This window comes from Schistocerca cancellata, chromosome 1 (assembly GCF_023864275.1).
Source record: "Schistocerca cancellata isolate TAMUIC-IGC-003103 chromosome 1, iqSchCanc2.1, whole genome shotgun sequence".
Classification (NCBI taxonomy): Eukaryota; Metazoa; Arthropoda; class Insecta; order Orthoptera; family Acrididae; genus Schistocerca; species Schistocerca cancellata.
In genome coordinates this window covers 601,713,264-601,857,442 of record NC_064626.1, presented here as the reverse complement: position 1 = coordinate 601,857,442, position 144,179 = coordinate 601,713,264, and the positions used below count along the sequence as shown (strand labels likewise).

At 40.8% G+C, this 144,179-nt stretch overlaps 1 protein-coding gene across 1 annotated transcript; it reads right to left on the bottom strand.

Annotated features, from left to right (window-relative positions):
• Positions 1–61,138: 61,138 nt before the first annotated feature.
• LOC126182412 (uncharacterized) lies at positions 61,139–136,266 on the bottom strand. Its single transcript, XM_049924848.1, has 9 exons — positions 135,867–136,266; positions 135,533–135,767; positions 121,950–122,180; positions 91,268–91,362; positions 91,115–91,184; positions 90,808–90,969; positions 85,126–86,466; positions 64,522–64,748; positions 61,139–62,516 (listed from the first exon to the last, which is right to left on the bottom strand). The coding sequence occupies exons 1-9, from the start codon at positions 135,872–135,874 to the stop codon at positions 62,348–62,350; spliced, it is 2,538 nt and encodes an 845-aa protein (XP_049780805.1). The 5' UTR covers positions 135,875–136,266; the 3' UTR covers positions 61,139–62,347.
• Between the last annotated feature and the right edge of the window lie 7,913 nt (positions 136,267–144,179).

Below are 144,179 nucleotides of genomic sequence, written 5' to 3'. Positions count from 1 at the left end.
AATTGTAAACATTGTGTCATCAAGGCTATTCTGCTGTGGAGCATCGCTATCATTTGCCACACCTGTGACACTTATCTCTGACCTACTTACACTTTCTGCAGTAGGCATGCATGGCTCCTGGACTTCAATTGTTCGATCTCGCAGTTCTATGCTATCTTGGCTGATTGCGTTTTCGCTGTTGTTATTAACAATGAACATGTAATTTTCTGCCATGCAGTATGAACACAAAAAAATATAAAAAATCCACAAAAAATGTTAAAATTTCATTTGCTAATTATTACACTTGATAATTGTAATTTACGCAATGTCAAAACCTGTTTTATGTCTATTATGGTGAGCAAACTATTGGTCGCAATTCTTTATGTTTAACTGATCATGTGTATCACACTACAAAATTCCTATAAATTTTCCACCATAAAATTCAAGAAAGGGAATAATGAGGAAAAGATTTCTATCTACAGCAAAAGAGGTGCTACCAAGCGTAACCATGCAAGCAACTTGCACAGCCATTCTAGCTTTCTGCACCAAACAAAACAGCGTACCATGAAAAATTTTACGTAACCTGTATCCAATTCTTATTCCTTTCCAAAATTTTCTCCTCATTTTTTGCCTTTTTACTTCCCTTGCTACTCATGGTGATACATGTAACCAGAAAATAAGATTTTATGATTCAAAAAATGTCATAGAAATTTCTCACTATAACAATAGTTAACAAACCCTTCTCACAATCGGTGTTCTGAAGTCCTGCCATTCATGTCGCCAGTTGTGTTACAGTAATAAAAAATAACAAATATACATGTGAATGGAAAGAAAAAATTTAAAGTATATTACAATTGTGTTATTAGAAATGTGCTTGTACTATTTTTGGCTAATCGGACTTCCTCTCTTACATTTCAATTGTAGAAATTGTAGATGCAGGCACCATACTTCAAGGACACCAGCACCTGTCAAAAATAAGAAAATCTTCTTTACTTGGTTCTTCCTCACTTCAATAAAAAAATACCTAATACTGATATCAAATCTTCTCTTATTTCACAACATGTATGATACTAAACACTCGTGGCCCGTCATACTCCGAACTGCACATCTTAACAGAAACTTCTACATAACAGAGAGTGAGAAACAAAACATGTATAAATAAAAATGATTTTTTTCCCTCCCTGCACTTTACGTGCATTCATAATTAACATCTTTGCCAACACTTTCGGTCGATCTGTGTTTCATTTTTTGTTTTTAATAAATTTTAACTGTACCATATCCAGGGGGGGGGGGGGGGGGAGTGTATCCACCATGTACCTACACAGAGGGAAAGGATAGTAGTGTACAGGTGGGGAGAAAGGTTGTTGCTATGCATCATCAGGAGATTGTTGGGCAAGGAGGTGGGGAAAAAAGGAGAGGAGCAGGGAAAGATGGGTGGATGCATCGTTAGAGGTCTGCAAATAAACAGAGTGGGAGACAAGTATGGGGAGGAGAAGACAGAACAGAAGGGGTGGAAACTGATGGGTGGAGTGTGCGGGGACAGTACGTTACCGTAGATTGAGAGCAGGATAATTACAAGAGTACAGAATGTATTGTAAGGATAAATCCCATCTGCGCAGTTCACAAAAGCTGGTGGTAGAGGGAAGGCTCCAGATGACTCAGGTAGTGAAGCAGCCATTGAAATCAAGTGTGTTTTATTTAGCTGCGTATTGTGTCACAGGATGGTCTACTTAGCTCGTGGTCACAGTTTTCTGGTGGCCGTTCATCCTGGTGGAAAGCTCTTTGGTAGTCATACGAACATAAAAAGCTGTGCAGTGATTGCAGCAGAGCTGGTAGATGACATGGCTGCTTTCACAAGTGGCTTGGCCTCTGATGAGGTAGGATAAACCTGTGACAGGACTGGAATAGGAAGTTCTGGGTGGATGGATTGGGCAGGTTTTGCACCTAGGTCTTCCACAGGGATACGATCTATGTGGGGAGAGGTTGTAATTGGGAGTGACATAGTGGTGGACTAGAATATTGTGAAGATTGGGTGGGCGACAGAATACCACTTTAGGATAGATGGGAAATATCTTGGGTAGATGTCCCTCATTGCAGGGCACAATGCTAGGTAATCAAAGCCCTGGCGAAAGATGTGATTCAGTTGTTGCAGTCTGGGTGATGAAGGGGAAACTCCTTTGTGACTACCGAGCGAGGTGGCGCAGTGGTTAGACATTGGACTCGCATTCGGGAGGACGACGGTTCAATCCCGCGTCCGGCCATCCTTATTTAGGTTTTCTGTGATTTCCCTAAATCACTCCAGGTAAATTCCAGGATGGTTCCTTTGAAAGGGCACAGCTGACTTCCTTCTCCATCCTTCCCTAATCCGATGAGACTGATGACCTCACTGCCTGGTCTCCTTCCCCACACAATCCAACCCAACCCTTTGTGACTGATTTTTGGGGGGTGGTTGGCAGATTGGGGTTTTGAAGGGAAATGACATGGGAGATCTGTTTGCAGACTAGGTCTGATGGATAGTACCTGTCTGTGAAGGCCGTGGTGAGACCCTCAGCATACTGAGCAATGGAGTGTTTGTCACTGGAGTTACACCGTCCTCAGGTAGCCAGGCTATATGGGAGGGATTTTTTGTCGCAAAAGGGATGACGGCTGTCAAAATGCAGGAACTGTTGGTGGTTGGTGGGTTTAATGTGGACAGGGGTGCAGATGGAGCCATCAGAGAGGAGGAGGTCAACATCTAGGAAGGTGGCACACTGGGTTGAGGAGGACCACGTAAAGCGGATGGAAGAAAAGGTGTTCAGGTTGTGAAGGAACAAATTTAAGGTGTCTTGGCACTGGGTCAAGATCATGAAGATATCATCAATGAATCTGAACCAGTCTAGGGTTTTGGTAGGCTAGAGAGGTCTCCTCTAGATGGCCCACAAAAAAGATTGGCTTCCGAGGGTCCTATGCGAGTGCCCATAGCTGTGCCGCAGATTTATTTCTATATCTTCCCTTCAAATGAGAAGTATTTGTGTATTAGGATAAAGTTAGTGAGGTGTATGATGAAAGAGGTAGTGGGTTTGGTGTCTGAAGGACATTGGGAAAGGTAGTGTGTGCAGGGTGTCATAGGGATGAAGAGGGAAATGGATTTAGGGGAGATGTTCTGGCAAGAGTCTAAGGCTTTAAGCAGATACTATAGTTCTTGTTGCACTTGTGGGATGGGATCACTCTGGCAAAATTTATAGGTGCGGGAGTCAATTTTGGCGGAGGTCTTTTGCCAGATAGCCAGGTGACGTGGCGGGAGGGGGGGGGGGGGGGGGGGGGGGGAGGTTGAGGTGGTATGAAGTGGAAGAGGCAACATTCAATTTTGAAATTAGGATGGTTTTGGCTGGAGGGACTAGTGGTAAAGACATGCTTCCATTTCATAGATCAGGAGGAGGAGTGCAGGTATTTGGTAGGTCCAGCAGCATAGACCTGGCAAAGACCTACTCTCCTCCTCCCACCGATCTCTGCAATGGAAGCATGTCTTTGCCACTAGTCCCTCCAACCGAAACCACCCTAAATTCAACCCTGAATCCTGCCTCTTCCAGTTCGTACCACCATCCAGCCGTGATCCCCCTGCCCCCTCACATCTAACTACCCACTGGTCACCTTCCAGGAATTCCTTACCTCCAACTTAGCCTCACCATCCTTCCCGAGGTCCCTTCTTCAGAACACCAACCTTTTAGTAGAAGAAAGACCACACACACAGAACCTCAAAACAAGTCCTGACCTAATCTTAGTACCTGCAGACAAAGGTTCCACCACTGTTGTTATGAATTTCAGTGACTACCTGGCAGTAGTTCTCCACCAATTGTCTGACTCCTCCAATTATAAACTTTGCCAGTATGATCCCATACCAAAAGTCCAACACAAACTCCAATCCCTGCTTAAAGCCTTAGGCCCTCCCAGAACATCTTCCCCTGAATCCATTTCCCTCCTCACTCCTCTTAGGCACTCATTGACCAAAACCTTCAACCAGTTGCCTGTAATCTAGATTCCCACATTAAAGACACAAACCACTTCCATCACCATCCCTTTACCTCCTGGATCTGTACTCACTGCTGTTGACGCCACCTCCCTATACATTAACATTCTTCACGCCTATGGTCTTACCGCTATTGAACGCTACATTTCCCAACATCCTTCAGATTCCAAACCCACTGCCTCATTCCTCATACACCTTACTAACTTCATACTAACCCACAAGTACTTCTCATTTGAAGTGAAGATATATAAACAAATCTGTGGCACAGCTGTGAACACTCACATGGCATCCTCTGAAGCCAACCTTTTTATGGGACATCCAGAAGAGACCTGCTTGGCCTCCCAAAACACCAACCTCTGATCTAGTTCAGGTTCATTGATGATATCTTCATGATTTGGTCTCATGAACAAAACATCCTATCTTCATTCCTTCACAACCTCAACACCTTCTCTCCCGTCCACTTGACATGGTCCTCCTCTACCAAGTCTGCCACCTTCCTAGATGTTGACCTCCTCCTCTCTGATGGCTTCATGCACACCTCTGTCCACATTCAACCCATGAAACACCAACAGTACCTGCATTTTGACAGTTGTCAACTCTTTCACAACAAAAAATCCCTCCCATGTAGCCTGCCTACCCCAGGGACAGCGTGTCTGCAGTGACAAAAACTCCCATGCTCCGTCTGCTGCGGTTCTCACCAAGACCTTTACAGAGTGGCACTATCCACCAGTCCTCATCCACAAACATATCCCCATGCCATTTCCCCTCACAACCCCAATCCTCTCACCACCCCCCAAAAACCAACCACAAAGGAGTGTCCCCGTTGTCACCCAGAACCACCCCGGACTGGAACAACTGAATCGCATCCTTCGCCAGGAGTTTAATTACCTATCATGGGGGCCTGAAATGGACATCCTACCTGAGATACTTACCACCCCTCCTAAAGTGGTGTTCCCTCATCCACCCAACCTCCACAACATCCAAGTCCATCTCTATGCCACTCCCAATCCCAACCACTTGCCACAAGGATCACATCCCTGTGGAAGACCCAGGTGCAAAACCTGCCCAACCCATCCACACAGAACTTCCTATTCCAGTCCTGTCACAGGTTTATCCTACCTCATCAGAGGCCAGGCCACCTGTGAAAGCAGCCATGTCATTTACCAGCTCTGCAGCAATCACTGCAAAGCTTTTTATATTCGTATGACTACCAACTAGCTTTCCACCAGGACGAACGGCCACCAGAAAACTGTGACCAAGAGCAAAGTAGATCACCCTGTGGCACAATACACAGCTGAACAAAACACACTTGATTTCAATGGCTGTTTCACTACGGAAGTCATCTGGAGCTTTCCCTCCACCACCAGCTTTTGTTAACTGTGCAGACGGGAATTTTTCTATAACACATTCTCCGCTCCCATAATTATCCCAGCCTCAACCTACGGTAACATACTGTCTCCACACCGTTCACCAAAAAGTTTCCACCCCCTCTGTCCTGTCATCTCCTCCCCATTCTTGTCTCCCACCCTGTTGATTTGCAGCCCTCTGCCACTGCATCTGCTCACCTTTCCCCACTCCTCTCCTTTTTTATTCTTTTTTCCCCCACACATCCCTGCCCCACAATCTCCTGATGTTTCACCTGTTGGCAGACTGGTCCCTGCACACTCCACCAGACAGCATTCATTTTTCTCTCCACCTGTACACTACTATGCTTTATGTGAGTGTCTGCAACTTCACATGTCTTCTTTACAGTAAGTAGCACTCTCTCTTTTCTTGCATTATTCATATTCCTACATGGATTTCCCATTGTTTGATTTGAACTTTAAATTAAGTTATACAGTGCACAAACAGTTTGGATCCATCTTCTGGTCCTTTGGCTCCTACATTTTGTACATTGTTTTTCTGTAAATTCTTGCATCTGGTGGTAAAAATAAGTTAATGTTATTGATCGAGGCATTTCTTACCAGTGTGACAATGTAAGATTGCTATTTTATGGGGCAACACTAGTTAAGCAACCAGAGTATTTGGTGGAAGCTGATGGCCTGCAATGAAACAAGCAGTCTCTTCTCGTCCACTGGAAAGATTGTGTACCGAGTTTTCTGGGATGCAAGAGGAATTCTTGCTATTAATTACCTTTCAAATAGTGAAATAATTACTGGCAAATAGTATGCAAGTCTTTTATAACAAGCAAGCAGAAGGAGAAGGGGGAAAAAATAATTTCTCAATGTCAGTGCGCTGCCACTGACTTTTGAATGGGCTTAGGAAAACAGAAGACTTCAAAGTAGTTATTGGATCATCTCTATTCACCATCTTTGGCACCCACCTGCTGTTATGGTTGGAAATCATTATGAGTCAAGAGTTAATGGTAGCTGCTTCCGTGATATTTTTGATAAAATCCACACATGCTCCCTGGGTCATACTAAACAGTGAGCAACTCTGGGAGCTCAGCCATCATGGGCTGGTATGGGTTTGGTGTGCCTAGCATTTCTGAGTTGGGGAGTGGTGAGTGCCACCTGTCCTCTGTTTGTTGGGTGTTTCTGCAGACACTAGCAGCTCAGCTGTAACAGTTGAAGGAATCAAATCAGCTTGTGGGCACTAAGGTATCTTTATGCTACTTGTAACAACCGGGCTGTTTATGCATTACAAAGTGACACAGATTAGGCACCCCAATCCTGCCAATGCAGCGTTAATATGGGGCTCTTGCAGGACATTCCAAGCAATTTCTGCATTGCTTGGCCACAGACTTATTGCTCCAAACATGGGTGGATCTAGTGCATCAGCACATTACATGAGTTCCTAATACACATAGATAATGGTCAATTTTAGCAGTGGTATCAGCTGTCCAGCAGCTGTCCAGTGAGAATGTCACCACGATATTGGGCCTCCACCTCCCCACTATCTTCTAGCACCAAGTCCTCCTTCATGGACTTTGTCTATTTCTGTTGGTGAGCCACCTGCAGGCTCAGCCTAGCAGCAGCCAGACTCCTGTCCTCTAGGGCATCAGATTGAGATAGGGGCAATACAGCAGCTCACCCTTTTGCACTGATGTGAGTGACCTCTCACCGTGCACCCCATCACTCAAAGGAGCGAGATCCAACATTGGAGGTTCTCATCCCCTGAAAGTTTACCAGCAGCCATACCATGCCTAGCTGGAGTGCACGCCACTGAGCAAGCTTCTGATCCCATTCCTGGGCACACATGCCATGGCCTCTTGGCTGATAGTGGGCCATGCACCGTGAACCATCCTAACCATGTGCTGAGGGGGCATGGCCACCACATCAAGACACTACAAATGTATCTGCATGAGTTTTATTAAAATATTTGATTTTTAATGTTTGCTATCTGAGCTGCCACCGGCCTCCATCCTTGCTGTGACACACCACCCGAACTTGACTGTGCACATAAGTGGCCCTTCACCCCAGTTCCACTTCACCTCTCTAAAATGTAAGTTCTAGGCATCCTTCAGCAGCCTCGATGCAGTGCGGCAGTGGAATGTTGTGTGTCACAGGGAGTGAGGATCTTGGGTTAACTGTTCAGATTATGAGGGGTGGTATAAACTTGTACAAAAATCCTCAGTCTCAAGGTATGCTGTGCACCAATGAGGCATGTGGCTGTTGAAGTGAACAGTCATTAGGGTCACCTCTGTGGAACCTATCACACCTCAGTTGTACATAGATTACACTGGCAAGCATGGTTCTGTCTGAATGGACCCTTATTTTCTTGCTGCTCCTGGAACCATCAAACTTTATCCAGTCAACTTATAGTAGCATTGGAGTACCACTAGTGGGTTTCAATTCCCAGTCCATGTAGCCCAACTTATGTAGCCAGTCCTCCTGTAACGGGCGTCATTCCAATTACTTCAGTTTATAGTAACAGAACACATTAGATCACATACTACTAGACAGAATGTGTTTTTAACAGTTAGCAGAAAATGGGGCAACTTTGAGAAAGATTGACATTTCTACAGCAAAAGGTTTCAGAGTGATTTGCTGGCAACTTAAAATGTATAGAGTAATTGATAAATGGGACACTATTGGTGAGGCATTTAGTTCCCAACAACCAACAAACCTCCAGGCAGATAAATGCCTTGGAAAATCAGCCATTGAACACAGCTACACAATATCTTGTACTATAGGAAAGTTGTTGTGTCATGAAACGATATTAAAGATATTCTCAAAGAAATGAAAGATGAGTGGACTCAAGAAAGTGTGATCAATGTGCAAAATATGATTAAAAAGGACAGATGGCAAACTGGTAAAATCAGATGCCATTATTCTTAAGTTCAGTAGCACAATTCTGCCTAAACTTGAGGCCCTACATACCCAACACAATTTCCTTTTTTAAATGTCCTTCCAGGCATACCACATTAGCTTTGATGGAGAGAACATTTGCAACGGTAAGGCTGCTCACGTTCATCTCCTCCAAACTGTCAGGGAGTATATAAATACTGCAGTGTATACTTTGAAGAAACATAGATACAAGACCTTTAAGCTACATTGCATGTCTCATATGATGATGCAAAAAAAAGATATGCAGCCTTCCACTTTCACTACTTCATTTGTCTCAGCTGTCAAGGAGGATATTCAGAAATCTGATGCCTCCGTGGAAATAGAGGTTAATAGTGTTAGAACTAATATGCATATTTGTAAGTGCAGCTGCCACAGTGGTGTTGTTACGAAGCCTATATCTTCCCCCAGAACTTCAGAAAAGCTTGGTTGTAGATCTCCAATACTTCACTAGGCAGACTCCGGCAACAGGCCAGGGCTGTCACAGTCACAAACATTTCTCCGAATTCTCCTCTGACAAACAAACCAAAGGAGAAGCATCAACCACAGAGTAGGACAGGCTGTAAACTGTCAGACTTTGCAGATCTCATTCTATCTGATGGTTGTAATGATTACACATTGAAGACAATAAAATATGAAATTTGCCTGAGACAACCATTTAGCCCCTGAAAAGTACCCCCACTTGTACTGAACCTCCAGAAATGTCTCAGTTTAGCCAGTGAGTCAGCAGAGCATGGTATAAGAGGTGTACAGTACGACTGGCCATGCTTTTCCACCCAAATGTTGTGGAGACTAAGACAGCCCATCCTTGGACTATCTTAGTGAATTGTCTTGTAAGAATCTTTCTATCTTTTTTGCCAAGAAGCTCTCGAAGTAAATGCCCCTCGCAGAAGCAGTATCAGCGCTGTTGGATTTTCTGTAAATTGTAATTCCACTTCCTGTGATCCTAGGTGATGAATTGGGAAGCTGTATTAATTGAAATAACATCTAAAAGGTATGCTACTATGATGTATTTATTTCCTAAACACCATTTATTTATTAATTTGATTGATTTCTGGTGTTGTAATATAGTTGTGAGAAAGTGCTTATGACCTGTAGTCTTCTCCTAATATCAGTACTGGAATAAGTGACTTTTATTAGCAAATATTTATTATACAAGATTACTTGCTTCATACCAGAATAGCGGTGCTTTCCCTACATACCTCACTGCTGATGTAACAGGCGTTCTCACATCTAGCTGCAGTGCCTCACACTATCATCCACTGGCAGGACTATATGGTCCACCAGCTCCTTCAACCAGCATGGGGACTGAAATCTTACTCCCAACTGTGTGTGTTCTGCAGTACTGCTTACTCACTGAATGCTCTGTGATATCCGCAGACATGATACAAAATTGTAAAACTGAGAAATCTGGAAATAAAATGTGGCTTGAACAGGAGGTGTACCTTCCATCCTCAATTAAGCCACCAATAGTCACAATCAAGATAAACTTCATCAATAAAATGGCTCCCATACTTCAGTCAAACATCAGTGGGTTCAGGGCACATGAGGAACTGAAACTCCTTATGCAAGAACATCCCATGTGCTTGTGTTACAGGAAACACATTTTAAATTTACTTAGGCCCCTGTGCTAAAATATTATGTCCTTCACTGACGGCCTGACGAGGAAGAGTAAAGGGAATGGTAGTTGTGTTTGTCAACAATACTCACCATTCCTCTGCTCTGGCCTTGATTACTGACCTGCAACCAGCTGTAGTTGAAATTCATGTAGGTCAGAGGATTGCTATCTTCTTATGTAGAGCAAACAAACATTGAAAAAATTGAAGTGTGGTTTTCTCAGCATGATTAATAGTGGTGTGCTTCTGAGTGGTCTGCTGAATCATTGTTTTCATTTATATGCAGTATTTTGATCACTAAAGCAGTGGTCTTGTTCAGGTTCTGCAAGTTTTGCTCTTATATGTACTTGCTGCCTTATCTCCAACCAGACTGTGAATTTTTTTGGTCTCTTCCTGTTATTAATGTTGAGTTCCATTCCTGGCACCTACTACACCCTTTGATACTCTTTTGTTTCTCAGAGCCCACACTGATATTCTGTGAACCGCACATTCTCTCAACATTTTTTGGCTATAATGGAGTGACAGCCGGCATGATCTTAATAAACTGAGTGTCAGACCCAAAGCCTAGTTCAATTGAAGCCTCTGTCCCTGTTTACTAGGTTTTCTGAAATCTTTATGTAGCAGTGTGAGACCAACAATAGTTCACAGTCTGTTTGGAGTCCAGGCAGCGAGTACACATATCAGCAAAACTCACAGCACCTGAAGATGATGTCTGGATCAGCCACTGAAATATTCTGCACAAAATGGAAGCAACAACTTAGCAGAACACCTGGAAGGACATAATTATGAACTGAAAAATTAATGAATATTTTAACTAAAAAACTGTAGTCTTTCACTGCTGGGCCAAGAAGTTTTCACCTTCTGCTATACATTTTGAACACCACAGCATGTATTTGTTTTTGTGCTGTTAATTGCACAAGCTTATTATAATTATAATGTACAAAAGTGGTTGTTGTTGTTGTGGTCTTCAGTCCTGAGACTGGTTTGATGCAGCTCTCCATGCTACTGTATCCTGTGCAAGCTTCATCATCTCCCAGTACCTACTGCAGCCTACATCCTTCTGAATCTGCTTAGTGTATTCATCTCTTGGTCTCCCTCTACAATTTTTACCCTCCAAACTGCCCTCCAATACTAAATTGGTGATCCCTTGATGCCTCAGAACATGTCCTACCAACCGATCCCTTCTTCTGGTCAAGTTGTGCCACAAACTTCTTTACTCCTCAGTCCTATTCAATACTTCCTCATTAGTTATGTGATCTACCCATCTAATCTTCAGCATTCTTCTGTAGCACCACATTTCGAAAGCTTCTATTCTCTTCTTCTCCAAACTATTTATCGTCCATGTTTCACTTCCATACATGGCTACACTCCATACAAATACTTTCAGAAATGAATTCCTGACACTTAAATCTATACTCGATGTTAACAAATTTCTCTTCTTCAGAAACGCTTTCCTTGCCATTGCCAGTCTACATTTTATATCCTCTCTACTTCGACCATCATCAGTTATTTTGCTCCCCAAATAGCAAAACTCCTTTACTACTTTAAGTGTGTCATTTCCTAATCTAATTCCCTCAGCATCACCCAACTTAATTTGACTACATTCCATTATCCTCGTTTTGCTTTTGTTGATGTTCATCTTATATCCTCCTTTCAAGACGCTATCCATTCCATTCAACTGCTCTTCCAAGTCCTTTGCTGTCTCTGATAGAATTACAATGTCATCGGTGAACCTCAAAGTTTTTATTTCTTCTCCATGGATTTTAATACCTACTCCAAATTTTTCTTTTGTTTCCTTTACTGCTTGCTCAATATACAGATTTAATAACATCGGGGAGAGGCTACAACCCTGTCTTACTCCTTTCCCAACAACTGCTTCCCTTTCATCTCCCTTGATTCTTATAACTGCCATCTGGTTTCTGTACAAATTGTAAATAGCCTTTTGTTCCCGGTATTTTACCCCTGCCACCTTCAGAATTTGAAAGAGAGTATTCCAGTCAACATTGTCAAAAGCTTTCTCTGAGTCTACAAATGCTAGAAACGTAGGTTTGCCTTTCCTTAATCTTTCTTCTAAGATAAGTTGTAAGGTCAGTATTGCCTCACGTGTTCCAGTATTTCTATGGAATCCAAACTGATCTTCCCCGAGGTCAGCTTCTACTAGTTTTTCCATCCGTCTGTAAAGAATTCGTGTTAGTATTTTGCAGCTGTGGCTTATTAAACCGATTGGTCGGTAATTTTCACATCTGTCAACACCTGCTTTCTTTGGGATTGGAATTATTATATTCTTCTTGAAGTCTGAGGGTATTTCGCCTGTCTCATACATCTTGCTCACCAGATGGTAGAGTTTTGTCAGGATTGGCTCTCCCAAGGCCGTCAGTAGTTCCAATGGAATGTTGTCTACTCCGGGGGCCTTGTTTCGACTCAGGTCTTTCAGTGCTCTGTCAAACTCTTCACGCAGTATCGTATCTCCCATTTCATCTTCATCTACATCCTCTTCCATTTCCATAATATTGTCCTCAAGTACGTCGCCCTTGTATAGACCCTCTATATACTCCTGCCACCTTTCTGCTTTCCCTTCTTTGCTTAGAACTGGGTTACCATCTGAGCTCTTGATGTTCATGCAAGTCACTCTCTTATCTCCTAAGGTCTCTTTAATTTTCCTGTAGGCAGTATCTATCTTACCCCTAGTGAGAAAAGCCTCTACATCCTTACATTTGTCCTCTAGCCATCCCTGCTTAGCCATTTTTCACTTCCTGTCCATCTCATTTTTGAGACGTTTGTATTCCTTTTTGCCTGCTTCATTTACTGCATTTTTGTATTTTCTCCTTTCATCAATTAAATTCAATATTTCTTCTGTTACCCAAGGATTTCTACTAGCCCTCGTCTTTTTACCTACTTGATCCTCTGCTGCCTTCACTACTTCATCCCTCAAAGCTACCCATTCTTCTTCTACTGTATTTCTTTCCCCCATTCCTGTCAATTGTTCCATTATGCTCTCCCTGAAACTCTGTACAACCTCTGGTTCTTTCAGTTTATCCAGGTCCCATCTCCTTAAGTTCCCACCTTTTTGCAGTTTCTTCAGTTTTAATCTACAGGTCATAACCAATAGATTGTGGTCAGAGTCCACATCTGCCCCTGGAAATGTCTTAAAATTTAAAACTTGGTTCCTAAATCTCTGTCTTACCATTATATAATCTATCTGATACCTTCTAGTATCTCCAGGGTTCTTCCACGTATACAACCTTCTTTCATGATTCTTGAACCAAGTGTTAGCTATGATTAATTTGTGCTCTGTGCAAAATTCTACCAGGCGGCTTCCTCTTTCATTTCTTAGCCCCAATCCATATTCACCTACTACGTTTCCTTCTCTCCCTTTTCCTACTACCGAATTCCAGTCACCCATGACTATTAAATTTTTATCACCCTTCACTATCTGAATAATTTCTTTTATTTGATCATACATTTCTTCAATTTCTTCGTCATCTGCAGAGCTAGTTGGCATATAAACTTGTACTACTGTAGTAGGTGTGAGCTTCGTATCTATCTTGGCCACAATAATGCGTTCACTATGCTGTTTGTAGTAGCTTACCCGCATTCCTATTCATTATTAAACTTACTCCTGCTTTACCCCTATATGATTTTGTGTTTATAACCCTGTAGTCACCTGACCAGAAGTCTTGTTCCTCCTGCCACCGAACTTCACTAATTCCCACTATATGTAACTTTAATCTATCCATTTCCCTTTTTAAATTTTCTAACCTAACTGCCCGATTAAGTGATCTGACATTCCACGCTCCCATCTGTAGAACGCTAGTTTTCTTTCTCCTGATAACGACATCCTCTTGAGTAGTCCCCGCCCGGAGATCCGAATGGGGGACTATTTTACCTCCGGAATATTTTACCCAAGAGGACGCCATCATGATTTAATCATACAGTAAAGCTGCATTCGCTCGGGAAAAATTACGGCTGTAGTTTCCCCTTGCTTTCAGCCGTTCGCAGTACCAGCACAGCAAGGCCGTTTTAATTATTGTTACAAGGCCAGATCAGTCAATTATCCAGACTGTTGCCCTTGCAACTACTGAAAAGGCTGCTGCCCCTCTTCAGGAACCACACGTTCGTCTGGCCTCTCAACAGATACCCCTCTGTTGTGGTTGCACCTACGGTACAGCTATCTGTATCACTGAGGCACGCATGCCTCCCCACCAACGGCAAGGTCCATGGTTCATGGGGGTAAGTGGTGTCCGATGAAAATCTGCTGGTTCTGAAATCTACTCAGCAACTATAGATACAACATATATTTTCATTTAATACACACAGACACATCATACCACACATTATTTTGTCTTGTATGCTTCAACATTATCATGTGGAGCCATGCAATAAACTTCAGAAACATGGATAGTATTGGCCCAACAGCTGTGTTATGTACATGTCAGTAAACTTTCTGGTAGTCTGTTTCTAGATTAGTATCTATTTTTGCTTTGCACCTTACAGATCTATGATCAGTTGAAAAATCAAAGTGACTTGGGACTCTCACATCCTATACAGTTGCTTTATGATTTGATGGCACTTGTAATTCCATTTGGTTGTGGAATATTGTTTTAAGCACAAAAATGCAAATAATTTATCCTACTAATGTATGATATCCACCATTTCTACTATTCTTCAGTTTCAACATTTCATTGACAGGGAACAGCAACTTTATTTAACCCTTCAGTGGGTGTGCCTGCGGCAGATAGCCACAAGATTTTACTTTCTGTTAGTATCACAGATATCGTTACAGTTGCGTCCATGTCCAGATAGGTATTTGTTGTTCTCAACGGATGTCACCACTTACGACATTTGCACTATTCATGCTTTCAGCAGTTTGGGTGCTATTGATGTTTGAAATGTGGGTGTTGCATTTGCAGTGTGTTTGCTGCTACACGCCTTGTTATGTAAGTATTTTCTATACTTGTGTTTTTCTTTTGCCTCAAGGCAATCTTTCTTTTATATTAGTATATAATGAATATTGAAATTGAATCAAAGTTCCCATATGCAATTTCCATTACTTTTTACAGTCTTGGATATTGATTTGCTACAATATATTACTTTTACAAAAACATGTTTCATTAGGTCTCATAAAAGTGTGGAAATGGAGAAAAAGAAGGCATTTGACAGGCACCGTCTAATTGTGCATCTTGAAGACTACGAGGAAGTACTGCAAGAATTGTCAGAAGAAGAATTACAAGAATTGTTAGATTCATGTGAATCTGAGTTGGAAGAGGTAGTTATTGAAGAAGAAAACCACAGCAGTGACTCTGAACAATCAACAGAGGAAACAGATGACCACCTGGTTGAAGAGGGAGACAACAAACAGAGGATTACTGATTTTACGTAGGAAAAGATAAAGAAACTATTTGGATAAGTAAACTGCTTACTTCTTCTCCTAAAACTAAGGCCAAGAACATCCTAAAAATTTTGCCAGGTCCAAAAGCAAGTGCTGAAATTACGGAAAAAGAAATTGATACATTTTACATATTTATTACTGATGGGATGATTATTTTTCCTTAGGTTAAAAATGTAAAACTAATTGTGGTACAAAAGCCGCAACGCACCCACTCATGGAAGTATGAAAGCCACACCCACCGAAGGGTTAAATTCCTTAAAGCATTTATTTATGGTCCTATCAACAGTTGCACTAATTTATGAGATGACCATTTTCGAACCCTTACATGTTCATTATCAAGCCTGGTCCACTGAGGCTGCACTGACAGTGCTTGATGTTAATAATAAAGTGAAATGACAACACATACTCTATAAATGTCAGCAGGATGAATGTCACAATCCACACGTGCCTGTTACCAACTACAACTGTTGACAGAACCGTTAATAAACACTTTAAATGATTTCTACTATACTATGACCAACATATATGTTGGGAGAGAATTCAGCCAACTGTGTTGAAACTTAAATTTTAAAAAATAATTTATTTTTCCATCTTAGTTGCATATTTTATTTAATAGCATGATTAATTTTAGTCAACACTGATCATCTTCAGATTATGCACGTGTGTAAACAACCCATTATGTCTCTACAGTAACTCACTATGAGACTACTGTAAAGTATTCTGTTGAGTTCCTGAATTGACAAGACAGGTTTCTCACACATCAAAATAGATCAGAAGATGATCATCTTTGTTTGAAACTAGTCATACTGTAAAAAATGTGTGATTGAGATGAGAAAATAATTAGTTACTAACTTTCCAATGCTTGTCTTTGGCCCAGCTGTCTCATCCACAAATGAAACAGGGCATTTTTGTGTAGCCGGATTATTGACCACTTAATATGCCAGTTACTTTTAAATTCTTGCATATTGTTCAAGAATGTTTCTCATGGTTTACATATTTCAATACAGATTCGAGGTTTTCAGGATCTTCTCGTGGTGTACTGAATGTATGAGTACCATGTGTTGTATGTGGCTTTTGTAATGATCACCAAGCTTTGTACTAAAGTATGCATAGCAGACATTTTTCATGAAACTGTTAATGTCCTGTCTTTGCTTAGTAATTATCACAAATATAACAGCATCTGTTTCACTTATTTAAACACTTGCAGGAACTCATTCCTAAGAAACTGAAAAATTATAACCTAATGACACTTCACGATGTCAACAATCAACTAAAGTTTCCTACCTAACAGAGAGATGGATGTGATTAGAGTAGATTAGATTAGATTAATACTTGTTCCATAGATCATAAATATGACACTTCATAATGATGTGGACCGTGTCAGGTTAATAAAAGATGTCTGTACAAGATATTACATTACACAAAATGTTGCATGACACTAATGTTTAAGTTGTTTTTTTTTTCCCTTAATTTATATCTAAAAATTCAGCCAATGAGTAGAAGGAGTTGTCATCTAGAAATTCTTTTAATTTATTTTTAAATGTTAGTTGGCTATCTGTCAGGCTTTTGATGCTGATTGATAGGTGACCAAAGACTTTTGTGGCAGCATAATTTACCCCTTTCTGTGCCAAGTCAGATTTAACCCTGCATAGTGAAGATCATCCTTTCTCCTGGTGTTATAGCTATGCACACTGCTATTACTTTTGAACTGGGTTGGATTATTAACAACAAATTTCATAAGTGAATATATATACTGTGAGGATCCCTAGATCCTTAAATAGATGTCTGCAGGATGACTGTGGGGGGGCTCCAGCAATTATTCTGATTACACGTTTTTGAGCAATGAATACTTTTCTGCTTAACAATGAATTACCCTAGAATATGATGCCATACGAAAGCAGTGAATGAAAGTACGCATAGTAAGGTAATTTACTGAGATTCTTATCACCAAAATTTGCAATAACCCTAATAGCATATGTAGCTGAACTCGGACATTTCAGCAGACCATCAATGTGTTGCTTCCAGTTTAGCCTCTCATCAATGGACACACCTAAAAATTTTGAAAATTCTACCTTATCTACAGACTTCTGTTCAAAGTCTATATTTATTACTGGAGTTGTGCCATTTTTAGTGTACGGAACTGTATATACTGTGTTTTATCAAAATTTAAAGAGAGTCCATTTGCTGAGAACCACTTAATAATTTTGTGAAAAATATCATTTACAATCACATCACTTAGTTCTTGGTTTTTGGATGTTATTACTATAATTGTATCATCAGCAAAAAGAACTAACTTTGCATCTTCATCAATATGGAATGGTAAGTCATTAATGTATATCAAGAACAGTAAAGGACCTAAGACCGAACCCTGTGGGACCCCGTACTTGATAGCCCCCCAGTTTGAGGAATCAGCTGTTGTTTTAACATTACATGAACCACTTATTTCAACTTTCTAACAAGTGTGGCCAACTAATCCATCTTACTACAGTAAAATTTCCCTTACTTGCAACAAAATTCCTCTTGTTGACCTTCAGTTTAAATGAAAAATGTGTTTACTTCATTTGTGAAAATAAAAAACGCAGTAGAAGAAAAACCTAAAACAGATCTGAAATTAGCACAAAAGTACTTCAGAAACAATCAAAATTATGCAGACATCGAAAATTACATTGCATGGTGTTGTTTATTAGTTTTAGGCCTTTTTTTCCTTAATATACCCATTACCATCTTGTATTCTTTGAAGAGACCTGCCTCATCATAAGAATGTGAGCACTTTTGTGGATAACTGTAGATGATTTCCATGTAACATGTTTTGTTTATTTTCTAAATAACTCTCGACTTTATCTAAGATTCCTTCGATGCCTGTAATATTACTTCTAATGTTATTTTTTACAATAAAGTCTACATTTAATTTCCATCTCAGTCCATTACTGTGTAATAAACTATGCATGTTTTTGCCATACTTTTGATACCCCCCTATTCCATTTCATCTTATTTAACTCCTCTTCTAACTTCACTATCCTGTTTTCAGGTCTTGAAGTTCTTCAATTATCAAGTGGTAGAAGCAGTTGGTCTACATTGTTATTTATTTTGCCAAACTCCTTGTAACAAGGTGTGGATGCAGAAATAGTTGGTCAAGCCTCTGGCCTAAAGCCATTGACTGAGTTCCCTCTGTACACAACTTTGCACACCAGTCAGAATACTGACATCACTACCTGACATATAGCAGTTGGGCATGTGGCTACTACTGCCAGAGGAAATCCAGCTAAAAATAGTGGCCCCCATTACATTATGATATAGAGCCTTAACATGTTAGTATTATTGCTGGATTCAAAGTTCTCAATAATATCATTGCCATGCCCTCATAAATTCTACGGTGTAATGTACCACATTATACTTCTCACCATGCCTGGGCTGTACACTGATATTGCTGCATGGTTATATTTTGGGGGTAACCACTCACTATATAGTTGAGCAGTCTATAAGCACACAAACAAGACTAAAAACATTGATGAGCATTCATACAGTGCTGTGCGTGTGCACATGCATGATCACATTGCCCCAGTGCTGCAGTTCAACTGGTCTGAGTAAATATGTTGAATGGAATGGGTTAGAGGAGTAAGGTAGTAGGGAAGGGAGACAGACTGCTGATAGGAGAGGCAGGAATGAAATGTGATATAAATGTGGCACTGGTGTGCCTGCTCTTCGGCAGGCATAGAAGGTTCCATATTCTAGCTAAATATATATATTTTTTAATTTTACTACTCATACTTAAATATTGTACATGGTGAGAGAGTATGTTTACTTTTATTTATCTATAACAATCAAATTTTACACAATGCTGGAATGCAATCATACTATATGTTTGGGTCATAAATTGTTGTTGAGAAAATTTTCTTTTGTATGAAATGCTAGTAACATAAAACATTGTAATATTTCATAATTTATGTTAACAAACATCTTTAATAAAACAGGTCCACTCCAAGCCAAAGTTCCCTGTGATTTTAGCTTGTGGGATTTGAATAAGATCACTGAAAATGTTTCACCGTGTCGCCTTCTTTAATGTAATGTCAAAAACTGCAGACTGCTTTTTCAGATGTACAGAATGGTTAAATGTAGGTGAAGCTGACTCTAAACTCTCCCACAAAAACCATGTCTTTAACATATGGCACTTATCTCACAATATTTTTGAGTTAAGTTGTGATTGCGATTGCTTAAATAATACACACAATTTTGAATAACTCTTTGCTTTAAAATTATGTTTTCAACACTCATTCACATTAACAGCAATCAGAATCAAATCAGCAAAGGAATGTGATGTGAATGAGAATACAAATGCTAATGAAAGAGTCTACATTGTTTCGTCACTTATAGATAAATTGTGAAAAAACATTCTCATCATGTACTTACATGATGTAGTTTGTATTGGGTCTCTATGATTTAGTTTCCTTGCCCTTACATAATCTTAGCCACTGTGCTTGAACATTACTATTATTACTTACACATAACTAAAAAACCATAAGCATTACGTAAAAGCTCTGAAACTTGAGAGAAGAGATTCCACAATACAAATCGCAATGATTTAAAGGAGTGGAGTGGGATTTTTTTTCCTTTTTCCCAGGGGCTAGTGGAAGTTGAGGTTAATAGGATTCTGGGATTGAATAGTGTGTTGCAAGGGGAATGCCAATCTTCATACTACAGTTTCTAGGCCTATGGATTTTGTAACTATATAGTCTTGAGTTAACTATGTTGAAGGTGGATAGGTAGAGGGTAGTTGAGGTGAGGAGGAAATAGTCTGGGGTGGGTCAGGAATTTAAGTAGGGTTTGGATGATATGCTGGATTTCTAGGAAGGGATCACTACAGCAGGACTTGAAGGTGGAGGACGAGATATTTGGTGGATACCACCATGTTGGGGGTTGCTGTGGTTCATGGCCAATAGTCTTAACAATGAAATCAATATCATTACAAAAATTCAATATTCAGAACAAAACAGCAGTGTGGTTATGACAAACACTCACTTTCATTTAGCAAAGAACAAGAGTCCATTCTATTAACTGCCTAGCTAAAATTTCTGCTTGTTGCTTCAACAAATTTAAATCACAAATCAGATCATTAAGATTCCTTTGATAAAAAAGTGTGCCTCATTTGATTCACAGTGGCTTTGAAATTTTGGGTTGGCACGCATATCTCCTTCTCTGTCTCCTGTTAATTTGCACTATATTTGCCTTCACTCACTTCACATTCTCACAAGGCCCTAGTATCGGCAAGTCTTCACTGTGACATACAGGCATTGTAACAGACAGTAATTTAGGAAACTGAACAATTTTCCTTGTTTGCAAGCTATTTCCTCATACACTGCCTAAAAAAGGTGAAGCCCCTGGCAGATATTGTCGGATGCACATATACATCATTGGAGGGTCAGAAAACTATAAAAGTTGCAATTCTCTGTGACAGTTAGTACAGTCACCAGGGTGCACCAGTGTTGTTCATGTTTAGTGGTGTTACCAGGCCTGATAGAGTAAGTAAGGAGTGTGAGCAGTGTCAGATGTTGAGTTATCACTATGACGTATGCAGACAAACCACATACTTGTTAGAGATCAGAAATGGAGTGAGTCTGGCTCTAATGTAGCAGGTTGCGTACTTTACAGGTCAAGGCACCACAGTTATATCAGTGCTATACCACCTTCCTTCTTTCCTTCCTTCCTAGCTTCCTTCCTTCCAGCTGTAGTTCCACAATCATGACAAATCTGAGAACAGTGGTGCTGTAGTACAACTCGTTGACTCATTCTCTCTTACTAAAGTGTGCAGGAGTGAAGGGATATTCGTGACTTAGTACAGTAGTTGAGGAATGATCTTACTGTAATACAGTAGCACTGAAAATGTAAAATTACTGAATGTCAGGATCAGTTGGCTTTTAATAAAGCTGTGTTTTTGAGACTGTGGAGGGTGTACGATGAAAATTAAGTGATGCAGTATATGGAATTGCAAATGTGTTCCATTAAACAAAAGGTGATATATGGAATAAGTTCCAAGCTAAACTGCTGGAATTGCTGTTCTGCTCTATGCTGCATAACCATTGTTGGTGAGTATGGTGGTGACGTGGGAAGAGATTCCTTTCTTCTAACATTTTGCAGACACACAGTGGTACTACTCCTAGCATTATGGTATGGGAGCCATCAGGTATGAGTCCAGATCAGGCTGGCATGATTGAGAGAATTATGAGAGCACAACGTTACATAATGGGCATAATATGTCCTTATGTGTTACCTCTCATGTCACAAAACCTTAGTGCCATTTTTCAATAGGACAATACTTGTCCACAAGTGGCATGCATGTCTGTGAGATGATGAGGTACTCCTGTGACCAACAAAAACCCCAGATCTGTTTCCAAAAGAAGATATGGGGAACAAGCTCGGATGACAAATCCATCTCAGTGACAGTATCCAGGATATCAAGGGCCAGTTAACCCTTTCACGGGTGCATTTTTTGTAGCATCTTAGTGGAGGAAATTTTATTGCTGTCCTATTTTTGAACAACAGTATTGATCCCACAAAAAACAGAAACTGATTGTTGTAACAGTTTTCATACACTTGGTGCAGTGTACTACCACAAGATGTCAGGTGCAGACAGCGGTAGTAAGACATCTTCCCAAAATCTTTGGGATACACCTAGGTTGATGGTAAGTATGCTTCCCAAGGACCTCAAATGACAGATTGATTTTGTGGTAAGAATACTTCGCAAGCCCCTTCCAGAAACTGCTTTGGTGGTAACTATTCTTCCTAATAAGCTTTAAAACACCATTGTTTGTTGGGAATATATTTTCCACAGTCCTGAAGGCTATATTACACAATTATGAAAGTTATATTACACAGAAACTATAGCTGGTGCAACAGACTGCCACTACATGCCAGAGTGTACAGAAGTGGTAACACATATTCCCTTAAAAACTGTACAGAAATACTTTTAGTGGGAAATATATCCCCCATGGCCCACGAAAGGATGAAAATAGTAATTGTGGAACAACTTGACTCAGTGGAGGGTACAATGGCTTTGTGACATCTTTCCCAACCACATCAGTGATTGCATCAAGGTCAGATGGGGTACGACATTTGCTCTGATAAGTGGTCTCATACTGACAAGCCCCTCATACATTTGACTCAATTTTTTAATCACTGAAATAACATCATGTACCCTCTCAACCATGATGTCTCATTTAATTTCCTCCTCCCCATTTAGGTGCTTCACTTTTTTTTGTCATGCAGTGTATTTTTTGTCAGACAAAAATCGTCTGTTACATGGTCTGTCGGTTTGGCAATCACAACAATTCATATCCTATAAGATACACTCCTGGAAATGGAAAAAAGAACACATTGACACCGGTGTGTCAGACCCACCTTACTTGCTCCGGACACTGCGAGAGGGCTGTACAAGCAATGATCACACGCACGGCACAGCGGACACATCAGGAACCGCGGTGTTGGCCGTCGAATGGCGCTAGCTGCGCAGCATTTGTGCACCGCCGCTGTCAGTGTCAGCCAGTTTGCCGTGGCATACGGAGCTCCATCGCAGTCTTTAACACTGGTAGCATGCCGCGACAGCGTGGACGTGAACCGTATGTGCAGTTGACGGACTTTGAGTGAGGGCGTATAGTGGGCATGCGGGGGGCCGGGTGGACGTACCGCCGAATTGCTCAATGCGTGGGGCGTGAGGTCTCCACAGTACATCGATGTTGTCGCCAGTGGTCGGCGGAAGGTGCACGTGCCCGTCGACCTGGGACCGGACCGCAGCGACGCACGGATGCATGCCAAGACCGTAGGATCCTACGCAGTGCCGTAGGGGACTGCACCGCCACTTCCCAGCAAATTAGGGACACTGTTGCTCCTGGGGTATCGGCGAGGACCATTCGCAACCGTCTCCATGAAGCTGGGCTACGGTCCCGCACACCGTTAGGCCGTCTTGCGCTCACGCCCCAACATCGTGCAGCCCGCCTCCAGTGGTGTCGCGACAGGCGTGAATGGAGGGACGAATGGAGACGTGTCGTCTTCAGCGATGAGAGTCGCTTCTGCCTTGGTGCCAATGATGGTCGTATGCGTGTTTGGCGCCGTGCAGGTGAGCGCCACAATCAGGACTGCATACGACCGAGGCACACAGGGCCAACACCCGGCATCATGGTGTGGGGAGCGATCTCCTACACTGGCCGTACACCACTGGTGATCGTCGAGGGGACACTGAATAGTGCACGGTACATCCAAACCGTCATCGAACCCATCGTTCTACCATTCCTAGACCGGCAAGGGAACTTGCTGTTCCAACAGGACAATGCACGTCCGCATGTATCCCGTGCCACCCAACGTGCTCTAGAAGGTGTAAGTCAACTACCCTGGCCAGCAAGATCTCCGGATCTGTCCCCCATTGAGCATGTTTGGGACTGGATGAAGCGTCGTCTCACGCGGTCTGCACGTCCAGCATGAACGCTGGTCCAACTGAGGCGCCAGGTGGAAATGGCATGGCAAGCCATTCCACAGGACTACATCCAGCATCTCTACGATCGTCTCCATGGGAGAATAGCAGCCTGCATTGCTGCGAAAGGTGGATATACACTGTACTAGTGCCGACATTGTGCATGCTCTGTTGCCTGTGTCTATGTGCCTGTGGTTCTGTCAGTGTGATCATGTGATGTATCTGACCCCAGGAATGTGTCAATAAAGTTTCCCCTTCCTGGGACAATGAATTCACGGTGTTCTTATTTCAATTTCCAGGAGTGTAGCTTTAAAACTGGGCATTCTGAGCTGATGGAGTTGGTAGTCATGCATGTGTGAGGCATACTTGCTTGTGTGAATGTATAGTGTGTGTTTCTCTTTTTCCAATGAAGGCTGTGGCCAAAAGCTTATGTGTAAGTGTCTTTTATTAATTGTGCCTGTCTCTAGCTTAGCATGTCATCTTCACAGTAAGTAGAAGTACAGTCTACTAAAGGGGAATGATGACCTCAGACGTTAAGTCCCATAGTGCTTAGAGCCATTTGAACCATCTACTAAAATGTGGTACACTGTGGTCTGTGCCACAAGCATCACACATTGGAGGTTCCTCTCACTGGACCAGGAAGCCATGCATCATAGTGCTGTGTTCTACGCAAAGATGACTAAGAAGTACTTCATCCTGCCTGCATGGCTTAAAGGAGGTACATCATGGTCAAGTTGTTGATTTTACCAGACGTAGCTTATTGTCTATCAGTTCCAGCCACTCCTGTTTTCACCGACACATGACACTGTACCTCAACAGCAAAGTGATAGTAGGTAGGGGGATGGCACACCAAATAACCAGAGTATTGTAACAGTCTACCTTGGCTGCTGCATCCGTCATTTTGTTTCCCTCAGCACTCCTGCACCCTGGCACTAAGCAGAAAGAGACCTCCCTCTCCAGCCTTTGTAGGTGAAGAAATGCACCCTGGATTATTTTACCCATTAGGTACAAGTGTTGTAGCAAGTGAAGGGCACTCAGGGATTCTGAGCAGATGAGGAATTTGGCAGCTGGAACATATCTCATCTGCTCCACTGTCCTCAGGATCATGTATAATTCTGCAACAAACACAGTAAACTGTGGAGGCAATCAGATCTTGAGGATTCCATCATGGAAAACAACAGAGCAACCAATGGAGTGCCCCTCTTTGTACCTCTGTATAGCTGGCATAAAATGTGGTATTAAAAACAGATATAGGAATGCAGCCTCTCCTTTCCCACACTATATCTAAAATTTTTCTGGGCCTCTGCAGTAACTAGGGTGGCAACCAGTTCCAGCTTTGGATTTGGGTTTGAACTTTCCCCATACCAAGTGACTCCAGCAGATGCTTCACATGGATCCCAAATGGACTTGTTGCTTATGGATGATTTGAGAAAAGGTATTGCATAGCTGGACAAGCAACACATGGAATAGAGGTCTGCATCTGGCCTTTATGCTTGCTTTAATTGCCGAGTTCATGAAGTTATGTGAAAGTCCTGCAGACTTCAGTGTAGTCACTTTGCATGCTATGCATTCAACTTCACTCATGCTCAATGCTTGAATCGCCCGACTGTCCTCTCTAGGAAAGGGGGATCGCGACTCGATGAAGTCTGCACACTTTTAGCATACTGGTAGTGTCAAATACTTCTGGGGAGTGTAATGGTCGCCTGGTCGTAGATATTGCTGATTGCTATAATCACACTATTTCACTCCCATTTACGGAGCTTGTTAGCACTTGATGTTAGGTTGGCGCCATTAAAATGCATTGTGTTGTGGTAATCGCTGCTACTTGCTGGATCGCTGCCGTGTCTTGATGCTGATGCTGGCTCTAAATCTGGTTGTCTACGGTTAAAAACATGAGGTCTTGTGTTTTTTATATGCTTTTGATGATAAAGAACGAGCGAAACCAACCAATATGTAAACTTCAAATATTTATTACTCTGGTGGCCATCTTAATTCCACTGTCCACCAAAGACCATGACACAACACAAAGTAGTACTTCCTTTACATGTTCTTTGCATTGTTTATCCACCTCAAACAATAACACACAAACACACTTTACCAAAGTGACATTCCGACTGCTTTTCGAGCCTTCTTGCTGCTTGTATTTATAACATTGTCAAAGAACTACTAAAAAGAGATATAGTTTATAAGTCACATGTACATCTGTTATCATAATTTGTGCAGAAAAGTTATTAATTTGCATCGAGTGACATAATTTAACATGTTATTAAAATGACAGACAGATTTGTTGACTTGACAGAATAATTCTTTGTTACAAAAAGGCCGTTTTTTAGAAGTTTGTCAATTGACTTCTCTAATTTGCATAAATAAGTAAATAACATGAATTATTAAGAATTACATTGGTTTTCGTCTAAAATAGGATTGATTTCGTGAATACTGAATGAAACCACTCCTAGTGAACAAATAGGTTTCACTGGGTGATTTTTATTTAAGGAGATCCAAAATACCAAAGTTGGCCACTATTTTTCGTACTTCATATCAATTATTTAAGATGAACTTAGTGTTTTTACATGATGACATTTGCTGTATCAGTGATCAAGTGATATAATTTAATGGGTTGACTGTTTATGGAGACATGTTATGCAATCATTGTTAACATACACAATAACTTTTCTATAATCATAAATACTCGTTAAACTGGTTGAATTTGGAGGGTATCGCATACTTCGGTAAAGTAAAGCCTTTAATATGTTCCGTTACAGGAGACAAGCAAATTACTATCAAACAATGCAGGCCTAGTATCTTGTGATTTTAATCATTCATTTTCAGGTAACTCCAAACTTATACAAATTTTTCCCTCAGTGATGACGCTAAAATACTTGGAGGTATATAAAATTTTGGTGACATGGTGATTATATGTTACCTCTGATAAACAAAACAAACATCACTGTCCTGTGTAATAGAGTGAATAATAATATCTGTGATGGTTTAGTATGCGTCAAGCCTCTGACCAGTCTGAGACACTGAAGTAATTCTCTCCAGCAAATGAAGTAAGGATCTGTCTACCACACTACGTGTACCATTTATTATGTATGCATTCCCACTGGTACTGCACATCTTTCATTGGTGACCCCATCTAACTTGCCACATCATGGTGTCGCGCAAATCTACCATACCGGTTGGACACTCAACAATGCTGTCATTGTTCGCCACATCCCTTCACGAAATCAACGAAGTCACTGAGGATATTTCATGAACAGTGCCATGTTGTGATATAAAGATTCTGTGTGATGATTTACAGTTAACACTTGACATGGACTAGAGGAACTTCAGAGTGAGATTTAGACAGAAACAATGCTGAGTGGAGTAATGAACAATGGTGCCCTGTTTATCCTGCAACTATTACCTCATGTGCTCCTGGTTTTTCCTTTGTTCCTGCTCCTTTCCAGTGACTTTTCAAATGGTATTCTCCAACCATAATGCTATACAGACACTCCTAACGGCACCTTTCCAATGCATCAGCAATGGACTCTGTCAAATAATCATGCCGTTATCTCACCTATCGCTTTGATGTGCGGACAGCAAATTATGATGGCCAATCCCACCACATTGTCTGAGTCTCATGTTGCAACTATTTCTGCACCATTCCTTCTGCTCAAAAGTGATCCCCATGCATTCAACAGTGATGTCACAATTGTTGCAGTCGCTCCTCCCGTGCCATTTACTGTGTTTAAGCTAACCACCACCACACACCAGAGGTCTCACGCCTCTCAGATGCATTCTTTGTACAGTGCTAACATGCCTCGCAGGCCTGAACTTTTGCAGCATTCACCACTTCAGGCTCCATCTACAATGCGCCAACCCCTGCCTGATGTCATATCTGCAACAGTTGCGCCACACACTTTTGACCTCTTGTACACACTAATGGAGACAGGTCATAACCATTCAATTAACTGAGCATTATACATCCTGTACCTGCCATGTCAGTTTTTGAGCCACACAACACCATGCTTTCACGACCGCCTCATCAGTATGGTAGGGTGCCCAAGGTCTATGCTCCATACAACATGACGCCCATGCCATCCAGGTCACATGCTTTTGCAATGCCACCAGACAGGCATTTCCAAGAGATGCAGAATCGTCGTTGTACATGCTTCGTTGCTCCATGCTGGCTGCTTTGGCCAATGCCATGCTCTGGTTGGCCCCACATGTACAACCCATGGACAGTCTCCACACCATCCGGTCTCTTTTTAGACTGTCCCCATTCTGCAGCGACCTTTCAGCAGTATGGTTCACTCAGTGTGAGTGCTTGATGTCCACCCACAGGATTGTCAATGAGGACACAAGATCTATGACCTTACTCAGCCATCTTGGCAATGACGCGGACATAATCAGCGACCTATTCCTGACAGCAACCACTCACAACAAGTATGATATGACTACAGCTTTGCTGCACCAGCACCTCTCACATACCCTTGAACAACAACTATACATAGTCATCCATGAAGAAACGCTCTTGAGACAACCCACCATCCTCACTCTGGCGACACCTAAGGACGCAGATTGATTCTGCACTGACGCCTGACTGGATGCTCTAGACACAGTGGCTATTGAAACTTTCCACACACATCCAAACTGAAGTGCTGTCACATGAGGATGATCCCCTCAATGCCAGACTTTGCCTTGCAGACCAAATTCATGCCTGACGCATCATCATACTTTCATCAACAGCTACTCTGATGTCAGCAAGGCCATCATCCTGCTCAGCTATGAGATGACCAAGGGTAATCGCCAACTACCGTCGAGCTGGCCCGAGCTCTACCACTCGCCGCTGGCCGCCATCATTGCCTCTACTCCATACAGCCACGACACGTCTGTGGTCAACCAACTCTGGCAGATCCAGTCTGCCCCCCCCCCCCCCGCACACTGCCACACCACGCAACCTTCACAGCGCCAAAAGACAACAATCACTGAATGATACAGTGCTGTCCATCTCCAACCCTTCAATGGCGAAGCGATGCTGTTGGTTCCACAGCAGATTCGGACAGGAGGCCAGCAACTGCCGAGTGCCTTGTGCTTGCCCACATGAGCACAGAGGCCTGCTGTAGGTGCATGAGGTCACTCTACAACCACAAGAGGTCTTAATTAACCACACCTGCACAATTCCACCGCCTCACATTGCCCTTCTGTTGGCTCATGCTTATATGTTTATGACTGTCTGATCCAGACCCACTTCCTCATCGACACAGGTGCTGACGTCAGCACCCTCCCACCAGCTCAAGTGCCAACTACATGGCATCAGTTACATACCACAAATGACTCTGTCATTGCAGTTGCCAGCACCACCTCAGTCATTGTAGTTATCAGCGAAGTTCTCCTGGAACATTTTGTCCACCTTCCACCACTTCATCATACAGAAATACACAACTGGACTTCCTCCTAAAGTGTTTAGTGGTCTTCGGCAAACTTTTCTCTCTGATGTCCAACTATGCTTTGCCATGCACAGCAAATGACATCACATGGTGCAAAAACACAAATCTTTGGCAGCCCATTGCTGACACTACAGCATCACTTCACACTCCCAATCACAACCTTGCTGTTCTCTGACATTCTCAACAGCCATGCTGCATGTCTCCCTCTTTGCAGGACACTAAAATACTTCCAGAGCTATCTGCAAGGAATCTGAACAGGTTAGTGAAGTTCTGTATCCAACTTCATTGCATGGTTCTGACAGTGTACCCACTGCTCTACCCAGTGACCTGGCTCTACAACATGGTGTTTTCCCGGCCACAGATGTGCAACGTACTACCACGCCACATGCAGTTTGAGCTATTCACGATGGTACTGTTCATTGTATGAAACTACACCCAGCCCTCCTGTCCAATTTAGACCTTCACGCCTCCCTCCCCACATACTGAGAGTGGCAGAGGCCGCCATGGACAAACTAATGGAGGCAGGCATCATCCATCCATCGGACAGCCCCTGGGCGTCAACTTTAAAGCTCATTTTAAAGAATGACAAATTGTGGTGCCTGTGTGGTGACTACAGGTGGCTCAGTGACTGAACTGTTATAGACAGTTATCCAGTCCCTAAGTTACAGGACTTCATTCAGTTGTTAGCTGATGCCAAAATATTAAGAGTTATTGACTGTAAAAGAGTGTATGTCCAGATTCACATGGTGGAAGAAGACATACCAAAGACAGCAATCACTACACCTTTTGGACTCTTTGAGATTTTGTATATGCCTTATAGATTAAAAAACGTTGCACAAATGTGGCAACGTTTTATTGACAAAGTTTTGTTCAGTCTACCATTTTGTTACGCCTACATAGATGATGACATTATATTCTCAACATCTGTGGAAGAGCATAAGGCTCACTTAGAACAAGTCTTTGACAGACTAGCTGCCTGTGGGGTCGTCATTAATTAAGACAAATATAAGTTGTGGGAAGCACACCTGACGTTCATCCAGCACCATGTAGATGTCTCAGGCATCTGCCCGACACTGAAGAAGACCGACAACTCTTTCCACCTCCCTGCAGCTACGAAGAGCTACACAGATTTTTAGGTGTCATAAATTTCTACAGGAGACACAGCCTGCACACGGCTGAGACTCTCCTTCCTCTGACCAAAGTCCTGCATGGGAAGAATACTGTGTGAAAATACTGCCTCAAGTGCTCAGTGTTTGATGAAATCAAGAATGGCTTACTGCACACGACTACACTGGCTCATCCATATCCCGACACCCAACCTACTATAACAACAGACACAAGTGACCTCACTATTGGTGCCATGTTACAACAGGAGACAGCCTGCATTCCCTACCCTCTGAAGTTTTTGTCTTGTAAATGTTCAGATGCACAGCATAAGTGTTCAACCTTTGACCGTGAGCTACTCACCATCTAAAAGGCTGTTTGCTACTTCCGACAAGAGATAAAGGGCAGACCCCTTACTGTTTATGCAAATCACCATTCCCTGGCTGACGTATTACACAACCCATCTGAGGACCCGTCCCCCTGACATTTTCGATACCTCAGTTTCATTTCACAGTTCATGACTGACGTGTGCTACATCAAAGGCTTTGACAACATTGTCATGGTCTATTTGAGGTACATCATCTTTTCCTCTGTCCAGCTCAATTATGAACAGATTGCTGAAGTGCCAGACTCGGCTCAAGACTTCCAGAACCTCCTTCGTGACCCGCACAAGCCACAAACTTGAGCAACATACTTCCCTGGCTTCACCAAACCAGTTTGGTGCAATGTGTCCTGTGACTGGGTCTGACCAGTTGTCCCAAAACCTTTTTATAAAACAACTCTTCAATCTCATCCACAAACACACACATTCTGGGGCATGGCCTTCTGTACTTTTAGTGACAGAACATTTTGTGTGGCCCCATATGCAGAAAGACTGTGCCACATGAACCAGAGCATGCATCCCATACCAAAAGAGGAAAACAGACCACCATGCTCAGTCCCCCCTTGGCAAATTCCCAATCCCCAAGGGGAGGTACCAGCACGTGCACATGGGCATAATATGACCACTTCTAGTCTCAGATGGACAGCATTACATTATATCACTATTATATGACAGTGGTTCGAGGCCACACCTACTGCTGATACATCCACCAAAACTATCAACAAAGTTTTCGTCAACATGTGGATTACACGATTTAGTTCGCCTGTGTTGCTCACTACTGACCAGGGCAGAAAATCTCAGTCCTCTCTATTCAATAGACTGTGTCATCTTTGTGGCTGCAACCATTTTCGTGTTAGTGCAGTCAAACAGTCTTGTTGAAAGATTGCACCACATGTTAAAAGCAGTGCTAATGTGTCATCCTGAACCATGGACAGAAGCCCTTGCCTTGGTACTGCTTGGTATCTGCACCACCCATAAGGAAGACCTCGGTGCATTTTTAGCCGAGATCCTGTGCAGCGAGACATTCTCTGTTCCCACTGATTTCGTCAGATAGGCTACATCCACCTCTGATCATGACCTACCAGAGCTCATCGCCCACATCAGATGCCACATACAGAACCTGCTTATACCCCCATCACATCATGCAGTGCCATGTGTCTTCTTCCATAAGGACCCATCCAGCTGCTCACATGTGATGCTACGCATTGACGCTTTGTGACTGGCCATGCACCCGCTGTAGGCAGACCCTCATAACGTAACTGCTCCCACCACAAATTCAACATCATGTTCGGGGCAAATGATCAACAGTGTCAGTTAACAGACTGAAGTCACCTTGGGCCATTGCAAAACTGTCTCCACAGCTGCCATCTAGCCCTGCACTCAACCAACCATCTTTCACCCCTTTCACAATGCAGCTCAACCTTTCCAACTTTCTCCCTGAGGATATATTTGTGACACTCATTTACAAAAAAATGTTCATCTTCGTGCAATCCAAAGACAGGAGATCAAGGATCAGCATGATTTCACACCGTTACCACTACTCCTCGCCTATACCAGCTGACACCTGAACACAGTGTAATTGACATCCTGACTCACTACCGAGGGCTCCCTCATAACTGTCCTGGTTTATGGTACAGCTGTCCCAGCAACAGCCGACAATAGAACTATACCACTGGCCACTCCACCCTCAATGCCGACAGCCAAGGCTGCTACCGACAACAGTGCACTGGTACAGACTACTTCCCGATACGGACGTGCCCTATGGCCTCCTGCCAAAGAATATGAGATCTCTGGCATCACTGTGGCCATTGCCCACCACAGATCAATGCCCACACTTCACTTCCTTGTAATGTTTTCCCTTCTCCTGTATTCTGCACTACAGGGGAAGGGGGCTCTGTGGTGCCATAGTGACTATACATGATCTCTGACTGACAAAATAAACATCACTGCCCTGTGCAGTAGAGTGAACAATAATATCTGTGATGGTTTAGTATGTGTTGAGCCCCTGACAATGTAATTCTGTTCATGAGATAAAGTAAGGATTTGTCTACTACATCCCGTATACCGTTTATTACTTATGCAGTCCCACTAGTACCATATTTTGTACAAAACTACACTACATTGTTTTATAAACTTTTTTTCGTCAAAAGCTTTATTTTCCTTGTGAGAAACAAAAATCCCTTTTCATTTGTGTAATTTTTTAGTTCAAAAATGTTTCTCACTCGATTTTGAAGAAAGAATACAGTTAAAAAAATATGACTTCTTTCACAGGTGGTAGCATGAAATCTTAGCTTCTTTTCATAATTTGTAACAGTCATTGTGGAAAAACACTATCTGTCAAGCATGTGCACTTAATTTGCAAATCTTATATTGAAAAAGTTTAATAGCATGCAACTTACTGAGCACTATGTTTTAGAATATCTATCACTGCGAGTAAAATATAGCTAAAAGTACAAAAGAGATTTTGTTGCAGTGACACTGATATATGTCTTCCTTCACAAGTAACTGTTAGTTATTAAATGGCATAAATGTTGCGATGGTAAACACTTCAGGGAAGAAAAACGAATTACTAGCAAATTATTCAGGCCTAGTATCTCAGGTGATCTTAATCATCCATGTTCAGAAAACTCCAAACATATATGAGTTTTTCCCTTGGCAGTGACTGATTATGTGGGAGAATCATCTGCTACCAAATTACAGTAGCCTGTATGTTATATCATAAAAGCAATTAATTTTTCTCCATTTCTCGTGAAACTGCAGAAGCTCTTCATGCCTCTCACTTCTTAAATTGATGTTGTAAACAGGGGCTTCTAAACATTTGAGCCTAAGGGGTACACTGCATCTTCCAGTAAGTCCCAAGAGCTGAGACCTAGCTATAATCTAAGTTTTCTTGAGGCCTGATACCCTGCTAGTATTGCTTGGAACTCCTTGGTACAGTACAGAAGTTTTTGTGGTGCTTACCACTGCTGCCAATCTTTATGGTGTGACAATGAATGGCACTGTAGTAGTCACTACGCAGTGAACAGCTTATTGTTTGACCTCGAGCTGTGGCCTTAATTTCATTTCATATTCATTGTTACATATACCACTCTTGAAAGTAGTTGTAATCCAGTTTCAAGAAATCTGGTTACTTCCATGTGTCATTAACATCACATCAAGTGATGAGAATGTAGCACAAAGTGCATTGGTGTCAGCACTGCGAGACATCCTCCCACCGAAGCATTCCTCACCGCACAGCGGCAGTAGTGATTGCCTCTTTGTAATCCGAAGACTCCATTGGCATGGCTCAAGAAAACTTTGACAGATTATTTTTGTAGTGCACACTAACATAATGTAGTTTTAGAGTGGCAGTGGACTCCACTCTGCAATTTCTGTCGGCACTTATGAGCAAGTGTCCTGGTCATTTCACTGCCATGGTAGTAGCCTATGCACATGTTGCATACTGTGGTAATAGCCGATGTGCGTACTGCGTACCATGGTAATAACCAATGCACCTGCTGCATATTATTATGACTACTTTATAACTACCTCTGATAATGCTGAATGGGTAGCACTGAAGTCTTGCAGAGAGTAGAGAAGTGCAGTAATACAGCAATTCGTGCTAGTTTCTGTGTGGCTCACTCAATACATAAATATGAAAACTTGACAGTGAATTAATAAAGGATTGCATGATTGCAGCAGTTGAAGAAACATGTCCAGAAAAAGTTAATTTATTTGAAAATATAATATTGTTAGCAAACATTGTGGCTTGGAGAACAAATGATAGACACGTTGCGCGACTGGCTCCAGTACTTCTGTCCCACTAGGATCATCTTTGCTTTCGATTTTCCTTTGGCCAGCCTTGAGTCAGTTGTTCATTGTGGGTCCAGCAGGGGTGGTGTGTGGTCTGTTGGTCAACTACGGAGTCGGGAGGTTGGCCCTTACTTGATGTGCATGCTCATTGCACATGTTACGAGTGGTATGCTACAGCCAGAGACGGCGGCAAAGTTGGGTTCTCGCAGGATGCATGGTGTTTGGTATTGTGCTCACCATGCAGTGAACAATGAAACAAACAGCTTGCCAGAGCATCACCTGGATTAACCGTCCACCTGCTCATATGGTTTGATTAAAGCAGGTGCAACTGTGTGCTTAGTTATATCTACTAATGGTTAATCAATGTTGTCTGCAGTCTGTGAGTTTGGTCCCAAGTGTGCCATGGCAAGTTAAGTCACACAAGTCATGATAATGGGCCTTAGGCATTCCATCTTGGTTTCTTACTATTTAATAAATGATCAGCAGATATATGTATGGAAGGCTGGTGAGCTGCTCACTATTTAGTGATTGTATGTTTATGGAGGTGCTAACCGTGCCTTTTAAATACAAGTATCTAAACGTTTATGATGAGTAACAGAAGATGATGCTGTCTCATCAGAACACATCATGTTTCATGAAAATATAATTCTGCTTGTCCTTGTCCTTAAAATAAATTAAGCTGTTACTATCATGTGGCATCATGGTGTTTAAATGAATGTTTAAGTTGCTGAGTAAAAACTTTTTTTTCAAGCTAGCTTTCCTGTTTTAAATGTTAGTGTTTTATGTAGTATGAATGTGGAAATGCAAGTGTGCTGTTGTAGTTGATTTATTTTTTAGTTACGTGGAGTACACTACATTTCGTCTTGTACAGTGGGGCATGGCATCGGGGCTTGATGACTTGGCCGTTGCCAACAGAACTGTGATTGACTGGTTCCATGTGGAGGCCCTCTTCCTCAGTACATCTTTATATTGCATCTCTGGCTCCATCAGGTCGCTAAGCTTGGTACCCCATTCCTCTGCCAATGTACTTTGGGGTTGATGTACGACTTTGAACTTGTAATGTTAAGTGGCGCTATGTCATTAGTGCCCAATCAGATTCATTAAGGCTCCACTTGGTTAATTGTCCTTTTTTTATCATTCAGGATGTTGTTATTTGTACCTTGTGTGTGAGTTATAAAGGCTTAAATTTTTATAAATCAAGGGGTTTTATGTGTTTATCTTACCAAGCAATCTTTAGAGGCAAAGGATCTCTTTTATTAATTGTTTGTTATTTTAATTGGTGTTTATCTGTACTAGCACCTACTTGATATTCTGTAGTCAGAAGTTTGGACGTTGGCTGCCTTCAGTAGGGAGTGTTAAGATTTCAGAAGCGACCTGTTTATTCCTTGGGTTTTGTAATATTTATTTACTTTATTCCTTTGGTATGAAATAATATTGCAAATGGAAGTCATTGTATAGCCTAGTCTTGCCAGTTTTGAGTTTGGCAAATTTTGGTTTTATTAAATTTTTGTGCCAGGAGCAACTTTAATTAATGCTTTATACATTGATTAAGTCCCCTCCCCATGAACCATGGACCTTGCCGTTGGTGGGGAGGCTTGCGTGCCTCAGCAATACAGATAGCTGTACCATAGGTGCAACCACAGTGGAGGGGTGTCTGTTCAGAGGCCAGACAAACATGTGCTTCCTGAAGAGGGGCAGCAGCCTTTTCAATAGTTGCAGGGGCAACGGTCTGGAAGATTGACTCATCTGGCCTTGTAATACTAACCAAAATGACCTTGCCGTGCTGGTACTGCGAACAGCTGAAAGCAAGGGGAAACTACAGCCATAATTTTTCCCGAGGGCATGCAGCTTTACTGTATGGTTAAATGATGATGGTGTCCTCTTGGGTAAAATATTCTGGAGGTAAAATAGTCCCCCATTCGGATCTCCGTGCGGGGACTACTCAGGAGGAAGTTGTTAGCAGGAGAAAGAAAACTGGCGTTCTACGGGTCGGAGCATGGAATGTCAGATCCCTTAATCGGGCAGGTAGGTTAGAAAATTTAAAAAGGGAAATGGATAGGTTAAATTTAGATGGAGTGGGAATTAGTTAAGTTTGGTGGCAGGAGGAACAAGACTTCTGGTCAGGTGAATACAAAGTTATAAATACAAAATCAAATAGGGGTAATGCAGGAGTAGGTTTAATAATGAATAAAAAAATAGGAATGTGGGTAAGCTACTACAAACAGCATAGTGATTATTGTGGCCAAGATAGATACGAAGCCCACACCTACCACAGTAGTACAAGTTTATATGCTAACCAGCTCCGCAGACGATGAAGAGATTGATGAAATGTATGATGAGATAAAAGAAATTATTCAGATAGCAAAGGGAGATGAAAATTTAATAGTGATGGGTGACTGGAATTCAATAGTAGGAAAAGGAAGAGAAGGAAACGTAGTAAGTGAATATGGAATGGGGGTAAGGAATGAAAGAGGAAGGCACCTGGTAGAATTTTGCACAGAACATAACTTAATCATAGCTAACACTTGGTTCAAGAATCATAATAGAAGGTTGTATACATGGAAGATGCCTGGAGATACTGTAAGGTTTCACATAGATTATATAATGGTAAGACAGAGATTTAGGAACCAGGTTTTAAACTGTAAGACATTTCCATGGGTAGATGTGGACTCTGACCACATTCTATTGGTTATGAACTGTAGATTAAAACTGAAGAAACCGCAAAAAGGTGGGTATTTAAGGAGATGGGACCTGGATAAACTGACAGAACCAGAGGTTGTAGAGAGTTCCAGGGAGAGCATTAGGGAATGATTGACAAGAATGGGGGAAAGAAATACAGTAGAAGAAGAATGGGTGGCTTTGAGAGATGAAATAGTGAAGGAAGCATAGGATCAAGTAGGTAAAAAGATGAGGGCTAATAGAAATCTTAGGGTAACAGAAGAGATACTGAATTTAATTGATGAAAGGAGAAAATACAAAAATGCAGTAAATGAAGCAGGCAAAACGCAATACAAACACCTCAAAAATGAGATTGACAGTAAGCGCAAAATGGCTAAGCAGGGATGGCTAGTGGACAAATGTAAGGATGCAGAGGTGTATATTACTAGGGATACTGCCTACATAAAAATTAAGGAGACCTTTGAAGAAAAGAGAACCACTTGTATTAATATCAAGAGCTCAGACGGAAACCCAGTTCCAAGCAAAGAAGGGAAAGAAGAAAGGTGGAAGGAGTATATAGAGGGTCTATACAAGGGCGATGTTCTTGAGGACAATATTATGGAAATGGAAGAGAATGTAGATGAAGATGAAATGGGAGATATGATACTGCGTGAAGACTTTGACAGAGCACAGAAACACCTAAGTCGAAACAAGGCCCTGGGAGTAGACAACATTCGAAAAGAACTACTGATAGCCTTGGGAGAGCCAGCCCTGACAAAACTCTACCATCTGGTGAGCAAGATGTATGAGACAGGCGAAATACCCTCAGACTTCAAGAAGAATATAATAATTACAATCCCAAAGAAAGCAGGTGTTGACAGATGTGAAAATTACCAAACTATCAGTTTAATAAGTCACGGCTGCAAAATACTAACACGAAATCTTTACAGACAAATGGAAAAACTGGTAGAAGCCGACCTCGGGGAAGATCCGTTTCGATTTTGTTGAAATATCGGAACACGTGAGGCAATACTGACCAAACGACTTTTCTTAGAAAATAGATTAAGGAAAGGCAAACCCACATTTCTAGCATTTGTAGACTTAGAGAAAGCTTTTGACAATGTTGACTGGAATAATCTCTTTCAAATTCTGAAGGTGGCAGGGGTAAAATACAGGGAGTGAAAGGCTATTTACAATTTGTACAGAAACCAGATGGCAGTTATAAGAGTCAAGGGGCATGAAAGGGAAGCAGTGGTTGGGAAGGGAGTGAGACAGGCTTGTAGCCTATCCCCAATGTTATTCAATCTGTATATTGAGCAAGCGGTAGAGGAAACAAAAGAAAAATTTGGAGTAGGAATTAAAATCCATGGAGAAGAAATAAAAACTTTGAGGTCCACTGATGACTTTGTAATTCTGTCAGAGACAGCAAAGGACCTGGATGAGCAGCTGAACGAAATGGACAGTGTCTTGCAAAGAGGATATAAGATGAACATCAACAAAAGCAAAACGAGGATAATGGAATGTAGTCGAATTAAATCGGGTGATGCTGAGGGTATTAGATTAGGAAATGAGATGCTTAAAGTAGTAAATAAGTTTTGCTATTTGGGGAGCAAAATAACTGATGAAGGTCGAAGTAGAGAGGCTATAAAATGTAGACTGGCAATGGCAAGGAAAGCGTTTCTGAAGAAGAGAAATTTGTTAACATTGAGTATAGATTTAAGTGTCAGGAAGTCATTTCTGAAAGTATTTGTATGGAGGGTAGCCATGTATGGTAGTGAAACATGGACAATAAATAGTTTGCAGAAGAAGAGAATAGAAGCTTTCGAAATGTGGTGCTACAGAAGAATGCTGAAGATTAGATGGGTAGATCACATAACTAATGAGGAAGTATTGAATAGGATTGGGAAGAAGAGAAGTTTGTGGCACAACTTGACCAGAAGACGGGATCGGTTGGTGGGACATGTTCTGAGGCATCAAGGGATCACCAATTTAGTATTGGAGGGCAGTGTGGAGGGTAAAAATCGTAGAGGGAGACCAAGAGATGAATACACTAAACAGATTCAGAAGGATGTAGGTTGCAGTAGGTACTAGGAGATGAAGAAGCTTGCACAGGATAGAGTAGCATGGAGAGCTGCATCAAACCAGTCTCTGGACTGAAGACCACAACAACAACAACATTGTTTAAGTAAATGTTCATAGGGGTTTGAGAAAAGTCATATTGTAACAGTGGTGAGGTTATTAAACTCCAAGCTGTCTTGTTGTATTAAATTGTGTAAGGTAAATAAAATTGTTTAACACAAGCTGTGTATGTTTGATATTATGGCCCTACTGCTTTCTGTGTAATGCTAAGATGAAAATGCGTGTAACAAATGGTAGCAGAGCCTTCATTTCCTTAATAAGGGGGGTGGGGGTGGGGAGGGGGGGGGCAGATACATACATCATACATAGCTTGTGGTGTTTATTTTTGTGCTATTGATTGTGACCTTGTATATATATTCATCTATGCTAATTCTGTTGTGTTTTGCAGTTACCATGGTCATGGTTAACGCACACGCCATTCCCAGCATTGCTCATTTACACAAGGAACATCTGGTATATGAACTCCAGATCAGAGGATTATCTGCCAAAGGAGAAGTGACTAATCTTGCCGCCTGTCTCTGTGCCACAGTACAAACATGAATTACCTTCTCTCTGGAACTTTTGCTGCTCTTGGTGTCGCAGGAGCAGTTCAGGAAGTAACACAAACTGTAGAATTTTTAGAACTGTCTCGACCTACCCAGTGGCAGGTGTACCATGTTCGGGATCATTTGGCACATTGCAGTAATTATTTACAATCATCAATCTGATGGGGTTGGATAACCACCTTCATCAGAAATTATGCGATGAACTGCGCTCATTGCAGATTCGCCTGGGTCCTGAACCTGATGAGGCCTAGATACAACCTTTATTAACTGAACAGTTGGCACTGGATAGTTTAGCTGATCAATTTGCTCATTTGCCTAACCCGATATTGTTGCTTATTAAGGATATTAAGGAACTATTCTTGGATTCTGTGAGTGGCTGTTTGTACGCCTTCAGGTTCATGTGAATGCCTTACAAGTTTGTCACCCCATTTTGCTAGCCTTACTTTATCCAGTAACTAAAGGCGGGTTAAGTATACTTTGGGTGGAAGTCTTGCAGGAACTTGGGTTGTTAGGGTAGCTTAGGCAACGTGTGTTTAATCAAAAACTGTCAGCATGTATGCGTGTTCATTTAGAGCAAGCATATTATTGGAAAGTGCAGGCGTAGCACGAAACCTTAGGGCAATATTTTGACTGAGTATGTATCACAGTCGACGCATTAGACTTGCGCATCCCAGAAGCACAGAGCATTGATCACATTATTGAGCAGATGCGGCCCTAAGACAATTCACATTTTACGTTTGCGAATAAGCCTTCCTCATGGAGACAGTTACAAGATCTTGTAGATACAGCAGAAACTGCTGCGTTTTCTGACAAACAGTGCGTTGCTATGAGGGATGGTCAGGACAGTGTGAGTGAGTCTGTGTATAAACAGAAGCAAATACCCAAGATCCAATGTTGTTTTCACTGTGGCACTGATGGCCATTTCGTTCACCAGGGTTCGAAGCAATGCGCTTCCCATCCTAATAGTTGACATTTAAAGAAAAGTGGGTGGCTCATTGTAGGAACTGGCCAGTTAATTGTAGGGCTATTGACCCATTGGCCACCCACTCCCTCCCTTATATTTGTACATGCAATGGCAATAAACCAATATGTGCCCTGCTTGATTCAGGCAGTTCAGTTTCTCTCATTGATCAGGGCTGGAAACTGGAGTATCGACATTTATATCGATTTTTGGTTCCGAGGCTGGTCCCACAAAGATGTAGACTTGCGGATGGCCAAGAGTTGCATTTGTTAGGCAAGATACATGGCAGTTTAGTGGTGCAGGGGTTTTCATGGCCCATGAAATTTGCTATTGCTAAAAACTAGAGCACACTGGTCATCCTAAGCTGTGATTTTATGCATCATACTGGGTTAGTACTTGATTATCCTGGCAGTACCTTCCACTTTCAGTTCTCACCTGGAGACTGTTTTGGTTTCTGTGTCTGCTGTAAGGGCAGTGGGGTGCATACTTAGTTGATCTGCAGTGTAAGTCTACGAGGGAATGGTTGAATCATTATCCTGATGATGTATTGGACAGGCTGGGTGTCACGACCTTTATCCAGCATGATATCCATCTTCTGGATAGAATTCCTGTGCACCAGGCACCCTTCAGACTTTCTCCTCCTAAGATTAAAATCCTGCAGGCTAAAATTGACTGTTTGTTGGAGGACGGTGTTATTCGTTGTTCTACCTTTCTTTATGCCTTTCTGGTCTTGCTTGTGCCTAAAGGGCAGGGTGGCAATTTTCAAGCTGTCATTGATTATAGGGCACTGAACAAGAAAGTCATCCTGGAATCAGTTCCCTTGCATGACCTTCAAAATTGTTTCACTTGGTTTTTGGGAGTGCACTTCTTACCCATTTTGGACTTAAATTAGGCATACTATCAAACTCCGCTGGCTGAGGACTTGAAGGTGGCTACAATGTTCTGTACCAATTGTAACTTATTTGAGTTCAATTGAGATCCTATCAGCCTTGCCACTGGTGCAGCTGTTCTTTCCCATCTGTTGGATAATGTTCTGGGAGATCATAAATATAACTGTGTTTATAATTATCTAGGTGACTTGGTTATTTTTAGCAAATCTTTCTCTGACCATCTTGAGAATCTTGATCAGGTTTTTTTTAGACTGTGAAGGGCTGGTCTTATGGTCAAGCCAAATAAGATTAGCCCGTGTCAGCCTTGTATTTCATTTTTGGGACATGTGGTCTCTGCCGATGGTGTTAGAATTGATCAAGAGTGTACTAAGGCTCTCAGGCAATGTCCTCCCCCCAAAGATAAGAAGGGCTCACCAGGTTTATTGGCATGATGAATTTCTTTTGTAAGTTCATTGCTAATTTTGCCACTTAGTGAGCTGTTTAAGAAGCATCACCTGTTTGTTTGAGGGGAAGAGCGGCAGCATGCCTTTGAAGCAATTAAAACAGCTATCTCCAACCCTCTGGTTTTAGCAGTACCTAACTTTAATGAGACTTTCATTGTGCAGACTGATGCTTCTCTTGAAGGAACTGCTACCGTTCTTCTTCAAGAACGCAAGATGAAAGGCGTCCTGTAGCGTCTCATCAGCCTACTTTGGCCGAGGCTAATTATTCCATCTATAAATGTGAGTCTTTGGTGGTCTTGCTCATGCTCACTCTTGAGAAGTTTATTTTTTATTTGGAACGCCATGCCAACAGTTTCTTCTTGAGATGGACAATCAAGCCCTGAGTTGGGTGTTAGCCAGACCTCACAAGACCGTTCAGATAGCCCATTGGGCAGTCCGGATATCTGCCTTCCGCTTTGCTGATGCTCTTAGCCAGATGCTCACAGAAGAGTTGGGGAAGGTGAGGAGAAATCTCAGGTGGTTCTTGGAGTGAATAACATCCTAACTGAGGCACCTGGGCTCTTTGGTGATCTGAAGGCTAAGCATGGAGAAGATCCCATATGGGGACCAATTCGCCAGCAGCTTGAGGCGGGAGAGCGGAGTGCAGAGTACTTCCTGAGTAAGGGCATTTTATGTAAAAGGGTGGGAGCCCGGCAGGAGTTGAGGGTCTGCCTATCCGGTGATTTGGTACCCATGGTGCTGCACTATTTTCATGATTCTGCTGTCGACAGCCATCTTGGACTTTATAAAACTCTGAACCGGGTCCATGTGGGACTTGTGTGGCCATATATGTATCACATTACTCATCAATTTGTGGTGAGGTGTGATCACTGCAAACACGCCAAGCCTGTTTTGGTTGCCCATAAAGGTCTTCTTCAGCCTCAGAGGGAACTCTATCTGCTAGATAGCCTCAACATGGATTATATAGGTCCTCTGCCTTGTAGGAGGAGAGGTAATCGTTACGTCTTAGTAGTTGTTGATGCATTTTAGTGCTTCATGTGGTTGCTCCCTACTCACAGTGTTACAGCCGAGAACACTATCAACCAGTTGTCTAAAGTCTTCTCTTGGTTTGGTCCTCCGAAATCTCTTGTGCGTGATAATAATCCTGCTCTTGGTTCTAGGCTCTTTAAGAATTTTTTGCTTTAACCATGGGATTAAACACATCACCACCACACCATATTATCCTAACCTGTCTTTTGCAGAATGGATTAATAGGAACCTTAAGGCTGCACTTAGTATTTACCATGCCATGACTCCAACCCGCTGGGATGTGACTTTACTGTGGCTTAACCAGGCTTTTAATTCAGCCCGCCATGAGGCTACCGGGACAATGCCTGTGTCACTTACGTTTGCCTACACTCTCAATTCTCAATTATCTAATCTCTGGAGTATTAGTGACCTTTTCCCTGTGACCATTACTCTGGTGGCCCTAAGAGAACATTGGGATTGAGCCAGGTGAAATATTACTGAAGAGGGTTCTAAGAAATCTCAGTCCATCTAGTGAGTTCTGTCTTTTCATGAGATCTGTCAGTTGATACAGTGTGTTTTGTGAAAAGGACTGTTTGAAATGTCTTCTGACTGGTGCCACAGAAGAGTGAAGTGTGTTGACTAACTGCAAAAGAGTGATATATAAGACAAACAAAAAATCAGACTTTGTTCAGGTTGGGAATAAGTGTTCTCATTTGAAGACTCTGTTTAAAAGTGAAGATGTTTCCGGTGATGACGTGTTGTGTTCTAAATGTTTTGACAGAATAACACAATGATAGTATCTGAACAAGGTGAAGCCTCCCATGGTACAGAGGAAGAATTAAATACCCTGAATCAGTCAACTACATTGGTAGCTATTAGCCTTGTTAAGAAACTGTGGTCAATGACGTTGAGTCATAAGCTCTATGCATCAAGAAAGTACAGACAAATTGCCAAAGCTATGGATAAACACACTACAGCAAAACTGACCACACTTCTCTAAACATAAATTCCATCTTCAGAAGAAAATGAACCAAAGCATTCTTGCACCTCTTGCCAGGAATTTATCACAAATATCAATTCAGCTGTTGAATATTGTGCATCCTACAGTGAAAAGGTGCACGTTTTAACTATTATTCCAGAGACATTTTCAAACAATTTTGAACCTTGTTCCATCAATATCAAAGTACATGGTAGACAAATCAAGAAATGTAATGTGTGTAAAAGGAGTCTTTGGAAGACCAGATCCCTATTATGGCCATCTTGTAGAAGCAGCTCAAGTTCAAATAGTGCAGTCATTTTATCTGGAAGATAAATGGGACTGTTCTCACCAGAGTGCCAACAAAAAAGACACTATAACTGTAACAGCTGAAGGTCAAAAAGTTGTGAAAGTGAAGAGGTACACGAGTCACAGTATTAGAGAAACTTTTGCAATTTATAAGAACAACTATACAACTTCACATATTGGAAGATCAAAATTTTATGCATTATGACCTAATATGTCTGTTCATGTGTGTACTGTGCGAATTTTGAACTTTGTGTGGTAACTTTGAAGAACTTAGTGGAGCACATGACATATGACACCTTGGTTGGGCGTATGAAGTCATTAGTAGTCTGTGACGTAAAGCAGGAGACTTGTTTGTTTCAAGAATGTGGTGACTGCCCTGGAAAGGGACTGTCTTTACAGCCACTTGGATTGGAAGACATAGCAGATAACTCTGCAGAAATTACATATGCAACATGGAAGGAAAATAAACTAATTAAGAAAACTGCTGCCTTTAAAGTTTCATTGATGAACTTGGTACTTGGTCAGTGAGAGCAGCAACACCAGCATCTGAAGAAATTACAAAAACAACACATTGCAGAAGTGAAAGGGTGTGCACAGGCTGAAGAATTGTGTTTAGTGCTTCACAGTGATTTTTCTGAGAAGTGGTCTGTAATTCTCCCACAGGAAGTACAAGGGTATCATTGGAGTAATAACCAGGTTTCAATTTTTGCAGAAGTGACATATTTTCAAAACAAGACCACAAGTGTTGCAGTTATAAGTGATGACACAGGACATGACTCAGCACATGCTTTGCTAGCAATGCGCAAAATTCTTCAATTGCAAACAGGGGCAGAGAAGATCATCTTTATTTCTGATGGTGCTCCTAGTCATTTTAAAAACAATTACCAGCTGTTTGAATTTGTCGCCTTACACCAAGCGAGGTGCCATTTGGCATTTACCGGTGTGATGAGTGGCTTATGAACAGCCGGCCGACCATGAAATCCAAGTTTTCGCACCTCCCGCTTAACTGTCATAGTACTTGCAGCGGATCCTGATTCAGTTTGGAATTCCTGTGTGATGGTCTGGATATATGTCTGTCTATTACACATTACAACCCTCTTCAACTGTCGACAGTCTCTGTCAATCATGCTGTAGATGTCCTTCACATTTCCATTTCACTATCACATCGGAAGCAGTGGACCTAGGGATGTTTAGGAGTGTGGAAATCTCCCTACAGATGTATGACACAAGTGACACCCAATCAAATGACCACGTTCGAAGTCTGTGAGTTCCACAGAGTACCCCATTCTGCTCTCTCAATTATGTCTAAAGACTACTGAGGTCGCTGATATGGAGTACCTGGCAGTAGGTGGCAGCACAGTGCACCTAATAAGGGGTGTCTGGATACTTTTGACTACATAGTGTATCTGCTGATCCTTATCAAGTAATAAGAAACCAAGGTGGAATGCCTAAGGCCTGTTACCATGGTATGTGTCACTTGACTTCCCATGGCACACTCGGAACCAAACTCACACTGCAGATAACACTGATTAACCATTAATAGATATAACTAAGCACACAGTTGCACCTGCTTTAGGCATAGTCCATATAAATTCAGGCAGGCTAGGACAAAATCTTACCTTCTTAGTCTCAGATGTTATTGAATATAACATTTATGTTAAAATCAAGGACTAAGTAAGGAACATCTATTTTCTGTTCTGAGATACATCCCTCCAAAGATGACAAGGCGCATACCATTTTGAAGATGCGAATTTTGGAAAATTTTTTTAAATGCTGTGTTTGGAACAGTTCTAGATATTTTTTTTTTTTATTATTTGAAAGATAACTGCTTTATGATTACAAAGAAATCCTCAATTTGGACTTATTTGTCAAGTTCTTCTACTATAGTGTTCTTAACTTTTTTTGTAATTTATGGAATTTTTTTTTTCAAAAATGCCAGTTCATAAAATTTTGATTTTTTCTGTTGATTAGTACCATATAGTTCTACATTCCCTGAAAAGGAGAACTTCCACTTTTAAGCTGAACAGGTTTTGAAAACAACTGAAATTTTTGCCATAATTAAAACCTGTTTTATTACCACATTATCACATAACAGGCTCATAAAAATCAAAACCTAGCCATATTTAACATAATTTTAGTTTTGAAAGATGAGTAAGTGATTCATTTTTCAAGTATTTAAGATGGTTCCAAAATGTTTATGAAAGGCCCAAAGACTTAAAGGTTTCAATTTATACAACTTCTGTGGACTCTTGTTTTGTACTGAAATTAGCCAGTTAATGAACTAAAAATGTGTTCCACTGCTTCAGTATCTTCCTTTGAAGTGAACAATCATGGCATTGTTGCTGCCCTACAGCTGGAAACCTATATCCAGCAGCTGGTCCATGTGGTACCATAAAGTTCACTACAATTTCGTTTAACACATAACTGGTGTCTATAATCTCTGCAATCCACGAGTCACAGTTGTTCACACATGTCACAAACATCCCCCTTCTCAGGTTGTGAATCTGAATATTATGCTGTTCTTTCTGAGGCGTTGGCCGAATGAACGAAATTTCTTCTTTCTTGTTCTTTAAAGTGTGTGCAGTATGAATTCGCCCATCACTTTGACTCCAAAAATGTCTCTTCTGAATTCCTTTCACAGCAGTAGTTTGTTTGGACAATTCTTCTTTTTTCTGATCATGGAATTCTTCGTTTTCCTCTTTGGATAAAAGAATGAGGACTGTGGATGTGTAAGATTTCACGATTCTCATAATATCCTCAGCATCCTGAATCGCAGCTGTATTTGGTCTGGAAAGATTATGTTTTGTAGCGTGATGCTTCAGCAGGCCTCCTACACCATCACAAGGCCCCTTCCCATGACTAGTAGCACTGTATACCCAGTCAGTTGGCACAAGCAACTTACTCAATTCAACCAGCTGGTAATGATTTTTAAAATGACTAGGAGCACCATCAGCAATAAAGATGATCTTCTCTGCCCCTGTTTGCAGTTGAAGAATTTTATGCATTGCTAGCAAAGCATGTGCTGAGTCATGTCCTGTGTCATCACTTATAACTGCAACACTTGTGGTCTTGTTTTGAAAATATGTCACTTCTGCAAAAATTGAAACCTGGTTATTACTCCAATGATACCCTTGTACTTCCTGTGGGAGAATTACAGACCAATTCTCAGAAAAATCACTGTGAAGCACTAAACACAGTTCTTCAGCCTGTGCACACCCTTTCACTTCTGCAATGTCTTGTTTTTGCAATTTCTTCAGATGCTGGTGTTGCTGCTCTCTCAGACCAAGTACCAAGTTCATCAGTGAAACTTTAAAGGCTGCAGTTTTTTTAATTAGTTTATTTTCGTCCCATGTTGTATATGTAATTTCTGCAGAGTTTTCTGCTATGTCTTCCAGTCCAAATGGCTGAAAAGACAGTCCTCTCTTTCCAGGGCAGTCACCACATTCTTGAAACAAACAAGTCTCCTGCTTTACGTCACAGACTACTAATGACTTCACATGCCCAACCAAGGTGTCATATGTCATGTGCTCCACCAAGTCCTTCAAAGTTACCACACAAAGTTCAAAATTCGCACAGTACACACATGAACAGACATCTGTAGGTGGGTGTGGAACTACCCACCTAGGTCGTAGTGCATAAAATTTTGATCTTCCAATATGTGAAGTTGTATAGTTGTTCTCATAAACTGCAAAAGTTTCTCTAACACTGCGAGTCATCTACCTTGTCATTTTCACAACTTTTTGACCTTCAACTGTTACAGTTAGTGTGTCTTTTGTTGGCACTCTGGTGAGAACAGTCCCATATATCTTCCAGATAAAATGACTGCACTATTTGAACTTGAGCTGCTTCTACAGGATGACCATAATAGGGATCTGGTCTTCCAAAGACTCCTTTTACAGACATCACATTTCTTGATTCGTCTACCATGTACTTTTGATACTGATGGAATGTGGTTCAAAATTGTTTTCTTTGAAAATATCTTGGGAATAATAGTTAAAACTTGCACCTTTTCACTGTAGGATGCACAATATTCAACAGCTGAATTGATGTTTGTGAAAAATTCCTGGCAAGAGGTGCAAGAGTGCTTTGGTCAGTTTTGCTGTAGTGTATTCATCCATAGCTTTGGTAATTTGTCTGCACTTTCTTGATGCATAGAGCTTATGACTCAACTTCACTGACCACGGTTTCTTAACAGGACTCAGTAGCAATTGAAACTGAGCCAGATCATACAGCAGTTTGTATAACTGAGCAGTCTCAGTCTGCAGAGGGTGTCAAACAGAACCCTGCACCTGCTGCAGACCCTTTTGCAGCTTTATTACACAGAATTGTGCTCTTGCTGAACACAATGAAGTGCAGCTGCAAAAGAAAGAGAAAAACGAGAAATCACAAGCTGCTAGGTAAAGAGAATGTGATAAAATGCCCATTAAGCGAATCACAGAACATGACAGGCAACACGATGAAATGCAGATGGCATAAGAAAGAGAATACGTTAAAATGCAAGCTCCAAGAGAAAGAAATCACAGTGAAGCATTAGCAGCAAAACTGAATACTAGTTTCAAAAGTATTATGAAAGAAGTCTCAGTAATGCAAAAGATCACTAAGTTCCTGGCTGAAAAAGTAACTAAATTAATGGGCGATGCCAGTGCTCTACAAATGGCACAGAAAACCATTGAAGGGACTGTAGAATCAGTGCAAAGGGCACAAAAGAAGATGGAAGAGCCTGTCGCACAATTAGCACAGGTAGTAAATAGTTTCTGCCTGAATCAGATCCAGCTGCTACGGCTAAAATAGCTGAGCAAAGTTGGACTGTAAATAAAGAATTCCACGACTGGTTGAGAGAAAAAGACAAAATGATATGTAATCTGATTAAATCCGAAGTAAAGAGCGTGATACCCAGCACTAGCGGCGAAGAAACCATAGAACTAAATAAAACTAAGAAGATTGCTATGGGTTAAGACGACCCTAGATGCCATAGCCTCGCACCAGATGAATGGGATAGCCAGCAGTAAGATGTAAACTCTTATCGCCATTCAGAAAAAGTCCATGGAAGCAATGTCTTTGCCAGATGAACAAAGACAAGATTAACGTTTACTTTTGGAGAGATATGTTCTGGTCTTTTCCAAAAGGCCTGGCATCATAAAATGATATGAATACCGGATGGACGTATGCCCCCATAAGACTTCTGCACATGCAAATTACTCTGTCCCATGGTCTAAGTGCGAGGCTGCCAAATGATTCAGTGGTGCATCATCGAACCATCTTTCTCCCCATAAGCAGCTCTCTCTTAGACGGGGCAAAGGAGATGGGAAGGGTGCAAGTTGTCCTGGAAGCAAGGACAATCAACAAGATTATTGTTCCAGAGAGGACTCGACCTGAGAGTTTAGAGGAACAAGGAATTTTATTGGGTACAGTACTTGTCATCACTTGACTTGTGCTGCTCATGTTGGCAAGTGGAGTTAGCAGAAGAATCTAGAAAGCATACCGCTTTCATGTTTGCTGGCAGGTCTTACTAATTTAGGGTTTTGCCCTTCCACCTTAGTGTCAGTGATGGAGAGTTTATCTACGCCCTGGACATGGCTAAGGGGCCGGAATTGCTGGATCAAGTAACATTGTATGTGGATGATTTGCTAGTTGCAACACTCTTGTGGGAAGATCAATGTTACAGTTCAAGACTTATTTCTTTTTACATCTTTATTGCCATGCAATGAACTCTGGAAAAAATATATGAGGACTTGATTTGTATATTGAATGGAAGGCATGATAGTTTTGAACACTTTTGGGAATCTGTTTAAAAGAAAAACCTTCACAAGTTGACGATTCTCCGCTTCCTCAGAATCGAAGTATACCAAATAAGTATGAAAACAGCGAAGCCAGCTCACCACACACTTTTAAAACCCAAAGGTATACTACAAAGCTATTTACACTGAAGTTTGTGAAATGGTGCAACCTTGCATTACTGAGCGATTTGCTTCAATTGGACTCACACAGGCCATTGCAGTTGAACAAGAATGCTTGCTTTTAGTAAACAAAGGTGAAACAAATTTGGAAAAATCAACTGAGTTTTTCAAAAATGACCTAGACATTGAGAGGTTGTGCTTACAGTAGAATATGTTAGCTGATATCACTAATAAAAAACAACTGGTGTTAAAAAACACGCTTGATGTAAGAAAGTACATTACACATGAGCCAGCAGTTGGAGAAATGTTATGTGACGTAGTGAAGTGCATTAAGCTTCTCCAAGTAGTTCCAATCACGACAGCAACAATAGAACGGTCATTTAGTGCCCTTAGACATCCTAAGTCCTGTCTCCGATCAACAATGGGACAACAGCGACTGAACAACTTGGCTGTTCTTCATGCTCACCAAGATGTTTTGGGTGAATTGGATATCCGAGCAGTCATCAACAACTTCGTATTCAGTAATCCAGTCAGACAGTCAACATTTGCACCTTTCTAAAGACACACTAGCCCTAATAATGGCATTTAGAGCAATATTAAAAATCTTTATGAAATAGAGAATTAAATACATACATAATGTTAAATTTTCATTTTCGAAATACTAGTACTAGTTTAGTACTGTATTACTATAGTACTGTATTAGTTATTTTCAAATACCTGAATATTTTTAGGGTGTAAGACCCAATTAAAACCTGCTATTTACATAGTTTTTTACTGAAAGTATTAGGCATACTGTATTAAAGCATTAACTTTGAGATATTGTTTTTATTTAATGAACCTTGTGTCTTATTCGAAGTAAGCTTAAATTAGCTAGTTGACTTCAAAGTGCTATTACTGTGTGACAGCAATATTTTATGTTTTATTCTTTTAATGTTAGTTTAGGATTTATTTAAATATAATTTCAGTCTTTTCCGAGCTATATATTAAGTGCTCTGTAATAGTCTATAAGCATGATTATTACTGTAAATTAATTTTTTACAAATATACCGTGCGTGTTTACGTTTTGTTTCTTTTTTCAAAGCCAAAAAATGTGTCAGGCTTGTCAAGTTTCCCAGAGTGTTGAGTTATCAAGAGTCCAGTTTTCAGGCTTCTAATGTTGATCATATGACTCTAAAATGCTTTAAAAACTTTAAAACTCACTATTTTGCGTCTAAAATTTAGAAAATTTACCAGGGCTATACCCCCAGTCTGGGGCCCCTCCAATATTTTTTTATAAATTGATACCCCTGTTGCATATTGCTTTCAGGAAACTTTTGATCCCATCATACAACTCATTATACATCGTAGAAATATATTTACTTTAGAAGGTGTCTATCTAGTACTAAATCGTGGCACTGACATTATGAAGAACGTGAGTTGAGTTTTGTACAAGTTATGTTTTTGGAATCAATGCTAATTGCAAAGTTTGATGTTTCAAGCGAGTCATCATGTTTCAACTCAGATGTTCTAAGTGTCTACTACAAACAGATGTGAGTGATATAGGACTATAATTCTGGTCATGATTTGTCAATTCTTTTTCATATATAGATGTAAGCTGTACTCTTTTTGAATTTCAGATAACACATCTCTGCTCAAGGTATGACGTAAATTATGGACAAAAGAGGAGCTAGTTCACTCAATTTCTGTGCAGAAGTTGATAGTGGGCCCTGGGTCCTTACTGAGTTTTTGTAACTTAAGCTGCTTTTCAGTACCACTAATACCGATCACTGTTTTACTCATCTTAGCAGTGACAAGGCTATTTAATGACTATATACCACTATTTTCCTTTCAGAAGGAACATTTGAGACAAAATTGAATATTTTGGATTTTGTTTTGCAATTTCCTACTTCAGTTGTTGTCTTGTCACGATTACACATGAGTGAATTTACTTGACGTTTTGGAATAGGTCCTGTGATAACATTTTGCTACAAGAGCTACAGGAAACATCACACATTACCATTTTAGTAGTCATGAGTGTTACAAATAATATCTGCCTATGAGTGGATTTTAGTATTGTTTTGCAGCTATTGTACAGTAGCTGCTATTTCTTAAATAGCTTTCTGGTACTTTTTATATACAAAGTGTTCTCTGTCCCTGTAATTATTCTGCTAGGTATGTATTCTTTTTAGAGCTTGACCAGCTATCTATTTCAGCTTGAGTCATAATTCCTGTATATGTTCACTGGGCCTTAATAAAATGATTCTAGGTGCTGATAATGTACTGAATGTACAAAATTTTCTGCTTACTGGCCCAGATAGTCATGTGGGTTACAGTACCACTTCCTGGATATAGAGGTAAGTCAACCATGGATTGAATCTGCTGGGTGGATTAACAATGAGGTTTGGTGTGTCAGCCAAACTGGATGCAGTTTCCCACATCTCACTAGGTGAATACTGGGCTAATACCAAAGTCCCACACCAGTTACTTGATTTCACAAATGTTAAGATAACTTTTGCACACTTTCACTTGGGTAATACTACTTGCAGACATTCCATTCCATCCAGGGGCAAGGGGTGCTCCTTGGTGCCGTTTTGCTGCTACAAATGTACCCCAGTCTCAATATGATCGTTGTTAAAGGGGTTGGATCTTTTTGTCAACAAGTATAATAACTTTCCATAATTGTTACGAGGCATAACGATTGGTTGTAAGTAATTTTCAGAGAATGCTTTTATAATAGTTTCACAGGAGGTTCTCTATTATCTGCTTGTTGTGGAGTTGTAAATTTACCACTCAGTTGTGAGATGATTCAAATCTACAAATGTTATAGTATGACTTGAAAACAATTGTTCTAGGGAATAGAGGTTTTCTCTGAAATTCTCATTTATTTCTGGAGCTGAGTGGTGGCAAGTAGAATGACCCTGCTATAGCATTTATCCCAATTATAATTGTTACTCAGGCACAAACCATTTCACATATAGACAACTATGAGGGTAAATCAAATATAAATGGGATTTTGGTTCCTGATCATCTGTGGTCAGTAGGACTGGATCCATGCTTCTAATATGCTTGGAAGGGGTCATTAGGAGTGGGGAGAAATCACTGTTCCAACTTCCAATCAATTCATCAGTAGTGCTCACAATGTCAAAGCAACAGATGCACACCTTAATTATAAAATTTCTTGCTCATGAAGGAATTCAAGGGATGGGAATTTTTCAGAGACTGACTACACAGTTCATGGAAAAAACACTATCAAGGACTTATGTGTTTGCCTGGCATTAAGAGTTCAAGGAATGACAACAACAAGTGGAAAATCAGGAACATTCTCAGTGTCCTTGGACCAATATTACAGATTGGAACAATTGTGTGCTTAAAGACATTCTCGAAGTCAACAGATGTGTGTATCCAGATTAGATTAGATTTAATACTTGTTCCATAGATCATGAATACGACACTTCGTAATGATGTAGAACATGTCAGGTTAATAAAAGATGTCTGTACAAGATATTACATCACGCAAAATATTGCATGACACTAATGTTTAAGTTTTTTTTTCCTTAATTTATATCTAAAAATTCAGCCAATGAGTAGGAGTTGTCATCTAGAAATTCTTTTAATTTATTTTTAAATGTTAGTTGGCTATCTGTCAGGCTTTTGATGCTGTTTGGTAGGTGACCAAAGACTTTTGTGGCAGCATAATTTACCCCTTTCTGTGCCAAAGTCAGATTTAACCCTGCATAGTGAAGATCATCCTTTCTCCTGGTGTTATAGCTATGCACACTGCTATTACTTTTGAACTGGGTTGTATTATTAACAACAAATTTCATAAGTGAATATATATACTGTGAGGATCCCTAGATCCTTAAATAGATGTCTGCAGGATGACTGTGGGGGGGCTCCAGCAATTATTCTGATTACACGTTTTTGAGCAATGAATACTTTTCTACCCAACGATGAATTACCCCAGAATATGATGCCATATGAAAGCAGTGAATGAAAGTACGCATAGTAAGCTGATTTACTGAGATTCTTATCACCAAAATTTGCAATAACCCTAATAGCATACGTAGCTGAACTCAGACATTTCAGCAGACCATCAATGTGTTGCTTCCAGTTTAACCTCTCATCAATGGACACACCTAAAAATTTTGAAAATTCTACCTTAGCTACAGACTTCTGTTCAAAGTCTATATTTATTACTGCAGTTGTGCCATTTACTGTACAGAACTGTATATACTGTGTTTTATCAAAATTTAAAGAGAGTCCGTTTGCTGAGAACCACTTAATAATTTTGTGAAAAACATCATTTACAATCACATCACTTAGTTCTTGGTTTTTGGATGTTATTACTATACTTGTATCATCAGCAAAAAGAACTAACTTTGCATCTTCATCAGTGTGGAATGGTAAGTCATTAATGTATATCAAGAACAGTAAAGGACCTAAAGACCGAACCCTGTGGGACCCCGTACTTGATTAGCCCCCCCCCCCCCCCCCAAGTTTGAGGAATCAGCTGTTGTTTTAACATTACATGAACCATTTATTTCAACTTTCTTCCAGTTAAGTATGAATTAAACCATTTGTGCACTGCCCCCCTCAAACCATAATGATCCAGCTTAACCAAAAGAATTCCATGATTTACACAATCAAAGGCCTTTGAGAGATCACAAAAAATACCAATGGGTGATGTCCGGTTATTCAGAGCATTTAATATTTGATCAGTGAAAGCATATACAGCATTTTCTGTTGAAAATCCTTTCTGAAAACCAAACTGACATTTTGTTAGTACTTTATTTTTACAAACATGGGAGGCTACACTTGAATACATTACTTTCTCAAAAATTTTTGATAGAGCTGTCAGAAGAGAGATTGGGCGGTAGTTGTTGACATCTGACGTATCCCCCTTTTTATGCAATGGTTTTACAATGGCATATTTCAGTCTATCAGGGAAAACACCCTGCTCCAAAGAGCTATTACATATGTGGCTGAGAATCCTACTTAACTGTGGGCAACAAGCTTTAAGTACCTTGCTGGAAATGCCATCAATTCCATAAGAGCTTTTACTTTTCAATGAGTTTATTATTTTACTGATTTCAGAGGGAGGGGTTGGTGGAATTACAGTTGTTTCAAACTGCACAGGTATGGCCTCTTCTATTAGTAGCCTTGCCTCTTCTAGTGAAGATCTAGATCCTATTTTCTCCACAACATTTAAAAAATGATTGTTGAAAATATTTTCAATTTCTGATTGTTTGTTAGTACACTTGTCATTCAGTTTTATGGCACTAAAATCTTCCTGTGCTCTTGGTTGCCCTGTTTCCCTATCAATAATATTCCAAATTGCTTTAATTTTATTATCAGAGTTACTGATCTCAGACATGATACACATGCTTCTGGACTTTTTAATAACTTTTCTTAGTACTGCACAATAGTTTTTATAATACTGAAGAATTTCGGGGTCAGTACTCCCTCTTGCTGTTAGATACAGTTCTCTTTTGCGGTTGCAAGATATTCTTATTCCTTTAGTTAGCCAAAGTTTTTTGTGTGTTTTCTTGGAATTATGTTTAACTATTTTCTTGGGAAAACAATTTTCAAATACACTTAAAAATGTATTGTGAAATAAGTTATACTTCAAGTTTGCATCGAGTTCCTTATACACTTCATCCCAGTCTAGCTGCTGTAGGCTTTCCCTAAAATTTGCAATATTTATATTGTTAATTGAACGCACTGCTTTGAAAGTCTGATTTGATATACTGCATGGAGCTATGTCATATACTGTAACTAGCTGTGCACCATGATCTGAAAGACCATTCTCAACAGGATAAGCATTTATGTCCTTAAACTTATCTTGGTCTATAAAAAAGTTATCTATCAATGTACTGCTGTTCATTGTTATCCGAGTAGGAAAATCAATAATGGAGCTCAAATTGAAAGAACTGAGTAATACTACAAGGTCATTCTTCCTATTACACTCTTTCAGGGAATCAACATTGAAATCCCCACAAATGCTAATTTGCTTCCCCCTGTCTGACAGATAGCACAACAAAACATCCAAGTTTTCTAGAAATAGCTGGAAATTCCCTGAGGGGGACCTATACACTGTTACAATTATGAAAGTGCCATCATTTAGTTTAAGTTCAGCGGCACATGCTTCCATATGTTGCTCTACACAAAATTTTTTAGTTTCTAAATTTTTTACACTGTGGAAGCTTTTGACATATATGGCAACTCCTCCTCTCATCATATTATCTCTACTTACATGTACCCATTGATGCTAACCTTTTGCATATCAGTGACGATGTGATGCTGAGACAGGCATAGTACATCTATTACATTCTCAGTTTCTATATCTTCTAAACAAAGCAGAAGCTCATCAATTTTATTCTTAAATCCCCCAATATTTTGATGAAATATACTAACATTATTTTTCACTTTACTTTTGTGAGTATCTTGAACTTTTTTAACATCTTTAGTACTTGCCTGGCTGAGTTTCCCACTGGACACTGATCTTACACTAAAAAAAGGGTTTCCACCATGAGATGTAGTTCCTCCCCCTTTTAAATTTCCTGCTATCAGCCCAGCCAGTTTACCCTTCCCTTTCTTGTTGAGGTGTAGGCCATGTCTAGTATAGTCCCACCTACAGAGTGAATCAACAGGAACCACACCAATGTGTGACCCTGCACCAGATCCAAGTAGCCGTTCCAACTCCAAATTAACTCTCCTGACAGAAGAGCTCAAATGAGGTCGGTCGTGGCACTCCAGAACCGACACAAACCCAACACCGGTATGACTCGATGTTGACGCAATCTTTGCCAGGTCACACTCTATGGTGTACCCCGGATCTCTGTCAATACTGTTGCCCAGCCCACTCACAATAACCACGGTATCTTCCTTAGTAAAGCCTCTACATAGTGAGCCTAAATCCTCTGTAACCTGCCCCAGTCCAGCACTAGGTTTGAAACAACTTGTGACCTGGTATTCTGATCCTAATTCATCCTGCAGAAGTTGGCCCACACCCCTAGCATGTGAACTACCTAGCAACAAGACTTTCTTTCTCTTTGCAGACTTCCCTGCATTCTTATTCAATTTGCTGCTGAAAGCTTGTTGAGCCCTGTCTACATCTACTTCTGTGAGAGGCTCATCAGTTTCTGACTGAGGCAACAGGTCAAACCTATTTTGTACATTAATAACAAAGCTGTCAGAAGAATTTCTTGGCCTGTTCCTTATGCCTGTTGCCTCTTCCCACCCCTGTTTACCCTTCTTCCCCCTTAACCTGCCCAGTTTTCGCCTAGCCTCATCTAACTCAGCCTGAAGGGCAGCAATTTTCCCCTCCTGTTCCACAATATTTCTATCTCTACTGCATAGCCTACAGAACCACTGATGAGTCTCACTCATTTTCCCAATTCCCACGCCACTACAATCGCCCCAATGAAAAAAGTTACTACATCCATCAAACCAGACCCCGAAGCTAACGATTCTACGGCACGTCAGGCACTTCACACTTATGGTACAAATCGATTTTAGTGACAGAAAGACAATTAAGTTACCGGAAAACAATGAAAATAAGTGTACGAAAAATTAGGCCTACTTGAGACTATGTAAACAGTGGTTCAGAAGTTTTTTACTGGAAATTACTTAAGAAATGACGATACTCTACAGATATAAAGGGGCAGCAAACATATTTAGCACACTAAACTATCAGTAAATGCACTTAAAATTGCGGTATGAAGTTTAATGTGAAAGCTCAAGAGTTCGGCCTGGCCGCGATATGTAAACAAAACGAACTTTACGTGATTACTGTGAAAATATGCGAGTAAGACAAAAACCTTTAATGGTACGCTTGAAGAGCACTATAATTAACGTAATAAATTAGTTTAAAGTGCTAAAAAGAGTTTATTACTAGTTAAATTACTTATCTTGTACGAGAGCTGTGACTCAGACGTCCGTATAGCAGGCGCAGGGCTACCAAGAACAGTTCAGAATAAGTTATGGGAGCTGCCAAGCAATCATCACAAATGACAAAGTTCCCTTTAGATTGTGCCAGTTGGAACCCTCACCTTTTGACTGCAGATCAGAAGTTGAGGTGGTCTGTCAGAGGCTTACAGCAAGGTATGCAAAATAGGGTGATCCATTTTTGAGTCAGATTATGATCTTCGGTGAAACATGGGCCCACCAATACACTCTTGAGTCCAAACAATCCAATAAGGAGTGACAGAGGAACAGGGACACAGCTCCAGTGAAAGCCAAGACTTGACTATTGGCTAGCAAGGCCCGTTCAAGTGTTTTCTTTGATAGGTGAGGCATTTTTCTCAATGATCTTTTGCATCAGTGATGTCAATTAATGGTTTTTACTTCTGTGAGCTGCTGAAACAGATAAGGGCTGCTTATTGCTGCAAAAGACACGAAAATGCCACACCCAACACGGCATCTCTAATGGTATCAAAACTTGAAGAAATGCAGTGGACTCACTTGATCACCCTTCCTACAAACTTTACCTATGATTCTGTGGTTTTCATTTGTTTCAGCCACTTGAAGAAGCTAGAGGAGGGTACTGATTTGAAGATGATGCGAGCATGGAGGGATTCATGCACAATTGGCTCCTGACACAGCCGGCTTCATTTGACAATGCTGGGATACAGAAACCTTCCTTTGCACTGCGAAAAATGTATTTCTAAAGGGGGAAACTATGTAGAAAAATAAACTGTATTTGCCTTTTATGTTTCAATGAATAATTTTTTTTAAATAAAATACCAATAATAATTGAGTTACCTTTGTATATCTCAACCGATTAAAGATTCTTGTCCATTGGTATAAATACACTGCCTCAAACCTCATTGAATTTGTCTTTCCAGTAAACACACTTTCCTCACAGAACTCTCACTACTATTGTTTTGAACTTGGGCACTTTTCTGCACATGCTTGTATAATTTATCACTGATAACTTGACATTATTGCATATTTTGAAGCATTTCTTGAGATCTGATAAGAATACATTTTGGAGCCCACCACGCAACATTTATTCTGGCTGGATGGAAATTTATCCATTCTAAAAGTCCCTGTATACATTCCCCACATAGTCAGCTGACTCTGACATGTTTATGGCGACCCTCCACCCATTAATCCTGTGGCACAAATCTAGTAGTTCATAGCTTCAGTTGTCAAAGAATCTCCAAACACACTGTTCAGACCTTCGGCTCAGCACAAAACTACCGGTTGTGGTCCACAATCAAAGTCATTTCTGAAAACAAAGTTAAGATTGTGAACTTCACCACAGCATGACAAGCAAAACATCACCTTCTCTGAAAGGAACCAAATATGACCTCAGAAGACACGTGACAAAAATTTGTTCCAAAATATGCAGTAATATGCATGTGGTTGCACTATGTGCCTTCAGTTGCTGTGGATGGCCTCTTCAACCTATTAAATAAGTTCCCTTAGCATACATACTAATGATGATAGGTTTGAGGGCGCTCAACTATGCAGTCATCAGCGCCCATTCGAAGTCCCAATTTTTACACAGTCCCATTTTTTTTCCACAGTCCAATATACACACTGTCACGAATGATGATGATGATGATGATGATGATGACAGCAAAAAACCCAGTCCCTGGGCAGAGAAAATCCCCAACCTGGCCATGATTCAAACCTGGGATCTCACTATCCAGAGGCAGCAACACTACATAAATATTGAATGTGCATAGTAGTTCTCCTTTCCATACTTTGGTGCCATTTCTCAGGGGGTACCATCATTTGCCATTAAGTTTGAACTACTGATGACTAACAGATCCCTTTCTGTACACACTTCCTTTGATATCATGTAGTATGTAGATGGTTTTCCAATGGTACAACTGTACACAGCAGTTCAGGTTAACTGCCAGTTTATGATAGCACTCCATACTTGTTTGTGGTAGTTGTTGATCTATGGGTTCTACCCATATTCTGCTTCCCTTGTACAGGGTACTTGGTCCTGTTACAGATGAGCCAAGTAGGCTTCTCTGCAGAGTAAACATCACCAGTGAGAGTAGACAATACTTGCTGTACGTGAGTGTGTTCAGGTACTTTTTTGTTGGGATAGTTCCTCCAAAACACCCTCACACATCTGCTCACAGTTCCATTGAGCATATTCAAGGTAGATTTCAACCACCACAAATTTCAGCCAATCCATTCCAAGTCTGGAGACAGCATCTTCAATAGGGTTCCACCCTATTTGAGTTGCATGAATGTACATCCTACAGGTATATTGAATGTCTACTTTTATGACATTGACTTTCAGACCACTGAAAGTTCAATATCATAAATTTGTTCGCCAACTGACCACTGACGAATAATTATACTAGTAATCCCTCACAAATCTGCTTTGAATGTCACAAATATCAAAACAGATGTACTATCTCCAGACTTAAATAGGAACAAATTTTCTCAGTCTGTGTTTGATTGAGAAGAAAGATAGTGGAATATTCCCCTGAGAAAGTACACAAAAAAATTCTCTCATTTCAAAGAGTCGGAGCAATTATTGATTTTCCAAATACAAACAAAATAGCAGGTGGGACTTCCTTGCATTTTAAAACCGTGTGTCATACTATGACTCAAACCTGGACCTTGGCTTTTGCAGGCAATGCCATTATGAAGTTATCCACGCATCACATACCTCAAAACTTCCCTCCTACCTCCCGAGCTTCTCAGCAGCATTCCTCATACCTTGTTAGACTAGTCTCTCTAGGAAGAAAGGATATTACAGAAAATAGCTTGGATAAATCTTCTCTTCAGTGGAGATGATTCAAACGCCAAATATTGACTACTGTGAGCAGCTAATTGTCTTGCATTATTCCAACTGTAAGTTATATATAAAACAAAAATGCTGAAAAACAGTTTACAAAAGAAATAAGAGAAGTCACTTTTAGGTTATTTGTGGCTTTTTATTTGTTTTCTTTCTGGCTCATGAACAATACTGATAAATCCCATCACAGATGGCTACTGTGAGCAGAAGTGCCATCTTTCAGTGAAAAGTAGGGGCTAATACCTTAAACACCATTCTAGTGTGTATCCACTGCAGATAATGCTTTGATCAGATGCATTTTATTCTGTTAAATTCTCTTCTACCCCTTGCAATTGGGGAGAGCCCTTTGAATCCTCATTATTATTTAACATTTTATCAGCCCATTCTTCATTCACTATAAGGTTCGTTCAAAACACACAATTGCTAAACATGGTTGTTTATAAGATACACATTACCTGGAATGTAAATACCTACAGCAACTTCTATAATAACTGTATTCCTTTTTCCTATAATTCAAATTTGTTTGCCACCTGGAAGGTCTGTCAAGCACAGTACAATGGGCCAGCATGTTTTTTATCTCGGTCTCCTCACTTGTTAATGGTTACAAACACACATATCATATACAAACAGTTGGGACATCAAGCAAAATGATGGCTTAAAACTAAAATATTTGTACTGTAGGCTAATTACAAAAGTCTGTTAGCATAAAGTTTTCATTCATTACATTTAAGGACACTGACTAGTAAGTGTGTGCTTCAAATAATTTGAGTTAAGCTGTTAAAATATGCTAATAATTATAAAAATTAAATATGATTAACAAAACAATAAGTAATAACATAATCACATTACAGAGTATAAATACTAATCTCTTATGACAGTGGCGTTGAGTGGCACCCAATACTATAAAGAGAATTTGATTGAAATTGTTTTAATGTTAATCAAACTTGAGAATAAAAACTAAATTCACCATGTTACTTCCTTCCATTCACGCTATTTTTCAAAACAATTGCTTCATTATTAAGTATCTTGTTACACATTTTAACAAATTAAAGACTAATGGAATGATTTTATTTTAAAATCTCTTTATGAAGCAAATGTTTTAAAATTTTGCAAAGACACAATAAAACATCACATTGACTGAACAGACTGCTCTTCTTTCTACAATCTGCAGCAAATATGTCATATAAATAAAATATTTACATTTTATAAATGCAAATAAAACTTAGGCATAAATAGAAAATCTTTCCATAAAGCCTTTACAATTATATCACATTTCTGGACAGGCATGAGAAGTTTAACTTCTACACAATTGCACAACAATAAAGCATTACAGTAGCACTATTCCATGATCACGTTCCAATCTGCGTCTAGCTTTCAATGAAACAGTTCCCATTAAGTCAGATGGTGTGGGTAAACCAGCCGTATCGCCAGTACTCTGTTGATAGAATACTTCTGTATTTCCACACTGATAACCATAAACTGTCCTATCTTCACACCTGGAATTAAAACGATTATATTTGAAACTCTATTAGGGACAGTCCAAAATCATAAAATTCCAATAGTCAGAAAGTAATTACGGTTTTCAAAATGTTTCAAACTGCTGACAACAAAAAGCAAAATGTCAGGATCTCAAGCTACTGGAATCAGAAGTTCTCTTTGGAAGAAAAACATGGGCATAAGGCTGAAACCACCTGTGTCACAGAAGCTGCCACACTGATATAACAATACGAAATCATTTGGTGGAATAGAATCCCATCACCAGAGAGCAACAAGTAGGAATTTAATTACTAATGAGTAAATTAGTTTCCTTGCCAGAAATAAAACAACAAAAACATGGAAGAATAGTATTTAAGATCAAATGTTGGTTGAGAGAATAGGTAGTGGAATGAGAGTGAACACAGTACCAACACAATTTTACAAACATATTAATAATACTTCACTGATTTCATCACTAAATCAAGAAGGTGTAGTGACAATATATCACTGGCAACATGAAAAAAAAGTGACTTCAAAGAAAAAGAACTATGCTAACAACAGCACTTCACGCATTATTTCCTGTAGCATAATTTCACATCTAATTCAGTTCCATGCACTAAGATCCTTAGCATTTTGCAGGCAAGTTGTGTTTGTTCTCACCATTAATAGTTAGGTGTCACAGCTACAATGGGAGACCTGTACCTGTTTAATGTTTATCTGCGCACCTTATTCCACAATACAATGTGTAGATTTAAAAAATGCACTGTCTACCATGAACACTATTTTAGTTAAGCTAAAACTGCCAGGAATAAAATTATTCTCTTCACATGTACAATGTCTAACTGTGTGTTAATTAATAAAAATTTTCAACAAATAGCACCTTTAAATTTTTATACACTTGAAAGATGATTCACACTGAGAAACTTGCATATTAAAATTACATGAAATTATGAACAAGGATTCTCTTTATAATAACAGCAACACTATTTTTGTTTATATCCTTTTATTTTTGTTTATATCCTTTATTGTGACTTGAGTAAGACATTACAAAGTTGATATAAAAACTGTCACTTAAAGAAATGTGGAAGAGAACTCATTCTATACTCTGACATTACCAAAAGAATTGGTATAATGAAAGGTAAGAAGAGTTAAATATGCTGTCAAGGGTAACTTCATTAGCATACTATCCAAAAGGAAAAGGGGAGAGGAAATCACAATCATTCAGCTCAAAGCCATCATCCCACTATTCACTGTAGTCAGTTCAGATAAACCACAGAAACCCTAAACCTGAATAGGCGGACATGGATTGAACTTTGCTCCTCCTGAATGTGACTCTAATGTCTCAACTACTATACCACCTCAATCAGTACATGGTAAAATATCTTGGATGTTCATAAATAAAGCTCTTCCCAGTACAACTACTTTTACTTCCTTAATTCATTCTGAAAATTATCATCTCCAGCTTGAACACCTCTCATTGCCCTCACCTTATAAATTCTTGTTTACATACTTCTATATCTATTGCATTCTTTCGTGCACTGTAAAATAAATGTCTTGTATGAGAACATATTTCCTGCATAGACTGTTTTTATTAACATTGATTCTTGTAATTGTTAATAAATACAGCATGTGCAGGAAAAATGTTCACATGTAACTAAAAGACAGAGTTATTTTATCATGGATACACCACAGTGAGCTGTATATTCTTTATTGTCTGAATAACATAGTCTACATTTAATATTTTTGAAAACAGACTTCAGCCAGTATAGACCACCCTCAGCATTGAAAATGCACACCACTTGCTGCAAAGATGTTTTGGATCTGAAAATTACTTACACTGGCTGAAACTGGTTAACAGATATATAATAAAATTATTGTATATACTGTGTTATTCAGACAAGTTCTCACGTAAAACATGTACTTCAGTTAACAAGTATCCCAATTCTGCATGTTGATCCTCAGGTTAGTGAAGATGCTGTTATTCGGACAATTCATAACTAAATTTTTTTTAAAATATACATTTACCTTACAACAATTTCAGTAAGATTTGGTGAATGAATAAAGCTTTCATGTAGGCAGCTCACTGTATCAAGTTCTGATGGTCCCCATGGCCCTCCTCTATGCAGCATATCCCAGTTAGGGTCCAAACAGAGGAAACTATACTGTTCTGAAACTTCTGTGTGAGGGAAGTATTCCAGACAGTGTTTCAGACGAGCCTCCAGATGGTTTAAGCCATTGACACTGGTTTGCCACTGACAGGAAGAAAAGGCAAAATAATGTTTATAATTTTTGCAGATACATTATAAAGCATGTTGTAAACGGAGTCTGTACATGTCTGAAAATATGTCCAAGCATACACTAATACACTTTTCATCTAAAAAGTTGAATCAAAAGAAACACAAAACAGCTCTTAAAAATTCATGCCAGCACTGTGCTGTACCTTATTTCCTAATACATACGAAAACACCATAAACATGTCATAATAGCATTGTAGCAAGAATGTCACAACAACAGTCATAAGAACGAGTAAGATTACGTATGTAAGTGAGACGTCGATTGCAGTTTATGAATGCAGTTGGAATATCCATATAAATTGCTAGTGCAGACCATCTTGATCGTTATTGCTATGTCATGGCTCACAGACCTCCAGCACTGCATCACAGGTGGCCTATGCCACAAGTCACAGGGGCTACATTGGCTAACATCCCACTGCAATTCTGAGGGCATGCCTCACTGGCAGGTGGTTGCGGTATCACTACCAAAGGGCACAGTTGGCGTAGCTCTAATCGCTTATGCAGGTTCATGTGCTCAAAAGCCAGAGTCACTGTGTTCTGGCACTTCAGTAATATTTAAACTAGTACTCACCATTCTAGATAGATGTGTTCTCTGCGCAATTACTCAAACCACTGCTGCAGTTACTCAGTCTGAAGCTTTCTTAGAGTCATCCCACAACCTGTCGGCCCTTAACAGCCTACCAACCACAAATCTTATGCCTCCAGTGTGATGTGGAGCACCCAGCAATCACCCTCAAGCCACAATGGACTCACATTCGAGAGGACGTTGGTTCAATCCCACATCCGGCCATCCTGATTTAGGTTTTCCGTGATTTCCCTAAATTACTCCAGGCAAATGTCGGGGTGGTTCCTTTGAAAGGGCACGGCCGACTTCCTTCCTCATCCTTCCCTAATCCGATGAGACCGATGACCTCGCAGTTTGGTCTCTTCCCCCCAAACAACCCAACCCAACCCAACCCTCACCCTCAAGCTACACTGAGACCTCTCAGTGTGGACCTCCTGGACTTTGGTATTTGGTCCAACACAAGTGTTGTATGCTTGGACATTCTTTGTGAACCACACGTTGATTCTAATAATTGTTATTCGTATTTTTTGTAGAGGGTAGTCCTCAGGACTTAACATTTCTTTTTCTCTCATTTGAAAGACAGAAACTTAATTGTGAACATTTACCTAGGTTGGCTAGTTGTGCTCCAAAGAAGGAGAGCTGAAGATTTATGTTCAGTCTAATAAATTTACTTTGCATTGTCCACCTGGGCTTTGGTTTCTCCGTGCTAAAACTGGTATGAGCTGCTTCAATATGGAATGAGGTTTTCTGTGGACTCACTTTTCATATTTGTATTATGCCCCATGTAGACGTTGTTTCTTTAGGTGCCTTCCAAGTTTCTGGTAGATTAATGTTTGTTATTCACTCCAGTGTATCTACATCTATGGATGCGACTATTTAGGTCTTACAGCTTTTCCAAATCATGCAATAGGCTCAGAAGTTAATGTTACAAATATGGCTGCCATCACAACCTTGCCACCAGGAATCTCCACACGGTTGTCTCACATCAGCTTGTTGGTAAAGAGATCCTGCATAGAATTTTCACTGTGCCCAGTGTTTGACAAAAAGGTGAAGGCACAGCCCCCCTTGAACAGCACATCACCACTCATGGGATATCAGATGATGCCCAGCAGTGTGGTTTCTTCCCCCCCCCCCCCTAAGCAGCAGCAGAAGTTTATAATCTGTTGCAACAGCTCAATTCTGAGGTCAAGTCTCATGCTTTGCATTATGAACATTCAGAATCCTGTTTGTTGGACTACTTTGGCTCTCAAGTGAACTCGGCAGCTGCCCACAGCAAGTTTTTTAGCTGTTGTACACAAAATGGACAGTCATATAGGGAGTGGGTAGCCCAGTTGCAAGGCCATTCAAGGGATTGCTGTTTCCATTGTTCATATCCTTAGTGCAAACAGTTTTCCTGGTACTGCAGATCAAGGAACAAGCTGTTATGAGAAATGTATTGCCACCTGGGTTCCCCTCTCCTAAACCTTTTTCCATGCATCTGTAAAGCTGTAGTAATGACACCATCGAAGTAAAGTGTCAGTTGAGCAGTCAAGTTCAGTACCAACAGCCTCCCTGACAGCCGACATCTTTGTGGTCGACACATCAGCTGGTCCATGAACATTTTGCGGTTGAATGTACTCAATGCCCTTGGTTTGGAAGTCCACAGTTCAATCAATCGCATTAAACTGTTTGTCTCGAGCTTCTACCCGCATAAATTTTGTGCAAAATATACCTCGGTTTTCTCACATCCATCAACCAGTGTCACCAATTTTGAAGTGCACTTATCTTTATCCTTCAGTGAACTTAGGTTTTCTTAAAGCATAGAATGTTCTGTTTGCTTTGCACAACAAGCTTCATCTTTACCTGCAATGCTTGCAGGAAGGAGGAATTCTGACTCCTACTACAGTCAGTGGGCCACACCTATAGCAATCGTTAGGAAACCAAGTAGATCGTTCACAATTGGTGAAGATTTTAAGGCAACTGTCAATGCCCAGTTCATCATTAACAAATACCCTATTATTAAAGTGAAGGATATCATGGTGCACCTTGCTGGAGGTGAAGTTTTTGCAAAAATGGACCTACAGGATACTTACTTGCAGCTTCCACTGGATGAAGCCTCCAAAGATATCTTGGTCATCAATATCCTATTTGGTCTTTTTCAATATAATTGTCCACCCTTTGGTACCATCAGCACACCAGACAAATTCCAACACTATTTGGAACAACTCACATGGAACATTCTAGGGACAGCAAATTATTTGGAGAATATCACTGTCACTGGTAAAAATGCGCAGGATCTCACACATAATTTCAAATTCTTGTTTGGTGTCCCCCAATGGGCTAATTTGAAATGTAATAAGGAAAAATGTTGCAGGTGAAGTATCTGGCATATGTTTTCAGCACAACTCAAATCAGTGTTAGGTCAACTGAACTACTGCAGAAAATCCATTCCCCATGTGGCAGCTATTGCCAAACCACTACATAAGCTCCTTTGCAGGAATGTTAAGTAGTAATGGTCCTCTGCTTGAGACAACACTTTTCAAGAGCACAAACAGGATCAATTCACTCAACATGCCTCATGGTGTACAATCCTTCCAAGTGCCTGATACTGGTGACAGATGCGTCCGACTGTGCTTGGGTTCAGGTCTTTCGCACAAAGTTGACCACCTGACTGCATTTGTTTTCAAGACATCAATGCAACTGCAGCAAAATTACAATCAAATCAGATCTGTGTTGAAAAACTTTCAGAATTATGTGTATGGATGGAGATTCATCCTGTTAACGGATCATGCTAGTACACAGACGAGGAGCAACAACTGCCTGCAGAGATGGGCATTTTCTTCTTTGGGTACCACTATGGAATCTAGCATCGGTCCACAATGCAACACGCCACTGCAAACATCCCATCGTGTCTACCCTTGGGACAAGACCCTTAGATTGATATGGCTCCTGAAGCCTGCTTTTATATGATGCTGAAGCTGAAGCAGCAGTGGCCGGCTTGCCTTAATGCTGCAGTCATCGTTTGTCGGTCACCAGAGGACACAGTCCTCCACGAAGTAATGCGATTAGTGAAGAACAGTTTGTCACTGGACTGCAAGACTCCTGAACGTTGGGACATTCAGGCCTGTTGGTATTGTTGATATGAGCTGTCCTCTGTCAAAGACACCCTCTTGTTCCCTGGAGATAATGGCCCCACCCGAGTAGTCATTCCACAAACACTCCAACACTGTGTCATGACATTACTTCAGGAAAGCCATTGTGGCATGGTCATCACCAAATGGTTGGCTCACCAACACATCATTTGGAGGGGCACTGACAACGATATCGAACACGTAGTTGTGGCATACATGACATATCAAAGCAAGAAGGCAGTACTGGCTCATCCATTCTTTCATTGGCCTGATGTGACATCTCTATGGTTCTGCATTCATTTTGCAGGGCTCTTCCTACACTACACTCGGTTGGTCACCATAAATGTCGACCACAGTTTCCCATACATTACATGGATGCAGTCATCATCAACAATAATCATCCAGGCCTTATCTCACATGTTCTCAATTCAACGGCTGCCAGAAACCATTGAGTGTGTGTGTGTGTGTGTGTGTGTGTGTGTGTGTGTGTGTGTGTGTGTGCGTGCGTGCGTGTGTGAAGTTAATCCACAATTTCAAAACTCAACTGACACAGCTGCGCCAATATCATGGACTCCTACAGTCCCTCTCTTGCCTCGCATCTGGTGTCTGTATTGTCACTGCTGGTGTCTATACTGCCACCGCTATGCCTTTCAGGATATAGTCTGGGGGAATAATTTTTTCCAGGGCTCACCAAGTGGGTACTGACTCATGCCATGCACCTTGTGGGCACAGTAATGATCAAGATCTAACTGCCTCATAGCTCCCAACGCAGAAAGCATATCAACCTGCTGTGCGCTCGCAGGGTGTCAACTATCCAGACAGAATAATCCCCACAATTTTCTGTTCCAGAGTCTGTCCCATCAAGGCCCAGGAACATCGATCACGACCATGACCACAGGACTCACAGGCCACAGGAGCTGGGGACACCAGTCTTTTCACGGGCCAGGTGCACACTCCTATGGACGTTGATGGCACTCCCCTGATCCTCCATTTGCCCAGGATGCCGACAGTGGCACCACCACCTTCTGGCATGTCAAGATGTGTCACAATATCTCTTCTATGGGAGGATGTTGTGTGGGTCTGACAGCCCTCCAGCATAAAAGCAATGCATCACGGGTGGCCTACATCACAAATCACAGCAGCGACATTGGCTAACACGGCCACTGCAAGTGCAAGTGCAGGCCTCGCTGGCAGGCAGTGGCAGAATCATCATCAAAGGGCACTGTCAGTGCACACCTACCCACGACAGAGACGTAATGGTGAACTATTACTCGTGTTGTGTAATTAGGCTATGAAGAAGGAGAACTGAAATTTTGTTTTCATTCTAATAAACTTAATCTTCATCCAAAGCAAATCAGCAACCAGTGTCTTTCTTCAGGGATCCAAAATTATGGAAATTGCATGGGGGGAGGTTGGGACTTATGGAAGATGTGTAAGGGCTTCCCAGCAAAACTTCCGAAGCACACTCTAAACAGTCTTGGTAACTCTGCAATAGAATGATGTCATCCAACAACATTCCTTGGTGTTTAGACTCGATGGGGCACCTCTGTTTTTACAAAGCCACCACATACCACTGTGCATTAATTGTGGTGCCATGTTCCAGATAGTCAATGAACAGCAGGCCCTTGTATTCAAAGAAAAAGGTTATCACAACTTTTCCAGAAGTGGCATTCGTGTTGTTTTGAGTTTGCAGCTGAAGTTTTGCTGAGAAGCCTTCACACATACTCCATACCGTTCCAACCTCTCTCCATGCAATTCCTGCAATTTTGGAGTCCTAAAGAAAGACATTTGCAGCTTTCAATCTGCTTCAGATGAAGATGGGTCCCTCCTCCTTTTTAATAATAATAATAATAATAATAATAAAGTGATTTCTCGAGTTTGGTTTTTTTTTTGCATGATTGATTAACTGTGTGCTTTTCAGTGTTTGGTCCATTTCTCATTTTAATGCACACTATTTCAAACATCCAACATAAGCATCATGTTAAGATGCTGTGAGCTGTGTTATTACTCATATTCAATGCTTGAACTCCATCTTGACTGTGAAGTTTTGTTGGTGTCATACTGCTACTGATGGCAGAGATGGACTCCTGAAGCTCACTATGCTCTTTGACACTCTGATGACAAGATGGCTGGCAAGATCTTAATAAATTGAGTGGTTTCTTAAACTGAAACCTCTATCTCAGTTTATTAAATTTTCTGTCATCTTTTATAATATTCAAGGCAGTGTTCAGTGACAGATGATCCAGTTCAAGTCAGGTATATCACCGATGCTCCTTGCATTTTTGCTCAACTGTCCTAATAGTCTGATCAAAATACGACATGCCACATTCGCATGGAATGTGGTACACACTTGGTTTTTGGAGACCTAGATCACTTTCAACATTACAAAGACTTATTTTTGTTGATGGGAAGAAAGGAAGATTAAGAGTTTAGCATCTCGCTAACAATGAGGTCGTTGGAGATGGGGTACAAGCCCAGATAAAGAAACGATGAGGAAAAATCAGCCTTACCCTTTCAAGGGAACCATCCTGGGATTGCCATAATCAATTTAGGGACACCGTGGAAAATCAAAATCTGGATGGCTGGAGATTTGAACTCTTGAGTCCAGTGCGTTATCCATTGAGCTACCTTGCTTGGTCTCTGTTGATGGGGCTGAAACACAATGGCTGCAACATTTCCAAGGGAATCTACTGATCCTTTCCGGATACTGGGCCAGCATAAGGCAAGTACGTGATTCTTCACTCTGCTGTTTCTTAGTTTCAAGCTTTGTCTCAAATGTTGATTCTAAATGCAACACCCACTAAATATGCCAATCTGAGCACTGATTCCTCAGAACACTATTCATAGGTGCTGTAATTCTTCAGCGAGGCTCTCCTTGTCTGCCAGTGTTTGAGCTCTGTGGATCAAAGGCTATGATGTATATAAGTACCAGATGTAGAAGCATATATCACTAGGGATAAGATAGATACTGCATACAGGAAAACTGAAGAGATCTCCACAGAAAAGAGAAACACCTTTATGAATACCAAGAGCTCAGATGGAAAACCAGTCCTAAGCAAAGAAGGGAAAGCCAAAAGGTGGAAGGAGTGTATAGAGGGTTTATATAAGGGAAATATACTTGAGGGCAGTATTATGGAAATGGAAGAGAACAAGATGAAGATGAGAAAGGAGATATGATACTGCATGAAGAATTTGACAAAGCACTGAAAGACTTCATTTGAAACAAGGCCCAGGTAGTAGACAACATTCTGTCGGAGCTTCTGATAGCCTTGGGAGAGCCAAACATGACAAAATTCTTCCACCTGGTGAGCAAGATGTATCAGACAGGTGAAATACCTGCACACTTCAAGAAGAATACAATAATTTCAGTTCCAAAGAAAGCAGGTGCTCACAGGCTTGAAAATTACCAAACTATCAGTTTAACAAATCACAGTTGCAAAATGCTAACACGATTCCTTTACAGAAGAATGGAAAAACTGGCAGAAGCCAACCTCAGGGAAGATCAGTTTGGATTCTGGAGAAATGTAGGAACATGTGAAGCAATACTGACCCTATGACTTCTCATAAAAGATAGGTTAAGAAAGATAAACTTATGTTTATAGCATTTGTAGACTTATAGAAAGCTTTTGACAATGTTGACTGGAATAATCCCATTCAAATTCTAAAGGTGGCAGGGGTAAAATACAGGGAGTGAAAGGCTATTTATAATTTGTACAAAAACCAAATGACAGTTATAGGAGTCGAGGGGTATGAGAGGGAAGCAGTGTTTAGAAGGGCGGGAGACAGGGTTTTAGCCTACCCCCAATGTTATTCAATCTGTATACTGAGCAAGAAGTAAAAGAAACAAAAGAAAAATTTGGTGTAGGAATTAAAGTCCACGAATAATAAATGAAAACTTTGTGGTTTGCCAATGACGCTGTAATTCTGCCAGAGATAGCAAAGGACTTGGAAGAGCTGTTGAATGGAATGGACAGTGTCTTGAAAGGAGGATACAAGATGAACATCAATAAAAGCAAAATGAGGATAATGGAATGTAGTCAAATTAAATCAGGTGATGCTGAGGGGAGTAGATTAGGAAATGAGACACTTAAAGTAGTAGATGAGTTTTGCTATTTGGGAAGCAAAATAACTGATAATGGTCGAAGTAAGGAGGATATAAAATGTAGACTGGCAGTGGCAAGAAAAGCATTTCTGAAAAAGAGAAATTTGTTAATATTGAGAATAGATTTAAGTGTCAGGAAGTCCTTTCTGGAAGTATTTGTATGGAGTGTAGCCATGTATGGAAGTGAAACATGGACAAATAAATAGTTTAGACAAGAAGAGAATAGAAGCTTTTGAGATGTGAAGCTACAAAATAATGCTGAAGATTAGATGAGTAGATCACGTAACAAATGAGGTAGCGAATAAAATTGGGGAAAAGAGAAATTTCTGGCACAGCCTACCTATAACAAGGGATCGGTTGGTAGGACATATTCTAAGGTATCAAGGGATCACCAATTTAGTGAGTGTGTGTGTGTGTGTGGGGGGGGGGGGGGGGGTTAAAAATCATAGAGGGAGACCGAGAGATGAATACAGTAAGCAGATTCAGAAGGATGTAGGTTGTAGTAGTCACTTGGAGATTAAGAGGCTTGAACAGGATAGAGTAGCAAGGAGAGCTGTATCAAACCAAGCTTTGGACTGAAGACCACAACAACAAATACCAGGGAATGAGATCAGAAATTGGAATTAATGGAAAGCTGAAGAAAAATCAAATAAAAAAGAAATAAAAGCCAGACTTCACCGTTTCTGTCAGTCCTACCAAAGTGAGAGAAATATCTCAAATTCCTTTAATGCATGTTCTTTTCCAGCCTTGCCATAAAGTTTTGGAAATATTACCTGTTTGAAGACACATCTCTGCAATTTGTATTGTGTCTTAGGGGTCTCCATGTCAAAATATAGGATGCATTACTCAAAAGTCCTGCACACACAGAATGATTCTACATAGACACAAAAATGACAGAGAACAGAATTGCTCCAACTTATTTCCACAATAAGCAGACTGAGACTACCAGTTGCTTGACTTGGTCACTCGTATGTAAGGAACAAGCAACAAGTGAAAACTGATGGACTTCAGAACCACTGCATGACAAGTTCTATCATGCTCACCCTCTGCATACTCATATGGTATTTAAGTGAAAGCTAGTCAACGCTAAAACATTCCCCATTATATCGCACTCAGGAGTCATCCATACCAGGCTTCCAGAAAATCTTTCTGCAATTGGCATCATGAAAAGCTTCATAATACTGATCGAAAGTCCATGAACCTTAGGGTCTGTCAAATTGTCCACAATTCTTTTACAGTGAAACAATATTAATGTTACTTTTTGTACTATTTATTATTAACAACACTCTTGTCACAAGCTTTATTAAAGTCTCTAGCAGTTTTCTTGGTAATATCTTTGTCTGACCAGTCATAACAAATTGCTTTCCTTTGGTGTCATTACTGTGGTCTTCAGTTTGAAAACTGGTTTGATGTTACCTCCATGCTAGTCTATTCTGTGAAAATCTCTCTTTCTCTGAATAATTACCGCAACCTATATCAATGTAACCCACTTACTGTAGTCAAGCCTTGGTCTTCCTGTAGCTGTAGAATTACACCCCCCACCCCCAAACACACACACACACACAAAAAAACCATCCCATTATTACCATATTTGTGGTTCCTTGCTGCCTCAGGATGTGTCCTATCAACCAAAGTCTAGTTATACAATACATTTCTTTCATCTCCAATTAAATTCAGTACCTCTTCATTAGTTATACAATCTATCCATTTAACCATCAATATTCTTATGTTCACCACTCTTCAGTAGTTAATTTTCTCTGCTTGTCTGAACTGTTTATTATTCATATTTTACATCCATACAAGAGTACACTCCAGACAAATACCTTCAGCAAAAGGCTCCTAACATAATTTCTTTTTTCAGGAACACTTTTTGTGCTATTATTAGTTTGAATCTTATATACTCTCTACTTAACTCATGATGAGCTATTTTGGTGTCCAAATAACAAATCTCAATTACTAGTTTTAGTGTTTCATTTCTTCAACCAATTCCCTTAACATCGCCTGAAATGATTTGACTACATACCATTATTCTTGTTTTACTTTTGTTGATATTCATCTTATAACCTCTTTTCAAGACATTGTCCATTCCATTCAACGGATCTTCAAAGTCCTTTGCCATCTCTGACAGAACTATAATGTCACTGGCAAATCTTTTTCTCACTTAACATAATTTCCTTTCAAAATTTCTCCTCAGGTTTTGTTTACTGTTGGGTCGTGGGTCGCTGTACAACTACTGCCTCCCTCTGAGATCCTTTGACTCGTATAACTGCAGTCTGGTTTTTGTACAAGCTGTAGACAACATTCCACTCTCTTTATTGTATCTCAGCTGCCTTTTGTATATCAAATAATGTATTCCAATAAACACTGTCAACAGCTTTCCCTAAATCTACAAATGCTAAAAAGTTAGTTATACCCTTTTCAGTCCATCTTCTACAGTAAGTTGTAAGGACAGCATTGCCTTGCATGCTTCTACATTTCTCTGCAAACCTAACTGCTCTTCCCCTAGGTTGGCTTCTACCAATCTTGCTAGTCTTTTGTAAATAATTCTTATCATTCTAGCAACCGTGACTTATTAAACTGATGGTTCAGTAGTATTTTTACTTATTTTATTTATTTAAGCTAATCTGATCTCTCTTACATCGAACCATGGTTTCACTTCACACATACAGTACCATTTTTACACCATAATTACCTAAGAAATATCAATTTTAATATGACAAATGTTATTACATGATCTGAGTGTCTCAAGCGGCAGTGTGAGTAAATTATACTGCCTATGCAATACACTGAAGCACCAAATAAACTGGTATACGCATGCATATTCAAAATACAGATATATGTGAACAGGCAGAATATGGCACTGTGGTCAGCAATGCCTATATAAGACAACAAGTCAACAAGTGTCCAGCACAGTTCTTAGATTGGTTACTGCTGTTACAATGGTAGGTTATCAAGATTTAAGTGAGTCTGAACTTGGTGTTATAGTCAGTGCATGAGCGATGGGGCACAGCACCTCTGAGGTAGCATTGAAATGGGGATTTTCCATATTACCATTTCGGGAGTGTATCGTGAATATCAGAAATCAGCTGAAACATCAAATCTCTGACATCGCTGCGGCCGGAAAAAGATCCTGCAAGAATGGGACCAACAATGACTGAAGAGAATCGTTCAACATGACAGCAGTGCACCCTTCCGCAAATTGCTGCAGATTTCAATGCTGGGCCATCAACAAGTGTCAGCATGCGAGCCATTCAATGAAACATCATCAATATGGGTTTTCAGAGCCAAAGGCCCACTTATGTACCCTTGATGACCACACAACAAACGCCTTATGCCTCGCCTGGGCCCGTCAACACTGACACTGGACTGTTGATGACTGTAAATATGTTGCCTGGTCAGACGAGTCTCGTTCCAAATTGTATCGAATGGCTAGATATGTACAGGTATGGAGACAACCTCATGAATCCATGGACCCTGCATGTCAGCAGGGAACTGTTCAAACTGGTGGAGGCTCTGTAATGGTGTGAGGCACATGTAGTTGGACTGATATGGTACCCCTGACATGTCTACATATGACACTGACAGGTGACATGTACATAAGCATCCACCTGCATCCATTCATGTCCATTGTGCATTCCGACGGACTTTGGCAATTCCAGCAGGACAATGCAACACCCCACAAGACCATAATTGCTACAGAGTGGCTCCAGTAACATTCTTTTGAGTTTAAACACTTCTGCTGGCCACCAAGAACATTACTGAGCATATCTGGGATGCCTTGCAGCATGTTGTTCCGTAAAGATCTCCACCTCCTTGTACTCTTACGGATTTATGAACAGCCCTGCAGGACTCATGATGCCAATTCCCTCCAGCACTGCTTCAGACATCAGTAGAGTCCATGCCACATCATGTTGTGGCACATTTGTGTGCTTGTGGGGATCCTATGCGATATTAGGCAGGTATACCAGTTTCTTTGGCTCTTCGGTGTAATAAAGTTAATACTGGCAGTACTTGTACTATTGCCGCTGCTGCCACTAATAGTGATGATGATGATGATGATGATGATAACAATACGAAAAAGAACAAGAAGAATAAGAATAATGATGACAATAACGATAGTGGCAGACAGAAGAATAATTTATATGTGTACAAAATAGATTTTTCTGGTATAGCGAGTTCTGGGCAAAGGAAATTCAAGGAGAATGCAATGGTTATGAATGCTGGGAAATAAGGAAAGTTGGAAAGAAGGATGTAAAAGGGTAACAAGTGCACACAGGAATAATGGTAATCCTTAATGTTGCTTTAGCAGATATGTCATTAACTATCTTCTGAAGATGATGTTACTCAGTTGTATAATATAATGTAGGATGTTATTCCAGAGTCAGGTTCCTGCTACTGAGATGCATTTCGAGAAAGAAACTGAACAATGTGTGGAGTGGGACACAAAGAATTTTGTTCTGATAGGAGTACGTGTTTCTGTCACATTGTTCAGACAAGAGATTTAAGATTGATGAGAGATATGAGGGACAGTTTTCATTAATAAGCCAGTAAATAAGACTTCTGTAAAGTTTGGAAGTTAGGAGAAGAGATACTGGCAGAAGTAAAGCTGTGAGTACCGGGTGTGAGTCGTGCTTCGGTAGCTCAGATGGTAGAGCACTTGCCCGCTAAAGGCAAAGGTCCCGAGTTCGAGTCTCGGTCGGGCACACAGTTTTAATCTGCCAGGAAGTTTCATATCAGCGCACACTCCACTGCAGAGTGAAAATCTCATTCTGGAAACATCCCCCAGGCTGTGGCTAAGCCATGGCTCCGCAGTATCCTTTCTTTCAGGAGTGCTAGTTCTGCAAGGTTCGCAGGACAGCTTCTGTAAAGTTTGGAAGGTAGGAGACGAGATACTGGCAGAAGTAAAGCTGTGAGTACCGGGTGTGAGTCGTGCTTCGGTAGCTCAGGTGCTAGAGCACTTGCCCCCAAAAGGCAAAGGTCCCGAGTTCAAGTCTCGGTCGAGCACACAGTTTTATTCTGCCAGGAAGTTTCAACCTCTGGGTTTTTCAATTTATTCACATCTTCCTTAATTTATTTGATATTAATCTGCAGTTCTTAATCAATAAATTATACACAGAGTCCATAGCTGCACCTAGAAATGTTTTGCAGTTTAAAATTTGGTTTTGAAATTTCTCTCTTACCATTATATGGTCTAACTGAAAAATCTTTTACAATGATAGAATTCTGTATATAGCTTTTGGGTACACTGGACTTGAAATTAAGATTATAACTGCTTTAGTAGTGTGAAAATACAATTAAATAAATTATACCCAGGTACATAAATGGCTTGAAGACTTCTTAAGTAACAGAACCCAATATATTGTCCTCAATGGCAAGTGGTCATCAAAGACAATGGTATCCTCAGGAGAGCACCAAGGAAATGTGATAGGACTGCTGTTTGCTGATGATGCTGTGTTGAATGGAAAGGTGCTATTGTTCAATGATTGTAGGAGGATACAAGATGCTTACAAATTTTCTAGTTGGTGTGATCAATGGCGGCCAGCTCTAAAAAAAGAGGAGACTATGAACAGGACACTAGTGCGACCCACTATTGAGTACCTTTCGAGTTTTTGTGATCCGCACCAGGTCGGATTAAAGCAAGATATTGAAGCAATTCAGAGGTGAGCTGCTAGATTTGTTACTGGTCGGTTTGAACAACTGACAAGTGTTATTAAAGAGAAGTATCGAGACAATTTAGAAAACCGGCATATGAGGCTCACTGTAGAGAAATTCTACTACTGCCAACGTACATTTTGCATAAGGCCATGAAGGTATGATTAGAGAGATTAAGACTTTTATAGAGGCATATAGACAGTCGTTTCTCCCTCACTCTGCGAGTGGAACAGAAAAGGAAATGTTTAGTAGTGGTACAGGGTACCCTTCAATACGCACTATATGTTAGCTTGTGGAATATGTATGTAGATGTAAATTATTGGTTGTAATGGTCTTTCAGACAATGTTTTATTTGTATCATGTTTCTATCACTGGACTATTGAAATTTTTGCTAAAGGCTCCAAGTATTCTGAAAACCAAACTTTTAATCAGTAATACATTTATGAAATCAGAGCTCTGTTTGCCACATACAAGTAGTGCTATGCTGTGACAGGCACACAGAAAGGGCAATAAATTGCTTAGTTTTTGGGCGATGTACATATGCATGCAAGCATGGGTGTTTGGTGGGGACAGGGATGAACAGAATGGAAGAGGATTTGTAAGGATCATGCCAGTGTGTAACTTGTAGGTGCATTCAGGGGAGGTGGCAGGCACCTGCATTGTTTCTCCCTAAAGCTTATGTAAATTTCAGTTTTCATACAACTTAAACATATTATGGACAAAGTTGATGTCTGTGTTTGTTTTATTTCAGTGTATTATTCATAACCAAAACATTCTTGCTAACCACGCATTCCAAAGCAAATAATCAGATATATAATAGTACTAGGATAGTACTAGGAACAAGAATCTTAAGTTGGATCACATCTAGAGAGCAATCAAACTGTCACACTACATAACATTAAATGTTCTGTGATACAGAAATATTGACCACCATTTAAGGTATCAAAGGAAAAACATCAGGTCTGCCAGATAAAATCCACTCCCAAAATTAGACAGGACCACAACTAATTCTTGCGAGGCTACACTTATGTTGTGGATGAAATTGAGTTCCACAAATTTAGATACATGGAGGACTCATGTTTATGTTTCCAAAATGTTGACTCCGAGGAAATATTGTGGAAATTGCACAACGTGATCCATTGGCAAACCCATGAAGACTATTTACAACCTACCCGCCAGGAAAGCTTAAGGAGTAACATGTGTTCCTCTAGTCCCCATCTTCATCAAATATGCCAAAATGACAATCGCACACCTTATTAACTATGGAAAGAATGGCCTTAACGCAGTCTTTTTTAGAATACAACTAATCACTGTCGAATGTAATAAGAAAATAGCTCAAGAACCAGAGGTGCACAGCAATGAAATTTGCCTCCCCTAAAGAAGTTTTGATTTATGAAACATTTTTTTTTCTGTGTTGGAATACACCAGTTGGAATACACCAAAACCACCGCTTTGAACCCTCTCTAGCCATGATTTTTTCCAAAACTGTTTCTCCATCTCTATGCTGCTGACAAGTTGTCAGTTTTAAAGATGGCGGCCAAGTTGAAAGTGTATCATGTGTCTCCAAGAAAAAATGTAAATTTTGGTAGTAAAAGTAAAAGGTGTGCAAGTTGTAAGAATGAAATACTGAAGCTGAACGAAAGGATATTCAGTCTACAGTTTACAATCAACGCTTAAAAGGTGGAAATAAGTAAACTACCATCTGAAAAACGTGAGACGCTAGTAAAGAAAGAAGACTCTGTCTCGGGAAAATGGAAGATAATGACTGAATGAAGTTGTACTCAGAAGGTGAAAGATCTGAAAGACAGTGAACATTTAGTGCAAAAAACTCTTTTGAAGTGGTTTCTGCCATGGATTCAGTGAACACATTGGAAAGGGTTGAAAAGTTGGAAAACAAAGTAGGCAAACCGTTGCTCATTGTAAGTAGGTCAAACAGTGAAAATACTGCATCAGGAGAGATTCTAAAAACTCCAAAAATAAGTGCGCACACCTACAGTACCACAGACTTCAATGAAACAAAGGTAACTATGTTAAAGAACGCATCTCCAGCGAAACTGCAAACTGAAGAACATCGAAGAACCTAAATCTTTACAAAAAGTGTGAAACACAAAACAATCTGTGTGTTAGGTGATAGCCACGACCGTGAAATTTCTGCAGTGTTGATGAGAACATGTAGTTTCAAGGCATCTGGTTTCATAAAGCCAGGGGCTCCATTGAGTGAAATAACGGACCTAACAACATCAACTGACATTGCGAGTTTGAATAAAGACGATTTTGCCATGTTAATAGGAGGATCAAATGACGTCTATAGAAACGAGACATACAAGATTATTACAGAAATGAGGAAATGTTTAAATAATTTAACCCACGCAAATGTATTCATTGTGAACATCCCACTTCGTCATGATTTACCACCCTTGTCATGTGTGACCCGCGAAATTAATGTTGCAAACAAGTGTATCACTGAAATATGCACTAACTTTAAGAATGTCACTATTGTAGATATAAACAGATTTGGAGCAAAGGTTCTACACAGTCCATGGACTTCATTTAAATATGCCAGGAAAGAAATTACTAGCCAAAAAAATATGTACTCGCATCTCGAAGAAGAGTGAAGAAAAAAGTATAAGTGACAAACAAAAGGAGATTAAGAAGTGCTTTAGACGAGTTACAAGCTGTGCCATCAGCCAAACACAAATTACTAAGTGGTTTAAACCAATTAGGTGAGAAACAAACAATCAAGTTGTCAGCCAAACGAAAATTATGAAATGGTTTAAACCGAAGAGGACAGATGTGGATGAAGCAAAAGTTATACAAGCTCCAGAAGTTAACTCACCTGCTGATTGCCACCAGCAAACAGAAGCCATACACAAGAAAGATACCGAAATTTTTTTGGGTAAGTGCTGTATTAGAAATGCCATTAGATAAAGAATCAGAAACCACTTCAACTAAAGTTACTAAATACCCAGATTTTGCTATACTACACCATAACGTTCAGTCACTCACAAATAAAATTTCCATGTTGGAAGCACTACTCCAGTATGCACTAAACGTAGACATAATTTGCATTACTGAACATTGGCTACGAAATGACGAAGTAAAATCAACCTCAATCTCAGAATATAGATTAGCAAGTCATTTTAGCTGAGAGTTTTCCAAACACGGTGACTCTGCTATCTTTGTGAAAGAACAAATAAAGTTCTGTGATGTCAGTAAAAGTTATATTGACCCAATTGAAAAAGACTTTGAACTTTCTATTACTAAACTGCCAGAGCTTAATTTCATAGTTATTAACATACATAGAGCACCAATTGGAAACCTGCCAGTCTTCATGAATAAACTAGAGGTTCTGTTGAACAGGATCAGTACACTAAAGATAGTGTTTTGTGGGGATTTCAATATTGATTTTTCAAAAGACAGCAGCACCATAGATGCTTTGATAAATATGACCAATAAATTCAATATGATCCCCACAATACACTGCTCAACAAGATTAACAGAATGCACAAATTCCATTATTGACCAAATATTCATCTCAGAAACAACTTACAGTTTGGCAAGCAGAGTACTGAGCATGGGTTACAGTGATCATGGGGCACAGCTGCTGTGTATAGAAATGCCAACAAGTAGTAGTAGTTCCAAAAAAGTAGTCAAAAAAAGAACCTTTTCTGAAGATAACATTAGAATTTTTAATCTCTTACTGGTGAATGAAAACTGGGAAAGCATTGCCACTCAGAACAATGTTGATAGCATGTACATGAGTTTTCGGAGCATCTTTCTTCACTATTTTAATGAAGCATTTCCAGAAGTAGTAAAAACAGTAAACCTAACAATAATAAGCAATGGATAATTAAAGGAATAAAAATTCCCAGTGAGAGAAACAGATTTCTGCAGTACTGTTGTAAGAAATATAGAGTAACCCAAGAATTTGCAGATTATTCAAAAGCCTACAAAAGAATCAATGGTAGAGTAGTCAAAGAGGCAAAAATTATGTGGAATGACAATTTGATAAGAAACTCATCTAACAAAATGAAATCCACGTTGAGAGTTATAAAGAAAGAAATTCGTAGTTCAGCTCCAAAGAAAAAGAATGTTTCATAACACTAGGAGGCTCAAAAGTCACAGACCCAAATTCAGTTGTGGAAAAATTCAATGAATACTTCACTTCACTAGCTGAAGACCTCATTCAAGTACACTGTCAAGAACCAGCCCCAAGTTTCTCCAGCAAGTCAGTGATCTCGCCTGCTTCTACGTATGTTTATGAAACAAACCCCAATGAAATTATAGGTAAAATTAAATCATTAAGCAATAAAATGTCAAGTGGTCTTGATGAAGTACCTGATTTCATATTAAAAGCATGTGCTCACCACATAGCAAACCCTTCGGCAAAAATTTCCAACCTCTCTTTAAAAACTGATGTATTTCCAGATATTTTTAAAATAGCAAAAGTTTCACCACTGCTAAAAAAAAGGTTCTTCTGAAAAAATATCAAACTACTGACCCGTGTCACAGTTAAGTTCCTTCTCAAAAATTCTAGAAAAACTCTTCTATGACAGGCTTTTAAGTTTCATAAATAAATATGCACCTCTTACACTACAACAACATGGTTTTAGAAAGTCTAAATCTACACACACAGCGATTTTCGAATTCTTAGACTGCATTTTAAAATCCCTTGATCAACATAAATTAGCTGCAGGTATTTTTCTAGATCCATCAAAAGCCTTTGATGTCCTGGACCATAACATTCTGTTCGAAAAATTAGAAAGACGAGGAGTAAGAGGTGTAGCACATAGCTGGTTGTGTTCATACCTAAAAAACCGCAGGCAGAAAGTATCACCTCAGTATGAATTCAACAAAATGAATAAAACAAGAAACAACTCTTTTCTTTCTAGCAAATTACCTATAAAATATGGTGTACCGCAGGGCTCAATCTTAGGTCCACTACTCTTCTTGATTTATGTGGACGACTTAGTTGAATATACGAGTCCAAAAACTATCCTGTTTGCCGATGACACCAGCATATTGCTCACTGGATCCAGTCCAGAAACTTTGCAGTCCACAGCAGAAAGTTCTATGAAAAGACTTTCTGAGTGGTTCACAAAAAACAAGCTCATTATAAATACTGAAAAAACTGTGTGTGTTTATTTTCATTTAATTGCTCCAACTAATCAAATGCCTATTCAAGCACAATTAAAAATGATCCCCTAGAAAATGTAAGTGTCACAAAATTTTTGGGTCTGTGGGTTCAGCAAGACTTAAAGTGGGACACACATATAAATAACTTACCTAGAAAACTATCATCTGTGTACTATGGCCTAAGAATTTTAAAGGCTACAACAAGCAAAACAACAGTACTGTTGGCATACTATGCACAGTTCCACTCACTAGTCTGATATGGGATTATTTTCTGGGGATACTCAACTCACAGTGTAAAGGTTATTAGAATGCAAAAAAGAGCTCTAAGAATAATTTGTGGCCTTAAAAAGATGGAGTCCAGTAAATTCCATTTTACTGAGCTTTGTGTTCTAATGTTCCAAGTTTATTCATTTATGCAACTATCTTGTTCACTAGGGACTACCTCCTGAAAACAGGCAAATTGCTACAGAAAAAAAATGTACACAACTGTAGTACCAGAGGGAAATCAAATATACATAAAAAATATCACAGAACAACCACATATCAGAGGAGCATAATTAACATTGGTGTAATACTACACAATAAGATACCAGAGGAAGTAAAAAATGCTTCTCATCCAATATTTAAAGCTAAACTAAAGGCATTTCTAATAAAGCACTGTTTCTATTCTGTCAGAGAATTTCTGAAATTAATTGTAATAGGTACCTATTTTTAATTTGCCTACTATTTTGCTAAGACTATGTATTATTGTAACTCATCTTTGACCTGTCCAATATCAATTGTACAATTTGTGCTGTATGATAAAACTGGATCAATAAAAAAAAAATCAAATCAAACCAAACCATATGTCTGGAGCACTGAATAACCAGTCCTTAAGAAAACCATGATCAAATTCCTAATGAATATTCTGAAGTCTATGAAACCATAATGTAAAAGTCATTACATATTTTAAAATTTAGTCTCCATTTTCAGCAGTACTATCTCATCAGCATTAACAAATACAAAGATCATAGAGAGGAAATTTTCTGTGCGAGACAATTATTCTTAATTTGCAAAAGAGTAAAAACAGTCTATATGAACTGATCTTGAGATTGCAGGAGACTGGTTTACACACTGGCAGTAAGGTACAGTGCAATGTTATGTAGTGACACTTCACATGTAACATATTGTCTGCAACTTATCTTAACACATCCATCAATATATATACATTTTTTCCCAAAGGACATTTTAGTTAACATATTGATCATGACTGCATCATACAAACAAACCCAAATGGAACTTTGTCTACGTTCTGATTGCCAAGACATATGCAAGTTTTTGCAGTGTTAGTTGAACATCTGCTACTTTCAAATTAACCAGAAAATGAAAATGACATCAAAAGATGCAGTTCACAGGTAAATAATTGTCTATTGTAAACTATGGGCTTACAAATGAGCTATCCATATACCTGTTGAATACAGCTCAGGATGTCAATCTGACATTACCTCTCTCATACTTTCCAAACTCTGGAAGGCTGTCCTGAGTAACCCATTCAGTAAATGCACTGTTCATGAAACTCAAAGATCTGAATATGAGGTCATGTGTGGAGCACAGTTTTTAACTATCAGAATGTTTCACAACAGCGTAAATTCTGTTACCGAGTGGGAAGATCATTTTGGAAATTTCCTTGTTTCCTCTTTTCTCTATAATATGAAGTTTAAATACAGTACTGGCTAATTAAATAAACACTTGTCATTTCCATGAAACTCTGCATTTGCAGTTAGAACTTACCAGTGAATGAATAATCTCAGGATCCTGAGCTGCAGAAAATTCTAACACAAGTGCCATGGTCATATGCTGCTGCCTGTATAAATATAAACAGGCTTCTTTTGGTAATGCTGATTGGTGGACTTCCTCCTCCACTTTTATGGTGTTACCAGATTTCTCTGTGCACTTTCTATTCTCTGTGTTGGCAGGAAAAATGGATTCTTCATGAATTTTTGAAAACTTTAAATCTGAAAGTTCATTAAAGCTTTTATCTTTTTCACTGATGCCACCTGACTTTTCATCATGAGCTAACAAACTCAATTTGGACAGAAGAGGGGTGAGTTGTAATGGACCAGTATATTTTGGTAGCACTGGAGAGTCAACCTCACCTTCACAGCATGAAACAGATCTCTGTCGATCACTGTCTCCACAATCTTCACTCATGTTAATTGTTTTTAAAGGTAAGCTAAGAGAACGTCTGTACATTTCCTGTTTGGACAATGAAGCACCATTATCTGACGCACTTGCAATTTGACCAGTTGGAGCAGACTGCAAACTGCTGGAGTTGGCGTGGTTTTCGGTTGTTACATTTGAAGAATGGCTAACATCAGGTACACTAATTTCATCCTCATGGGACACAAGTTTCATATTACTTGTAGCAGTATTTTCTTGTGTTCTCTCCATATCTAAAAGCTCATAATGGCGCGAAACATATTCATCAAATAGGGAATGTGATATTGGTACACCATCCCAACGAAAAACAGGAAACAGAGGATCTGTAATTGTATTAAAAAAATGTTTCCCTGGAGACAATTTTTCTTCTGGAGAAATGTCTTCCTCATGGCACAATTTCCGAGTAACTCGTGGAAGACCAAAACTGTAGCACCTTAATGGAACTCTTTTACTTGTGATCTTTGTGTTTTTATTAATATCATTTAAGCTGAGGCTGTGACCTTCAGTTTCACAGTAATTTGACAAAAAATTGTTGATTGATTTGGAATTTTTCAGGGTCTTTTGTTTAAGTATCATCTCATTGTTTCTTTTAAGGAAAGAAGGAACTTTTTCACTTTTGGACTCATCATCATTCACTGTATTATTTGAGCCACGACAAATTGACATGACCTTTGCATGCAACACCTTACCAACATTCAGTTCTTTTAATGGTGTTGCGGCAATACTATATGAAGGTTTGTCAGGCATGTCATTGTTTAGTGATGCATTTTCTCCATTTAAGCCATTGAAACTAGTAGTAGTTTCAACATGTTCTCCATCTTCTTTTTCTTCTGGCACTGTAAATATTCTTGAAGTATCTCTCTTCATAGATGACAACTGTTCCTTTGTTGTCTGTGGTTTTCCACTGGAGACCTAAAACAAAGAACTACAGTAGAAGTGGAACATGTGGTAAAATATCATACACACATTCTTCTAGTACATCTACTTTAGTAGTCCAGAAAAAAAAAAATTAGAGTGTACCAAATACAGTTACTTGCAGTTTTAGTTACTTTGCTCCCTTTTTCATTCACAGTAAAAACAAGGAGATGCTACTAAATGTATGCTAAATATATGCTTTGGTCTCAATTTTTTATGCTTCATCTGATCAATGTATTTTTACTATAAAAATGTGTGCAAAAATACTGTCTTTATACACAACCAACAAACTTATTACAGGAAGTATGACTTCTCTTGTAATCTAATGAAACTTCCTCACACACTTTGTTCATTAGTAGCTTCAAGTATTTACAGTTAAAAACTGTATAGCAACTCTGAAAAGAGCTATATCAAGGAAAGTAGCTGGTGTGCAGAATAGGAATGTAGGAAGAAGAGGCAGCAGGTGTAAGGGATAGTATTGTGACATACGGATACTGGTGCTACTGGGTTGTGCGATGCACAATGACGCGACATGAAGGTCTGGATTGGGAGGGGGTGACAGGACGAAGAAGAGTGGGACTGTTGGGAGGATGGTGTGGATGCAATGGTTTATCAGAGACTGAGATCAGGATGATTACAGGAGAGAAGGATGTACTGAAAGGATACCTCCCATCTGCGTGGTTAAAAAAATCTGGTGCTGGGGGGAAGGACCCCGATGGCAGGGGTTGTGGGTGGGGGAAGACACCACACATGTATGTATGTTTATGTTATGTGCTCTCTATCTTGTTAAAGGATTTTTTCTAAAGCCATCAAGTTTTTATTAGTTTTCATGTGGATGTCAACAACTCAACACTTCTACTATTCAGTGAGTGGTCTTGTTTACTCCTAAATTATTTGCATTCTACCAGAACTTTTCTTACTATGTTACTTTCCATATTAAGTATTTATCTGAAAAGATTGACATGTTTTACCTATTTTCACTCTATTGTGATTAATAATTTACTGTGGTAATAAACATTTGCTCCAGAAAGTAAGCTGCAAGCCAATTGTGTTTGACTAATAAGTATAATGGATATACCTTTACAAAGATCTTCAAATTTAAGGTCCTCTATTCTTTATAGCAACATATCGCTATACTGTGAGATTCAGGAAGGACCCGCTGCATATACAAAAGCAATATTATTACTCACTAAACAAAAACTGTTTTGTTGACATTTCTGATAAATATTCTGCTATTTGATTTGAAACATACAGTATGAATTGACAAAAATTAGAGTATATATATATAGACTGGCTTGAAATGGTAAACCTGATAAAGTGAGAGAAACAGCAATGCACTGTTGCACCAGAGTTTGGTGAGCTTATTATGGTATAACAAAATTCTGCACAAAACAGGTACCAAATACTTTGACACACTGATACTTGGTTTAAACACTGAATTCTAGTATAGCGCGTAATACAGTACATCCACCTTTCATTGTCGCTATTCAGTTAACACCTTAATGAAAACTGTTATAAGTAATATACTTCTCTTTTTAAACCAAAAGTTCAATTCATAGAAACAATACTAGGGATGTGGCTTAAGGTCACTCACTTTAGTTCATAAAGGTGCCCTTCATCAAGAAAGATATTTTCTACAGTTTTCCAACAGCTATAAAAAGTTTAGCTAACAATGTATAGCTTAAGAAGGGCCTAAAAAATTAATGGCGGACAACTTTCCCTACTCCACTGATCAGTTTCTTAACAGGACGAATTGATGCACATATTATTAACTATATCACATTATAAGGATGTTATGTAATGGCAGCTTCAAGACTGTAATGTACCTATGTAAGAGAAGATATGAAGAATGATGAGATGCAAGAGTAAACCAGTGAACCTGAACTCCAAAACAAAATTTTGAAGGTTATTCGTTAATATTGTCTGAGTATTATCAGGAATAACTGTTCCACTGACTCCAGTGGCTCATTGCAGAGAACTTTCATTTTATTTGATTTTTTCACCAGCACTTATCTTTGTATCTGTTTTGCACTGAAAACATCTGCACAACAGTACAAATGTCAACAATGTCCACAGTGTGTCTTGCCTGAAAACAATGATGCCTGCTTTATTCTTATCCCTAAAACTTGCAATCAGTGCTGCTCAGTTGTTTTCATTTTCAGGTTTGTTTTTTCTGGCAGTGAGAGTTGTGCAGTAGCATTGATATGCAACAATACGGGTAGGTTTACTGATCAAAAGTCAGTCATTGTGAACCCTGTGTATGAGTTCTCTGAATACACTGGGAGATGCATGACAAAAATATGCTGAGCTGTTTGCACAGAGCTGGCAATCACATTGCAGTGTTTTTGCGTCTGAGGATCATAGCATTATTTTGTGTTTTGCGTTTGATACTTTCACTTTAGTGATTGCCTAGTACAGGTTTTTTCCCTTCTATGAAAGTATTTTCATAGAAACAAAGATAGTTGGGAACAAACTAAACAGGGAAAAATCATAATTATGTTGACATGAGCCACCAAATAAAACTAACTCTTATATCAAAATACTCAGAAAATATCCTTAAACCACCTCTCAAATTTTGTCAGTGGAGTTCAAACTCATCCTGTACAAAATTTTACACTGCAAAATGACATCTGGTAAAACTGATTTACATATAAGGTACCATCTCCATTTTCCTGTATATATACTCATCTAACATTACAGTGTCACATGGGGGCATCAGAAGTTCTCTTTTTCTGTTTATGTCATTGTTATATTCTCTGAAAAAATTAGCAGTTATTATGATAAACAATGGCTCCATTATGGTTCCTCTGTTTACACCTTGGTTCTTCAGTTTTTCAGAATTATGGCAATACAGACTGGCTGAATGGGCCAATTCTCAAGTAGAAAGAAGGAAAGGAACCACCTCCAAGGAGAGCACTCTTGGACTGAACTAACCTCGTACTTGCCAAATGTTTTAGTTTATTTTCTCCCAGTAATCTCTTGAGGACTACACCACCCTATTTTATACTATCAAGATTTTTCTCCTAACATGACAAAAATAGTTACACAGATTTTGTATCTCACAAGCATGAATGTACCAGGTATATGCATTAATAATCACAAGTCACACGTTTAACTGAAACCCTGTGTATAAAATGTGTTGAAATCCATGGTGATGACCTGTTAGGGAACTAACACGCTGATAGGCGATCAATCAAGTTCAGCAAGCCTCACGCTACCGCTATTCTAGCCTGCAGACAAAAATACTATCTTATAAAATTTACATTCTCTGTCTCGTTAGATAATTATTTTCTGAGACAATGCTGCTTAAGATGACGTATTTTTTCTACAAGAGCAAGTAGTAAGATTTGTTGTGAAACAGATAATTAGTATTTCACAGAAAATTCTCCAAAGATCTTGGAAGTACTGCACTCATTTTCTAGAACACAAGACCTTTAGTGATATTTTTGGTTGATAACAACAATCAGTTTATTGGAAAATGTGACACAAACAACCACACCACTACACAAGAATCTTTATTCGTCACTGACTACGCATGTAGCCTGTGGCTAGGACTGGAAGTCTATATCCCGATGCAAAACTCTCTTTACAAGTTGAGCATAAATGTAATACCCAAGATTGGTTATGCCTGCAAAATTCAAAGTTAATTAAAAGCATTCTTACAGCTACTACCTCAATAAATTATCTGATGATCTACATACAGAATATATGAATACCTTTAGTAGTGCACTAGATAATGACACCACTGCAATCATGATCCTTTGAAATTTATTAGCGTACCCATGAAAATAATTACATGTTAAAAAAAGCACCAGGAGATAAAAATCAATTGACTGTTATAAGTTATAGTGTGACAGTCTCCTTCAGTGTTGGATCTTTCTTGCTAATTGCTGAGATGCTCATTTAATGCCTTCATGTGACAAATCTGATAATCACTAGTTAGTGTTAATTTTATTATAGCAACTATTTATCGGTTCACCAATACCCCAAATTGTTTTACACCCTAGGTGTTCTGCTCCATAATGTAGTCTTTGAAAAAATTATGCATGAATTAATGAAAGGAAACAAAGAAGACCAAATCAATATAGTCAGTTCTTTAACTCAGAATGTCAGCAGCCTGGTATCACAAAAAACAACCAGTCCAGATTGCGAATTCTGTTTATTTTTATAAATATAAAGCACCTGCAATAAGGGCAGACTGTTTTTTTGTTTCAGTGTACTCAGCTGTGACGTAATTTGTTTCCCTCTCCATGAACCATACTGATAATATGAACCCTATCATAAAGCAAGGATAGGTCCTAATTATGATAAGTACATTGGTAAATATCATCCTTTTACCTTTGGTTGCTGTAATTTTTGTATAGAAATATTCTTGACAGAGGTTCCAATAGTATTCAAATTTGTTAACATTTTACTATATTCATTTCCATCGACATACACTTTTAACAGCTGCACACCTATTGGGAGGTGGAAATGTGTTTCAAGGTGTTCAGCTGGTGACTGAAACAGAAAGACCAGAGAGATTGAGCCATCTTAAATAGTCCCACTGGTCAGCTGTGTTAAGAACCACATGTCAAATTAATTTTCTAGTATAAAATAATGAAATGAAATTAATAATTTAAACAGGTGTGCTTTTAGTACTTACTCTAATTCTATATGGATCAGTGTAGATAATTGTTCTTGTGAGATCTGGGCTCAGCTGTGTTGCAACAATCCTACAAAGACAGACAAAATTTGTGCTTATGAAACAAGAAGAGCCAGAAGGAGATCTTATAAATTGTTTAACTTTTGAATTTACCTATTCTGATGTAGAATTGTTCCACTCAACACACCTTTCTTCTCTTGACAAGAATGAAGGATTTGTATTGCTTCTAAGAAAATACTGCTGGCACTCTGAAAACATTTATTAAAAATTTACCAGGTGCTCTCAACAATGACAAAAAAGACCATATAATCTTCACCCAGAAAAGTAATATCAATGATTATGAGATATATTACAAAAGTTACTGAAACTGGAGCAAGGCAAACAGTGGCACAAAAGTTACATTTGCCGACTCCAACTACAGAATATCTACAAGGGTTGTTTTTTAAGTAAGGGCCGTTCGCGCGTATAGTCCCGTAGTTCGCGCGGACGCCACAACAAGCCACCGTGCCACTTGCCGGCATCCTTCCCGTTCACACTGATGCAAGCTGCAGCTCTGTAGCTGATGTGTACGCCTCGCTGTGCTACTTTATAATGTTTACGATTATTGAATCGCCCGCCGCGTGTGAGATACAGTCAGTGATACGTTTTTTGACCGCGAGAAGCCTATCAGCTGCAGAAATTCATCGTCAGTTAACAGAAGTTTATGGCTTGAATGCAATGAGTGAAGGTAAAGTGTGTCAGTGGGTTAGAGAGTTTAAAAATGGCCGTCAAAACGTCCATCACGAAGAACACTCAGGCCGGCCCTCTGTGATCACTGATGATTTGGTGGCTGCAGTAGAAACAAAGATTCGTGAGGACAGAAGATTCACAATTTCCACTCTTTCTTTGGAATTTCCACAAGTTTCAAGATCGGTTTTGTACAAAATTGTGTCTGAAAACCTAAACTTTAAGAAAGGGAAGAGATTTGCCACTTCATTGGACTTTTTGATTCGTTACGAGGAAGAAGGGGATGACATGTTGAGTCAAATTGTCACTGGAGATGAAACATGGGTATCCCATATCACTCCCGAAAGCAAGCGACAATCGATGGAATGGCGATACACAACCTCACCCGTCAAGGTCAAAGCCAAACAGACGCTGTCAAAGCGGCGCGGTGTTTTGCTAGTGGACTTTATGCCACGAGAACGACAATAATCAACTCAGATGTCTACTGTGCAATTCTAAAGAAGCTCCGCAGAGCAATTCAAAACAAACGGCGCGGCATGCTGACAAAAGGAGTTTTGCTCCTGCACGATAACGCTAGCCCTCACGATAGGCCTCACACCTCTCAAAAGACTCGGGATTTGATTGATTCTTTTGGCTGGGAAGTTTTGGACCATGCACCATACAGCCCCGACCTTGCTCCTAGCGATTTTCACCTTTTCCAGTGCCTGAAACACCATCTTGGCGGGCAGCGCTTCAATGACGACGATGAAGTGAAAGCGGCCGAATTCTTTGAAGAGGGAATTAAAAACTTAGTTGTACGGTATGACAAGTGCTTTAATAAACATGGCAACTATGTAGAAAAATAGGTAAAAGTGTGTTAAAAGTTTTTTTACAAAAGTATTTGTATCTTTTTTTAAAAATAAAAACGGCCCTTACTTAAAAAACAACCCTCGTACAAGGGGAAATTTATGGCAACATAAGCAAAAATTTAATTTAAAAAATAATAAAAACATGAAGCCAAGCAAGAGTGGGCAACATGTCAGAACTTTTGACTCAAAACAGGCATAAAAGGCAAATATATGATGGTGCATGCACATTACAATATATGTCCCTTTTGGCAAGAAATCTAAGGCACTTTTCCTCCTCTTCACTACAGTATATCATTTCTTAGGCATTGTCTTGGCCTTCCAAAAGAAGAAGCACCAGATCTGAAAGTTCATTACTAATTGTCTTTGCAATTTATGTTTGTGCTGAAAATCTAAATTTAAAAAACCAATTAGGAATTTGCTCCCCATCCTTCTAGATATGACTCCAATAACTTAATTACTTCTTCACAACACTCAGTTTCTTATATCTGTAACACATGTTTCTCAATGGAGAACTGCCAAACAGTCAATAAATGTTCAAAGATTGGTTTCCTTGCACTTAGATACAATCTGTAGTATTAGCACTGTTATCCGTCTCTAGTGTAGCAGTTACTGCCCTCTGGTAGTATTTGTGTTCATTTCTCAAATTCCTTTTGAGTCTGCTTAAGTACATTTGACCTGGTTATTTTCCTTTAATTCTTATCTGTTACTTTGGGACTGTTTCATCTTGTACCTCTTGCAAGACTTTTGTCAGTCTACGAATCTCATAGTCAATGCTGCCTTCAATCTATAAAAGGTTGTATGTCACTACAAACTGATATAATTTCTGCCAGTCTGCTTTACTAAATAGAAACTGTGTGTTGTGTGTGTTTTTGTGTCACACTTGCAGCCAAGTTTGTGATTATGACATTATGATTGCTGTGTGTAGCCATGTTGCATACTTCCCACAATACGATGAGCCTATTAGATTTTTTATTCGCTACTGAAAAGTCAGTGTTTTGCTCTGTTGCTGTACGTGTAGGGCTGACCTCCCTGTTAACTATATATAGGTTGGTCATGTTTATCTTGTCATTAATGCAGCATCCCTGGCTATCTGTCCATGATGAGTGTCATAATGTTGAACAGGTGTTCATATCTGCAGTGATAAATAACTTTTTATGTTGTTCATGTTGTGCAGTTCTCTCTATCCATTCTCTGTGAGGATGGGCTTCATCAGAGAATTGCACATAAATTGATGAGACAACCTGCATCTCATTCCCATTACATATTTCTCCAGAATTACTTGGTCAAAGCATAGTTGTCACATCTTTGTCACAGTCCACTGCCTGTTGACTAATGTGATCACAACTTCCGGACTGGTACCCCCTGTGATCTCTATTGCACGGTTTACGAGATGAATAAGATGTTCATTCCTTGTGTATGGCTCCTAGGAGCATACCACATCCACACAACTCATCCAGGGCCTTTTGCAACTCCACATTTATGACAGTGCTCTGTACAGTGTTTAGTTGGAACAGCTCGAGGGATGATTGGTGAAATAAGAGCATTTCATGACTGTTCCTGGTCAGGACCAAGACTGCATGCCATGTGTTCTTGCAGACACTCTGTCCATTTGGTCCAGATCGAACACTTGCAATCTTCACATATATGCTCTCCCTATGAGTTCATGGGGATCTGTTGGGAGAGTTTCAACCTGTAAGATCTTTTGGTCTGATTGTTCACTACAGGAAAAACATACTGTGCTCCTTTTCGAGTTCATCTTGCAAGTTATGAAACACTGTGAGGTTTCAAAGATATCTTGCTGTTGCAATCTGTAAGTGCACAAGTTCTCCTCTAGGGGTCCAATATCACAGAAGCAGTTTTGTTGGATTTTGTGAACATCTTATTCTTTTTCTGCAGTTTGTGGTTTGTGATCAGTTTCTTCTTTGTGTTTAGCAGATGTCTGGTTTTGTGTGTTGTGTTGTCTGTGATCTGTTGCAGCTGACTAGATGCATCTGTTTGTGTGTGGTCATCATTGTCAAGTTGTTGCCTATCCCATGTTTTGTTGGTTGCTGTTTATCGTTGCCGATACAATCATTGTTCTGTTATGAAATGTGATGTGCTGCATATGGTTTTTGCTGTGAGTATGTAGTCCCTTAATACAAAGTGCACTGGCTTGATGTATCAGCTTCTTTTTGTCACATCATATTCCTTTTTCTCTATTGCATCTGTCATTATTTTTGCAGTCTGCCTACTGTTCCCAGTCACCCGGCTTATGTTGTGTTAATGGTCTGTGTGTTCATATGTGTGTCTGGTCTTAGATGTGGTCTGAACTATCTCAGTGATATGTCTACAATGTAAGGAAAAGGTAGACTCCTGCTTCCTGTAAAGATGAAATGTTAAGTCGCAGACGGGCACAATTGAAAGTCACTTACACATTAACTTTTGGTCAAAGTGAAAAAGAAAGAGAAACATACACCATTCACTCACACAGGTAAGCAGACCTCACACACATATGACCCCAACTCTGACAGCTCTGGAAGTGCCACAGTTGGTGGTCATGTCTGCATGAGGTGTGCTTGGTTGTGTGAATGAATGGTGTGTGTTTCTCTTTCTCTTCTTTTTCTGATGAAGGCTGTGGCCAAAATCTAAAGCCTTTTAATTGTGCCTGTCTGCAGCGTAACACGTCATCTTTCAGTATGTAGCAATCTATCTTTTCCTTACATTGATGATATCACAACCCAAAGTTTCTATTGTTCGATTTCAGTGATACATCTCCAACAGAGGGATCTGTTTGGTGTTAGTCTGCTGGTGACTCTGATGTTCTAGCAAAGAATGCACTTGATTATGCAGTGTGTGTGTGTGTGTGTGTGTGTGTGTGTGTGTGTGTGTGTGTGTGTGTGTGTGATTTCCATACAGTACACTGGCACATTCCATTATCACTAGTACATTCCCTGTTTATGACATTATACTCTAATTCCTCAATGCGTAAAGCAAACACTATTTGTGTAAATATGTGTTGGTGTAGTCCATGCTTCAGTTGCCTAGCTATGTTGTAGTCCATTAGGCCCTGCATTACAATCTTCTCTCAGTAGTCTATCATACCAAAGTATATGGTACATATTTCAGTCAACAGTGTATGAGGCAGAGAGCATGTTTGCACGTTGACTTCGGCCTGGGCAACTGTGTAATGTCAGGCATATATCCTGGTAGAGAGTGATCTGTACTACTTACTCATTGTGTTGGAATTGAAGTTTACGATGCAATCGACACGTTCACTGTCATTCTCTTGTACCATGTCAGTGAACATGTACATGGCCATATACAGTGATGCAATCTCTCTATCACATAGTTGTCTGTATGACACACTCTCCAGTCCACCTATCTTATCGCAGTTCCTTATTCACCTTTTGTGCGGTGTGCACCCTACACTTTCAGACACCCTGCAATCTGACTGTCTGGGGTCTGGTTTGCCACACTTGGCACAAGTTACTTCCCGTTCTCTACATTTATTTTCTGCAAGGTCTAGGTCTTAAAAATTACAGCACTGTTGAACACACACAAAATCTTGGATTTGCAGCTCCTTAAGTCGATGTATACTTGGTCCTTCAGGGGTAGAAGGTAGCGAACTTGAGGGCTCTCTTCAGTTATATTGTTTGGAACCTTTTACCTCTTTCTCCTGTTCTGAATCATAACTTGACCCATCTCGTGAATTCCTCTTTATCTAGATCATCACTTAAGATGATTTTATACAATTTGGCAAGAAAGCTTTCATCAGAAAGTGTTATCAGCACTTGATACATTGCCAAGTACGGCCACCTCTTTTCTGACTCTTCACACCTAATGTCCTTTATCAGAGTGCAGTTTTCCCTACATCTTTTTGTGGTCAATCTGTGACGCTTTTTCTACTGTTGCCATGATGGCTGTGGATCTGATGGTCTTTACCCTAATTTTGTATTGTCTAGGATTGAGTGTCTTCATCAAGGTTTCTCTAACAGCATACATATCTTGATTATTGTTTACTTTGAAAAACAGAACATTTGTTTGCTATGCTCACTACTCCTATCCTAGGTTCTACCTTATTTTCTGGCTTGCTCGAAGTGCCTGCCACAACTATCTCCATAAAGGAAGTGGGAGGTGGTCTTACTTGGTTTCTAAGTTGTATATATTCCTGCTTCATTTTCTTTATTTCTACCTCTAGTCTTCAGTCTTGTCCTTCCAGTGCACTCACTACAGCCAACTCGCAGCATAGGTACTCATTTTCTACATGTGACGTGACACTCTATTCTGTTTTTCAAATGTTACTTATGTCAATGTGAAGGCCCAGGTTTTGTTTCTGACTCTCACTGTGATTGTTGTCAACAATCTTGTTTGTTTCATTCAATCTGAAGGTCACTCAGTATCGCATCGACTGCCGCAATTTTCTCTGTAGTTGAAGTGATCTAAATTGCATCCTGATCAGCTACGCTACCTGAATTAGTTCTCTTATTAACACCTGGTTTGCTACTCAGTGGTCTCCTGATTGTTTGTTTGTTTTGTTTTAGGGCGCAAAAACAACTGGGGTCATACGCACGCAAGTCAAAAGTACAGAACACAAAGACGGAGAGGAGTATTAAAAAAAAAAAAAAAAGAAATTGCATCAATCCTAACTGACGTAAGAGAAGACAGCTAAAAACAGGGACGCGGAGAAACAGCTACAAAAGACACCACACTGAAATGGAGGTCCAGAACTAAAAATTACATGGCCTTCGCCATATTGCTACAACAGGTACAAAGTAAAAACTGGTCAACAGCCCTCATGTCATTTGCTAAAACGGCCAATAACTCAGATGGCAAACCAAAGCAGGAATGTAAATGGTTAAAAAATGAGCATTCCGTCAGGAAGTGACGGAAAGTTAAAACTTGGGCGCAATGTGCACAAGGGGGGAGGGGAGGGGGGGAGGGAGTGCCACTTAACAAATGACAATGGGTAAAAAGGCAGTGCCCAATGTGCAACCTAGTTAAAGTGACCTCCTCCTAGCGGGAGGGCCAAGAGGATGTCGTCCAAGCCGCTAGGAGAGGCTTAATAATGTGGAGCTTACTCCCATGAAGGGAGGACCAATGGTGATGCCAAAGTGATACCACCATCTGACAGACGGCAACAAAGAGATCATTGGAGGGAATAGAGGAATTAGTGGGCTGAGGTACAAGGACTGCAGCCTTGGCAGCAGTGTCAGTAGCCTCGTTTCCTGGCAGCCCGACATGACCAGGAACCCACAAAACATCACACTGGCTCCACCAGGAGTGAGCAAGTGACAGTTTTCCTGGACCTGTTGCACTAATGGATGGCTGGTGTACAACACACTTAGACTTTGAAGGGTGCTGAGAGTGTCTGAGCAAAGGAAACAATTGAATAGTCTGTGTCTCTGCATGTACTCCGTGGCCACATACAGAGCGTAGAGCTCGACTGTAAATACTGAGCAGTGTTCCAGAAGCCGATATCAAAAAATGTTGGCGCCAATGACGAAGGCACATCAGACACCACAGTCAGTCCGAGAGCCATCAGCGTATGCAAAGTTACTATTGCGAAGTTCCATGTGAAGGTCGTGAAACCGAAGGTGATAGAGCGAGCCCGGAGTAGTGTCCTTAAGAAGCAAATGACAGCCAAGGTTAACATATGCCACTTCATGAAACCAAGATGGTGAAGGGTTCACACCCACTGGGAAAGCTGCAGGTAGTGTGAAGTTAAGCCGCTGGCGAAGTGCCGAAAGTGGACTCCAGGAGGTAACAGAGAAGAGGGACACACACCCTACTGCTGCTCAAAGGAATCATCGAAGAAAGAGGCATAGGATGGGTGGCCATGAATGGCAGACAGGCAGCATGCATACCTGTTGAGGGCAAAGTCACGGTGATAGGGCAGTGGTAGTTCAGCAGCTTCAGCATACAGACTCTCAATCAGGCTAATGAAAAAGACACCAGTGGCCAAACGGATGCCATGATGGTGGATAGTGTTGAGACGGCATAATAGGGACGCACATGCAGATCCTTAAACAAAGCACCCATGGAATGGACAAGGGACTGGTACAAATGGAGGAGAGTGGTTCGATCAACACCCCCGGAAGTACCACTGAGGACACGTAGGACACTGACAGACCATGTACAGCGGGCTGCCAGGTTAAGAGACATGGGAGGACCAAGAGTGTCGTCTACTGAGCATGAGCCACAGGAATTTCATAGTTTCAATGAACAGAGGAGCAATAGACCCAAGATGTAAGGATGGTACAAGAAACCAATTGCGCCACCGGAAATTCATACAGATGGTTTTATCAGTGGAAAAACAAAAGCCATTGTTGATGCTCTAGGAGTAAAGACGATCAAGACATCACTGAAGATGCTGCTCAGTGAAACAGGTCTGTGGAGAACTCCGATAGATGGCAAAATCATCAACAAAAGGGGAGCCGGAGATGCACAGCAGGAGACAGATGACAGCAAAGAGGACAAAGCTCAGGACAGAACCCTGAGGCACACCGGTTTCCTGGATGAAGGTGTCGAACAAGGCAGAACCCACGCTCACACTGAAAAGTCAGCTTTTAAAAATTTCTGAAGGAAACGGGGCAGGCAGTCATGGAAGACCCACATGAAAAGTGTACGGAGGATACCAGTTCTCCAACAGGTGTCGTAGGCCTTCTCCAAATCAAAAAACACGGCCACAATCTGGGATTTCCACAGAAAACCATTCATGACATGGGTGGACAGAGTGACGAGATGGTCAACTGCAGAACGATGCACTCGAAATCCACACTGTGCAGTCATTAGTAAATTGCAAGACTGAAGCTACCACACCAGCCAGGCATGAATCGTAAGTTCCATCACCTTGCAAACATAGCTGGTGAGATAGATGGGGCAGTAGCAAGAAAGAAGGTTTTTGTCCTTTTTAGGCTTAGGTATGGGTATGACGGTAACTTCATGCCAACGTACGGGAAACGTGTCCACTGCCCAGATGCGGTTGTACGTATTAACAGAAAGTGCTTGCCCGCAAGAGAAAGATGTTGCAACATCTGAATGTGGAAAGCGTCTGGCCCTGGGGTGGAGGATCACTATGGATTGAGAGCATGATTTAGCTCCCTCATAGTAAAGGCAGCACTGTAGCACTCACGATTCTGAGAAGAGAAGGTTATCACCTGAGACTACTCTGCACGTTTCTGCTGGAAGAAGGCAGGGTGATAGTGGGAAGAGCTCGAAATTTCCACAAAATAGCGGCCCAAGCTGTTGGAGATCGTAATAGGATCCACGATGACATCGTCTACTACTGTCAGGCCAGAAATTGGCAAATAGATCTCGGTCCTGGACAGCTGTTGGAGGTTGGCCCACACAACAGCAGGAGGAGTGGAACTATTAAAATAACTAGTGAACGAAATCCAGCTAGGTTTTTTGCTATCCCGAAGAACGCGACGACACTTTGCACACGTCTGTTTATAATGAATGCAGTTTTCCATCGTAGGATGACAGTTAAAAATGCAGAGCGCCTGCCTCCACGCCTGAATTGCATTGTGGCATGCCTCAGTCTACCAAGGGCCTGGGACACGGTATGCTAACGGAACACACTGCAGCAGTAAGGATAATGTTTGTGAGATATTCCACCTGGTCATCACAACTGGGGAAATATTGTTCTTCGAATGTCGCCAGGGAGGAGTAAAGCTGCCAGTCAGCCTTAGTAAGCTGTCATTTGGGTGTGCATGCAGGTGGGGTAGGAGTCAGAAAACGGACATCACATAAAAAATGGTCGCTTGAGTAGGTGTCAGGAAGAACGGACCACTCAAGACGATGGGCAAACTGGGCAGTGCAGAAGGATAGGTCCAAAAGTGAATAGATGTGCGAGGAGTCGGAAAAGAAAGTGAGTGCTCCAGTGTTAAGGCAGAAGAGGTTAAGTTGGTTAAAAAGGTCAGCCAAGAGGGCACCTCTCTGACAGGTCCTGGGAGAACCCCAAAGGGGATGATGCACATTAAAGTCACCGAGTAGCAAAAATGGGGGAGGTAGCTGCCCAATAAGCTGAGAGAAGTCTGCCCTTCTGCCCTGGTGACACTGAATGATGGAGAGACATAAATGGCACAGAAGGAAAAAGTCAGGTGGGGGAGGAAAAGGTGAACTGCAACAGCTTGAAGATGGGTAGTCACGGAGATGGGGTGATTATGAATGTCATCCCATAAGACCAGCATGATGCCCCCATGAGAAGGAATGCCGACCTCAGCGGGAAGGCCAAATTAACTGGGAATAAATGTGAAAGCTCAAAGCATTCATGAGGACACAATTTTGTTTCCTGAAGGCAGAATACAAGGGACTCTGTGATGCTAAAAGCAGTCGTAAATCCTCTTTGTGGGACCAACGGCTGCAAATGTTTCATTGGAGGAAGTCATGATGGGGAAGAAATGAAAGGATAATACCTCGGTGGCTGCTGAATGGCAGCCTGCAAAAACTTGCTGCTACAGGGCACAAAAGCAGGATCCTCCTCCACAAGGTCCACAGAAGCATTGGCTGGCTTGGGCTGTGTCTGTGGAGTCCAACACAGAAAAACAGTTGATGGTGCACACCAGCGACACGGAGGCCGGCCAGACTAAGGTATCACATGGCAACACTGTCAAAGAGGATCTTGCTTTTGTTGAACTTCTTCAAGCCTTTCCATTTAGCAGAGGAAGACTCAGATGTTGGTTGGCTCGAGGGACGTAGGAATTCTTCACAGGAGTACTACTCCCCTACTGGTTGTGTAGCTGGTGGCTTCGCCCTTGAGGTGAAAGTTTGATGGCTTGTTGCTCAGCTGGACGAGGGGATGGCGATGCTACCTCGACACTGGGCAATTTCACAACTTTAGAGTTGAATTTGAGGTTGCATGCTTGGGTGGCCATGTTCTTCATGGCGCGAGAGGTAGTAAGAACAGAACTATAAGTGCCAGATGGGAGAACGTGGTGTTTGCAACTAGCCAGTAACTTGCGAGTGACTGGGTAAGGCACTTTTTCCTTTAACCAGATCTCCTGGACAACCCGCTCATCAAGATGCAAAGGACAATCCTGAGAGGAGGTGGCATGGCCACCGTTCCAGTTGATATAGCGGGGAGGGGGTAGCGGTAAATCGCCCTTGTGCGCATCCCTACCACAGGTTACACATTCGGGTGGGTGCTGACAAGACATACTTCTGTGGTTGAAACGATGACACTTGTAGCAGTGCATCAGGTTCGGAATATAAGGTCAGACTGTGATAATTTCATAGCCGGCTTTGATTTTGGAGGGAAGCACTACTCTATCAAAAGTGAGGTACTAAGGAGGAATCTATCTTTCTCATCACCCGATGGACGGCAATGACATCGTAATCAGAGAGGTATGACTGGATTTCGGCCTCGGTGAGACCTTCAAGCAGCCTAGTGTAAACAACACCACAGGAAGAATTCAGAGTTCTATGGGCCTCGACACGAAGAGGATAGCTGTGGAGAAGTGATGGGATACGCAGTTGTTGTGCTTGAGAATCAGACATAGTCTCCAAAAGCAAAGTGCCATTCCATAAACGACAGCAGGATTTCACAGGGCTGGAAACTGCATCAACACCTTTCTGAATAATAAACAGATTTACCATTGCAAAGGACTGACTGTCTTCAGTACATGCAACCATGAGGAACTGTGGCGCAGCTGGAAGGGTCTTAGAATCGTTAGCCTCATTCAGTTTACGTTTTGTAGACACTGATTGTGAAGATGATTGGCTCAATGTGAGAAAATCCCCCATGATTGCCAGTGTCTCCAATTGTGCACTCCTGCCAACTGAGGGCTCCCTTCACAAAGGGGCACACCCACCTTAGGTGATTGTTCACACCTTAGGTCACACTTCGCCAAACACCTGACAGAGGGACCAACTGGCAATTTGGGAAGGTAGCAGCTCTGGCAATCATCCACCCCTGGGTCTGGCCTGTACCAGGGGTATGTGCAAACCCTATCTGTCAGCCCAGGGCTGGGAATTACATGTTACCCAGTCACCTGTTATGCATCAGACACATGGGCCGGCCATCAGTAGTGCACAAGGAGGAAGAAGAAAAAGAGGAACCTCAAATGCCGAAGTGGAGGAACAAGAGGAGAAGGAAAACAAAGAAAGCAAAATGGAATGAAAAACAGTGGTGAGACTGTTCTTATGTCAGCGATGGACAATGCAGAACATTCAGATTAACCATTAACACCCCAAGGGTGGGGAAAAGGGATAGCAAGAGGATAGACATGCAGTACAGAAGGGAAAAGATCCTGCTAAGGCTGGGGCCGCAGGGTAGCCAAGCACAAACCCACCAAAGAGTGGCGAGCCCCCTGGGGGTGGTGTCTTGTTTCTTATCATCTCTGATATTACAGTTATCATGCTATTTGGACTAACGGTGGCTGCTGCCAGCAAAGCCCATGTAATTTACCCCAGTGTCTGAGTTACAGAGCAAGTATGGAACCCTACAGGGTAGAAAGCTGGACATCCACATCTCAAACAATATACAGAGGTGAGGTGATGGGAGCTTCCATCAACTACAAATGCCATGCGACAGCCAACCCCTAATTTAGCAGTGAAGCTCTGAGCACAATGGAGCACTGCCGACATGTTCCACAACAGTGTCGACTGAGTCACCAGCAGTTGCCAGTGACAGCTGGGCAGCTGGCAACACTTGATGTGGAGCTAAAGGCATTGTGTTGCTCTCTCAGCTCAGCTGACAAAGCATGACAGACTGATAAACAAGAGCACTGGCTTGCAATAAGCAATGTGAGAGGGTGACGATACCTCAATGCTAGCGATGACCAGTTGCACTTCAAAACAGTTATCACTTCAAATGTGTTATTTGCACTTAATATCTCTTTCAAATACCATGCACCAAAACAAATGTCACTTATGGCACTTGCGAGAGTAAATAGCAACTATTAACTTCAACTTTTAGTATGCAAAAACCTCATCTCAGCATGGAGCTGATATCAAGACAATCTCGGCTATGTTTGCCAAAGCTGAACTGCCTCTGCTTCGTGAACTTAACTTTCACTAAAATTCAAAATTATCTCATACAGAACAAAATCTCTACTTTATCGTAAAAAGGTAATAAATTGCAGTGAGGTGCTGGAAGTGCACCATGTGTGTGTGTGTGTGGGGGGGGGGGGGGAGTGGTGGCCGGGGGGAGGGAGGGGGTGCACGAATATGTGAGTGTGCACACACGTGTCACAGAATGGTAAAAAGATGTTGTGAAACCACAATGACAAGCTTCAGGTGTGGATAAATAGAACACTCTCTCAGGTAAAAACTAATACCAGAATCACCACTCAGACAAACAGCAGAAGCAAGTAGTGGCCAATCTTCAGTGTTTGCAGCCAACTGGAGTGGGTCCTCCCATCTGTAGATCTGAGCATGAATCACACAGATGTAGCCAATACAGATATGACAAAACAGATCTTCCCTTTGGGAAGAGTGAAGGAAAACTTGCTTTACAATAGGGGAATCTTCCATTGCTTGTAGATTGTTTGTAGCGGTATAGATGTCTTTTGGAGCAAGAAACATGTCAAGATCTGAGTGGAAGAAACATCAAGCTCAACAGAGGAAGGTGGAAGTCAGAGCAAAGAGATTCTACGTGAAGCTTCCTGGCAGATTAAAACTGTGTGCCAGACCAAGACTTAAACTTGGGACCTTTGCCTTTCGCGGGCAAGTGCTCTATCAACTGAGTTATCCAAGCATGACTCACGACCCATCCTCACAGCTTCAATTCTGCCAGTACCTCATCTCCTACCTTCCAAAGCTGTGAAGACGGGTCGTGAGTTGTTCTTGGGTAGCTCAGTTGGTAAAACACCTACTGTGAAAGGCAAAGGTCTCAAGTTCGATTCTCAGTCCAGCACACAGTTTTAATCTACCAGGAAGTTTCATATCAGCGCACACTCTGATGCAGAGTGAAAATTTCATTCTGCATTCCATATGAACTGCTGCTGCTGCAGCAGCAAACCTGGGTTGTCTTTCTAGGCAAAGAATGCCACTGCTGGGGAAAAGGATATGGTGATTCAGGTGTTCAGGACAATTGCAAACATGTATTGCTTAATTCAGTAACAACTTGCAGTGCCTTATATGTAGAGGAGGAATTCCAGGAGTCTGTCTAAAAGGCCAACTGGAAGTCTGACCCCGAAATGGTGCACAGGGTGTAACACACATTTTGCCAATCGAAAACTAGAAGTCATGGGTGAGAGCCCACAGCTGAAGTTTCGTTATGGCAGCTTGTAGCTGGTGTTCAGCAACAGTCGTGACTGAACAACTGCAGTAAATACAAAAGTCAGCGTACAGGAACAGTGAGACCATAAGCCCCATAGCCTGTGTGTGGGGCTCCTTTCTCTTGTGTATGAAGTGTACTGCGGGATGCTAGACTTGAATGTGAAGCAAGTGGAAAAATGGAAAATCGTGAATAAAACTCAGATGGTGAGTTCTGAAACGCCATTCACACAGTGAAGTAAACATGTGGTAAGTCCAAGAGCTGTCACAAGCCTTCTAAAGTTAAAGAAGATAGAAATGAGATGTTGATGATGGGTGAACTGAAAAGGTCAGTTGTTGATGACCATCACGAAATTCACACTAGGAGTTGGACAAAAGAACCTTTGGCTCAAGAAACCAACACAGCTGTCAGTTCACTATTCATTTGACCGATTTTCATAGAATAATTGTGAGGCTGATAAGTCCAAAGCGCTCCATCTCATATGAGGTTTTACCCAGGTTCAAAAGTGGGACAATCATGATTTACTGGGTTGGGAACTCATCCTCCCTCCAGAAACGATAAGAGATCACAAGAACATGATGTCAGTAAACCACAGATAGGTGTTGCAACATTTGATTGTAGATTCTATTAGGTCCTGGGACCATGTCATGGCCGAGGATAGGATTGCTAAGCAGTTTCCATTCAGTGAAAGGAACATTATATGGTTCCAGATGTAGTGTAGTGTAATCAACACAGATTATTGAGCGAAGTTTCCACCAAGAGTTCCAATACAACAGGAAGGTCAGTATGAAAACTGCCCGTCTAAAAGGATAACAGGAACACTGGTTGCTGGCTGGTAGCCATATATACAACACAGCTTGGCCCACACCTGGGAAAAAGAAGCATGGACACCTATGATAGTGACATCTTATTTCCCTACACAGCGTTTTCTAGAGTTTTACTACATTGTGTGCCCAAGGACAGGGCCCTTTAAACCAATAAGGTTTCCCAATGACAGATGATAATTATGTCGGTGGGTAGTGTCAGCCAATGATGTATGATTGCCTAGGAAATTTTCTGTGTCCAGCATCAGACTGGTTTCTGATGAGGCTTTCCTGAGAAAAGGGACATTGTTATGTCTCCTGCTGTTAGTGTAGTAGTAGTTGTATCCCGTAGTACATCATCAACATTCCCTTGTGAAGTAGCACTGAATGGTTTGGTAGAGGAAGGTAACACTCTGCTTGGGTGTGCTATTTGTGTGAGAATTTTCCAACAGGAATTCAGGGCCCTGATACAGATATAGTGGGAAGAGAGAGCATATTGCCACACTCATGAGGTTGGTTGGTTGATTGATTCGGGTGAAGCAATCAAACAGCAAGGTCATCGCTCACATTGGATTAGGGAAGGATGGGGGAAGGAAGTCGGATATGCCCTTTCAAAGGAACCATCCCGGCATTTGCCCGAAGAGATTTAGGGATTACATGGAAAACCTAAATCAGGATGGCTAGACATGGGTTTGAACCGCATTCCTCCCAAATGCGAGTCCAGTGTTCTAACCACTGCGCCACCTCGCTCAGAACTCTCATGAGCAGACGTATTCACACAGCCATCAGGGCCCAACACTGGCAGCAATGTGGATGTGATCACCCTCAGTATAACTAGGACTTAGTCATCGTATTTGCACAGTTTACTGTCATTTCAGTTGGATGTAAGCATTCACAGTTTTTCCTCATTTCAAAACATGAAACACAGTTAACAGTTTTTACTCTGGTATCTTCATTCCTTCTCCGAAACAAGACAATTAAAAGACTGAGGGGAATATTGTCCTCGACGGTTGATATATATTGAGAACTGGTTGCACAAAGTATCATCATGCACCATCTGTCCACAGTTTCCACAGATGGAGGACATTTGTGCAGTGTGACAACTTTTGCCCAAAATACAAACATTTAAAATGGGGAAGAAGGTATGGCTTTTCATTGCAACATTAAACCATTAACTTTACCTTTTCTGGTAATATGTCCCCTTTGACAACCAAAATATATGTACAAGTGAGTATACTGTTATCTTTTGGTGCCTGTTGTCTATGGTAGACACAACGGACACGCAGCTGTTCCAAGTTTGTACACAGTTCTTCATACGTCTGCAAGGCGCAGTCACAATGAACAACAAGCTCCTGGGCTATATTGAGGCTCTTCTCATGGATGATGATGACGATGGGAATCTCACCACGCTTCTCACAGAACTGTCACTGAGTATGGTTACAATATTTATCAGGACGGAGCTGCTTCACATTTTGTTAATAGATATTCCTTCCCCAGAATTTCATTCAATATGGAAAGAAAAAAACGATCTTGTGGTCGAAAAAATATATCTTCAGTTTGAGCACAGTCCAGGTACTGAGAGGAGCTTTCTCTAAATTCCTTTTGAATCTGCTATCCTTGTATAACAAGACCAGAGAAGGAAAAGATTTGGGATCATACACTATGTGATCAAAAGTATCCAGACACCTGGCTGAAAATGACTTACAAGTTTGGGGGGCCCTCCATTGGTAATGCCGTAATTCAATATGGTGTTGATCCATCCTTATCCTTGATGACATCTTCCACTCTCGCAGGCATCTGTTCAGTCAGGTGCTGGAAGGTTTCTTGGGGAATGGCAGCCCATTCTTCATGGAGTGCTGCACTGAGGTGAGGTATTGATGTCGGTTGGTGACGACTGGCACGAAGCCAGCGTTCCAAAACATCCCAAAGGTGTTCTTTAGGATTCAGGTCAGGATTCTGTACAGGCCAGTCCATTACAGGGATGTTATTGTTGTGTAACCACTCCACCACAGGCCATGCATTATGAACAGGTGCTCGAACATGTTGAAAGATGTAACTGCCATACCCAAATTCCTCTTCAACAGTGGGAAGCAAGAAGGTGCTCAAAACACCAATGTACACTGGTGCTGTGATAGTGCCTCACAAAACAACAAGGGATGCAAGCCCCCTCCATGAAAAACACAACCACACCATAACACCACCACCTACGAATTTTACTGTTGGCACTACACACTCTGGCAGATGACATTCACCGGGCATTCGCCATACCCACACCCTGACATTGGATCACCACATTGTGTACTGTGATTTGTCACTCCACACAACATTTTTCCACTGTTCAATCATCCAATGTTTACGCTCCTTACACCAAGTGATGTGCCATTTGGCATTTACTGGCATGATGTGTGGCTTATGAGCAGCCACTCGACCATGAAGTAAAGTTTTCTCACTTCCCCCCTTACTGTGATACTACTTGCAGTGGATCCTGACGTAGTCTGGAATTCCTGTGTGATGGTCTGGATAGATGTCTGCCTACTGCGCATTATGACCCTCTTCAACTGTCGGCAGTCTCTGTCAGTCAACAGATGAGGTCACCTGTATGCTTTTGTGCTGTATGTGTCCCTTCACGTTTCTACGTCACTATCACATGGGAAACAGTGGACCTCGGGATGTTTAGGAGTGTGGAAATCTTGCATACAGATGCATGACAAAAGTGACACCCAATCACCTGACCATGTTCGAAGTCCATGAGTTCCGCAGAGCGCCCTATTCTGCTCTCTCATGATATCTAATGACTACTGAGGTCACTGCCTGGCAGTACGTGGCAGCACAATGCACCTAATTAAAAAAAAAAACACGTTTTTGGGTGTGTCTGGTTACTTATGATTACATAGTGTATCTTTCTACACTGAAACAATATATTCTCTCCAGTGAGACTGCTGGGGTCTTGCAGCCATCAGCATGAGAAAATTTGATCTTCCTCACTGTGAATCATCTGTTACTCTGCCACCTGCTCTGACCAGTGGCGCTCCCCGTAGGAGCCACCCCATTATAGCAATGGCTGTCCTGCACAGTAACTGTTGCGCAGAATCCCAATGCCCCAGACACTGACAAGTACATCCTCCTTAGCACACACAGGGAGTTTTCAACTCTGTCACAAACAGAGCATTCCTTGCACTGTCAGGCGACAAAGACTGTGCAGCTCCTAGGAAACTTCACACAATGGACTGGCTGCCGTGTTAGGTTTCAGGGACCTAACTCTATCCACATACACAAAAGGTGATTATGAGTCAATTACTCGGTGGGAGGTATGTCCACCATTCTTGGCAACCTTCCACGCATAGCAGACACAATTGTAAAATTTTGAAAGAATGGTGGCCAAATCCTGAAGCAGGAACAAAGTGTGAGTTAATCAAAATTAATGAGGGAAAAAGGTCTGCAAAATCAAAGCAGCCCAACAAAAACCAGTTGCATAAAAATGCCAGGTTGTCAACAAGGAATTCGTCCTACATACTACGTCAGAGAAAAGTAATAGTGAGCCGAAATATAGCACAGATAAGGAAGGAATACTGCAATGGTTAGGAAGCCCATGTTTGTGTTGTATTTATTCTCAAAAAAGTTGGGCCCAGTGAGATGAATATAAATCAGTTACAAATAATTAGTTTCCTTGGGTTTCAAATAGTGAAACTGTTTCACTTTTCCTTTTGGTTCATACACTACTTAGTGACATGTCACACAGGGCGTAGAATCAATATGATATGTTTTGAAATGCATTTTCTTTTACTATTTATGAGTCATTAGCTCAGAAATTAAATAAAGCCAACTACTTTACATTGCCATTGAAGTAACCAATATGCAGCCATCTATGAACTGACTATTAAAATACAACCTTCAAGCTCTGAAGAAGATCCTAATAGTTTAGTTTAGCATATAGTCACTTCTTTTTTTCTACTTTTTGGGTGTTTCTCCATGACTAAGCACTCCATCTTATCACTGACCCATCCCTTGAATGCATGCTAATTTTCCACTTTCAATTACCCATTATTATACTTGTTACAGTGACAAAAAAATCTTGCTGTTGTCTTTATCTCTAAAATACTAGAAAGTCCAAGATGGAATACAAAATACAAACAATGGAAAATGTGACGATAACCACTCATAGTACACCTACGGCACTGAGCAACACACAGACACACAAACAACAGTTTTATAATTTATTCATTCATCCAGAGAGCTTTCAATAAATGTCCTCCTTCATTCCGACCAAAAAAAAAAAAAAACTAAAAAGCAGGGTGGTCCAAAAGACACTACCCGTAACAGCCTAATTGATAACAAAACAAAAAATTGGAATTCGGAAGTAACTGAACACTTTAATGAAGTCTATAATTGAACACTTTACTACAGCTACATGATTATTTATAACATTCCTTCTCAAAGTGTTTTTCATCACTATTGATAAATTACATCAGGTGACTTATTACTACAATATCAGTGAGTCAGTCGGAATTGGCCAACTCATGAAAATACCTGGGTGCAACACATTGTAGGGATATGAAATGCAATTGCTTACATTATTATTATTATTATTATTATTATTATTTGCTTAAGGGACTAAACTACTGGGTCATCAGTCCCTCCATTTCATGAGAGAAGCACATAAAAAGGTAAAATGTGAAAAAAGTTTGGACTTAGCTGCTCCAAATATGTAAGCAAGTCAAAGATTTTCAAAATGGTGTGACAGTAGTTTAAGAAAATTCAGATAACCCAGGCAGCATTGTGCACAAGATGCTCTAAAGGCACAACATGGTGAGAGGGGAAGAAAGTAATCTAACGCTGCGTGGAAGGTACCCACTGCTTAGAGAGGCACTCTTCCCCCTCCCACAACCACCCCTAACACTGAAAGTGGGGGTGTATTATAGTTTAGTGTAAAATCCACTCTCTCTCTCTCTCTCTCTCTCTCTCTCTCTCTCTCTCTCTCTCACTGGAAATGCAACACTTTGGTAGTGGCTGTCTCGTCATCTGCAAGCATCTGAGGCAGTGGGGAAGGCAAGCTGACAGTGTGCTGCAGATTGGCAAGCAGGGTGCACACAAGAACATGTGCTATCATCAGTAGACTACTACAGCTGCAGTGAGGAGGGTCCTCCCGACACAGAAAGAACTCATGGATGAATCTCATGTGGGCGATGTGTAGCCGGCAAAACACAACGGCATCTTTCCGAGAGGCCTGGAAAGATGTATGCCACAAGTTAGTGGACTCCTTAATCATGTGTAGCTTGTTTTGGGTCACATGGCCTGTCATTCCAATTTCCAGAGGCTTAAAATATTGTATCGAAGTTGCAATCGTAAGTCCGTGCCCAGTATTCTGATTTCACAATGCTCTCCTGTAGTTGCGTCTTTGGCTAGATGGTTGGCGAATTCATTTCCTGGAATGCCTATGTCGCTCAGTGACCAGATGAAGATGACTCACTCTCCAGAGCTGTAGAGGGCAACCAGTAGGACCTGGATGTTGGTGACCAAAAGATTTTTGGGATAACACAGGGATATGCCTTTTAAGCATCTCAGGGAATCGCTACAGATCAGAAAGTTCATTGTGACCAGGGATTTGACGAACAGCAAAGCCTGACATATGGCAACTAACTCCACAGTGTATACATTGCAGGGAGTGCTTCTCATGTCCCCTTGCATGTGCAAAAGTGTAGCCAATCCTGTCGTCAACTTTTGATCCGCCCATGTACATGCATCTGAATTAGAATAATTGTAGAGGATTGCAAGAAACACTAGCCAGAGAAGGGTAGGACCAGCATCCTTCTCGGGGCCACAAAAGAGTCCATCCATATCACAGGATATGGTACAGCTCACAGGGGATGTCAAGCGGGAGCTCTAGGAACACAGGTCCTTCAGTAAAAAAATCGAGCCAGATCCCAGCTGGTCTTCCCAGTTTTGGGTCTGAACTGTTGGTAATGGAACAGTGTTGAATGACATGGGGAGTAGGCAATTGAAAGACTGTGATTGCGTAACTTGCCAGAAGCTGCTGTCGTCTAACAGTAGTGGCAGGACTCCGGCTTCTGCCAGGAGGCTGTCAACAGGGCTTGTACAGAAGGACCCTGTTGCCAAGTGCACGCCAGTGTGGTGAACAGGGTCCAGCAGGCTCAGTACAGATGGTGCTGCCGACCCATAGGCAACACGTCCATAGTCCAAGCGGGAAAAAATCAGTGCTCTGTAAAATCTCAGAAGAACTAGGGGGCAGGGGGGGGGGGGGGGGGGGGCAAAAACAACCGGAACTTCTTTCTAGAAAGCATATACTTTATTGTTTTCAAATACAACCTTAATCTCCTTCGAAGTACTCTCCATTAGCATTAATACACTTGTCCAAATGTTCATTCCAGTGTTCGAAGCACCTTTTAAATTCGTCCTCTTTGATACCTGCTAGCACTTTCATGATATTGCATTTTACGTCTTCCACATCCGCAAAACACTTCCCTCTCAAGTCTCTTTTCATCCTCGGGAAACGGAAGAAGTCCGAGGGTGCTAAATCCAGTGAAAATGGCACTTGTGTCAAGGTAGTTGTGTTTGTTGAGGCCAAAAACTGGCGAACGCTGAGAGCCGTGTGTGCAGGAGCATTGTCGTGATGCAGGAACCACACACCAGAGTCCCACAAAGCCGGACGTTTTCACGCCAAACTTCTGCGAAGCCGTTTCATAACCTCCAAATAGAATTGTTGGTTTATTGTCTGGTTTTCAGGGACAAATTCAGAGTGTATGATCCCTTTGATGTCAAAAAAACAGATCAACATCGTTTTCACATTCGATTTCACTTGCCGAACTTGTTTTGGTCGAGGTGAGCCAGGTGACTTCCATTGTGATGACTGTTGTTTACTTTCTGGATCGTACCCATAGCACCATGACTCATCACCTGTAATGATTTTGTTGAAAAAATGTGGATCATCTTTGAACGCGTCCTTCATTTTGAAACAGCTTGAACACGATGATCCCTTTGATCTCCGGTGCGAAGCTTCAGCACGAATTTTGCTGCCACTCTTCGCATCCCCAAATCGATGGTCAAGATGCGCTGAATTGAGCTCCAGGACAAGTTCTCGAGTTGGTCAATTGTCTTGCGTCGATCTCACTGATAAGATCACGGTTTCTGTCGATGTTGTCTTCGCTTTGAGCAGTTGAAGGTCGACCGGAACAGGGCTGATCTTCAACCACCATTTCTCCCTTTTTAAACCGAGAAAACCATTCATACACTTGCGTTTTACTAAGAGCATGGTCTTTGTAGGCTGTCTGAATCATCGCAACAGTTTCTGCTGCGTTCTTGCTGAGCAAGAAGCAAAACTTCAGTGCCGCACGTTGTTCGTAAGAACTAGCCATTTCCTCGTGTCACATCTGCACCGTACACACACTCAAAGAACTGCCAAAGAAACCACACTTCTCACTGTTGGGTGACGCTGTGTGGCAGAATGACTCAGCAGAGCTCCTACTACAACCCTCTGGCGGCGCAACCTGCTACTACAAGTACACAAAGTGCAGCGTTACAATTCCGGTTACTTTTGGGTCCCCCCTCTTATGTGGTCCATAACCCATGAGGAGTGACTAAGAAAACAGAGAGCATTCAGCTTCTTCATGCAAGATGCCTTGAGCCAGCAGACATGCGGCAGTGAAGTTAGCTTCTGGTCAAATAAAATACTTAAGAATTGAAGAGTGTTAATGATTTCAAGTAACTGGACACCAAGATAAATTTCTGGGTATGGGTGAACAGTCTGGAGTAGAAAAAAATGCATGACTCATGATTCTGCATGGGAAAATTGACAGTCGCATTTCAGCAACCACTCATTGACTCTCCAGACAGCCCCCTAAAGCTGGCACTCAGCAGTGCACAATGATGCAGAGAAATAGTACAGGCAAAGATCATCCATGTACAGTGGCGGAGAGACTGTGGGGGCCACTGAATTTATGATACCATTGATGACGATAACAAAGAGCATTACACTCAGAACTGATCCCTGAGTGACTCCAGTTCCTTTATATATTGGCTGCTGACAGTTGAACCTATCTGGAGCCGAAAATGTCAGAAAGATAGGGAATTCTGGATAAAAATGGGTAAACTGCCCCAGAAACCCCACTTATGCAGTGTAGCTAGTATGTGATGTCACCAGGTGGTATCATATGCCTTCTGCAGGTCAAAAAACACAGCAAACAGATGTTGGCAGTGCAGAAAAGCATTGTGCACTGCAGATTCCAGATGAACTCGATGATCTGTGGTGGACTGGAAAGCCTGAAAGCCAGTTTGGAATCATGATATATGCCCTCCAGCTACAAGGCGCCAACAAAGACGATGGCTAACTATACAGTGAAGTAGCTTACACAGTCCATTTGTCAAAGACATTGGCTAGTAGTTAAAATATGTAGGTCCTTTCCCAGTTTCAGGACAGGAATAATAAAACTTCCTGCAGTTAAGAGGAAATTCTCCGTCCAGTCAAATATGATGATAAAGCCCAAGGATATGTTTCTTGCTGTTGGCATGAAGATGTTTCAGCATTTGGTTGTGGATTTTGTCAACTCCAGGGCACACATCTCAACACTCTGCCAAAGCACTGTGCAACTCCCATTCATACACTTCAGCGATGTGTGCTGCAAAACATTTGGCAAGTACCACGGGATCAGTGCAGATGTTACCACTGACAAGGTGATGGGATGGGTGATTGCATAGGTGACACGTACTGCTCCCAACACTCCTGCTTCATTTTCTTTATTAAAAACTATGCTTTCACCTGGAGTCCCTTGAATCCTATTAATTTATCCATAGAGGGTTTGCGCTTGTACCACTGAAATGCCAGGTTGGCACTTGTGCCAATGAAGTGCCCTGCGGCATTCCTTATAGCTATATCTTCAGACCACCATGGCACCAGTGGTCATCAGAATGAGCCAGAGGAGTAGGGTATCTTAGCTGCAGTAGTACAACTTTGTTGATATCATCACATGACTGGCTGCAAAAAAGTGGCTGTAGAACAGATAGCCTGCCAGTCAGCTTTCTGAAGCTGCCAACCTGGAGCACGTTCCAGATGTCTGTGGGTGAAGAGGGACAAAATGAAAGGAAAATGGTCGCTGTCACACAGATTACGGTGGACACACCACTGAATCAGGGGTAAGATACTCAGGCTGCAAGCTGTGAGTTAAATAGTTGACTATTTTCCGTGGGCTGCACTGAAATGTATTGTACTTCCAGCATTGAGTAGGCAGTTGTCCAGATCTGAAAGGAGGTACCCAGCCTCTGAGAGATGTAGTATCACCGTCCCACAGAGTATTATGAGCATTAAAATCCCCCAGAAACAGGAAGGGAAAGGTAGCTGTTCCACTCACTCTAACAGTTCGTGATAATGGAAATGTCCATCCGGGGATAAATAGACATTACAGATTTCATCCGAACTGACAGACATTAATGACCACAGCCTCTAGCTCTGTGGTAAGGGGCAACTACTCACAGAAAATATCAGGGCATATGAGGGTACAAGCGCCACTCAATGTTTTCTCAACTTTAAGCGATTGGTACAGTAGGATTTTTAGTTTTTCAGAGCGGAAGATGTGTTGCTGTAAACAGTGTTTCCTGAAGTACTATGCAAATTACAGAGTAAGTAGCCAGTAAATGGCGGAGTTTGGTCAGATGGTGACAGCAGCCATTATAGTTCCATTGACGGAGCACTGGAGTCAGGTCTGAGAAAGTGGTGAATGGAAAAGGTGGGTGTGATTACTTTGCTACAAGGCTGCAGTTCACCTGGTTGTGTAATATCTTGTCAAGATGCACGTTTGACTTTCGCAGGGGTGGGGAGCGGAACATCTGAAATCTCAGAAAGTAGTTTATCTTTCTGCTTATCCTTCTTATTTTAGGTTAGATGGCCTCGGGCAAGTGCAGAAAGGGCAACTGCCTCAACGGGTGCGGGGCAAAGTCAGGACATGCGGGGACCAAGCAGCAATCGGTATTGTAAACTGTCGAAGCTGCGTTGGTAAAGTACCGGAACTTCAAGCGCTGATAGAAAGCACCGAAGCTGAAATCGTTATAGGTACAGAAAGCTGGCTGAAGCCAGAGATAAATTCTGCCGAAATTTTTACAAAGGCACAGACGGTGTTTAGAAAGGATAGATTGCATGCAACCGGTGGTGGAGTGTTCGTCGCTGTTAGTAGTACTTTATCCTGTAGTGAAGTAGAAGTGGATAGTTCCTGTGAATTATTATGGGTGGAGGTTACACTCAACAACCGAGCTAGGTTAATAATTGGCTCCTTTTACCGACCCCCCGACTCAGCAGCATTAGTGGCAGAACAACTGAGAGAAAATTTGGAATACATTTCACATAAATTTTCTCAGCATGTTATGGTCTTAGGTGGAGATTTCAATTTACCAGATATAGACTGGGACACTCAGATGTTTAGGACGGGTGGTAGGGACAGAGCATCGAGTGACATTATACTGAGTGCACTATCCGAAAATTACCTCGAGCAATTAAACAGAGAACCGACTCGTGGAGATAACATCTTGGACCTACAGATAACAAACAGACCCGAACTTTTCGACTCTGTAAGTGCAGTACAGGGAATCAGTGATCATAAGGCCGTTGCAGCATCCCTGAATATGGAAGTTAATAGGAATATAAAAAAAGGGAGGAAGGTTTATCTGTTTAGCAAGAGTAATAGAAGGCAGATTTCAGACTACCTAACAGATCAAAACGAAAATTTCTGTTCCGACACTGACAATGTTGAGTGTTTATGGGAAAAGTTCAAGGCAATCGTAAAATGCGTTTTAGACAGGTACGTGCCGAGTAAAACTGTGAGGGACGGGAAAAACCCACCGTGGTACAACAACAAAGTTAGGAAACTACTGCGAAAGCAAAGAGAGCTTCACTCCAAGTTTAAACGCAGCCAAAACCTCTCAGACAAACAGAAGCTAAACGATGTCAAAGTTAGCGTAAGGAGGGCTATGCGTGAAGCGTTCAGTGAATTCGAAAGTAAAATACTAGGTACCAACTTGACAGAAAATCCTAGGAAGTTCTGGTCTTACGTTAAATCAGTAAGTGGCTCAAAACATCATGTCCAGACACTCCGGGATGATGATGGCATTGAAACAGAGGATGACAAGCGTAAAGCTGAAATACTAAACAACTTTTTCCAAAGCTGTTTCACAGAGGAAGACCGCACTGCAGTTCCTTCTCTAAATCCTCGCACCAACGAAAAAATGGCTGACATCGAAATAAGTGTCCAAGGAATAGAAAAGCAACTGGAATCACTCAACAGAGGAAAGTCCACTGGACCTGACGGGATACCAATTCGATTCTACACAGAGTACGCGAAAGAAGTTGCCCCCCTTCTAACAGCCGTGTACCGCAAGTCTCTAGAGGAACAGAAGGTTCCAAATGATTGGAAAAGAGCACAGGTAGTCCCAGTCTTCAAGAAGGGTCGTCGAGCAGATGCGCAAAACTATAGACCTATATCTCTGACGTCGATCTGTTGTAGAATTTTAGAACATGTCTTTTGCTCGAGTATCATGTTGTTTTTGGAAACTCAGAATCTACTATGTAGGAATCAACATGGATTCCGGAAACAGCGATCGTGTGAAACCCAACTCGCTTTATTTGTTCATGAGACCCAGAAAATATTAGATACGGGCTCCCAGGTAGATGCTATTTTTCTTGACTTCCGGAAGGCGTTCGATACAGTTCCGCACTGTCGCCTGATAAACAAAGTAAGAGCCTACGGAATATCAGACCAGCTGTGTGGCTGGATTGAAGAGGTTTTAGCAAACAGAACACAGCATGTTGTTATCAACGGAGAGACGTCTACAGACATTAAAGTAACCTCTGGCGTGCCACAGGGGAGTGTTATGGGACCATTACTTTTCACAATATATATAAATAACCTAGTAGATAGTGTCGGAAGTTCCATGTGGCTTTTCGCAGATGATGCTGTAGTATACAGAGAAGTTGCAGCATTAGAAAATTGTAGCGAAATGCAGGAAGATCTGCAGCGGATAGGCACTTGGTGCAGGGAGTGGCAACTGACCCTTAATATAGACAAATGTAATGTATTGCGAATACATAGAAAGAAGGATCCTTTATTGTATGATTATATGATAGCGGAACAATCACTGGTAGCAGTTACTTCTGTAAAATATCTGGGAGTATACGTGCGGAACGATTTGAAGTGGAATGATCATATAAAATTAATTGTTGGTAAGGCGGGTACCAGGTTGAGATTCATTGGGAGAGTCCTTAGAAAATGTAGTCCCTCAACAAAGGAGGTGGCTTACAAAACACTCGTTCGACCTATACTTGAGTATTGCTCATCAGTGTGGGATCCGTACCAGATCGGGTTGACGGAGGAGATAGAGAAGATCCAAAGAAGAGCGGCGCGTTTCGTCACAGGGTTATTTGGTAACCGTGATAGCGTTACGGAGATGTTTAACAAACTCAAGTGGCAGACTCTGCAAGAGAAGCGCTCTGCATTGCGGTGTAGCTTGCTCGCCAGGTTTCGAGAGGGTGCGTTTCTGGATGAGGTATCGAATATATTGCTTCCCCCTACTTATACCTCCCGAGGAGATCACGAATGTAAAATTAGAGAGATTAGAGCGCGCACAGAGGCTTTCAGACAGTCGTTCTTCCCGCGAACCATACGCGACTGGAACAGGAAAGGGAGATAATGACAGTGGCACGTTAAGTGCCCTCCGCCACACACCGTTGGGTGGCTTGCGGAGTATAAATGTAGATGTAGATATCCATGTGAGACTTCAATTTCTGGGAGTGAAGAGGACCATACTTTTCACTGGCCCACAGTCAGTGGCTGCTAGTCCTTGTCTCAAGAGAGGGGACCTTGACAGACGTCCTTGCCCTGACGAAAGCAGATGATGACTAGGCATCTCTGGCCACACCGATAGTGTGTCAACCACCAGTATTGCAGGGGTGCAGGGGTAGGGGGTGTGAGATCAGACATTCCCTCCCCCAACTGTGGGGCAGGCCCTGGAATGTGACCAGGGCCAGGAGGTGTCGTGCAAGACCTCGTCATTACGTGAGATGCAGACTGTGACACAACAGTCACAAAATTTGAGACCTTATCAGTCAGGCAAAGTCTTTCAAACTTATTCTTTGCATCTTGACAAGACAGGTGGTCATGGGTTTTATTCTCCTGAATTTGCTTCTCCCTCTTAAATAATGAACATTGTGGTGAACGAGGAGGCTGCAGTTGACACACTGAGGGGGTTGGTCACAACGGCTGCCCTCATGGGATGCCTGTCTATATGCCCGGAGGATAGCCTCATTAGAACAGTGGGATGACATGTGTCCTAACCTCTGGCATCTGAAACATCTCTTCAGAGGAGGAAAATAAGACGTGACATCACACCTATAAACCGTGACCTTAACTTTCTCTGGCAAAATGTTGCCGTCAAAGGCCAGGCTGATAGCTCCAGAGTCCATTAGTATTTTTAGGTCCCTTGTGGAAGCAGCGAACAAAATGGACTCCACACTGCGCCAGATCAGTATGCAGCTCTTCATCAGTTTGTAGCATTAGGTCCCGATGGAAGATAACATCTTGAATTCTACTGAGATTGTTTTGAGGAAAAATTGTGACTGGTATATCTCCTATCTTTACACAGATCTGAAATGCCCGCGATCGTTTGGCATGCGATGTTTGGTCAGCACAGATCCATTTCTCATCTTTTCTATTGCTGCAACCTCCCCAAAGCGATCTTCAATATTCTCAATGAAAAACAGTGGCTTTGTTGTAGAGCAAAGGATCCACCATAAGTACAGGAACAAACCAAGAACTCAGCAAACTGTCAACTTCCATCTCTCCTTATCTGGCTCTCGTCTTGAGGCACAGTTAAAGATGGAAATGTCATATGATTATAAACTTCTGCAGCAAAATCACTGTTCCTGACTGTTGAGGCAGCTGTGTTGACACAGCCAATGTTAAGATTCATTGCAAATCATCCGCCCTGATGTGACTCACTCCCATCAGAGGCTCACCTGTGGGTGCCATCCCGCCAAGGCAAAGGTCACCTGGCACAGTAGTCATAGCCCAGTTTGCCAATACCCCAACGTTGATAGGCACCTACTCCTTGGCCAATATGGGGAGGTTACAGCTCAGGTGTCAGCAGTCAAATCCCTGCGTAGTCACGGGGCTACCACTGAGTGGGTACATAACACCCCCACCATTGATTGGCAGGTGCAAAAGATAACGCCACACTGTGGAGAGTTAATGCACCTCTAAGGTATTGTTTCCAAATAGCCCAGTCTTCTGTAAAATTTGGAAAGGGGATGTCAAACCCAAAATGGGGACCAGAATTTAAAAAGTAAAAAAAGGTGAGGGAAAAGCATTAAAAAAGCAAAAAGAGGGAAAACCTTCAGAAGTCCAAAGAATAATCAAAATATCAAGGTAAGAATGTGACCAAATAAAAAGACTCCTATTAGTCGCCTCTTACGACAGTCACGGAAAGGCCTCGACACCACAAGTGAAAAGGTAGCTTACAAATCATTGGTGTAACCAGTGAGAAGGGCAGTGTGAGTGCTCACAGGTTTGTTTGATCCATGGGGAGTCTCACAGAGATAATGAACAAACTGAACTGGCGGACTCTTTCAGATAGACGTAAACTATCCCAAGAAAGTCTACTAACAAAGTTCCAAGAACTGTCTTTGAATGATGACTCTAGGAATATACTACATGTCTCTAGGGATCATGAAGGATAAGATTGGAATAATTACAGCAGGCACAGAGCTATTCAAGCAATCATTCTCCTTGCACTCCGTATGTGAATGGAGTGGGAAGAAAACCCAGTATGTAGTACGATGGGATGTACCCTCTGCAATGCACATTACCGTGGTTTGCAGAGTATAGCTGTAGGTGTAGAATGCTTAGGCATACGTTTTTATAAAGTTGTTTATTAAATTCAGTATCTTCAAAAGCTTCTTTCAAGTCCTTCATTGTGATTTTGTAGTGTACACTTTATCTTTAACATAACCCAAAAACTAGAAATCCATTGGTGATCTATGAAGCATTTATATTGGCCTTGCTGTTCAATAACTTTCCCACCAAACACCTTGTCAACACAGTTTTGCAATAACTATTGCATAACATGGTGGGGCACCATCACGTTGAAATTGAAGTGAATTGAAGTTACTGTAGTTTATTTGTAGTCCTGGAATAACATAGGTTGCCAACACTTCCAGATAGTTCTTCAGTTACTGTTCCATCAAACAACCACATCCTAATTAGCCCAGGACATCCCTAATGTAACACCACATGGATTCAACTGGCTCTCAAAAACAATTCTATGGTTCTCTTTATACCAATAGATAAAGCTGTATCTATTGAAATGGCCTGATAATTTGAAAGTTGTCTCACCACTCCAAATTACCTTACAAAATGACTTGTTATCATCTTCTCTGAATTCATTTAATATTGTTTCACAAAACTGATGCTTAGGAATAGGATTGTATTCCAATATCCCATGTTTGAACAAGTTATGTAGTTTGAATTTGACAATAATATTGAAAAGGATAGCTGCTACTCACCATTTAGTGGAGATGGGTATAACAAAAAAGATTGTCAAACAAGTAAGCTTTTGACCAAAGAGGCCTTACTTACACACACACACACACACACACAGACACACACACCCCACGGTCTCTGGCAGCAGAGGCCAGAAAGTTTAATATTTGAATCTGACGTTCTGTAAAATTCTCTACGCAAAAGTTGATAAATAACCTACTTCTTATGGCTCTGGATAAGCACTTTTAGAACTTTAAGCTTAGTTTCATCACTTATTAATGGCCTACCTGACCCGTAGCAATCGGCTGCATTTGCACGTTGCTCAAAATGTTTCCATAAATTGTAGACACCATTCCTTGCAGATGGAATAGTGTCGAATTATTATTCCACTCATTTATTATTACATTGTAAGCACCATGCTATCACATTTTCAAAGCAAAAACTCTGTCTTCATTATAAATCATCAGAACAGGTTAGAATCAACAATGTCAGGGATGTCTGGTTTAATAAGAGTACCATCTGGTGTCTGTATCTATAATTATCAGTAACAAATAAGACTGACTAAATGTTTTCAATGTGTTACAATGGGTAGTCACTTTTGGCCCACCCTACATTATTGCACTTTGTTAATATAAAGACTAGAACTACTCTAAAAATAAAAATACAATATTGATCTCTTCTGATATGTTTTAGCAATTTCCAGTATTCTTATAACTCATTAGTACAAACCTTTGGCAGACGAACGGATGGCATGTTTGCAAAAATATTGCCAGAATGCTGCACTATAGGCACATATATTTCAAAAATCTGCTGCAATTTCTCTGCAAATTTGCTTCCATCTGGGCCAGCAGATGAATGTATGGTCTCAAAATCATTATGATAAAATCGAAGAAGATCAAGTAGTACTTTAGATCTGTATTTAAGTATCCATTCATCAATGTTCTGGTCCGTGCCCACTGTCTGTTAAAAATAATTCGAAATATGAAATACACAATAAATTATGGGCTAGCAGAATTTCTTCAAAATTATTACATAAATATATTAAAATTCAATTAACTTCTCGAAGATTTTTTTCTTGCGAAGGGAAATGTATCAGTTTTTGTGTTGCTTATGAAGGAAAGTACAGAATGTTAATATGCAAAATAAATGTCTTCCAGAATTAGTACAATTTTATTCAATCGTCAGTTAATTATGTATAATGTGATCATTGTGGACAGTAGTCAAGTCATTCAAGTAGCTTTTTCCAAGCCATATTGAGACAGACATTAGAACTCCCATACTGAACAATCAGGTTTCTGCCGGTCATTCGCATCTTTCTTGCATGATATTTCAACTGTGTGACTTGTAGTCTTCTTCAGGTGCTGTCTGATACTGATTCCAGAATGGAACGAGTCCGGTATTTATGCCTATGTCGTGCTAGGTGCTGTGCCTGTGTCTCGCACCATGACAGGTGCTGTGTCAGGCGCTCAGTTTGTGGTACATGCCAACCAAAAGATGCGACTGTAGTGTTTTCTTCTAGCTGTGGCTGTTCTGAACACTGTGCGTGTACTTTATGGTTATTGTCCATTGTCATCATCATTTAAACCCTCCTGTGATCTTGTACAATTACTGTGGCGTACTGTGTCAGACACTCCATCTGACCTAAGACTACAGACTTAATACCTAAAGATGTTGTACCAAATCTCAAGCGGCAATTTGAACACCACCGGCCTGAAAGTAACACTACAGGCACTGCTTGTGGGCACGAGCTTTGAACAAAATGCCTTTAGGTTAGCATCTCACTTTTGTAGATCAGAAATGGAGAAAGGAGGAATTGTCACATTCATTAGGAACTGTCACAAATTTAAGAACACAGACATTCATAAATTTTGCCTAGAACAGCATATGGAAGCATGTGCAACAGAATTAGAATTTCACAAAAAATCCTTCATTATATTAAGTGTATATTGAGCACCTGTAGGTAACTTTAATCTGTTTGTAAACCACCTTGAAGCTGTACTGGCCCATTTAACAACCAAAAACAAAGAAATAGTGGTTGCTGGTGATTTCAATGTAGATTTCCTTAAAGACTCTCCCAATAGGAACTTATCTGAGTTAGTAACACTATCATTCACCTTAATTCCCACTGTAAAGTTCCCCACTAGGGTAGCCACTTGCTCACAAACAGCCATTGATAATATCTTTATAGAAAAGTCCAATGAACAAAACCAATAGTCAATGGCCTCTCAGACCATGACATGCAGTTCCTTCTGTTAAACGTTAATACTGAACAGAATATAAAATCTGTTAAATCTGAGCTCAAGAGGGTAATCAATAAGCCAAAAATTGATTATTTTAGGACACTCCTCAGAGACATTCACTGGACTGATGTTTACAGTGCTCATGGCATGAATGAAAAATATAACATTTTTGCTAATAAAGTGCTTACCTTATTTGAACACTGCTTTCCCCCAAAACTTACCAAGGTTAGAGCAAAGTCTACAAAGAAGTCATGGATTACTCGAGGAATAGGGGTATCTTGTAAAACAAAAAGAAAACTGTATCTGTCAATCCGAAACATTTCCAATGTTGATGCTATAGCACATTATAAGAAATACTGCAGAATATTAAAGACTGTAATACGGATGTCAAAGCAAATATATTACAAGGAAAAGATAGTCATATCAGATAACAAAATAAAGACAATATGGGATATAGTGAAGGAGGAGACCGGTAGAAGCAGACATGAAGAGGAACAAATAGCATTAAGAGTAAATGATACATTGGTGACAGATGTGTATAGTGTTGCAGAACTTTTTAATAAACATTTTATAACTGTCACCGAAAAGATGGGGTTGTCAGGTTCGGTAGGTGCTGCTATGGAATACCTTAGACCAGAAATTTCAAGCAACTTCCATAGTATGAATTTGACCTTCACTACCCCAACAGAAATAATGTCCATCATAAAATCTTTAAAATCAAAAACATCTAGTGGGTATGATGAAATATCAACAAAGTTAATTAAAGAATGTGATTCTGAGCTAAGTAACATATTAAGCTATCTGTGTAACCAGTCATTTATCAGTGGAATATTTCCTGAATGGCTGAAATATGCTGAAGTTAAGAAGGGAGATAAAGAAATAGCATCAAATTTCAGTCCAATTTTACTGCTGCCAGCATTCTCAAAAAATTTCGAAAAAGTAATATACAGTTCTGATATTGATAAGGCTATCTACACTTACAGTGAAAATGTGCTTAATTCATTAGACAAAAATTGCAGGCAACTGGTATATTTTGTGATCTGTCAAAGGCATTTGACTGTGTAAATCACAATATCCTTTTAAGTAAATTAGAGTATTATAGTGTAACAGGAAATGCTGCAAAATGGTTAAAATCTTATATCTCTGGCAGGAAACAATGGGTGTTATTAGGAAAGAGACATGTATCAAGCTATCAGGCATCATCCAGCTGGGAATTAATTACATGTGGGGTCCCACAAGGTTCCATTTTGGGCCCCTTACTTTTTCTTGCGTATATAAATGACCTTTCATCAGTAACATTACCAGATGCCAAGTGTGTTTTGTTTGCCGATGATACAAACATTGCAATAAATAGCAAATCAAGTGTAGTCTTAGAAATATCAGCTAATAAAATATTTGTGGACATTAATCACTGGTTCCTAGCCAATTCTTTGTCACTAAACTTTGAAAAAACACACTACATGCAGTTCAGAACTTGTAAGGGGTGTCCCACGAGTATATGTCTAACATACGATGACAAGAAGATAGAAGAAGTGGACAGTGTTAAATTCTTGGGATTACAGCTTGATAATAAATTCAACTGGGAGGAGCACACCACAGAACTGCTGAAGCATCTTAACAAATCTCTGTTTGCAATGCGAATTTTGTCAGACATAGGGGATATAAAAATGAAAAAGCTGGCATACTATGCTTACTTTCATTCCATAATGTCATATGGGATTATTTTTTGGGGTAATTCATCAAGCCAAGCTAAAGTTTTCCGGGCGCAAAAACTTGCAGTAAGAGTTATCCTGCAGAACATCCTGCAGAAGCCTGTTTAGGGAACTAGGGATAATAACTACTGCTTCCCAATATATTTATTTCTTAATGAAATTTGTCATTAAAAATATATCACTTTTTCAAACCAACAGCTCAATTCATGGCATCAATACTAGAAATAAGAATAATCTTCACAAGGATTTAAAGTCACTTAGTCTTGTACAAAAAGGTGTGCATTATTCAGGAACACCCATTTTCAATAACTTGCCAGCAGCCATAAAAAGCTTAACAACCAATGAAATTCAGTTTAAGAGAAGCCTAAAGGATTTATTGGTGGCCAACTCCTTCTACTCCATTGATTTGATGAATTTCTCAGTAAAACCAACTGATTTGTGTGTGTGTGTGTGTGTGTGTGTGTGTGTGTGTGTGTGTGTGTGTGTGTGGGAAACATTCCACGTGGGAAAAATATATCTAAAAACAAAGACGGTGTGACTTACCAAACGAAAGTGCTGGCAGGTCGATAGACACACAAACAAACACAAACATACACACAAAATTCAAGCTTTCGCAACAAACGGTTGCTTCATCAGGAAAGAGGGAAGGAGAAGGAAAGACGAAAGGATGTGGGTTTTAAAGGAGAGAGTAAGGAGTCATTCCAGTCCCGGGAGCGGAAAGACTTACCTTAGGGGGGAAAAAGGACAGGTATACACTCGCGCGCGCACACACACAGAGGTTGGTGTTAGTGGGAAGTATCCAGATAACCCGGACGGTGGGTTGCCTACTTAGATCAACACCTTCAACCCATTACATGCAGTCTCCCATCCTTCATCAAAGACACCATCCATTTTCTCGAACGCCTGGAATCCTTACCCAATCTGTTGCCCCCGGAAACCATCCTTGTAACCATTGATGCCACTTCCTTATACACAAATATTCCGCACGTCCAGGGCCTCGCTGTGATGGAGCACTTCCTTTCACGACGATCACCTGCCACCATACCTAAAACCTCTTTCCTCATTACCTTAGCCAGCTTCATCCTGACCCACAACTTCTTCACTTTTGAAGGCTGGACATACCAACAATTAAAGGGAACAGCCATGGGTACCAGGATGGCCCCCTTGTACGCCAACCTATTCATGGATTGCTTAGAGGAAGCCTTCTTGGTTACCCAGGCCTGCAAAACCCAAGTCTGGTACAGATTTATTGATGACATCTTCATGATCTGGACTCACAGTGAAGAAGAACTCCAGAATTTCCTCTCCAACCTCAACTCCCTTGGTTCCATCAGATTCACCTGGTCCTACTCCAAATCCCATGCCACTTTCCTTGACGTTGACCTCCATCTGTCCAATGGCCAGCTTCACACGTCCGTCAACATCAAACCCACCAACAAGCAACAGTACCTCCATTATGACAGCTGCCACCCATTCCACATCAAACGGTCCCTTCCCTACAGCCTAGGTCTTCGTGGCAAACGAATCTGCTCCAGTCCGGAATCCCTCAACCATTACACCAACAACCTGAAAACAGCTTTCGCATCCCGCAACTACGCTCCCGACCTGGTACAGAAGCAAATAACCAGAGCCACTTCCTCATCCCCTCAAACCCAGAACCTCCCACAGAAGAACCACAAAAGTGCCCCACTTGTGACAGGATACTTTCCGGGACTGGATCAGACTCAGAATGTGGCTCTCCAGCAGGGATACGACTTCCTCAAATCCTGCCCTGAAATGAGATCCATCCTTCATGAAATCCTCCCCACTCCACCAAGAGTGTCTTTCTGCCGTCCACCTAACCTTCGTAACCTCTTAGTTCATCCCTATGAAATCCCCAAACCACCTTCCCTACCCTCTGGCTCCTACCCTTGTAACCGCCCCCGGTGTAAAACCTGTCCCATGCACCCTCCCACCACCACCTACTCCAGTTCTGTAACCCGGAAGGTCTACACAATCAAAGGCAGAGCCACGTGTGAAAGCACGCACGTGATTTACCAACTGACCTGCCTACACTGTGAAGCTTTCTATGTGGGAATGACCAGCAACAAACTGTCCATTCGCATGAATGGACACAGGCAGACAGTGTTTGTTGGTAATGAGGATCACCCTGTGGCTAAACATGCCTTGGTGCACGGCCAGCACATCTTGGCACAGTGTTACACCGTCCGGGTTATCTGGATACTTCCCACTAACACCAACCTGTCAGAACTCCGGAGATGGGAACTTGCCCTTCGGTATATCCTCTCCTCTCGTTATCCGCCAGGCCTCAACCTCCGCTAATTTCAAGTTGCCACCGCTCATACCTCACCTGTCTTTCAACAACATCTTTGCCTCTGTACTTCCGCCTCGACTGACATCTCTGCCCAAACTCTTTGCCTTTTCAAATCTCTGCTTGTGCCTGTGTATGTGCGGATGTGTGTGTGTGTGTGTGTGTGTGTGTGTGTGTGTGTGCGCGCGCGCGAGTGTATACCTGTCCTTTTTTCCCCCTAAGGTAAGTCTTTCCACTCCCGGGATTGGAATGACTCCTTACCCTCTCCCTTAAAACCCACATCCTTTCGTCTTTCCCTCACCTTCCCTCTTTCCTGATGAAGCAACCGTTGGTTGCGAAAGCTTGAATTTTGTGTGTATGTTTGTGTTTGTTTATGTGTCTATCGACCTGCCAGCACTTTCGTTTGGTAAGTCACACCATCTTTCTTTATATATATATATATATATATATATATATAAACTTCTGCGCAATTTCAGTGCAGTAATGTGTTCATTGTAAATGTGTGTGTGTGTGTGTGTGTGTGTGTGTGTGCAAGTACAATCTAACTTCTGCACCATTTCAGTGCAGTAATGTGTTCCTTGTAAATAACTATTATAGTAGTTGTATTACATGTTTATTACCTGATAAATAAATAAAAAACTTTTTATTTTAAATTCAGTGCATTAGTATTTGTAAAATGACTTTCATATAGTGTTCATTAAAAAATGACGATCATTCCACTTGGAACCTGTGGAATGGTACATTAGCTTATTTGTTTTAGTTGTAAATATTTGTCATGTATTGTTGTTTTTCTGACATGTTCCACATCCTGGAGGACCTCCTCACTACGGATCAATTGGAATGAAAGTAAATCTAATCTAATCTGATATGGCATGCCACAGTAACAGAACGTTCTAGATCACAGGAAAGCTTAAATGACAATATTTGGAAGATAAAATGTCTAGCATGACTTGGATGTCATTCAGAATTTCATACAGAAAGATTGACAACAGATAATAAGCACAAATTATGCGCACAGCAATTGTAACAGCTGTGGCTAGAAGAAAACACTACAATTGCTGCTATTGGTCAACGCATACCATTGCTTGGTGCATCGTGGATCAGAAACGGAGCACCTAGCACAACACAGGCATACATACCAGACTCGTTCCACACTGGAATCAGTATAAGACAGCACCTGAAGAAGACTGAAAGTCATGCAATTGAAATATCATGCAAGATAGATGTGAATAACTGGCAGAAACCCAACTGCTCAAAATGACAACACCTCGGTACAAAATCCTGAAGGCATTAGAACTGGTAATACAATTCGTCAGTAAAATTCTTCACATTTTTTAGTGTATCATGAATATATCATCAAAATGAGAATTTTATGTAGAACAGTAAAAGAAAACGATGTAATAAACCTATATGATTGTGCCACTTCTCGTGTTTTAAGAACTGACACTGATTCACTCCCATAAAACATAACACATGCAGGATATCCTATGATAAGACATATGGGGAAGAACAACTTATGTATACAGACTATAATACAAACATCCAGTCATTTGTATCACTGTACATAAAACCTACTGTAAGCCAGAAGAGGACAATTTACAGGCCTAAATTATGCCAGGAAAATTGAGTAATGCAGCAGCTAAATGAATTAAATGTATTCTTGACACATAGCGGATTCTTTGATTTAAAAAGAGTCCAGATGCATTGCAGTGATTTCATAGTGCCTATACTGTATGCAAAATATTCTAAGATTAAATACAATATGTTTTGGAATTAATTAAATAAATAATAATTGGAATTAATTAAATACAATATGTTTTGGAACAGCAAATATTTTGGGGCTGAACATCTGTAGTTAGAAAAATGACCTATAATTAACATGTTCTCCTTGTGAGGCAGTTACTCTTCAAGAAACTAGAACTGAAAAACAAAATGCCAAATGATGAAATCAACTATTTTTCAGGCAACATATGAATTGAGGAAAGGATGGATAACAGGAAGAATAAGATGATGATGATGAGGAGGAGGAGGAGGAGGAGAAGGAGGAGGAATGCATCAATACAATTTGTTTTGGAATGACCCAGTATTCCCGGGGATTAGATGGTTCAGTTTATTAGAATATTTATTGGGCTACATATATCATGTCACAAATCTCAACTTGGAATGCAGATAAAGATAAGAAAGGAAGAAAAGATTTTAGAAATCCTGTCAATATTAAGACTGGAACACCTGCTAAGACTTGTTACACATGGAAGAGGAAATTAATCACACCTTGTTGAAAGAATACCAGCAGCAGACATATACCAAGATCTAGGAAATTTTGTCACCTGCAAGGTCAGTTTAATAAAAATGAAGTGTTTTTGAAAACTGTTACCAAATGACCTACATAGATGAAAAACATTGCACACAATAAATTAAATGTAACATTGTAGTAAATAAATTACATATTGTACCAACTTTCCAAAAAACTAAGACTAAAACAAAATCTATGTCTTATAGTTTATAGCAGCTACTCTACATTCATTCTAGTATGATATATAATAAAGAACAAATTTTATGTGCTTCTCATTAATTATTAACAGTTCATAAATCATTAATCCATTGTTAAAGAAAATGGGCTACAACTGAATGTTGAGAACACATCCCATTCCAAGAATTGTGTTTTTATTATAATTTTACTTTCCATTTCCTCGCTTTGAGCAAAGCAAACTCATTGACTATTTCACTGAAATCAAATTTAGAAGCAATGTCGTGATCAACCAACAAGACAGCTGAATCTGACAGTCTGCTACATCTGTACACGGCCTTACATAGCATTTTTTTTATCATCTTTGATTTGCTAAAACTGCACTGACAAAATGCTGCAGTCACTGGAACTGGCATAAACAACATCAAAACTTTACCATCCTCTGAAAAAGCAATCAAAACCCACAAATTAAAAATAAATAAATAAAAATAAAATTCAAAGTAACCAAATGAGAATCCGTGGCAATGCTCATCATCAGCTCTTAAGCTCGGCTGAATCAATATTTCTGTTATATTTGGCGCCAGCATTTCTGTATATATTTCAAAATTAGATACAGAGCTATCATTTAAGATGACCATGTCAGGAAATTAAAAGTGAGATCAAATAGTGTGTTATATGTGGCATCTGTTTCCCATTTTACTTACTATTCTGTCAAATATGTTGAAGCAGTCTAGCTCCAGTTGTTTCACTCTAACCGTCAGCTGGCAGAGAAAGGGAAAAGTCAGAAGCCTTAGACTGTTAAACAACGAGTTTGCTTCAGCACCTGCTGGCCAACCTTTGAGGTCCTACATTACTGGAGCAAAGAAGGAGCAAAAATTCTAGTGTTAAACAAGAGCTAGCAGTGTAGGCGGCATCAGTATGAAACAAGCACACTGATGACACACAACCCACATGACGCCTATTCGGTAGCAGTTATTTCTTTGACACTATTTGGATGACATGGCAGTGTGACAGCAAGGTCTCTCTACAATCCGGGGTCATGGGAAAGGGTTCTTCTCACAAGCAGAAGATACACCCATGCTCATAAATTAAGGATAATGCTGATACATGGTGAAACATCGCTCTGTTGGGCAGTTTGCGGGTTTAATTCACCTCAGGGTATGACCATGTGGTGTGTTTGACCTGCGATCGTCGCACAGTGGTGCTGGCAGCAGTCCACATACACAGAGGTGTGTTGGTGGATGTCAGAGTACGGTGCAGCAAGTAAGTGTGCAGACATTTTCAGACGCGCTAATGGTGACAGTGTGTTGAAAATGGCTCAAAGGACACATATTGATAACATTATGAGGGGTAGAATACTAGGGCGACTGGAGGCTGGTCAAACACAGCAGGTCGTAGCACGGGCCCTCCGTGTGCCACGAAGTGTGATCTCAAGATTATGGCAACGATTCCAGCAGACAGGAAACGTGTCCAGGCGCTACAGTACGGGACGTCCACAGTGTACAACACCACAAGAAGATTGATATCTCACCATCAGTGCCCGCAGACGGCCACGGAGTACTGCAGGTACTCGGGACCTTACCGCAGCCACTGAAACCGTTGTTTCCAGATACACAGTCTACAGACGACTGAACAGACATGGTTTACTCACCCGGAGACCTGCAAGGTGCATTCCACTGACCCCTGGTCACAGGACAGCCCATAAAGCCTGGTGTAAAAAACACAGTACATGGTCATTGGAACAGTGGTCCCAGGTTATGTTCACGGACGAATCTAGGTATAGTCTGAACAGTGATTCTCGCCGGGTTTTCATCTGGCATGAACCAGGAACCAGATACCAACCCCTTAATGTCCTTGAAAGGGAGCCGTATGGAGGTCGTGGTTTGATGGTGTGGGGTGGGATCATGATTGGCGCACATAACCCCTGCATGTCTTTGACAGAGGAACTGTAACAGGTCAGGTGTATCAGGACGTCATTTTGCACCAGTATGTCCACCTTTTCAGGGGTACAGTGGGTCCCACCTTCCTATTGATGGATGATAATGCGCAGCCCCACCGAGCTGCCATCGCAAAAGAGTACCTTGAAACAGAAGATATCAGGTGACTGGAATGGCCTACCTGTTCTCCAGACCTAAGCCCCATCGAGCACGTCTGGGATGCTCTTGCATCTACATCTACATTTATACTCTGCAAGCCACCTAATGGTGTGTGGCAGAGGGCACTTTATGTGCCACTGTCATTAGCAGCTTTCACTCAGTTAATACTATGCAGAAATCCAATCTGCATGTGGAATGCACTTCCTTGACTCTTGCGCAGAAAGTTCTGCTGTATCCATTTTCAATAAGCTACCACAAGAATTCAAAAATCTTAGCAGTAGCCTAAACTCTTTTTAAGTCTAAACTGAAGAGTTTCCTCATGGCTCACTCCTTCTATTCTGTTGAGGAGCTCCTGGAAGAGCCAAAAAATTAAGCAAATTCCAGTGTTACATTGTTGATTTTCTTTATTTAAACTTACAACTTGTCACCTGAATATGTTTTTTTATATTTTATTTTATCTGTTTCTACTATCGTGTTATAATTTCATGTATTGACTCGTTCCATGACCATGGAGACTTCTCCTTAATTTGGTCCCACGGAACAATCAATAAATAAATAAAATTACCTCTTGGTCGACATATCGCTGCATGTCTTCAAACCCCTACGACACTTCAGGAGCTCTGACAGGCACTGGTGCAAGAATGGGAGGTTATACCCTAGCAGCTGCTCGACCACCTGATCCAGAATGTGCCAACCCATTGTGCGGCGTGTGTACGTGTACATGGTGATCATATACCATATTGATGTAGGGGTACATGTGCAGGAAACAGTGGCGTTTTGTAGCACATGTGTTTCGGGACGGTTTTCTCAACTTACCACCAATACTGTGGACTTACAGATCTGTGTCGTATGTGTTCCCTATGTGCGTATGCTATTAGCACCAGTTTTGTGTAGTGTCACATTGTGGGGCACCACATTCTGCAATTATCCTTAATTTATGAGCATGAGTGTAGGAACACAAGGGGTATCAGAACTTTGGTGCTTTCCTAGTTAATTTTTAAAGCACAATTTTTTCTTGTTTTTAACCGGCCAGGTTTTGCACCCACTCCACACTCCATGAGTGTGCCCTTGGCAGGGGCCTATCTCAACATGGCCTCAGTATGGCCCTGATCAGCAGTTACCTAAAGTGACTTACAAGAACCTAGGAAAACGTAAATCAGAATGAACTGTTGGCTATTTAAACCCCATTCCTACTGACTGAGTCCAGAGTGTTAACCACTTTGTCACTTTTACCTAGGTATTACAATTACGAACAACTTAAATTGGAAAGAACACACACAAAATGTTGTGGGGAAGGATAACCAAAGGCTGCGTTTTGTTGGCAGGACACTTAGAAAATGTAACAGACCTACTAAGGAGACTGCCTACACTACGCTTGCCCGTCCTCTTTTAGAATACTGCTGCGCGGTGTGAGATCCTTACCAGATAGGACTGAAGGAGTACAGTGAAAAAGTTCAAAGAAAGGGAGCATGTTTTGTATTAGCGCGAAATATGGGAGAGAGTGTCACAGAAATGATACAGGATTTGGGCTGGAAATCATTTAAAAAAAGGCGTTTTTTGTTGACGGAATCTTCTCACAAAATTCGAATCACCAACTTTCTCCTCCCAATGCGAAAATATTTTGTTGACACCAACATACATAGGAAGGAATGATCACCACGATAAAATAAGGGAAATCAGAGCTCGTACGGAAAGATATAGGTGTTCATTTTTTCCGCGCGCTATACGGGATTGGAATAATAGAGAATTGTGTATACGGTTCAATGAATCCTCTGCCAGGCACTTAAATGTGATTTGCAGAGTATCCATGTAGATGTAGATACCTCAACTGACAACATAAAAGTGTGTATTTTGTGTTGGGCAGGGGAGATGGGAGGGGGCATTGGGAGCATGGGGGTGGGGGTGGGGTAGCAAGATAGTGAGACATGGGTCTAATGAAATAAGCAGGAAATAATTATAGCAAAATTTCAGAATATATTGTGACAGAGGAGCTGCACTTCATCATCATGCACAAGGAAGTATCTACAAATGTTCAGTTTTCATGTCACTACAAAAATCACACAATACGTTGTGACTAGTGTTTTCCTGATTTCACTTATCTTCATATGAAACACTCTAACATATTACACGTGTTAACTGAGCTGTTGCAGAAAGTACAGAACAATGAATTTCTCATTGTTTAAGATGACTAGCTCTGCAGGTCATATTAACCACAAAGAAAGAGTAATAGGCACTGTATCTGTTGAACATAGATCAAAAACAAAGAAAGTTGTACATACTATAAAATGACAAAAATTATTTAGCAATGAAACTTAGAAAACATGATCACCAGAGATGTGTGGGATAGTATTTCATGCAGAATTTCTTTACTTTATTGGTAAATCTCACAGCTTCCAACACGTAAGCCATTACATTTGTAAGAACACTAACAATGTCCCTCCTATATGCTTATCAAGCAGTAACAGGTGTACTTACCAATATCATACAGATCTGCTGTGGGATGCTTAAAATGAAAAGCTTTTAATTTCACTACTCACACAGCCTGTGTTGAAACAATGCTCAGTGCTTCAGAAGGCATCTTTGTGGAAGATTATTCAATTGAAAATATGATCTTGTACAGAATCTAGTCATGAATTATATTTAGCTTTCAGATGAAAATTAATATAAATGAAATAACCACCTTCATTTATACTTGGCAGGTCACTGAAATATTGATGGGAAAGGATTTAAAACACACACAGTCTACGATATGAGTTATTGCTCTCATCGTGCCTCTCTGTGATTAATTAGTATAATCTTATTTACAGATCTATAAAGTAATAGTTCATAGGGATATGTGGTATGGCATATTACCAGATTTTTTCCTAAAATAAATTCTTTGACTTTTGTAAGGTTTTTCTTGCAGTGGCGTGGTTTAGATGTCTGCTAAATCAGCTATATCATCATTCTGGTGTCACTTCCTCAAATGTTCACCTACAGTCAATTATACTTCCCTTCATTATGTCATTCCACATTACCCCAATTCAAAACCAATCCCGCACTTTACAACAAGAGTCCAGATGATGTTACAGATTTGTTATGTAAGCAATTTCTTACACAAATTCGCGCAGTTATAAAGTTCTGAACCACTGACCCAAAGCTTCCGATCACCTTGCCCAATAGCTATACTTCTGTACTCAATTAATTCCATATTTCAGTATATTGTAGCTCACAGCTCTCTAATCACATTAAAATATTTTTAGATGGTACTATCTTATACATGGACTGAGAAAGCGGCATCTTACACATTTAGTAGAATTCAAATGTCATACAAACATAATATCATGTTGCATTTAATACTGAAACATTAAAAACACACACTCCATGACACAGCAAATGCCCCTGAACAGGCTGTCTCGTTGAAAGACTGGTTTAATGATAGACAGTGTCTAATTGTGATTTTATAAATATTCATATAATAAACAATTGAAAACAATATAAACTCACAAGGATAAATCTTCCACACTGCCATACGAGGAATTTCCCACTGTTCAGACACAAGATATTGGGACAGCTAAAAGACGACCTGAAGAACTGTGTTGCCCCCATAAGCTGCCCACACAATACCATTTTCTGCTGCTCAGTTACCCAGGCAGGATGAAAATAAACAACAGCTTCTTGTGGATCATCCTCCTCCTTCTGACACTTCTGTGTGTCATACACAAACATAATAAACAATTCCCTGAAAATAAATAAATCACGTAAAAAGAGTACCAATAAAATATTGAAACACATAGACCGAGTCCCATTCTGTAACTGTATTTACACATCTGGTTCTTACTTTGCCATTTTTTAAGTTACAACTCTTTCATGTGATCTAGTGGGTGACACTGGCTCGTAAATGTCCGGCACTCGTTCCTACGGCTTACAGAGTATATTTGTTTACACTGGCTAAAACTTCAGGTCCAAACTGTTTTGCTGTGCTAGGGGCGGGTGCGTTGCGCACAGCTTTTGGAACACATTGTGTTATGTAAGCGGTTAATTATTCAGCCCATATTTTCTTCTTTCTTTTTTCTACTGGATGACTGCATGCAGGTGTTCATGCATTCCAGAAATTACATGGCAGTAGCCAAGTCATCCCGAAAAGGGTGTGTATTTCCAAACTTGACAGTGCTCAAATTCATCAAAACACGCATGATCAAGCTTTCTAGCACTAGCTGTCACAAACTCCGACTATTAAATATAATCTTTGTTTATTGCGTCAGAGATGTGCGTAAATTATCTTAAATTCCCTCCAATTTCGTATTTGTTGTCCAGTGAATAGCCTGCTGAAGTACTACTTAATCTGTTTCATTATAATAGTTGTCACATAGATGCTTTGGGGTTTTTTTCAATAAATATTTGACTACGCAAGAATTTAATTTGCAACACCTGTTCCATGGACTACATTGTTACGTAATCTTTAGACTTTCTCTACTGCATATTGGAGCAAATTTTTCGCATGTTCGTTTATCAACGAACCTACCTTAGGGGACCAGTAACTTCATTTCCATTCTTTCATAAGTGAATTGCCATTCACTTTGTGTATACATTTATTATTTTCTGCCACAAGACTTTCCTATGTTGTTGGTAACATTTTGATTTACATGTTAAATTTTATAGACCTATAGCATTGCTACCTGGCTTTCTAAAAATTATTAAACATCTCTTTTGAGCTCGGCTAACAAAATTTTTCAATCAGAGTAATATATTAAAAGCCAGGATGTGTTTAGAGAACAGTGTTCCACAGAGACTACCGAGGGATGTGGAGTAGTGGTTAGGACATTGGACTCGCGTTTGGGTGGACAACGGTTCAAACCCGTGTCGGGCCATCCTGATTCAGGGTTTCTGCGATTTCCCTAAATCGCTTCAGGCAAACGCCGGGATCATTCTGATTTTCCCTTTGAAAGGGCACGGTCGACTTTCTTCCCTAATCCGATGGGAACGATGACCTCGTTTTTTGGTCCCCTTCCCCGAGCCAACCAGTCACGAGACTGCTACTTTTAATTTTGTCAACTACATCTAAAACGCAGTTGACAAATATTCCAAAATAGCAGATATTTTCTAAACGCCATTCAACATGCATCGATCTATCTACATCTACATCCATACTCCGCAAGCCACCTGACGGTGTGTGGCGGAGGGTACCTTGAGTACCTCTTTCGGTTCTCCCTTCTATTCCAGTCTCGTATTGTTCGTGGAAATAAGGATTGTAGGTATGCCTCTGTGTGGGCTCTAATCTCTCTGATTTTATCCTCATGGTCTCTTCGCGAGATATACGTAGGAGGGAGCAATATACTGCTTGACTCCTGGGTGAAGGTATGTTCTCGAAACTTCAACAAAAGCCCGTACCGAGCTACTGAGCTTCTTTCTTGCAGAGTCGTCCACTGGAGTTTATCTATCATCTCCGTAATGCTTTCGCGATTACTAAATGATCCTGTAACGAAGCGCGCTGCTCTCCATTGGATCTTCTCTACCTCTTCTATCAACCCTATCTGGTACGGATCCCACACTGCTGCGCAGTATTCAAGCAGTGGGCGAACAAGCGTACTTTAACCTACTTCCTTTGTTTTCGGATTGCATTTCCTTAGGATTCTTCCAATGAATCTCACTCTGGCATATGCTTTACCGACGATCAACTTTATATGAGCATTCTATTTTAAATCACTCCTAATGCGTACTCCCAGATAATTTATGGAATTAACTGCTTCCAGTTGCTGACCTGCTATATTGTAGCTAAATGATAAAGGATCTTTCTTTCTATATATTCGCAGCACATTACACTTGTTTACATTGAGGTTCAATTGCCATTCCCTGCACCATGCGTCAATTTGCTGCAGATCCTCCTGCATTTCAGTACAATTTTCCATTGTTACAACCTCTCGATATACAACAGCATCATCTGCAAAAAGCCTCAGTGAACTTCCGATGTCATCCACAAGGTCATTTATGTATATTGTGAATAGGAACGGTCCTACGACACTCCCCTGCAGCATACCTGAAATCACTCTTACTTCGGAAGACTTCTCTCCAGTAAGAATGACATGTTGCGTTCTGTTATCTAGGAACTCTTCAATCCAATCACACATTTGGTCTGATAGTCCATAAGCTCTTACTTTGTTCATTAAACGACTGTGGGAAACTGTATCGAACGCCTTGCGGAAGTCAAGAAACACGGCATCTACCTGGGAACCTGTGTCTATGGCCCTCTGACTCTCGTGGACGAATAGCGCGAGCTGGGTTTCACACGATCGTCTTTTTCGAAAACCATGCTGATTCCTACAGAGTAGATTACTAGTCTCCAGAAAAGTCATTATACTCGAACATAACACGTGTTCCAAAATTCTGATCGACGTTAGAGATAAAGGTCTACAGTTCTGTACATCTGTTCGACGTCCCTTCTTGAAAACGGGGATGACCTGTGCCCTTTTCCAATCCTTTGGTACGCTACGCTCTTCTAGAGACCTACGGTACACTGCTGCAAGAAGGGGGGCAAGTTCCTTCGCGTACTCTGTGTAAAATCGAACTGGTATCCCATCAGGTCCAGCGGCTTTTCCTCTTTTGAGCGATTTTAATTGTTTCTCTAGCCCTCTGTCGCATATTTCGATATCTACCATTTTGTCATCTGTGCGAAAATCTAGAGAAGGAACTACAGCGCAGTCTTCCTCTGTGAAACAGCTCTGGAAAAAGACATTTAGTATTTCGGCCTTTAGTCTGTCATCCTCTGTTTCAGTACCGTTTTGGTCACACAGTGTCTGGACATTTTGGTTTGATCCACCTACCGCTTTGACATAAGACTAAAATTTCTTAGGATGTTCTGCCAAGTCAGTACATAGAACATTACATTCGAATTCATTGAACGCCTCTCGCATAGCCCTCCTCACACTACATTTCGCTTCGCGTAATTTTTGTTTGTCTGCAAGGCTTTGCTGTGAAGTTCCCTTTGCTTCCGCAGCAGTTTTCTAACTCGATTGTTGTACCACGGTGGCTCTTTTCCATCTCTTACGATCTTACTTGGCACATACTCATCTAACGCATATTGTATGATGGTTTTGAACTTTGTCCACTGATCCTCAACACTATCTGTACTCGAGACAAAACTTTTGTGTTGAGCCGTCAGGTACTCTGAAATCTGCTTTTTGTCACTTTTGCTAAACAGAAAAATCTTCCTACCTTTTTTAATATTTCTATTTAGGGCTGAAATCATCGATGCAGTAACCGCTTTATGATCGCTGATTCCTTGTCATGCGTTAATTGTTTCAAATAGTTTGGATCTGTTTGTCACCAGAAGGCCTAATATGTTATCGCCACGAGTCGGTTCTCTGTTTAACTGCTCAAGATAGTTTTCAGATAAAGCACTTAAAAAAATTTCACTGGCTTCTTTGTCCCTGCCACCCGTTATGATCGTTTGAGTCTCCCAGTCTACATCCGCCAAATTAAAATCTCCACCCAGAACTATAACATGGTGGGGAAATCTACTCGAAATATTTTCCAAATTATCCTTCAGGTGCTCAGCCACAACAGCTGCTGAGCCAGGGGGCCTATAGAGACATCCAATTACCATGTCTGAGCCTGCTTTAACCATGACCTTCACCCAAATTATTTCACCTTTCGGATCTCCGTCAATTTCCTTCGATACTATTGCACTTCTTATCGCTATAAACACGCCTCCCCCTTCACTGTCCAGCCTGTCTCTGCGGTATACATTCCAATCTGAGTTTAGAATTTCATTGCTGTTTACATCTGGTTTCAGCCAACGTTCTGTCCCTAGTACTATGTGGGCAGGCATTGTGACCGTTTATTAATGAGAGCAGTTCTGGGACCTTTGAAGTGGCCGTGCGGTTAAAGGCGCTGCAGTCTGGAACCGCAAGACCGCTACGGTCGCAGGTTCGAATCCTGCCTCAGGCATGGATGTTTGTGATGTCCTTAGGTTAGTTAGGTTTAACTAGTTCTAAGTTCTAGGGGACTAATGACCTCAGCAGTTGAGTCCCATAGTGCTCAGAGCCATTTTAACCATTTTGAACCTTTCTATAGATGCTCCTGCAGATTACTATTAGCACATTAATATTGTTATTCCCTTTTGCATTTTGCCTACTACTACCTTGCCGCGTCTCAGGAGGCGTCTTGTTGGGCCTAGGGAGGGAATTCTCTAACCTCAAAAAATCCACATGTTCATTCCACACGTACTCCGCTACCCTTGTAGCCGCTTCCTGCGTGTAGTGGACGCCTGACCTATCCAGGGGGACCCTACATTTCTCCACCCGATAGCGGAGGTCGAGAAATTTGCACCCCAGATCTCCGCAGAAACGTCTAAGCCTCTGGTATAAGCCTTCCACTCGGCTCCAAACCAGAGGACCGCAATCGGTTCTGGGAACGATACTACAAATACCTAGCTCAGATTCCAACCCGCGAGCAAGGCTTTCCGCGTTCACCAACTCCGCCAACTGCCTGTATGAACTGAGGATGACTTCTGAACCCAGACGGCAGGAGTCATTGGTGCCGACATGAGCAACAATTTGCAGTCGGGTGCACCCAGTGCTCTCAATCGCCGCCGGCAGGGCCTCCCCCACATCCCGGATGAGACTCCCCAGCAAGCAGATAGAGTGAACACTGGCCTTCTTCCCCGACCTTTCCGCTATTTCCCTAAGGGGCTCCATCACCCGCCTAACGTTGGAGCTCCCAATCACTAATAAACCCCTCCCCCTGTGTGCCTGCTCGGACCTTGCTGCAGGAGCGGCCACATGTCCACTCACAGGCAGAGCGGGTGATGCCATACGGCCAGTCTCCACATTGACCCTCCGCCTCGTGCGCCGCGAACGCCGCTGAACCCGCCACTACCCTTGGGGAGAGGCTGGCCCAACCACCCCCAGTACCCGCGAAGATGTCTCGACAGCAGCGTATCACATCGGCGCAGACAGGTCATTGCTTGTGAATAAGAGATTTGCGCAGATTTGAGTTGTGTGCAAACCTTGAAGTCGGAGATTTGATCGAAATTGCTCTAATCTGTGGGTTCAAATCACATCTTCGCAGAGAAGTTGGACCTTGTAGACTGGAGGTCGCCACACATCTGGCGCTAAAACGTGTTTGAGTCAGCTGTTCACTTGAGTGTTTCTCGTCTGTGTGTGCATAGTGAATTTGAAAATGGTAGATACACATCAGTGTTATAGAGAATTCATTAATGAATTATCCAAATGTATAGGGGTCATATATGTTTGTGGAAAATTAAAAGCAGGGAATACATCATTAGGAATAAATAGGCAGCTGCTTATGATTTTTTAATTGAGAAATTACGAGGGGTTCACCCAACGGCAAATAGGAAAACGGTACCGCCACATAAATAAACAAAGTAATGAAATCTTTTCGATTTGGTACCTGAGAGGGGGGGGGGGGGGAGGGACTGCTAGCATACTTCCACTCAGCAGCGGTACTGTGCTTTGCTGTAATTCAATGTGAATTGTGGGAGCATAGCAGAAAGAAGTAGGGCATATCTGTTCTAAAGGAGAATGCAGTCAGAATATTGTGTTAAGCTGATGGCGGAAGATCTCGGAAAAGCGTCTTCAGGGACATACTTATTATTTTGCTTGTTTTACTTCCTAATGTAATATATGTTTCATAACAAGAGTGCTTTAGAGGTGAACTGTAGAATTCACTACCACAATACTAGAAGCAAAACGTTCCAGGTCCACAAAATGCAATTTTATATTCTTGTGCTAAAATAACTGGTAAACGTCAGGCAGGAAATTGGAAATCTCGACATAGAAACAAACTGAGCTCTAGCTCATTGGCTATGAATATAAATTCTAAGAATATAATGTATCTCAAACACTTCTAAAACTGTAACAATATTATCTCCGACTTGGCAGAACTGAGGTGCAGTATTTTACCTGCTTTCATGTAATCATCCTGCAGGGCAGCGTAAATAGCTTCACGTGTGGTGGGTATGATTTTATTCAGTGCTTGTTTCGAAATTGTACTAGGAAATTCTAGATCCTTGTAGTTCCTGTTACCAGGCATCTGTCCTTGTACAAGTCTTATATGCTAGAGGCTATGAGTGTCAAATCCTCAAATAATTACACAGTCGTCGAGTTCGCCTTGCAATTAGTCAAATAAATTCATGTGCAAAAACGTCTTAGCTTAAGCAGACGCTATTTAGACTATTCTGATCTGTCTTTCTGTTTCTCGCATTTTTTTTCATTTTTTTAGCAACACAAGTTGTGAATGCAGACCGTAAAAGAATTTCTTCCATTTCTGAATAAATGAAATAAACTTTGGGGCCACTGTAAGATTGTGTAGTCGCTTGCCATATCGACAGATGGCGCGTGAGCAGTATATTGGGATTGATGTCATGTGAACATACTGTGTTTGCAGCACTCTATTGCATGCACAGACATTTGCTCAGAAATCTCCGCAGATCGTTGCCTGTGGACAGACCTTTAGATTTGTCAAAGGCTTTTGATAATATAGATCATTCAGTTCTCTTAAACAAACCGCATCATTATAGTGTGTGAAGTGCATCAAATGAATGACTGCAACTTTACTGAAGTAATCGATCTCAGATTACAGAGGTCAAACAGAAGTATGGTACCACTACACAGAGCTACCACAGCCTAACATAACATCTGTGATAGACTGCAGAACTACCTTCCATAACCATCCTTACTGTCATCCAGAGTACCACAGGGCTCTGTCTTAGGACCACCTGGGTGAAGAATGCAGAAGCAGTACTGTTTGCAAATGATACTAGTCTGCTTATTGAAGCAAAAAATAGATCTCTTACCACTTCTGTAGGTATCATCACAGGTGAAGTTTCTCAGTGGCTCTATAGAAACAGTCTCATTTTAAACTCACAAAAAGCTGTTATTTTAAACTTTCAGACTCAGCAAAAAAGCAGAAAAGTCAGTAATTCACTCCAAGAATCAGGATATTGAAAATGGCAGTGAAACTAAAGTTTCAAGGCCTTTGCCTACAACAAAATCTAAAATGGATTTCCCACATATCATCCTTAAAAATCTCTAAATTAACATACAGTAGCGCTCAAAATTATTTTGACAAACCATATTAATTGGATTAATTAAAAAATATGAAATATGAAACTCATTAATTCATTTCATTGATGGATATTCAGTGTTCTACAGAATAGCGACCAAGTAGCCCTTGTTCGCAACCTAACAGAGTGTATTTTTTTAATGAGGAGAATGGTGCAGCAAAAGTATTTTGGCATTGTTGAAAAAAAATATTTTTAACTCATAATTACCGTCTACCATAATAAGAAAATCAATATTTAGTAGGACATCGCTTGGCTTTTACGACAGCCTCACACTGTTCCGGCAGTGGGTCGACCAATATTTGGAATCGATCCATCGGAATTTTATCCCACTCAGTTTTGAGAGCTTTAAAACAAAGCATCTTTGTTAGAATAATTTTTTATTCTTATTCTGCTATCCAACTCCTCCCACAGATGTTCTGTAGTATTCAAATATGGCCCATGACTTGGCCACTCCAGAACCTTGACTTTTTATGTTTAAAAAAATTGCTAATGTACTTGGACTTGTCCTTGGAATCGTTATCTTGTTGAAAATACCATCCAGCTGGCAAGCGGCGTTTAGGGTTTGGTAGCATTTGAGTCATCAATCCTTATTCATAAACGAATCAACCCATATTACTTTCAATTTGAACTAACGATCCAACTCAAGAGCATGAAATACATCTTCAGACCATCACACTGCCACCTCTATATTTGACTGTGGGAATTTGGCACCGAAAGTCGTATCTTTGATTTGCAGGATGTCGAACATACTTGATATCATCAGATGACATTAAATGAAATTTGCTCTTGTCACTCAACAGAATCTTAGACCACTCTCAACTTGACCATGATCTGTGCCTTTTTGCAAATGTAAGTCGGGACATCTTGTTTATATATATATATATATATATATATATATATATATATATATATATATAAAGGCTTTTTCGTCGATCTTTGTCCATTAGATTAGATTTACTTTCATTCCAATTGATCTGTAGTGAGGAGGTCCTCCAGGATGTGGAACATGTCAGAAAAACAACAATACATGACAAATATTTACAACTAAAACAAGTAAGCTAATGTACC

Excerpts from the sequence above, each read along its gene's own strand:
- LOC126182412 (XM_049924848.1), bottom strand. Across the intron at positions 91,185-91,267 it reads ACAATTCTACATCAGAATAG|GATTGTTGCAACACAGCTGA; the intron begins GTAAATTCAAAA and ends CTGTCTTTGTAG. Across the intron at positions 90,970-91,114 it reads CTGATCCATATAGAATTAGA|TCACCAGCTGAACACCTTGA; the intron begins GTAAGTACTAAA and ends TTTCTGTTTCAG.